The 142,922-nt window shown below is 47.9% G+C and overlaps 3 protein-coding genes across 3 annotated transcripts in view; 1 reads left to right on the top strand and 2 right to left on the bottom strand.

Annotated features, from left to right (window-relative positions):
* Positions 1 to 50,153: 50,153 nt before the first annotated feature.
* BANF2 (BANF family member 2) lies at positions 50,154 to 54,943 on the bottom strand. Its single transcript, XM_065401744.1, has 3 exons — positions 54,911 to 54,943; positions 52,094 to 52,222; positions 50,154 to 50,300 (listed from the first exon to the last, which is right to left on the bottom strand). Exons 2-3 carry the CDS (start codon positions 52,217 to 52,219, stop codon positions 50,154 to 50,156), a joined length of 273 nt encoding a protein of 90 aa, XP_065257816.1. The 5' UTR covers positions 52,220 to 52,222; positions 54,911 to 54,943.
* Positions 54,944 to 69,833: 14,890 nt separating this feature from the next.
* Positions 69,834 to 128,304, top strand: RRBP1 (ribosome binding protein 1). Its single transcript, XM_065401498.1, has 24 exons — positions 69,834 to 69,884; positions 87,530 to 88,219; positions 96,382 to 96,527; positions 97,871 to 97,993; positions 99,472 to 99,624; positions 100,406 to 100,524; positions 102,272 to 102,425; positions 107,284 to 107,422; positions 108,411 to 108,586; positions 109,652 to 109,689; positions 111,153 to 111,243; positions 112,051 to 112,143; positions 112,976 to 113,068; positions 113,172 to 113,252; positions 113,395 to 113,484; positions 114,339 to 114,431; positions 115,284 to 115,355; positions 115,583 to 115,678; positions 118,059 to 118,142; positions 121,511 to 121,603; positions 122,990 to 123,073; positions 124,895 to 124,993; positions 126,332 to 126,475; positions 127,846 to 128,304. Exons 2-24 carry the CDS (start codon positions 87,550 to 87,552, stop codon positions 127,882 to 127,884), a joined length of 2,970 nt encoding a protein of 989 aa, XP_065257570.1. The 5' UTR covers positions 69,834 to 69,884; positions 87,530 to 87,549; the 3' UTR covers positions 127,885 to 128,304.
* Positions 128,305 to 141,467: 13,163 nt separating this feature from the next.
* The window catches only part of DSTN (destrin, actin depolymerizing factor), a 12,609-nt gene continuing 11,154 nt past the window's right edge, over positions 141,468 to 142,922 (bottom strand). The window contains exon 4 of the mRNA XM_065400873.1: positions 141,468 to 141,755. Within this exon, the coding sequence (XP_065256945.1) occupies positions 141,646 to 141,755 (110 nt within the window). The 3' untranslated portion in view covers positions 141,468 to 141,645. The remainder of the gene's footprint in view (positions 141,756 to 142,922) is intronic.

Below are 142,922 nucleotides of genomic sequence, written 5' to 3'. Positions count from 1 at the left end.
AGGTCAATAGGGTATATAGGCTTACATTTATATCCTGGCCCAGAGGCCATAGTTAAAAGTGGCTCTCTCCTCAGAACAAGTCCGACATCCCAGGTGTATATGTACCGCTTTCCTCTACTGGAGGGCATGGGAACAGCTCAAGTGTGTGTCAAAGCTCCTACACTGCAAAGCATTTGAGGGGAACTCTCCATTAGCTCAAGTAGGGGGAGGGATAGCTCAGTGGTTTGACCATTGCCCTGCTAAACCCAGGGTTGTGAGCTCAATCTTTGAGGGGCCATTTAGGGATCTGGGGCAAAAATCTATCAGGGGCAGTACTTGGTCCTGCTAGTGAAGGCAGGGGACTGGACTTGATGGTCTTTCAAGGTCCCTTCCAGTTCTATGAGATGGTTATACCTCCATATATTATTATTATTTATTAAGTAACGGAAGCCTCTCTTCTTAGAGCAGAAGGATCTAACTTCCATCCTTGCTGTGGCCGCGAAGGATTGGACGGCCCCAGGGTTCAGTCCAGTGACAGATACTGACCACTGCTTTGTTATAACATCATTGGCTCATCGAGTAGATTGGAGAGACTGTGATGATACATAGAGGGAGAAAAAGGACCGGTGGGGGCCGGTCTGCAACTGGTGTGAATTGGCCTAGCTCCATTGACTTTCCACAACTCTCGAACTGGACTGGTACAAACCACCTCCCATCAGTCCCTGCTTCAGCCTCAGGGCTGGTACAAGGATGAATTTACCCCTCAGTGTCCTTAAAAAGTATGGGGAAAAGGAGCATTTGACAGCTCCCAAGAGATTGTGGGGGGGTTGGAATGAGTGTGCCCAGAGGTCGCCCCGGAGAAGCATTGATCTTCTGCCTGTAGACAGAGGATAATAGCTGCACTCAAAGTAATTTATGTCTTTCCAGCTAATTTATGGACCCGATTCTCACTCACTGAGCATTAAAAACCCCATGAGGGAACATCAGAACATTAGGAAGACACTCAGTGCACGCACACTGGGCATGAGAGGGAAGGTAATGAAATACAGCGTGGGTGGCATGCTGCAGCCCATACCTACATGCACAAATGAGAGGGGCCATTCCAAACGAACAGGGGGGGTTAGCGTTCAAGGTCACTGTGCATTGATTGATCAAATATTTGTTTGTAGCCACGACCGTCAGACATTCCCGGTGGGGCAGTGATTTCAGGAGCAGCACGTTGCTGAAGAGAGGTGGAATGAAAGAGTTCCCTGCGGGTCACTCCCGAAGGAGTTATTTTTTCAAACAGCCCTTCGTGGAGGACCCTAGTGGAACTCTTCAGTGCATCGTGGACACAAAAGTGCACCAACGTTCTGCACAGACATTTCGCTGAAAAGTTTTACTGAGCAAAGCTGGTGCATTCTGAGACTTACCCACCCCCACACACACCGAGAAAAGCAGACTTGATGGGCCAGGTCCTCAGCTGGTGGAAATCAATGTAGCTCTCGGAGTCAGTGGAGCTGCTCTGATTTATACCTGCTGAAGCGCTTGCCTCTATTTACGAAGCACCTTTTGTATGGCACAATCCTAACTTTTCAGATGGTGCAAATGCTCCTTCTTGACCTGAGAGCGGGAAAAAAACCTACATTCATTCGCTCTTCTCTATCCCTGGTGTGTGGAGGTGCGATAGAACCATCTTAGGTTCTTGCAATTGTCCATGCCCAGGAAAAAACTTCCACTAACTTCAGTTCGTCCCACTGATGGCCACATGCTTCAATGGGCGTTTGGTCTAAGAGGGATCGGGTGATTGTGGTAAAGATATTTTATTACCCCTCAGAAAATGTTCATTCTGGAGGCCTGATTCTCCCTGCTGTGCACCTTGTGCACTCATATAAACCCGTGCTAAGGGGGTGTGAAACACACCAGATCATAGTGAGAGAGTTGTACACCTACCTGTTGCACAAGTGCGAGTGGTGACACAGGGTAGAATTTTCAAAAGCACCTAAGTGACTTAGGAACTGATGTCCTATTGACTGTCAGTGGGGTGTTAGGTTCCGAAGTCACTTAAACACCGGTCATTTAAGGGATTTAGGCACTTAACTCCCGCTATGCCTAAATATCTTTGAGGATTGGGCCTTGGAAAATTTCACTCACAAGCTGTAAGACAGTGAATTTCCTTCTGCTTCACTGTGCTCCACAGAGCTCACTCTAAGCTGATTCTTCCCCCTGCTTGACCTGAAATACTGCTTGCTTTCAGTGTTATTTTTTTGATTCTCAATGGTGCACAATGAGCTTTGGGGGTGATTTAGTGCAGCAGGTTATGTGATTTACGAGCACACAGAGATAAGTGCTGAGAGGTTTGTTTCACAGTGAGAATGTACATGTGAAAGGTGATTTGCAAAGGTGAAGAAACATTGAGTTTGTGCTCTTTTTTTCTTCTTCTTTAGGATGCTTAAAGGGGGCTGGAAAGATGGGGAAAGAGGAGTGGGGTGTGTGTGGAGTCGCTTTTAATTCAGCTCTTGTCTAGCCTGGAAGACTCTAGAGTGACCAGCGCGCTAGTGAAATCATTCCCTTACAAAAAGTGTTGTTAAGATGGTGATTAGGTGGCTGCTAATCAGCAGGGATCCCTGTCCCCCCCCCCACCCCGTGCCCGTCTGGAATGTGGGGCCAGAGACTGACACATTAGAAAACCAGCGAGCACTCAGCAAAGATCTATTCACGGATCCTCGAAGGGACTGTCAGTGTGACAAGGAAAAAGCAAAGCGCGTGTTTACAACACCCGGGAAACACGTAGGTTGACGCACTGCTTCGGAAACCGCACAAGCCTTAGCTCTGGCCCCCGAGGGGTCCCTCTGGACTATCACAGCTCCTCCTTCACCCCTCCCAAAGCCTTTTGCTCCGGCCGGTGTGATCTTTGACAACCAGCAGCAAATACTCCCCAGCCGAGTGGTGCCACACCAGGGAGCCTGGGGGTCCCACTGGAGCGCACGAACTGGCGTTGTGGTGAGCTGCTTTTGTCAGGGATGAGTAACCCTTTCCTCTTGGGGATCCTATGGGAGCGGAGTTCGGCTGGTTATGCTGGGTGTGAGCCTTCCCCAGGCCCTGCAGGGGCACGCCCTCTGGAGGTATGCTTGCTGCTCGCCCCACTACACTCCGCAGCCCCCAGGACGAGGGTCAATGCCATGCTGGTCCTCTGAAAGCCAGGTCATCTACCCTGTAATCCTGCCACACTGGCGGAGCGTGCAGGAGTGCTCAGGCACAACAGGTGACGTTTGCTCCCCCTGCAGTCAGGTCATTGTAATCCATTTGGTTCTGACTGTGACTCAGGAAGCTGTGTTTCCAGAGTGCACGTTCTTCTGGGGGACTCTGCCGCCCCTCTGACCACACCTCCAAACCTGCTGGCAGACTCCAAAGAGACACCAAAAGTCAAGGACAATCATTACCGCCTCCCGGGACTCAGGTCTCTAGCCATTCCCTGGCTCTGGGGGGACTTGGCAATTCTTCCACTCTCAGATTGGCGCTGGGCTGCATTATAATATATTGGCTCCACTTCCATCAGACCCCATAGCTTCTCTTTGAGCCAGAGCAGCACTTTTAGAAAGTCAGCGTGTCTTGATTTAAAGGCTACACATAATGGGGTGTCCACCACCTTCCCGGGTAAGTTGTTCCAATGGTTAATTACACTCTCTGTTCAAAATGAGCACCTGATTCCTAGTCTGAATTTGTCTAGTTTCAGCTTCCAGCCATTGGATCTCCTTGTGTCTTTGTCGGCTGGATTAAAAAGCTTGTGTTACCCTGGCTGGCTGTAAAGCCACCTGAGAGTGAATCCACACACTGATCTCTCCACCCATCTTGTCTTCTATGTAGCGACCAGGAGTGGCGATCCTCTCCACCTTTGCTGCTGAGCAATCTCAACTATGCCTGTAAAATTAGTCTCCATTTCTTTAGCACGGGTGCAGCTGAGGTGTGGTTTCCAATGATGTACGTGCAAATGTGGACAGGTTTCCATGGCATGATGGTAAAAACACCTGAGCCCACTGGTAGCGAGGGTGCATCTGCATCGCTTATGAATCAGAGTCTCATTTGCCTCATATAGTCACACCCAGAGACCACTGCAGTCCTTTATTTTCACTTCCAGCCTCCTGGTTTTGACCTGCTGTCAGAATCTATATGCAGCACATAAATTCTTTACCTTGGGTTCTTTCTCTGCCAGATAAAAGAGGACGGCCCTTTCCCCCCCGTGTTTATATAGCTCCTAGCACCATTGGGTCTTGGCCTTTGACTGGACTCCTAGGTGCTGCCACAACACAAATAAATAGTAATAATAATTAATAAATAAATACCCAGTAGTGTTACTGGCTTTCTCAGGTTGCAACCAGCCTGTTCCATCCCTCTTGAGCTCTTCTTCAGCAGGTGTCACTGGAGGTTACACAGCACAGAACAGAAATAACCACAGCAGAAGAGCTCTGTGGCTAATTTCACAGCCAGAGTTCCTCCTTTCAGATCCCATTTCCTGTATGCACAAAGATAGGTGGATGGGCTTGTGATTCATACAGATACTAAGACTAGGAAGAGTTGGGCTTATTACTGATTCTGCCACGAACTGCCTGCGTGACCTTGTTAAGTCCCTCACTCTCTCTGGACCCTCGGTTCCTCATGTGTGAAATTGGGATAATGAGCTTTCTCGTGGGGGTGCTGGAAGGATAAATTCACAAAGAACATAAGAACGGCCATACTGGGTCAGACCAATGGACCATCTAGCCCCGTAACCTGTCTTCCGACAGCAGCTGGTATCAGATGCTTCAGAGGGCATGAGCAGAACAGAGCAAATTATCGAGTGATCCATCCCCTGTCGTCCAGGCCCAGCATCTGGCAGCCAGAGGCTTAGGGACACCCAGAGCATGGAGCTGCATCCCTGATCTTCTTGGCTAAAGTCATTGATGGAACTATCCTCCAAGAACATATCTAATTCTTTTTTGAACCCAGTTATACATTTGGCCTTCACAACGTCCCCGGGCAATGAGTTCCACAGGTTGACTGTACATTGTATTAAGAAGTACTTCCTTATATTTGTTTTAAACATGCTGCCTGTTTACATTAATCAGGTGATCCCTGGTTCTTGTGTTTTGTGAAAGAGTAAATAACACTTCCCTATTCACTTTCCCCGCAACAGTCATGATTTTATAGACCTCTCTCATATCCCTCTTAGTCGTCTCTTTCCTAAACTGAACAATCCCAGTCTTTTTAATCTCTCCTCATACAGAAGCTGTACCACACCCCTAATCATTTTTGTTGCCCTTCCCTTTTCCAATTCTAGTATCTTTTTTGAGATGGGACGACCAGAACAGCACGCAGTATTCAAGGTATGGGCTTAACGTGGATTTATATAGTGGCATTATGATATTTTCTGTCATTGGTGCCAGGGCCGGCTCCAGGCACCAGCCCAGCAAGCAGGTGCTTGGGGCGGCCAAGGGGAAGGGGCGGCATGTCGGGCTGTTCGGCGGCAATTCGGCGGCGGGTCCCTCTCAGAGGGAAGCACCTGCCGCTGAATTCCCGCTGAAGAAGAAAGCGGCACGGTGGAGCTGCCGCCGGAGTGCCACCGATCGCAATTGCGATCGCAGCTTTTTTTTTTTTTTTTTTTTCCCCCGCCACTTGGGGCGGCAAAAACCCTGGAGCCGGTCCTGATTGGTGCAAATGAGATGCTTAAATGCTATGGTGGAGTCATATCATGCTACCGCAGATACAAACAGTGAAACTATCTATGTCTTTCCACCAAATATCAAGGAAACAAACATAACCTGCATAGATACATGGAGGTCTTTACTTGCAAATGGGTAGAGATTTCATCAGGAGATATGCAGGTGTTTTGTAGGGGAGATGGATGTAGGTAGATGGCTAGTAAGCCACTGGGTTTTATTATACTTGTTTATGGTAATAAACCCAAACATACATGCCGTAATCTGTGTTATATAGAAGCCAGATGCCAATTTGGAAAACTTGAACATAAGAACGGCCATACTGGGTCAGGTCAAAGGTCCATCTAGCCCAGTATCCTGTCTTCTGACAGTGGCCAATGCCAAGTGCCCCAGAGGGAATGAACAGAACAGGTAATCGTCAAGTGATTCATCCCCTGTCGCCCATTCCCAGCTTCTGGCAAACAGAGGCTAGAGACCCCATCCCTGCCCATTCTGGCTAATAGCCATTGATGGATCTATCCTCCATGAACTTATCTAGTTCTTTTTTGAACCCTGTTATGGTCTTGGCCTTCACAACATCCTCTGGCAAGGAGTTCCACAGATTGACTGTGCATTGTGTGAAAAAATACTTCCTTTTGTTTGTTTTAAACCTGCTGCTTATTAATTTTATTTGGTGTCCCTTAGCTCTTGTGTTATGAGAAGGCGTAAATAACACTTCCTTATTTACTTTCTCCACACCAGTCATGATTTTATAGACTTCTATCATATCCCCCCTTAGTCATCTCTTTTCCAAGCTGAAAAGTCCCAGTCTTATTAATCTCTCCTCATACGGCAGCTGTTCCATACCCCTAATCATTTTTGTTGCCCTTTTCTGAGCCTTTTCCAATTTCAATATATCTTTTTTTGAGATGGGGCGACCACATCTGCAAACAGTATTCAAGATGTGGGCATACCATGAATTTCTATAGCGGTAATATGATATTTTCTGTCTTATTATCAATCCCTTTCTTAATGATTCCCAATATTCTGTTTGCTTTTTTGACTATTTTGTTGTATGAGACTGGACATTTGGATCTAATTCTGAAGGATACTTAGATTTATTTGGCAATCACTAATTTTTTATATGTTTGAGAACTGTATACAAACTCAACTAATTTTATTTTATTTTGCAGTAGTATCTAGAGACCTCAACCAGATCCTACCCCATTGTGCTGGGTTCTGTACAAACATGTAGCAAATCACAGGCTGTGCTCCAAATACTTACAATCGAAAAGTTAATCAATCATCTTGGAATTCCACTTAATACATTATTTCTTCCCTTCATTTTATTAACATAATATTTGTCCTGGGCTCACAGGAAATGTACTTACCTAGCTGTGGAAAAACTTGCCATATCAGTGAAGAGAATAAGACTGAATGTTGATCATTGACTGGATGCTCATTATAGAGTGTGTAGATAATATGACTGAAGAGTCATAGTTTATCATTGAACTTGGCACATGAGTAACTCATGCTAACACTCTTGCTAATGCTTAGACCACCTAGACAGGTTTATGAATTTGTTCTTGCCTCACCTGTAGCAATGTTCACCCTTTAACGCAAACAGTAATGGCTCCTGCTGTTAGATCTAGTGGTCCTGGGTTCAATCCCCACAAATAACACTCTATTTAGGGATGTTCATGCTAGAAATGTTTGGGGAGGGGTTTCTAATGAAAATTTTGATTAAAAAACTTTTTTGTCCAAATTTTCAATTTTTTTTGGCTAAAATTCAAATTCCAAAAAAATTAAATCCAAAACCTGAAAATCTTTGCTCTACAACCAAAATATTTCAAGTTGGAAATGTTGCCTCCTAGGAGTTGTAGTTCATGTGCTTCCTGCTCTCATTCTTCTGCCTAGGCCTGGTTGGACTACATCTCCCTTGATGCACGATGATCTCCCTTCTTGGAGAGGAAGGCAGCATCAGAGTCTCTGGCCATAGTGCATCATGGGAGATGTAATCTGCCTGGAGAGACTGGCCCTTGCAGAGTAGCAGGGACATGAGATAATTGAACTACAAATCCCATCAGGCACCACAGCAGCATTTCCAAATGGAAATGGTCTGGGTTTGGGGTAAAATATTTTGATTTTTGGGCATTCATTTTTTTGACAAAAAATTTTTCCAGGCATTTTTTATGAAAAATTTTATTTAGTCAAAAACCCGATTTATTGTCCAAACAGTTTTGATGACAAATGTTTGACCAGGCCTCGTTCTTACGCATGGTCTATGTCCTGGAGTCAGGGTCCGAACGATCACTTTGCAATCTTTCCAATAATGTCATTGGGTTTTTGGGTGGGTTTCACCTTCGTAACACGGTAGATGCAGCTTCACCCAAGTGCTGGCTTATAAAGGACCATTCACACTCCGGCCTGTTCAGGCCATGCCGGGGTGATGGCTTCAGCTTTAAGGCCATCGGACAAGGATGGAGCAGTGGCTCGATTGACTGCATGTGGCTTTAATTTACCTCTGGGGAGCCAGCTTCAAACGTGACTTCTCCCAAATGAAAATGGGTGGGTTGGTTGGTTGGTTTCCGGATAGCTCCTGTATCCCGGTGATAAAACCTTTAAACTGTACCATTGCGGTGTTAACTCAGGAGACGCTTGGGGCTGGAATAGCAGGGATTGCTTTTGGTTTATGGGATGCCTACACGGCAGCTGGGAGGCATGATTCCCAACTCAGCCAGACAGGCATGCTAGATCTGCTCAAACTGGCAGCCTAGACTGCTGTGTCTGGCAGCTCAGGCTTGCTGCCTCAGTACAATTCTGTCCAACCCCCTCGGGTTGTGGTATCACCACAGCTAGGGTTACCATTCGTCCGGATTCCCCCGGACATGTCCGGCTTTTTGAGCTAAAAATAGCGTCCGGGGGGAATTTGTAAATGTCCGGACTTCCCCCCCCCCCCCATGCAGAGCACGCGCGGCTAACAGGGCAGCCGGCCGGATGGTGCCACTTACATGGGGCTCCGACAGCCAGAGAGAGCCCCTCCTCCGCTTCCCCTGCAGCAGAGATCACTCCCAGGGTGGGGAGAGATCCTGTCTGGGGCGGGGGGGGGGGGGGGGGAAGCGATTGGCTAAATCTCTCCCTATATGGCTGACCCTAACAGAAGAACAGGTGTTCAGCAGATTTAATTCCAACAGCTCAATGCATGATCACTATGAAGAGTGCAAGCTGCACAGATTTTGGGAAATACTCTGAGCAGGAGCTCTGCTTCCTGCCTGCGGCTGTTGAAATAACATCTGTTGTGTGTTTTCTTGCTTCTGGGCCACTGCAGTCCACCACTTGGGACAGTTTGTTGGCATGAGTCAGGCAGGCTAAATAGAAACCTGAGTGTTTCTTGGTGTTTTGCTGAAGAGCGGCCCAGAGCTGAGTGTATTTATTTTCCTAGAAGTGCAGGGCAGTAACCCAGAAGGGAATTCTGTCTGATACTGCTGCAGAGATTCCTTCTAAGCGTGCAACGAATGCGCACACCAGAGCTCCTTGAACCATTAGTAACTGTGGAAAGAACTGAATCCATTCACCATACAGGATGCACAAGTGCTACGAGGAAAAGTACCCCGACCCATGGGTTAGACCTCCAGATCCTGCCAGGATCCCAACGTTAGTAGTAGCTTAGGTTCTGGCCCTCCGTTTGAGGAGGTTTTTGAATCTCAAGCTACAGCGGGTGCCTTTTGGATTTTGAACTGTGCATGAGTCATGGATCTATATGACTGCTGGGGAGGACAGCAGACATCTCACTGCAGCAGTGAGGATGGATATTTCTTCCAGCTGTGACCACGAAGCCAAGCAGGTGCATTTAACAGGACAGCCCAGAGGAAGGCCATGAACTATTCCTGGCTCTTTGCGCCACATTTTGCAATCACCCATGGAATACACTTGAGTGTTTCTGCCAGCGAAAGTAACGTGTCTTCAGACAAAGAACCAAAGCCATGAAAGTTAACACAGCCTATGAGTGCAATGGTCAGGAAGACCAGAAATGCAGCATACTAGGATACCACTGTGTCCTTTTTAGATGAGATTTTATACTCTGTTGAAACCCATGTTGGGATGGTGCAGAGTCGTAGCACTCCATAGGGACCTTGCTAGGCCCAATCCCAGCTGCAGAGCCATAGGGGATCTCACAGTGTATGCTCCTAGGCACAGCTGGCATCTGAGTGAGTGGGACAGTGTGGTCTAGTGGTGTGGGCACCGGAGTGGGGCTCATGAGACCTGGCTTCTCTTCCTGACTTTGCCACCGAGCTGCGTCACTTCACCTCCATTTCCCCTCTTGCCCTTTGTTTCTCTTGTCTATTTAGAGTCATGGAGTTTAAGGCCAGAAGGGACCACCAGATCATGGAGTCTGACTGCCTGTGTATCACAGGCCCCCACCAGCACTCACACACTAACCCCAACAACCAAAATGGGACCAAAATGGGATTTAGGAGTTAGGCTCTTAAATACCTTTGAGGTTCTGGGCCTAAGCCCTTCACTGTCTCTCTTACTACATGTCTGTGAATCTCTCAGCACAACTGGGCCCTGAACTTCATTGCCTCCTCTAGGTGCTAATGCGAATTGCTGTTTTCCAAATGTGTACAAATTCCTGGGAACAGACAATATATTCTCACAGCCAGTACTGTAAGTGGTATCTCCATCTAATTCATCTGGAAACAGAGCAGCAGGATTTCTAGTAGTAGGTTAGAATATATTTTTTAACTCGATCAGTCCTTGACGTTTTTATCTCTGACACTCTGAAGATTTTTTTGGGTGGTGTTTGATTAATAACAGTTAAGCAGTTTGTTAAAACATATTCAAATGGGTGGGTGGGGGGTGTCCACCCCACACACAAGGCCTGAAGGGGTAAAGGCCAATTAATCTATAGGCTGCACCTGAAGGAAACCTGGGGAGTGCTAGGGCCTGATTGGAGATGAAGTCCAGCTGGGAAGAGGAGCAGGCCCGGACCTGAAAAGAGAGGAAGTTGGCGGGCTGGGGGAGGAAACCTGCAGTTGCACTGCTTGATACAAGGGGAAGAGCAGGCAGCTACAAGGATAGCATAGGAAGCAGTCCAGGGAAGGAGCAGTGAGGACCAGGAGAGTAATAGCTCAGAGCTGCTGGGTTGAGGCTCTCTGGACTGGAGACTGGTGTAGAGGGCAGGCCTGGGTTCCCTACAAGCCACTGGGGAAGTGGCACAGACCAGGCAGAGGGGAAGGGGCACCTGGGACAGTTTGTCTCAAGGGACTTGCGATACCCCGGAAGAGGGGAAAACTTTCATGTGACTTAGCTGGAGGCCTAAGGCAGGAAGAGGAAAGTGCTGCAGCTCCTGGCGCATGAGAGGCCGCAGCGTAAGTGAGTGGAACGATGGGCCGGGTAACCGCAGGAAGGGGCGTCAGACAAGACACTCTGCGGGTGGGGTGGGGTGACTGGGGAGGGAGAGCTGCACTCTGGGGTGAGGGGGTGACTGGGGCAGGATGGGGGGGCAGCACCCTAGGGGCAGGGAACAAAGGAGGCTGAGAAGGGGGCCCGGGCAGTGAGCTCAGCCACCGGCCGTGCTCCTCAAATGCCAGGCACTTCGGGATCCCTCTCCCCGGCCACCGGCACCTCTCTCTGCCAGAGCCTGAGTGCTCCTCCAGCTCCAGCAGCAGCTGCTCTTCCCACCCTCTTGGTGGCGGAACGGAAGCCGATTGTGGACTCAGTTACTCAGGTAACCGGATGTTTGGTGTCCGGTCAGTAGTAACCGACTGGACGCTGTCAGGTCCCTTTTTCGACTGGACTTCCTAGTCAAAAACCAGGAAACTTGGCAACCCAACTGGGTGGATTCCCTTGCACTGCAGCACCCCGCTGCTCCCAGCTGTTTCAATGCAAGGTCAGAGCAAAACTGAAAGGCTCAAAATGTTCACCAGGAGACATAGTCAAACTCTGGAGCTCATTTACGGAGAACAAGGAAGGGAACTAGTACAGTCATCTTCGCTGATTGCTTCTAGGGTACAACATGCTTGGAGCTTTGGGGATGGGCAATACGACAGGCCCTGGACTCAAAGAGTTTCCAGTCAGAGGGTCTGGCTACACTGCAAATGATACTGCAGCTAACGGAAGGGGTTTTTCAGTCACTGAGGTAAATCTACCTCTCCTAGAGGCAGCAGCTAGGCTGATGGAAGAATTCTTCCATCGATGGAGCTGCATCTACAGTGGGTAGGTCGATCTAACTACATTGCAGAGGGTGTGAAATTTTTCACAGGCCTGAGTGACATAGTTAGGTTGAGGTAAGTTTTTTGGTGTAGACCAGGCCTTAGACAATATAAAAACAATTATAGTGAGGAGGGGACAAAGCTCAGTTCTTCATCTACCTGTCCTGGCAAAGTGTCCCGCTCTGGGGGTGGCCCACGGTGGCTAGCTGCCAGCTGTAGTGTTCAGTCATGACTCTGGAGCAAGTTCTCTAAGGCAGTGGTTCTCAACCAGGGGTACACACAGGGCCGGATTTTAACATGCTGAGGCCCTAAGCTATGTCAAGTGTATGAGGCCCCATACCATTAAAAAAAAAAAATTAATTTATTATTTTCACAGAAAGGACATTGAATATATAAAGCTTTCCTGTTTATATTTGCATATATACAAAGGCGAAGTTGTAAAAATAGAATAATAATCTAACTAAAACATGTCTGTTTGCATTATAAAATAGTTTCAAATTAACATATTTTCGTCTGATTTCTTAATTAGTAGATATGAAAACTTTATATCTTACAGCAACACAAAAGCAGTTACAGTTACACAGACCAGCTTACTTTATGGAAGCAGTACAACCTGCAATACGTCTGTTTGCACATCACATTCATTTTAACACTGAAATTTAAAACATTTTCTTTCATGACTTTTGGAGAGCAAAGTCTTTGGTGTCCTCAAATGATAAACTACGGAGTTTGTCACTTTTGATGCACAGAATGCTCAGGGTAGATAGCTTTTCTTGCAGCATTTTCTAGGCAGACATCTCTCTTTGTGTTTGCTTCTTTATCCTCTGTCTCCCCCAGGGCCACTAATTAATCTCGAGTAAACACCTCGGACACACAGAGTGACAACAAGCTATATGAGTGAAAGAGAAAGAAAGAATTTACCAGAAATAAAACTGTTAGTCTCTAAGGTGCCACAAGTACTCCTGTTCTTTTTGCGGATACAGACTAACACGGCTGCTACTCTGAAACCAGAAAAAAGACTGGTAATCTCTAGACATGCATTGAGAAAGTGAGGAAAAACTAATCTATATTCAAGCAAATATAATGAATATTCTAGGCTTTAATAGCCTATAAAACATATGCACATAGTTGAAATAACTTGCTCACCAAGTACTCTGAATATTTTGATATATATATATCTTCCTTCACTTCTCTCAAAACCCTTTCTTTATCCTTTCGTCAGCACTCTCTGATATTTACAGTGAAGGTTCCTGAAACTGATGGAGGGAAGCCAACACAAATTTATCCTCCTCAAGATCCACTCGACCCAAGTCCATAAGACGATCACCTGCAAACTCAATCATGTGAAGCATGGATAGCGCACGAAGCAGAAAGCAGTGTGCGCACTAAAATACACAATTGTACGTATGTACAGCTCAAAAGAAGAAAGAACACACGAACACTTAAGAAAATGAAGAAAAAACAAGAGCGAAGGCACTATACGACTGAGTGTGCTGGACCGTAAATAAAAGATGGCAGCCTCCTGGCTATTACCAGCCAAGGGGGACGCTATATGTAAGCGGGGGAATGGTCCCGCTATTGTGGGGAACTTTCCTGGCTTCTGCACTACCCCGGTGAAGTGGGCTAGCGAAAGGATCTGAGTCCTCGCTCCCACTCCCTTTACCCAGAGGCCTCCCTGCCCTTGAGGGCTCCCCTTCCACTCTCCTGTCTGGCAGAGTCCTCGTAACCCCAACAAGGCTGGGCCCAGGATTCCTGGGGGGCTCAACCCCCAACCCTGCTGTGGTCACCTAGGACAGGGGCTAGGGTGTCCCCACTCCGGAGTACTCTCTCTGCACTGGGCACCTCCCTGACCCACTGATTATTCCATACAATTTAAAACAAATACAAGTTGTTTAATTAACAATTAATCTAAAGAAAAGAGTAAGGAAAAATGGGAAAGGTTAAAGGAAAACACACCACCCTGCTTTGTGGCAGGGAACATCACAAACAGTGTCTCTGGACATCAGGGCACTTCGCAGTCTGTTCCTTGTAGGTCCCAGATTTCTGTCTCAGGCCCTGGATGTGCTGCAGGTATGCTGCGGGTTGGACACTTGCAATGGTGGTGGCCACACACCTCCGGGCTTTGAGTGGTAGGACCCTTCTTCCCAGCGTCAGCCCCCTGTCAGGTTAAGGTCCCCCTCCCGGTCTGGCCTGCAAGGGCCCTTGTCTGGGGGTGTCTTTCTGTGCTGGGCCCTTTGTCCAAGGTCCCCCCTTGGCTGGCCCCACTTGCTCACCACACCTGGCTCTGTGGCTGCAGCTCTGCTCCCAGCACAGGATCTGCTCTCCCTGGGCTGCGTCTCTGGCTCTGTGGCTGCGGCTCTGCTCCCAGCACAGGATCTGCTCTCCCTGGGCTGCGTCTCTGGCTCTGTGGCTGCAGCTCTGCTCCCAGCACACGATCTGCTCTCCCTGGGCTGCGTCTCTGGCTCTGTGGCTACGGCTCTGCTCCCAGCACAGGATCTGCTCTCCCTGGGCTGCGTCTCTGGCTCTGTGGCTGCGGCTCTGCTCCCAGCACAGGATCTGCTCTCCCTGGGCTGCGTCTCTGGCTCTGTGGTTGCGGCTCTGTTCCCAGCACAGGATCTGCTCTCCCTGGGCTGCGTCTCTGGCTCTGTGGCTGCGTCTCTGCTCCCAGCACACGATCTGCTCTCCCTGGGCTGTGTCTCTGGCTCTGTGGCTGCGTCTCTGGCCCCTCTGGATCTGGCACGGTTCTGCTCTCCAGCTCAGCTTGGGCCCCTGCTTTCTCCTTAGCTCGGCCCCACTCAGTCTGACCCAGGCAATTCCAGCTCACACGGAGGACGGGACCTCCCTGGCCTCCTGACCCTCTGATTAGCCTGTCAATCAGGCTGATCTGGAGCATTGGCCTCTCCCCATTGTTCCTGGGGACTGTCAGTCTCAGGCTCCTGATTTGCCATCGACCCTTCCCCTTTTAGTGCTGGGAGCTAGCCAGCCAAAACACCCCACTGAATGTTAGTAAGGAGGCAACAGTCCCCTTACATATACATGATGTCACTCCTAGGACGAGTCCCATACGAGTATGAGCTTGGCAAGATTGCTTCATGACACTGCTGTCTCCGACCTCACATTTTTCCCGATTTTATCGGCAGTAAGATTATTTATTTAAATGTTATGAAGGCACAGATAGAATTTTACCAGTAGCAGCTGACCAACAAAACGCTGCCTTAAGAGACTAATAGCAGACTTACTCGTAGAAATACTAATTTTACAAGTGCAATTATAGGTTTTTTTTCCTCAGTCCTGGCCTCCCACCTGTCAATAATTAACAGTTAGTGAAGGGTTAGGATAGGGCAAAGGTATTTGTGTAGCCAGATGTGTATATTTTTGTCATATTTGAACGAAAATGTCTGTATTTAGAAAGAATCTTCTTTTCCCCATATCGCCTTTATTTATCAACCGATTCTGATAACATTTGAAATGGAGTCAGTTTTTTCTTTTTTGGCCCTAAGCTGTATCTTAGTTATCTTCTGCCTTAATCCGGACCTGGGTACACATACCCCTGGGGATATGCAGCGGTCTGCCAGGGTGTACATCAACTCATCTAGATATTTGCCTAGTTTTACAACAGGCTACAGAAAAAGCACTAGCGAAGTTCATACAAACAGAAATTTCATACAGACAATGACTTGTTTATACTGCTTTATATTCTATACACTGAAATGTAAGTACAATATTAATATTCCAATTGATTTATTTTATAACTATATGGTAAAAATGAGAGAGTCAGCAATTTTTCAGTAATAGTGGCTGACACACCTTTGTATTTTTATGTCTGGTTTTGTAAGCAAGTAGTTTTTAAGTGAGGCGCAACTTGCGGGTATGCAAGAGAAATCAGACTCCTGAAAGGGGTACAGGTGTCTGGAAAGGTTGAGTGCCACTGCTCTAAGGTACTTAGGCTCCTGAGTTCAGTGGAAGTTAGGAGCTGAAATAGCGTTGAGGATCTGGGCTTCTAAGCGCTTGTGACAGCTCTGTTTTATTCTGTGACCAGACTGTGCATATAACATAGCTTCTGCACCACCCAGGCTCTCTGTCTAGGAAGCTCAGCCCTTAAAGGCACAGTACCCAATATAGCATCAGCTAAGACAGCCTGTCGTTTGTACTTTGAAGCCAGCTGATAACTCAACCAGTGAATCATTATGTGTATGTATAATAGAGAGGTGTGAGTTTTAATCTGTATTATCAGTATAACGAATCTGGCCATTCTATATTATTGGTTCCTGTCCCTATGGAAACTCTATAATTTAATTCATTTTTTTGCTTAGTAAATTTCTTATATTATCCTTCTTATCACTTCCCCCTTCCTCACCCTCCCTTTGACTTTCCACTGGCTAATGCCGCCTCTCCCTCTCCATACCCACTAAGCCCTCTTCCCAGGACTTGCATTGCTTCCCCATTAACAGAACGAAAGGCTGCGCAGCTGACAGCATGGGGCTATGGGAAGCCTCTGAGGCTGTGAGCTAAGCGTCACCCTGCCTTCCCGGGGAGCTGTTAGAGGCTCCCCCTGCTGGAGGTGCTACAAGGGCCTTCTGCCCACTGTTGGGGGGCAGGGGGTGCGCTGGGCTGGCCTGCTGAGGAGGCTAGCATTCAGTTCTGTGGTGGATCAGAGACCTGCGAATAGCTGGAGAGTAGCTAGTTGCTCTCAATCCCTGCTGTTCCAGCTACTTCTTCTCTCTCCCTGTCTCTGGTATTTCCAAGGCATCCAATGCTGTGGTATCTAACTGCCCGCAACATTTTTATGTGCAAAACCCCATATTTCCACAGGCAACCATGCCCGATGAATTCATACCTCCCTAGCCTATTATTTAGAGATGGCTCCAAGCCACAAAATTTGGCTCAAGATTTTGAGCACCCCAGAAAGTCTGGGCAAGGCCCAGTCTTGGAATTTGTCTTGGTCCCATTAAAAATAGGGGGACATATTAATATCAGCAGACCCCATTCTGAGGTCATCATGCCATTATCTTCAGAATCTGCTTTTGTGGTTTATGACGCCATCACAATCCCCTGATGCATAAAATTACAGCCTTGTGTTATGTGATTGCATAGGAAGCCTTTATAGCATAGTATTTGAGATGGAGCCTAATGAGGAATTTCTTCATCATAGTATGCTTCCTGCCATCTGTGTAATATGTATACACACTGTACTGAGAGCAAAATCCGTTGGTGTATCGACTGTTCTATGTATTGCTAAAGCGAGTTACACATTTGATAATTCAACAGACCTAATTCCCGGGAAGGAAGATTATTTAAAAGGTGGACAAGTAAACAGACACGAGTGGACACTAAGGAAGGAAACTTGTCTGTGCAAAGTCAATGTGAAAAGATCGGGAAGGGCTATTCTTTTCAGGCATCGGTGAAATGGTAACGTAAACTAGGAACTGGCTAGCGCGTAGAGATAACCAATGATCTGGGGAAAAGGCTCTTATGAGGGGATAGAATCTGAGCATGTAAAAGTGTCTGGTTTCCTGGCTCCATCTTCTACAAACATGCTATCAATGGTGGGGACACAAGTTTAGACAGGACACGGGTAGCTTTACGCTGTTCAGAGCTAGGTTCGGCAACACAATGGGGAAAATTGTGATTATCCCACATCTGCCTAATACAAGGACTTTCCTCAGAAGTACGTGGTGCCGACCACCACTGAAGAGAGGATATTGGGCTAGATGGACCCTCGGTCTGATACAGTCTGGCAGTTCCTGTGCGCCTACATTTCAGTGCTCGGTCTACACTAGTGCTTCCATCAATGGCGCTGCACTGTATGTCTGGTGTAGATGAGGCCAGTGGATTTTCAATGTCGCATGCAAAGGAGTTGGGGAACTTGTTGTTTCAGAGTTCAACCAGGGCTCAGGATGAAACACATCTACTTCACTGTTACACCAAAAATGGGGACTGCGGAGCAACTGGAACAACCGGCGATTCTAGTTCAAGCCATCCCGTGGCCTGGGACGTGCCAATCCCATATCCCCTGGGTTAAGCCTGGGACAGTGGAACCTCTTCAGATGACATGGCACTGACGATGTGATGACACAGCGTGCATGACCCTACACATCCATCGCTAGAGCAGAAGTTCAGACACTTGAATAAAGTTGATTGGTGGGGAGGGGACCAGGGATGAAAATGCACAAGACTTCCAGCTGCATTGAGGGGGACATCAACAGGATAGCACATGTATCCCTGAATGTTCCCCACCTGTTGTAGCTACCCTCTGGAAGTTCTGCAGTTTTAGGGCTAGATTGTGGCGTTAGAAGTAGCCCTGTGATCACGGACACCTCTCTGTGTCACAGTTCCTCCTTTGCACCCCTCCTTATGTGGGGGTGTGTGTAGCAATTTGCTACTGGCCTATGCCACCAGCAAATTGTCTGGAGTGGCTTACGACCATGAGTGCCAGCCTCAGGGCAGACTGTTATGAACCAGGGCACAAACCCCAAACTGGCTGTGGTTTCCAGCTGTGCATTTGTCAGTGTTCAGTAAGGCCTAGGGGCCTTGGCATGAGCTGGCACCTGGTCTGCCAGCATTACAGGGTAAAGCTAAGCTTCTGCCCTTTCTCCACCTGATCCCTGCCCACCTGCTCTGGTGAGGGGGGCACATATCCCCACTTACTCCTGCATAGCCAGCCTCAAGGCACAGGGAAGTCTTGCAGCTAAAGGGGTGGGAGAGGTTCTTATTTCCCTGCCTGGGCACGTGATCCTGAGACACAGTTTTGAGTTGGTTGTGTAATGTTACACCCCATATTCTTTATGGAAATATGCTTATGATATGGATATGGCATAACTGAGATATATTTTATGCAAGATGGGTCATGTGAGGTATCATTGGAAAGTTTATGGTTTACTGAACGTGATTATCCAGTTTGTATGCATGTATCATTTCTGTATCTAAAGTTAGGAGTATTGACTATGTAACAATTACAACTGGGTGTGCACTTGGGAAACACCCACCAGACAACAGGCCATCAGCCTTGATGGGCCATTAGGAAGAAACAATAAGACTGTGAAGATACTAATCTCTCTCCTTCCTGAGAAAAACATCCTGGGATGTTGCTTTGACACGGCTAGGTCAGGTGGTCATGTCACCTGGTATTAAACACCATCTTGGACTTCTAGTAATTTTCCACTAAAAGGAGGGGGAGGTCAAGACTGGGAAACAAAAGATTCCCATCTTATGTAAATCTTATTTAAGGCTGGGGAGTAAGTTGATCTGGGTTCACTCTTCACTGAATCCCAACCCAGGATGACTGCTGGAAACACCTAAGGACAAAGAGAAAGCAGGAGGAGTACTGAACCCAGGCTGGAAAAGGGATCTAGTATGTGAATAAGATACCTGAAGATTTAAGCCGCAAGCAGGGTAGCTAACCTTCAAGAATTTCTGCAACCTGCCCAAAATCAACATTTAGGGTGAGAAATTACTTCTTGAAACCAGTCTCTCTATGATCTTAAGCTTAGTATGCGTATTTTGTTTTATTTGCTTAGTAATCTGCTTTGTTATGTTTGCTATCCCTTATAATCACTTAAAATTTACCTTTTATAGTTAATAAACTTATTTCTTCTTTATAACAACCCAGTTTGTGCAATTCATATCGGGGGGTGGGCAAGAAGCTGTGCATATCTCTCTCCACATTGAGGGAGAGGGCGAATTTTTAGGAACTTGCGCTGTGCAGACTTTTCTATACAGCGCAAGACAGTATTATTTTGGGTTTACTCCCCAAAGGGGGTGGTGCAAAGCAGTGGTCCCTCTCCCAGGGCCGCCAGCAACGGTTGGGCCCTGTCTCCCTCCAGAGTCACAAACTCTGGAGGTGCAGGCAGCTGGTGAATTCCCCACTTTCCCAGGGGTAGGAGAGGCAGGCTTCGGACATGGGGCTTCGGGTTCCGTCCACGCGGTGGCAGGCTCTGGTTCCAGGCTCTGGCCTCAGGCTCATCACCCCCGCCATTGTCCCTGGGCCCCTCTGCCTCCCTGCCCACCTCCCCATTCAGGGCTTAATTTGTCCCAGGGCTTGCCGGGGCTGAGTAAGTCTGCTGTGAAAAGTGATATTTTTATGTTTGTAAATATCACTTTTCACAGCCGAAGACTTACCAGCTAGCAAGTCTTATTACTGAGTCTGGAAAAAACCCTATATAAATAAATGACAATGATTTGGACATGTATATGTGCATGTTTATTTGTTTTTTCCTAAAGTTAATTAAGTATTTTAGGAAAAATTGTCAGCGCAGCCGGCAACAAGATTCTAGTCATGTCCCATTAGCCATGGGAGGAGATGGGCCAGCAGGCCACAAGTACAGGAAACTCTTTGTGATTCTCTTTTACGAACGCAACTCTCTCGGCCTGCTCGGAGCAAGGCTTTTCAAGTGCAGCTGTAATCTCCTGCTGACTGTGCGTAAGGATCAAAACACCTTTTCCATGTGTTCGAAATGCAAATAAAACAGAGAGCCAGGCTGCAGCCAGCAGTGGTCTTTTACTTCTAGCTCTCTTTGGCTCGTCACAAGGGAGCGGAAGATGTTTCCTGAGTCCTACTTTAGATCTTTTTATTATTATTATTTTTAATCGGAAATTGTGAGAGCATGAGGTCAACAGAGCCTTGGAGAGAGGGAAGGTCTGGAGTGGAGTATGTCTCTTGGGTGGAATGTTAATAGTTACACCTGTGTAGAGAATGGTGTTCAAAATGGATACGCTAGCTGTTATGTTTCACATTAACATTTGCCACCCAAAGGTGCACCGGGGAAGCGGCGCACTCGAAAGGCTTTACAATAATGCAACTTACATGTAGAATCCACTCACACTGGGACAGAGCCTGACACCAGTGTACATCCAGAGCAAGACCACTGAGGTCATTCAGGATTTGCACTAGTGTAAATTAACACAGAATCTGTTTCTCTCTCTTTCCATTTTGGTCTTGGAATGAGATTTGGTGCTGCAAGGCAGAATGGAAGGGAGTGATCTGAAAGGCCAGCACACAGTCGAAAACAGGGTGGTGAAGATATGACCATTGACTGGGCTGAGGAGCTCAGCTGGTGTAAACTGGCATAGCTCCACTGAGTGCAGCAAAACTGCACCAGTTTTCACCCACTGAGGCTCTGTCCCATTGGCTTCTCTGTTGTAAAAAGTGAATTAGTCACTTATTGTGTTGGAAAAGGCTTGTGGACCTGCTGAGGGAGAAAGGAAGAGAAGCACTGATGGTATCAGATAATAATACCTAGCTCTTCATAGCACTTTTCATCAGTAGATCTCTTTAGCCCCATTTAACAGACAGGAAACCTGAGGTTTAAAGAGGTGAAGCCACTTGTCCAAGGTCACCCACCAGGCCAATGGCAGAGCCAGATGTAGAACCCAGGTCTTCTGAAGCCAAAGCTGTATCCACTAAGCCCATTGCCTCTTAACTCCATATTGTAACTGGGATACCTCACTGAGATGCAGTAGCCCAGCCGAAAGCTTCACAAAGCTAGGGCTAACAGGGGGGAGGTATGCCCATATCCTGATAGAAATGGTTAATCCCTTAATGTACACCTCAAACCACATCTGCCATTCAGAAACCCTTCAGAATGGAATGACGGACACCGTTGGCCTTTGGCTCCCATCTGATGTGTGGTGGTTTCCGTGCTGAGTAATGTGTGTAATCAGAAGATGGCTCATGCGCCTATGATACACAGACCATGGTGAAAGTGTGGGTATTGGCCTAACCTCTGCGGTGGTTTTCTTTTGTAAGACATCACGACTGAGTCCATGGGCAAGAACAGCAAGGGGATGTTCCCATGTCACCTTTGTAATAGCTCCCAGGGCTGGTTCGCTGCAGCACACTGCTCTAGGGAGTGATAGACCTTTCCCACAGTGGGCAAGAAGTCTCGGAGTGGGTCGACCTGGAAAGCCGGATTCTTCACCGCCATGCACCATCCCCAGAAGGGAGAATTCCGTAAGTGTTAAGAATTTGTTTATCGTCTTCAAGGCGAATCCCAAGGGGACACAGCCTCGTTGGATATCGAGCCCATCCGATCGATCTCCAGCTAGGTTCTTAAGATGGTCTGACTCACTGGTCAATTTTGTCCATTGATGAGGAGTCCCAGTCCTCTCTCCTTTGCTTCCTTCCTGTGCCCTTCTTATTAGTTACTCTTGGGGGAATTCTGCGCCAAAAAAATAAAAAATTCTGCACACAATATTTTAAAATTCTGCACACTTTATTGGTCAAAATAACACTACATAACCACGCTAGTTTCAATTATTTTGTTAATTTATTTCAAAATACCGGTTAGCAAGTATGTCTGTAACAATACAGACACACACAAAAATTCCCCCAGGAGTAGAGAGTTAAAGAAACCCCTATGACAACCCAGTTCCTGTTTCTCTGCCCCTTCTCCAACCCAGGGGGGTTGGACACCCACAACCCCTCTTCACCTCAGAGCCCACCTGCAGGACCTCCCTCCAGCCAATACACCCAAACCCCCTCCTCCCCAGAGCCCAACCGTGGGGCCCCCCGGCCCAGATATCTGTCCCCCTCACCCCCAGAACCCAGCCTGCCGCAGTCTCCTTCCCTTAGGACATGCTGGGAACTGCAGCTGTCAGGAACTCTCCAGTTCCTTTCCCCTCCCTCCGGCCTTGTCTTCTATTTGCGAGCTGGGCTCTGCTGGGTCCAGCGGCCCCTAGAGGCAGCCAGCAGCACTGCAGCCCATTTCTGTGGGGAAAGGAAATTCTGCACGCACATTAATTTCTGCAAAATTCTGCATTGCGCAGTGGCGCAGAATTTCCCCAGGAGTAATCAGTCTTGAGCTGATGGGCTAATTTAGCTCACCCAGCCTCCACCATAAGATAAAGCACTTCAGTTACCCCAATCAGCCTTCTCCCCAGGAACTAATTGGTGTCAGAATGACCAGAGTACAGGCTCACCTGTTAACTCCCTGCACTCCATGACAAGCGCTACTTGTAAGGTAAAGTGCTGCACCACATGAGTAGAGGTTATCGTAATCTGGCCCTTATTTCCCTGCTCCAGTTGCAAACATTGATAGCACAAGCCCAGATCCCAAAGCACAATCTGGTCTTTTCTAGACAGCACTGTGCCCCACGCCATCTAACCGGTGTTTCATTCTGAGTTTGTCTCATTGTTCCTACTTGTTGGTATATAATTGTCTTCCAAAGGTAGCCCCATCCCGAGCTTCTAGGACTGGCTCTCACACAGAGCTAATAATAATAATTAATTAATAAATGAAAATTCAGAAGTAGTTTTGAGAACAATGTCAAGAGTTCGAACTTGTTTTCCTTTTGAAGGGTTCCAGATGGAACTGTTTTTCAATTTCTTGATTTTTTTGTGATCTTAACAAAAAAAAACAGTACTCCCCTGCCACCCCACCCCCAAATTTTTATCAGAAAACATGATCAAAACCTTTTGTTTATGAACAACCAAGTTTTTTGGAAATTTGCCCAAACCTCTGTTTTGCTGGTAAATAGAAAATTACTCTAAGCATTTGGATAATGTTCTGATAAAAATTGTGGTTGTGTGTGTGTGGGAAATAAAAAAGGTATGGAATTTGTTACCAAAAACATGTAAAACTGTCAGCAATTTTTCATTAAAAATCATTTTAGGAAAATGACTTTTTTAAAAATGAAAAATCTTTTGGAAAAACATTGATCTGCTCTACCCTGCAGCAGATGTAGGACAGACCAATCACAGGAAGGGCTGGTCTACAGTTACTTTGCTATAACGATGCCAGTCAATTTCCCATTGTAGACAAGCCCCATAGCTCTAACATAGCGGCTGAGCCCAGATGCAGAAATCTGGAATGCATTTTTCTAGGTGTCGCCCCTGGCTTCTTGGCTACCTTCCTTGGATTTCTAGGATATTTTACTGTAGAATTGCTTATGGGAATAACATAGGGATGGGCTGTCTTGCATTTTTAGGGCCTGATTCAGAGCCCATTGAAATCAGTGAGCAACTAGCCGTTGATTTAAATGGTCTTTCGATCAAGCCTCCTATGACTGGCTTGGTTTCTTTTATATAAACAATATATATATTCCAGTTCCATATAAATCGTATACGTAATCCTTATACGGGGGAAAGAAAGTAGTTTGTGGTTTTTTTAAAAAGAGGTGGGGTTTCTTGCCAGTTGTCCCTGATTCACATGTATCCAGACACAAACTGAGATCATTCCTCTAGGCTACCTAAAAGTCCTTTTAGTTTTTGGACAGTTAAAGACAGGCTTGCATTCTCAAGTGGCTGCATTCTGATTTCTAGTTCCGTAGGGTAAATGGCTTTTTCCTCATTCCGCCTGCAATTTGAAACCAGCCCATTTCATCCCAGGGCTGTTGTACTGCATTGACCTTTTTGCTTTTAGGATAAAGACTGCAGTGTCTTCCTGAACTTGCGGCATTCTGTCTATGTACATCTGACCCACAGCAAGACATATAGCTGGCGCGCTCTGCCTAGGTACATGCCATACTCAGTGTCTTAGTACTGGGTCACCTTGACAGCTTGGTGGGAAGTACAACTAGCTGTGTTTTGATAACTGAATGTTGTCGTTTGTCCTTCAAATTGGAAGATGACCACGACATCACTGATTGGTTTGGTTTCTGTGAACATGTGAGGCCGATTTGAGTGAACAAGAGATGCTGCTATGGGTGACTTGATTAACAGTTTTCAGTCGTAGCCGTGTTAGTCTGTATCAGCAAAAAAAAAAACAAGGTGTCCTTGTGGCACCTTAGAGACTAACAAATTTATTTGGGCATAAGCTTTCGTGAGCTAGACCAGTGGTTCTCAAACTAGGGCCACCGCTTGTTCAGGGAAAGCCCCTGGCGGGCTGGGCCGGTTTGTTTACTTGCCGCGTCCGCAGGTTCAGCCGATCGCGGCTCCCACTGGCCGCGGTTCGCCGCTCCAGGCCACTGGAGGCTGCGGGAAGTGGCGCGGGCTGAGGGATGTGCTGGCCACCCTTCCTGCAGCCCCCATTGGCCTGGAGCGGTGAACCGCGGCCAGTGGGAGCTGCGATCGGCCGAACCTGCGGACGCTGCAGGTAAACAAACTGGCCCGGCCCACCAGGGGCTTTCCCTGAACAAGTGGCGGCCCTAGTTTGAGAACCACTGGGCTAGAACCCACTTCATCAGATGTATGAAGTAAAAGATACAGGAGCAGGTATAAATACATGAAATGATGTGGGTTGCTTTACCAAGTGTGTGAAGTGAAGAAACAGATTGACAGAGCCAGAAGGGTACCGAGAAGTCACCTACTACAAGACAGGCCCAATAAAGAAAGTAACAGAACGCCACTAGCCGTCACCTACAGCTCCCAACTAAAGCCTCTCCAGCGCATCATCAAGGATCTACAACCTATCCTGAAGGACGATCCCTCACTCTCACAGACCTTGGGAGGCAGGCCAGTCCTTGCTTACAGACAGCCCCCCAACCTGAAGCAAATACTCACCAGCAACTACATACCACACAACAAAAACATCAACCCAGGAACCAAACCCTGCTACAAACCCCAGTGCTAACTCTGTCCACATATCTATTCAAGGGACACCATCATAGGACCTAATCACATCAGCCACGCCATCAGGGGCTTGTTCACCTGCACATCTGCCAATGTGTATATGCCACCATGTGCCAGCAATGCCCTCTGCCATGTACATTGGCCAAACCAGACAGTCTCTATGCAAAAGAATAAATGGACACAAATCTGACATCAGGAATCATAACATTCAAAAACCAGTAGGAGAACACTTCAATCTCTCTGGTCACTCAATAACAGACCTCAAAGTGGCAATTCTTTAACAAAAAAACTTCAAAAACAGACTCCAACGTGAAGCTGCAGAATTGGAATTAATTTGCAAACTAGATACCATCAGATTAGGCCTGAATAAAGATTGGGAGTGGTTGGGTCATTACAAAACCTAAACTTAATTTCCCCAATACTAATTTCTCCCTACTGTTACTCACACCTTCTTGTCAACTGTCTGAAATGGGCCACTCTCTTACCGCTTCAAAAGTTATTTCTCCTCCCTTGGTATCCTGCTGATTTATCTCGTTAGACTGACTTAACACTTGGTAAAACAACCCACATCCTTTCATGTATTTATACCTGCTCCTGTATCTTTTACTTCATACATCTGATGAAGTGGGTTCTAGCCCACGAAAGCTTATGCCCAAATAAATTTGTTAGTCTCTAAGGTGCCACAAGGACTCCTCATTTTTTTTTTTGATTAACAGTGGACATGCTGCTGCTGAGAGATTTACGCTGCTGGGGCTTCTACTCCGCCTCAGCAGTTCTCCTCCCCTCACAGACTGTAGCTCCAGTAGGGATGAGACTTCACCAGGGAGAATGATCATGAGCGAGATCTTCCCAAAACTCTGGGTCGATGTTGAAACGCCCCAAGGATAACTTGAGGGAAACATTTCTTCTGGCCTCCCTGAGAGCGCTTTCTCTCCTTTAGCTCACCATAAAAGATCTTTTTCGGCAGTCGCTCATCCAACATTCTAGTGACATGGCCTGCCCATCTCACCTGTAATTTCATCAGCAGAGTCTGGATGCTTAGAATACCCGCCTATAGGAGAACCTCAGTCTTTGGAATCTTGCCTTGCCATCTTCTCCTCATCAGTTTCCTCAGACAGCCTATGGAAAGGTGATTTAGCTTCATAGCATGGCATCTGTACACTGTCCAGGTTTCGCATGCACACATCAGAGTTGGCAACGTGGTGGCTTTGTAGACCTTCAGTTTTTTCTATTGACTAGTGCCTCTGCGCTCCCACACATTTGCACGTAGCCTGCAAAGGCCACACTTGCTTTGGCAATTCTGGCATTGGTTTCATTGTCGCTGTGAACTGCACGTGACCGTGTACTGCCGAGGTAGGTGAACTTCTCCACAGGCTGGAGGATTTGGCCATTCACTGTCCTAGCAGGCTCTACGCAAGTCTTTCCTGGTGCATCACTTCTGTCTTCTAGATGTTGATTGTGAGACCAAAATTGTCACAAGCTGATGAGAAATGGTTCGTATGCCGCTGCATGTCAGACTCGGATGTGGCATTCAGGGAACAGTCATCAGCAAACAGAAGATCACGAACAATCACTTCCTGTACCTTTAGCTTCGCCTGTAGTCTCCTCAGATTGAAGTTTGCCATCAGTCCGGTGTCTGATGCCAATCCCGGTGTCACAGTCATTAAAGGCATCTGTAAGCATGGCAGAAAACATCATACTGAAGAGGGTTGGGGCCAATACACAGCCTTGCTCGACTCCATTGGTGACTGGGAATGGTTCAGATGACTCACCCTCGTCCATAACATGAGCAAGCATGCCATCATGGAATTGCTGACTTCTTGCAATGAATTAATGAATACTGACTGTGCTATTGGCAGTATAGTGATGCTGGAGCAGTTAGAAAGCAGACAATGACACCTTGATACAAGCCTGGAGCGCAGCTCTGGAAATCCAGCCCCAGAGAGATCTCGCCAGGCACCTCATCCGTCTTGATTGTTTTTCTTGGACCAGCTGTAATGAAAGGGAAAACACAATTTATTAGATTTGGCATTCTGAGCACCTCTAGCTTGGAATCTGGCCCAGTGATTGAAAATCGTTACCGTCCATAGCAGTGCGGTGGCCTGTGTGAAATGAAAGAAAGACATTTGGCCACTAAGAACCGGGCTGTGGCCACCATGGTTGGCAGATGTGCTGGAGAAGACAAAGGGCAGCGAAAGGAGGGATAGCTCAGTGGTTTGAGCATTGGCCCACTAAACCCACGGTTTAGTGAGTTTAATCCTTGAGGGGGCCATTTAGGGATCTGGGTCAAAAAAATTGGTCCTGCTAGTGAAGGCAGGGGACTGGACTTGATGACCTTTCAAGGTCCCTTCCAGCTCTATGAGGTAGGTATATTTCCATATATTATAACTAAACTAACCCATCAGTCCTAGAGATGGGTGCTCCTAGTCAGGGTTGAGGCACATTTGGTGAGGCGGGCCAGTTGTCCTGCACCAGTTCTGTGGCTGTGAATGGGTGGCTTCTTTTCCCAGGGCCGCCAATCTGGCACTGGATCTGCTAGGACCTGCGTTTTCAAAAGCGACTCATGATTTTGGGTGTCTCCCTTTCCGAGTGCACAACCTAGAAGAACTTAAAGGGACCTGTTTGTGAGAAATGCTGAGCACTGACATTCCTGATAATCAGGCCCCTTTAAGGTGCTTCAAACTAGACACCCCAAAATTGAGACACCCCAAATCACTAGTTGCTCTGGGAAACGTAGGCCATATTTTTTAAAAAAAGAAGAGTTATGATGTGTTTTCCCCCCTCTTTGGCTCTTCCAATGATCTTCATTTTAAATAAGTGGAGTAATTGTCAAGAGAGGGGAAAATACGACATTATAATGCGCAGTCCAGGAAGCGGCTATATATCCAGCAGATAAGGGGACATCTCTGATTGAATGTTTGTCTTTGGGAAACATCCTGAGCAGCTGCCCCTGCCAGCTCTTCCTTTGCCTGCAAAAGGACAGCGTGACAAAATCCACAAGGTTGGCTTCAGCATCACTGAGCCGGCAGTTACTGAAAAGATAATCCCCGAAAGACTGGACCTGGAAAACGACGCCTTAATCTGCTAGGTTGGTTGCAGAAGGGGATGCATGACGGGGACATGCAGTTTTCCACCACTGTGCTCAAATTATAAATGCAGCCCCCATTTTCAACCAGCTCCCAAATGTACAAGTTTTTAAAAAAAAGGAGGACACTGCCCCTCCCTTATCTCATGCAGTAGAATAAGTTTTAGACTTTCTCTTCATAGGGGAAATTGACCAGCCTGACTATTCTAGGATAACTATTCCACTATTCTGGAATAACTCCCCTGTGTGGCCTCTCTGTTCTGGAATAGAAGTGATTTTATTCCAGGATAATTACTCTGTTTCCAAAGAGAGGAAGGATGGTGCAACGTGAGGATCAGTGTATTAAAGATCATAAGGTGTTCAGATAGATGGAGATGGGGCCATATAAGTACTTAAAATAAGATATTACAGAATAGCTATGCTGGTCAATTTGTCCATGTAGACAAGGCCTTGTTCTACAGAGAGGAGATTCAAATTTCTCTTTCCTAAACTATTAGATGCTTGTCTGCTGGCTATATTGCAATTTCCTGCTCTTGCATTTTTTCCTCGCACCCGCGTCTGTCTCTAGCGTTGGGGCAGTCAGTGTATTTATGCTGCTTTACACCGGGTGAGGATCTGGCCCAGTGTACGCTCAAGGGGTTTTGTCTATTTATTTCCTTGGCAATTTTGAAGCAAAAGACAAAAATAACCAAGTGCAATCAGTACTCCGAGCTCGGCTGTCTTGTGCACAATCTGCCTCTGCAAACAGGATGCGGAAAGCCACTGGCCTAGCAGAGAGATGTTTGCACATTGGGCTTTTCCAAAACAAACACACAGAATTACTGTACTTTGTGTGCCGGGGAGAAAGCGAAGCACAAAAAGAATCCAAGTAAGACTTCACGCAGCTCGCTTCCGAGCCAGAAAAAAACTCCTGCATATGTTTCGAATGTCGGGCGCAGATTCAGGCCTGAATCGTTCATTCAGAATGCTAAGAAACCGTAAGGAATTACACCTTGACCAAGAAGTGTTAAAGGAACATCCACCCAGTGATTCTGGGAAATGAGTTAGTGGGGGTGGCTTTATTAAAATGGTCCTTTACCAGGGCAAAAAGAATGAGGTCAGAAGGAATTTAGCCCTAAGAACTTAACCCTTTAGGTGCTGCAGACATATATGACTCAGTTACAGCTGCTCTGGAAACTACCCCCTGAGAATACCGCCAGCACAGAGGCCTCCCTTGCTGACACATATCTGGCATTAGGGTTCTACATGAGTAGGGTTGCCAGAACACCTGGTCCAAAAGGGACCCTGGCGGCTCGGTGAGCATTGTTGTCTGGGCCGTTAAAAGTCCAGTCGGTGGCACAGTAGGGCTAAGGCAGGCTCCCTGCCTGCCGTGGCTCTGTGCAGCTCTTGGAAGCAGTGGCATGTCCCCCCTCCAGCCCCTAGGCATAGCTCTGCGCGCTGACCCCGCCCCAAGCGTCGGCTCCGCAGCTCCCATTGGCCAGCAACCATGGCCAGCAACCATGGCCAATGGGAGTTGCGGGGGCGGCGCCTGTGGACAGGGCAGCGCGCAGAGCCGCCTGGTTGCACCTCCGCGTAGGAACTGGAGGGTGGGAAATTGCTGCTGCTTCCGGGAGCCACCTGAGACAAGCGCTGCCCAGAGCCTGCACCCCTCACTGCCTTCTGCACCCCAAATCCCTGCCTCAGCCCTGATCCCCCTCCCGCACTCCAAACACCTCAGCCCTAGCCTGGAGCCCCCTCCTGTACCTCAAATCCCTCATCCTTACAGCCCTCTCCTGCACCCCAAATCCCTCATCCCCACCCCACCCCAGAGCCCATACCCCCAGCCAGAGCCCTCACCCCACCCCCACACTCCAACCCTCTGCCCCAGCCTGGAACCCCCTCCTGCACCCTGAACCCCTCATTTCTGGCTCCACCCCACAGCCCTCATCCCCTCCCTCAGCCCTCAGCCTCTCCCGCATCCCAACCCCCAATTTCGTGAGTATTCATGGCTTGCCATACAATTTCCATACCCAGATATGGCCCTCAGGCCAAAAAGTTTGCCCACCCCTGGCTTAGTTGCTCAAAGTTTTTCAGGAAGTGAAAATAAATCTGAGCAAATACTGACAATCTTTCTGCAGTATTCACCCAGCTGTAAAAAGCACCATATAAGTTGTCTGTCTGGAAAATAAATTTTGTACTGTTTGTTTAAGCACCAGTTTAATCATCTGGGCCTAAATTTACAAAAGTGACTGGAGAAGACACATTAGCAGATGAGAATGGTTGGTTAAGCCAGTGACCTAGGACTCAGAAGATCTTGGGTCAGTTCTCAGCTCTGTCCCTGTGTGAGCTTGTATGCAGCTTGGTGCCTCAGTTTCCAATCTATGACATGGGGATCGCAATCCATCCTTCATGTATTTAGACTGTAAACTCTTTGGCACAGATACTGTCTCTTACTCTACGTTTGCACATTGCATAGCACAGCATGATCCCATTCCTTTTTAGGCACTAATATAATACAAATAATTAATAATACTTAAAAATAATTAGTGATTTTTTTGCTGCCAGATTGTGACACCTTAAAGGGAGGTGGCTTTCTTAGGATTTTCTGAAAATCAGGCCCCGGGAAGGTGACCTGAGTTGGGAACCTAAAAATTGAGGCATCCAAAAATCACAAGCCACTTTTGAAAATACAGGCCTTGACCTAGAGACAAACAGCTTCCAAAGTTTCTCCTTGAGAGACCAACTCCCGTTCTCTGGAGAGCGAGCGAGCAGAGTGATGTTGGGACTTTAACAAATCAGCTAGTGAAGGGAGGAGCGGGTGCGGATAGCTGGCTGAAATGGAAATACCTGTTTGGCAAGCGCAGCAAGTCTAGCAAGTGCAATCTGGGAAAGTGGTCTGTTTATTTGGCATCTGGGATTCACATTCTGTTTTACTGGAACCCTGCAGCTTTGCTTGTCAGCTTGCAAACAGCCTGACAGTATATGATACAGCTCTCTCCATGTGTCTGGATATTTTGACTTCTAGGCTTCCTGAAAGCATAGGTCAGATCTTCTGCTTGGTTATAAAATGTAAGCGTGTTGTAAAAAGCCATATTTAATGGAATAAATAATTAGAAATGACATTTCTGAGTGGCAGTAGACCACTTAGTATCCAGGACAATTGCTCTCCTGAAATGGTAGCTTTTTATAGCATACAGTCTTTCAAATTTTGCCTGAATTAGACTTTATTGTTGGGCTTCTAAAGATTCTAGCCAAGATTTTTTCAAAAGTGACTAGTGAATTTGGTGCCCCAGTTTTTGGGTGGCGGAATCTGAAACATTTCAAAGGGGCTTGATTCTGCGAGGGCCAGTGCTCAGAAAATCAGTCTCCTTTTAAAGTGTCTCAAGTTGGGCGTCCAAAAAACACGTCCAACATCATGAGTCTCTTTCGAAAATGTACGACCTGGCGCCTGTTCAGTAAGACAAGTCCCAGGAAATAGCCATGTTTCTCTGTCCCTCCTTGGCAACTCTGTGTGACTGCCAGCTGTAGTGAGATGGATTGTACAATCCCTAATTGTCCTTCCCCCGAGGCAGCCTGTTGTATCAAGTCCTTTGATTTTTTCTCAGCCTGGAATGCAGGTGTTGATTAATGAATACAGCTTTATGAATCCTGCCTGAATCATCTGCAAACTAGCTTTCGAGGGGAAGGACTCCTGAAGTCCTTAGTCTGTTATTTGCAGTGAATGTCCTAATTGATATCTCTAGATTTGTTAAACGGTTTGCTTTTCCAGTCAGTCTGGCTCAGATTATCCTATTGGTGGAGGCTCTTTATTCCCATATTAGAGGGCTAATACCATCTAGGAAAGACAGAAACTCACTGCCATGTGGGAAAAGACTAGAGTTTAGTTTCTAGCCTCACATTCTAGCTTCTCAGACAAGCAGGAGAGATTGTCCTGTTATGTTTAGGACAGTTAATTTAACCGTGAGATCCAGCCCTTTGCTTCCCCGTGGAAAATCCCACATGCTGCATAAGAAGTCAGATTTTCAATCACAGTTAAGTAGTTCCTGCAAAATATGTACACGCTTGTGGGCAAAAAGATGATTGCACATAGACCTGTGCAAAAAGACTGTTTTCCGGTTCAATGGGCAAACCGCAAAAATCAGAAAAATACATTGTTTCTGGTTAACCCAAAATGAAAAATTTCCAACATTTTCAGGAAACTGGAAAAGTTTAAAAAAAGTAGTTTTGAGTCAGACAAAACAGTTCATTCAACCTGAAATGAAATGTTTCCTTTCATTTTTGAGGCTTTTTTTTTTTTTTTACCTTTAAAAAAAATTGCAGTAAAACTCAAAACAAAAAGTCATTTTGAATCGCAAGGTTGAAAGGAAACATTTTGCCTTTTTCAAACAGTTTTGAGACGAATCTATGAAATATTTCGTTCGACCTGACACTGCATTTTTTTTTGTTTCATCCTAAAAAAAATGTTTTATCCTAAAAATGTTACCCAGCTCTAATTGCACATACATCGCTTCCATTGGTGAACATGAGGGGCATAGGGGCCTAGGTGAAGCTGCATAGCTACCGTAGATATGTGAAATTAATTACACATTTTGTGTGTGTAAATGTATGACTTCATACATTTCCGGATTCTTCAACTATCCGGATATATGTTGGGAAAATAACCCAGCGGGGCACAGACTATCCAATAAGTTCTTGGACTGCATTGCAGACAACTTTTTATTTCAGAAGGTTGAAAAAGCTACTAGGGGGGAAGCTGTTCTAGACTTGATTTTAACAAATAGGGAGGAACTCGTTGAGAATTTGAAAGTAGAAGGCAGCTTGGGTGAAAGTGATCATGAAATCATAGAGTTTGCAATTCTAAGGAAGGGTAGAAGGGAGAACAGCAAAATAGAGACAATGGATTTCAGGAAGGCAGATTTTGGTAAGCTCAGAGAGCTGATAGGTAAGGTCCCATGGGAATCAAGACTGAGGGGAAAAACAACTGAGGAGAGTTGGCAGTTTTTCAAAGGGACACTATTAAGGGCCCAAAAGCAAGCTATTCCGCTGGTTAGGAAAGATAGAAAATGTGGCAAAAGACCACCTTGGCTTAACCATGAGATCTTGCATGATCTAAAAAATAAAAAGGAGTCATACAAAAAATGGAAACTAGGACAGATTACAAAGGATGAATATAGGCAAACAACACAGGAATGCAGGGGCAAGATTAGAAAGGCAAAGGCACAAAATGAGCTCAAACTAGCTACGGGAATAAAGGGGAACAAGAAGACTTTTTATCAATACATTAGAAGCAAGAGGAAGACCAAAGACAGGGTAGGCCCACTGCTTAGTGAAGAGGGAGAAACAGTAACAGGAAACTTGGAAATGGCGGAGATGCTTAATGACTTCTTTGTTTCGGTCTTCACCGAGAAGTCTGAAGGAATGCCTAACATAGTGAATGCTAATGGGAAGGGGGTAGGTTTAGCAGATAAAATAAAAAAAAGAACAAGTTAAAAATCACTTAGAAAAGTTAGATGCCTGCAAGTCACCAGGGCCTGATGAAATGCATCCTAGAATACTCAAGGAGCTAATAGAGGAGGTATCTGAGCCTCTAGCTATTATCTTTGGAAAATCATGGGAGACGGGAGAGATTCCAGAAGACTGGAAAAGGGCAAATATAGTGCCCATCTATAAAAAGGGAAATAAAAACAACCCAGGAAACTACAGACCAGTTAGTTTAACTTCTGTGCCAGGGAAGATAATGGAGCAAGTAATTAAGGAAATCATCTGCAAACACTTGGAAGGTGGTAAGGTGATAGGGAACAGCCAGCATGGATTTGTAAAGAACAAATCATGTCAAACCAATCTGATAGCTTTCTTCGATAGGATAACGAGTCTTGTGGATAAGGGAGAAGCTGTGGATGTGGTATACCTAGACTTTAGTAAGGCATTTGATACGGTCTCGCATGATATTCTTATCGACAAACTAGGCAAATACAATTTAGATGGGGCTACTATAAGGTGGGTGCATAACTGGCTGGATAACCGTACTCAGAGAGTTGTTATTAATGGTTCCCAATCCTGCTGGAAAGGCATAACGAGTGGGGTTCCGCAGGGGTCTGTTTTGGGACCGGCTCTGTTCAATATCTTCATTAACGACTTAGATATTGGCATAGAAAGTACGCTTATTAAGTTTGCGGATGATACCAAACTGGGAGGGATTGCAACTGCTTTGGAGGACAGGGTCATAATTCAAAATGATCTGGACAAATTGGAGAAATGGTCTGAGGTAAACAGGATGAAGTTTAACAAAGACAAATGCAAAGTGCTCCACTTAGGAAGAAAAAATCAGTTTCACACATACAGAATGGGAAGAGACTGTCTAGGAAGGAGTATGGCAGAAAGGGATCTAGGGGTTATAGTGGACCACAAGCTAAATATGAGTCAACAGTGTGATGCTGTTGCAAAAAAAGCAAACATGATTCTTGGATGTATTAACAGGTGTGTTGTGAGCAAGACACGAGAAGTCATTCTTCCGCTCTACTCTGCTCTGGTTAGGCCTCAGCTGGAGTATTGTGTCCAGTTCTGGGCACCGCATTTCAAGAAAGATGTGGAGAAATTGGAAAGGGTCCAGAGAAGAGCAACAAGAATGATTAAAGGTCTTGAGAACATGACCTATGAAGGAAGGCTGAAAGAATTGGGTTTGTTTAGTTTGGAAAAGAGAAGACTGAGAGGGGACATGATAGCAGTTTTCAGGTATCTAAAAGGGTGTCATAAGGAGGAGGGAGAAAACTTGTTCACCTTAGCCTCTAAGGATAGAACAAGAAGCAATGGGCTTAAACTGCAGCAAGGGCGGTCTAGGTTGGACATTAGGAAAAAGTTCCTAACTGTCAGGGTGGTTAAACACTGGAATAAATTGCCTAGGGAGGTTGTGGAATCTCCATCTCTGGAGATATTTAAGAGTAGGTTAGATAAATGTCTATCAGGGATGGTCTAGACAGTATTTGGTCCTGCCATGCGGGCAGGGGACTGGACTCGATGACCTCTCGAGGTCCCTTCCAGTCCTAGAATCTATGAATCTATGAATCTATGATTTGCACACACAATTTTTTCTGTACGTACAAGTGCATAATGTGGGATAGCACTAGCGGCTCTTTAGGACATTATCTCTTTAAGATCCTCTCCTGGACTGGGAGTTAAGGCAGTGATAGGCGTTTGCTGTGCACAACAGGAACATTCAGAGCCAGTGCTAAGCAGATAGCTGATGATAGGTGTTTGTGTGGCAATGTCCTGCACTGGAGTCTAATTTAGGGCTTATTTATTTTTAAACCAGTTTATTTGTATATCAAAGGGTTCCATGGGCAGGTCTACAATTAGGCATGCAGGAAGCTATGCAAGCAGGTATATATGGCCCTATCCAGGTAAATATTTCACTCAGGTCCAGAGAGTCAAAGTACATTTGTTACTCACCAATTGGTACAAATAGCAGGGAGTTTTGCTGTAGCAAATTTGCCTGGTTAGATTGCGGGGTGCAATTTCCATATGTAGATGGGTCCCTAGAAGGCTGGGGTCAAGTTGGGTTAGTGTTTTACTTAAGGGTCTCAGTTGTCTGATATTCTCATGAGTAGAGAATAAATAGGATTGCTAGAGTCTCCAATGTGATATATGCCATCATGTGCCAGCAATGCCCCTCTGCCATGTACATTGGCCAAACCGGACAGTCTCTATGCACAAGAATTAATGGACACAAATCTGACATCAGGAATCAAAATTCAAAAACCATCAGGAGAACACTTCTCTGGCCACTCAATAACAGACTTAAAGGTGGCAATTTTGCAACTCTAATAGGTTCTCAAGCAACATTTTCTTTGCTTAATTGTTAATTTCGATTATGATCAATGGAGATATTTTCCCATCGGTTTATGTGTGTATGGTGAAATTGACATTGATTGATAAAAATCTAATCCCTTGAAGCCTATGTATAAAAAAACTAAATCACTTCATGGTTTTATACTGAAGTTCTAATGCTCAGGTGATGTAACCAGTAGAGGCCCCACTGACTTTAATGGAGCTGTACCAGTTTACACTAACATAGAATTTGGCCCTATACGTTTATGCAGCTCTCTCTCATTTGGGTGCTACTGTAATCATGTTATTGTCACATCAGAGCTTAAAATGAGGTGCTGTACACACAGGCGGGTGATATCTTACAAAATAAGTTACAGGCCTGTCTGCCGGTCACTCTCAAATATTGTTTCTGCAGGTCATTGTGTGGGAAACAATAACAGACAGCAACCTGCATTTCACTGAGAAATGGTTTTCCTTTTGCATTTGGATTTATTAGCCCTCCCACCAGGACCTCAGCCCTGCTGGCACACAACCAGATCTGCTGGAGTTTTGTCAGTCACCATTGTTTGCCTTTATTAGATTATTGGCTCTTTGTTTCCAGGGAGTATGTAAGCTTAAAAGGCCCCTGCCCACGAACTATTCAGTCTCACTCACAGCATGTCATGGGGTTTCCTGAGAGACGTCAAGATGACCTTGTTTCCCCCCTCGCCCTTCGCTTCTTCAATCTGCTGTGATTTTTAAAGAATTTGTCATATGCCCAAAAATGTTCCCTTTTGCCAGGGCGATCATACACCACAAGTCATCTTGGATCGGAATGACAGAGACATACTTTCAAAACCTTTCAGCTCTTCGTCCTGAAAGCCAGTGTTCTCAGAAGGTGAGTGATTGTGTTGAGATCCCAGGCAGGGCACTTATCAAAGGTGCTGCTTGTGAGCATATTGCATTGCATAAAGGCATTTAGCAGGTCAAATAAAACCCATGTTATCTGTCTTAGTTCAGAAGGACGTCCAATCTTAGCTATTACTGTGTTTATTAAGGTAGCCCTCAGAGCCAGCTGAGATCAGGGCCCCATTGCGCTCAGGGCCAACGAGAGGACGGGGGGGGAGCCGGTACAAATTACCGGGGCCCGGCGGTCCGGAAGGGGGCCCAGGGCCCGGCTTTCCCCCCCCTTGTCGCTTTACCGGGGCCCGGCAGTCTGGAAGGGGGCCTGGGGCCCAGCTTCCCCCCCCCCCCCCTCGTCGGCCCTGTTTAGCCGGTCCGCCCTTGCTGGGGGGCCCGAAAATTTTTTTTCACCGGGGCCCGAACCTGCTCTCGGCGGCCCTGATTGCGCTAGGTCCTGTACAAATACATACTGATTACTGCCCCGAAGAGGCTACAATCTAACTAGACAAGAGAGACATGGGGTGGGGTAGCACACAAGCAAAGTAATGGTTTGCAGGTGTCATGTTAGCGGGGCTGGCGCTTCCACTAGGCGACCCTAGGTGGTCGCCTAGGGCGGCAGGATTTGGGGGGCGGCATTTTGCCATCCTCGGCGGAAATTCGGCGGCGGGGAGGTCCTTCCGCTCCGGGTCTTCGGCAGAAATTCGGCAGTGGGTCCTTCACTCGCTCCGGGACCCGCCGCCGAAGTGCCCCGAAGACGCGGAGTGGAAGGACCCCCGCCGCCGAATGCTCAGAGGAGGAGCGCTGCCGCCTAGGGTGGCAAAAACCCTGGCGCCGCTCCTGCATGTTAGTGCCATGAATTTTTGTTTGCCTGTTTTTTGTTTCAATCCATTAGTCCCTATGGCTGAGAAGTGAGTATGGCGAATTTTGCCTTGGAGTAATTTCACTGTTTTGGACCTGTGCCTGCTTTATTGTCTTCCTGTTTTCTGCTGCCTTTAAAAAGACTGGGCCAGATCCTCAACTGGTGTAAATTGGCTTAGCTCCATTCTCCTTAATGGAGCGATACCAATATACATCATCAGCTGAGACTCTGGGCCATGGAATATAAAATGAAACACAACAGATTAATGGGGAAGTGGGGCCGACAGTTCAAATAAAGTGAGACCTCTTTCCTCTCCTCTGTTAAAAAAACACCACCCCCCAGTTCACCCAATAAAAACCTAAATGCTCTGAGGTTCAAAAATCCATTTTTCTGTCATTATTTTTCATTTCTGGCCACTTCTGCATTTGCATGTTTTGGCCAGGACCACAGGCCGAAGTACCAAAATATTGTCAGAAACCCTAGGGTTGTAAGGACTGGTCTGCGTGCCAAAGTTGTAAAGCTGTAGCATTGTAAGTGGTCTGGAATAGTTCAAGCAGGACCATCCCCCTCCCCAAAGCAGGGTGGCCTAGTGGCTAGAGGACTGGGACTCAGGAGATCTGAGTTCTAGTCCTGGATCTGCCATAGGTCACCTGGGGCAAGTCATTTCCTCTCCCCATACCTCAGTTTCCCCAGTGGCAAAATGGGGATAATAATAAAGTGCTGTGTCACCTACTGATAACTGAGCAGGCCTAGAATGATTTCTTTAGAAGCATGTTGTTTGCTCTTCCAACTTCTCCTCGCTAAGGATAGCCTGCGGCAGGAGAGACTCTCAGATGATAATTGCAGTGTGCTGGGTTTGATTAATGGTTATAACTAAATATCTAAAAACAAATTAGACTTCCTGATTCCTAGTGTCTCGCAGTGAGACATTATCTATGTTTGCAGCTACTGAGTCTGGCTTTCCCCCTTTGCTTTCATTGTACAAACAAAGAAAATCCTCCTTCAAATCTTTCCTTTCCCTTTCTGGATCTTCTCCCAGAAATTTAGTAGCAGTCCCTCCAATCTTCACAGCCTGTCCACGGGGAGATCGTCCGCCCCCCAGATTGCAGGCAAATATTGTCCTAATGAAACATTTGACTATTTGCATGTTTAAAATCTGCAATTCAGTTCCTATGGAATAATAAAAATGAATCATAATGCCTTACGCTTATTTAGTGACACTTTGTCCCCTACCCTGTTTGCCCCTCGCAGGCGTGGCAATGACAACCGGCAGCAACAGGCGGTGTAAGTTACAAAGAACAATGATTTTGTGGAGGAACAGGGCAGGGGCGGACAGAGGACCATGGCCCCATCACTTTTAAACGTGGGGGTGGGGTCTTGGGGGAGAGGTAGTGTAGGGACGGGGCCTTGGGGGAAGGGGCGGTGCGAGAGCGGGGGCTCTGGGAGAAGGGGTGGTACAGGGGCGGGGTGGCACAGGGGCGGGGCCATGGTTCGGGCACCGGTGGCCCCCCACTTTTAGGGGGCTTACGCTGCTCCTGGCTGAGGGGCATCTTTCAAATCGTCCTCAGCTCTTTGGTTGCAAAGTTTTCAAAGGGGAAGTGCAGAGTAGCTGTTAGGAGGTCATGCTGTACCAACGCATGAAAAAGAGATACTTTTCAAAAGGGGAAAGTGCTGTGGGTGAATCCCAGTGATTCCTGGCTATTTTCTTTCTCCCAGACACTGCCGGAGTATAAAGTTTCTTGGGACAGAGTGAGAATCATGTTTTTTATTCATATAATCGGCACAGCCTATGTCAGTGCCTGAGACAGCTGACAAGGAAATCTGCTTTTTAGTACAGGATGTTTAGAGCTGCATCCATATTAGACCCATAAAAATGTAGGGTTGGAAGGGACCTTGAGAAGTCATCTAGTCCACCCCCACCACGCAGAGGCAGGATTTAGTATACCTTAGACCCCATCCCTGATGGGTGTTTGTCTAACCTGTCCTTAAAAACTTCTAAGGATGGGGATTCCACAACCTCCCTTAGTAACCTGTTCCAGACCTTCTCTCTCCGTATGGTTAGAAAGTTTCTCCTAATACAGGGGTTGGCAACCTTTCAGAAGTGGTGTGCTGAGTCTTCATTTATTCACTCTAATTTAAAGTTTCACGTGCCAGTAATACATTTTAATGTTTTTAGAAGGTCTCTTTCTGTAAGTCTATAATATATAACTAAACTATTGTATGTAAAGTAAATAAGGTTTTTAAAATGTTTAAGAAGCTTCATTTAAAATTAAATTAAAAAGCAGAGACCCCCGGACCGGTGGCCAGGACCTGGGCAGTGTGAGTGCCACTGAAAATCAACTCGCGTGCCGTCTTCGGCACGCGTGCCATAGGTTGCCTACCCCTGTCCTAATATCTAACCTAAATCTCCCCTGCTGCAGATAAAGCCGATTGCTTCTTGTCCGACCTTCAGAGGACATGGAGAACAATTCATCTTCAGTCTCTCTATAACAGCCCTTAATATATTTGAAGACTGTAATCAGGTCCGCCCGCCCCAGCCTTCTCCTCCTGCACTAAAATTCTTTCAGCGGTTCCTCACAGATCAGGTTTTCTAAAACTTTTACCACTGTTGTGGCTCTCCTCTGGACTCTCCAATTTGCTCACATCTTTCTTAAAGCGCAGCGCACAAAACTGGACACAATACTCCAGGTGAGGCCTCACCAGTGCTGAGCAGAGCAGGACAATTACCTCCTGCGTCTTTCTTACAACACTCCTGTTCAGACATCCAGGATGACATTTGCCTTACTCGCCCTAGCCTGGCTGACTCCTTTTCAGCTTGCAATCCCCTATAACCCCCAATCTTTTTCTGCCATAGGGCTGTCGAGCCAGTTATTCCCCATTTTGTAGTTGTGCGTGTGACGTTGCACTCCATGGTCTTGATGAAAATGTGCTTATGATGTGAAAATGACATAACTGAGATATACTTTATGCAAGATGGCTCATGTGAGATATCATTGGAAAGGTTATGACTTACTGAATGCGATTATCCATCTTGGATGTCTGTGTTACGTCTGTATCCGAAGTTAGGAATATTGACTATGTATCTGTATTTCAACTATGCTACTATGGGTGACCCCCTCCCGCTCCGCTGGCTAACACTTCAGGTACAACAACAAAAAAGCCGGACAGGGCGGATGGCCCATCAGCAAGAGCCAATGGAGTGTAAAAGAGCTTAATCTTCCTGTGAACGTGTGGGTCAGCCTGTGAAGAATGGCTGCAGGGGCCCTACAGAGGCAGGTGACCATGTCACGTGATAGTGGAACCCATCTTGAATTCTGTACTTTTCCACGCTGGGGGATGTGTGTCAAACAAAGGAACAAAGGACTCCCGCCTTACACAAATCCTATTTAAGGGTGGGGAGTGAGGTAATCCCGGCCGTCAGTTCTCCCCGGCTACCCCACCCAAGATGACGGCTGGAAACAACTAAGACTGAACTTGGGGAAAGAACCGGACCCAGGCTGGGAGGGTGTCTGGCCTGTGAAGAAGATTATTAGAACCACATTTAGGCTGCTAAATTTAGGCTGCTAACAGGGAGTTTCGCAAGGGAGTTCTCCAGGTGAAGGAGGAGCTAATACAGCATCTGTGGGGTAAGTGACTGTCTGTAGTGTGTGTTTGTTTGTGTTTGGGGGTTACTTGCTGTGTGCTGAGCTTGTGTTTGTTTGTTTGGTTGTTTGAGGGACCGTGTGCTCTGGCTGGCAGTTGGAGGCAGGTTTGAAAGCTCGAAGCCTCTGGTAATTGGCTGAGCCTTAATCAGTGGGCGGGGCATTCACTCAGGCCAGGGCTTTATAAAGCCGCGCACAAGCGACCAGGGGCTGCTAACAGGGAGTTTCGCAAGGGAGTTCTCCAGGTGAAGGAGGAGCTAATGCAGCATCTGTGGGGTAAGTGACTGTCTGTAGTGTGTGTTTGTTTGTGTTTGGGGGTTACTTGCTGTGTGCTGAGCTTGTGTTTGTTTGTTTGGTTGTTTGAGGGACCGTGTGCTCTGGCTGGCAGTTGGAGGCAGGTTTGAAAGCTCGAAGCCTCTGGTAATTGGCTGAGCCTTAATCAGTGGGCGGGGCATTCACTCAGGCCAGGGCTTTATAAAGCCGCGCACAAGCGACCAGGGAGCTTTGCGACCAGGGGCTGCTAACAGGGAGTTTCGCAAGGGAGTTGGGAAGGGAGTGGGAGTCCCTCGCCAGCCGTAACCCCATCCCCGTGGCCCCCCCCTAAAACCTATAAACCAAACCACATTCCAAAACTCCCTTCTGTAAACCACCCTTTCACTAACTAGGATACAATGCAGGCAGAAGCCCAGCAGCAGAGTGGGGGCTATCCAGTTTATTGCACCGCCTGTTGCATGTATGATTACCTGCCCTGTGGGCGGGTGGCGTATGTGTGCAGTCGGTGCAAGGAGCTCCTGGCCCTCAGAGACCATGTACGGACTTTGGAGGCCAGGGTGGCGGAACTGGAGGAGCTGAGAGAGGCAGAGAGGTATGTTGATGAGGCTTTCCGGGACACTGTAGAATTGTCCCACCTCCGCTTAGACAGCACCTGTGCTGTTAAGGAGGAAGAAGGGCCCAGGGAAGTAGAGCAGTCAATGGGAGCAGAGGGAAACTTTCCCGTAGTTGGGACCCTCCTTCCAGATGGTTCTGGGGTTGCCTCTCGCACTGAGGTTGCCTCTCCGGGGGAGGGAACTCCAGTTTCTAGGAAAAGGCAGGTGTTAGTAATGGGAGATTCGATTATTAGAAATGTAGATAGCTGGGTCTGTGATGACCGGGAGAACCGTATGGTGACTTGCCTGCCTGGTGCGAAGGTTGCGGATCTCTCGAGGCATCTAGATAGACTTATGTGTAGTGCTGGGGAGGAGCCGGTGGTCGTGGTACATGTAGGTACCAATGACATAGGGAAGGGTAGGAGAGATGTCCTGGAAGCCAAATTTAGGCTGCTAGGGAAGAGACTGAAATCCAGGACCTCTATGGTGGCATTTTCAGAAATGCTCCCAGTTCCACGCGCAGGGCCAGGTAGGCAGGCAGAGCTTCAGAGTCTCAATGCGTGGATGAGACGATGGTGTAGAGAGGAGGGGTTCACGTTCATTAGGAACTGGGGAAACTTCTGGGATGGGAGGAGCCTATACAGGAGAGATGGGCTCCACCTAAACCAAAGTGGAACCAGACTGCTGGCACTAAACATTAAAAAGGTTGTAGAGCAGTTTTTAAACTAGGAGATGGGGGAAAGCCGACTGCTGCAGAGGAGCGTGTGGATCGGACACAGACTTCTCTTAGGGGAGAGTCTGATATTAGAGAATCTCCAGGTTATAGTCAGGAGCAGAGGACTGAAAAGTATAATGTAAGGGCCGGATCAGATGATAAACAGCCACATAAAAAAGAATCTGGCACATCAGAAAAAGGCAGGCTAATAAACAGGGACAAGTTTTTAAAGTGCTTGTACACAAATGCCAGAAGTCTAAATAATAAGATGGGTGAACTAGAGTGCCTTGTGATAAAGGAGGATATAGATATAATAGGCATCACAGAAACCTGGTGGACTGAGAGCAATCAATGGGACACAATCATTCCGGGGTACAAAATATATCGGAAGGACAGAACAGGCCGTGCAGGGGGAGGAGTGGCACTATATGTTAAAGAAAGTGTAGATTCAAATGAAGTAAAAATCTTAAGCGAATCCACAGGTTCCATAGAGTCTCTATGGATAGAAATTTCATGCTCTAGTAAAAATATAACATTAGGGATCTATTATCGACCACCTGACCAGGACAGTAATAGTGATGATGAAATGCTAAGGGAAATTAGAGAGGCTATCAAAATTAAGAACCCAATAATAGTGGGGGATTTCAATTATCCCCATATTGACTGGGAACATTTCACTTCAGGACGAAATGCAGAGATAAAATTTCTCGATACTTTAAATGACTGCTTCATGGAGCAGCTGGTACGGGAACCCACAAGGGGAGAGGCGACTCTAGATTTAATCCTGAGTGGAGCGCAGGAGCTGGTCCAAGAGGTAACTATAGCGGGACCGCTTGGAAATAGTGACCATAATACAATAGCATTCAACATCCCTGTGGTGGGAAGAACACCTCAACTGCCCAACACTGTGGCCTTTAATTTCAAAAGGGGGAACTATACAAAAATGAGGGGGTTAGTTAGACAAAAGTTAAAAGGTACAGTGACTAAAGTGAAATCCCTGCAAGTTGCATGGGCACTTTTTAAAGACACCATAATAGAGGCTCAACTTCAATGTATACCCCAAATTAAGAAAAACAGTAAAAGAACTAAAAAAGAGCCACCGTGGCTTAACAACCATGTAAAAGAAGCAGTGAGAGATAAAAAGACTTCCTTTAAAAAGTGGAAGTCAAATCCTAGTGAGGCAAATAGAAAGGAGCACAAACACTGCCAACTTAAGTGCAAGAGTGTAATAAGAAAAGCCAAAGAGGAGTTTGAAGAACGGCTAGCCAAAAACTCCAAAGGTAATAACAAAATGTTTTTTAAGTACATCAGAAGCAGGAAGCCTGCTAAACAACCAGTGGGGCCCCTTGACGATGAAAATACAAAAGGAGCGCTTAAAGATGATAAAGTCATTGCGGAGAAACTAAATGGATTCTTTGCTTCAGTCTTCACGGCTGAGGATGTTAGGGAGATTCCCAAACCTGAGCTGGCTTTTGTAGGTGACAAATCTGAGGAACTGTCACAGATTGAAGTATCACTAGAGGAGGTTTTGGAATTAATTGATAAACTCAACATTAACAAGTCACCGGGACCAGATGGCATTCACCCAAGAGTTCTGAAAGAACTCAAATGTGAAGTTGCGGAACTATTAACTAAGGTTTGTAACCTGTCCTTTAAATCGGCTTCGGTACCCAATGACTGGAAGTTAGCTAATGTAACGCCAATATTTAAAAAGGGCTCTAGGGGTGATCCCGGCAATTACAGACCGGTAAGTCTAACGTCGGTACCGGGCAAATTAGTTGAAACAATAGTAAAGAACAAAATTGTCAGACACATAGAAAAACATAAACTCTTGAGCAATAGTCAACATGGTTTCTGTAAAGGGAAATCGTGTCTTACTAATCTATTAGAGTTCTTTGAAGGGGTCAACAAACATGTGGACAAGGGGGATCCGGTGGACATAGTGTACTTAGATTTCCAGAAAGCCTTTGACAAGGTCCCTCACCAAAGGCTCTTACGTAAATTAAGCTGTCATGGGATAAAAGGGAAGGTCCTTTCATGGACTGAGAACTGGTTAAAGGACAGGGAACAAAGGGTAGGAATTAATGGTAAATTCTCAGAATGGAGAGGGGTAACTAGTGGTGTTCCCCAAGGGTCAGTCCTAGGACCTATCCTATTCAATTTATTCATAAATGATCTGGAGAAAGGGGTAAACAGTGAGGTGGCAAAGTTTGCAGATGATACTAAACTACTCAAGATAGTTAAGACCAAAGCAGATTGTGAAGAACTTCAAAAAGATCTCACAAAACTAAGTGATTGGGCAACAAAATGGCAAATGAAATTTAATGTGGATAAATGTAAAGTAATGCACATTGGAAAAAATAACCCCAACTATACATACAACATGATGGGGGCTAATTTAGCTACAACGAGTCAGGAAAAAGATCTTGGCGTCATCGTGGATAGTTCTCTAAAGATGTCCACGCAGTGTGCAGAGGCGGTCAAAAAAGCAAACAGGATGCTAGGAATCATTAAAAAGGGGATAGAGAATAAGACTGAGAATATATTATTGCCCTTATATAAATCCATGGTTCGCCCACATCTCGAATACTGTGTACAGATGTGGTCTCCTCACCTCAAAAAAGATATTCTAGCACTAGAAAAGGTTCAGAAAAGAGCAACTAAAATGATTAAGGGTTTAGAGAGGGTCCCATATGAGGAAAGATTAAAGAGGCTAGGACTCTTCAGTTTGGAAAAGAGAAGACTAAGGGGGGACATGATAGAGGTATATAAAATCATGAGTGATGTTGAGAAAGTGGATAAGGAAAAGTTATTTACTTATTCCCATAATACAAGAACTAGGGGTCACCAAAAGAAATTAATAGGCAGCAGGTTTAAAACAAATAAAAGGAAGTTCTTCTTCACGCAGCGCACAGTCAACTTGTGGAACTCCTTACCTGAGGAGGTTGTGAAGGCTAGGACTATAACAATGTTTAAAAGGGGACTGGATAAATTCATGGTGGCTAAGTCCATAAATGGCTATTAGCCAGGATGGGTAAGAATGGTGTCCCTAGCCTCTGTTCGTCAGAGGATGGAGATGGATGGCAGGAGAGAGATCACTTGATCATTGCCTGTTAGGTTCACTCCCTCTGGGGCACCTGGCATTGGCCACTGTCGGTAGACAGATACTGGGCTAGATGGACCTTTGGTCTGACCCAGTACGGCCTTTCTTATGTTCTTATGTTCACATTTAGGGTGAGAACTTACATGCAACCAGTTTCTTTAGTGTATTAAGCTTCGTTTGCGTGCTGTTTTATTTTCTTAGTAATCTGCCTTGTTCTGTCTGCTACCTCCTTAACTACTTAAAATACACCTGTTATACACCTCTACCCCGATATAACGCGACCCGATATAACACGAATTTGGATATAACGCGGTAAAGCAGTGCTCCGGGCGGGCGGGGCTGCGCACTCCGGCGGATCAAAGCAAGTTCGATATAACGCGGTTTCACCTATAACGCCGTAAGATTTTTTGGCTCCCGAGGACAGCGTTATATTGGGGTAGAGGTGTAGTTAATACATTCATTTCTGGTTTATAATATAACCCCGTTTATGTGATTTCTACCTGGGGGAGCGAGAAGTTGTGTACACCCTCCTCCACATTGAGGGAAGAGGCGAATTTCATATAATTTGGGGTTTGTACTCCAAAGGGGGGTGGATATCTGGGTGCTGTGGCAAGCCCCGTAAGCTGAGCCTTCCCAGAGCAGATCTCTGTCTCTCTGTGCAGCTGGGTGTAGCCCTGCCTGTGTGCTTGGCTGGAAAAAGCTGGGAGCCTGGCCCAGCAAGACCAGGTAAAAGGGGGCCCAGGCTGGCAGAAAAGTCTGACTCAGTGGTGGCCCAACACCCCAGGGGGTCCAGCCCATCACAGTGCGTTTGATTTTTTCCTTCCCAAGTGTAGTACTTGGCATGTGTCTGTGCGGAATTTCATCTTGTTGATTTCAGACCAGTTCTCCAATTTTTCACATTTTTGAATTCTAATCCTGTCCTCCGAAGGGCTTGAAACCCCTCCCAGCTGGTGTCCGCTGCAGGTTTTATAAGCATCCTCTCCGCTCTGTTATCCAAGTCCTTAATGAAATGCTAGACCCAAAACAGGCCACTGCAGGACCCCACCAGATACATCCTCCCAGCAAACGATTTGGACAGCCAACACTCAAGAAGTATTCTTTGAGAATGGTCTTACGACCGGTTGTGCATCCACCTTACAGTAATTTCATCGAGACCATATTTTTTTTGTTGTGTATGAAAATGTCACGTGGGACTATGTCACAAGCCTTATTAATGCATTCAATTGCAGCAAGGGAGGTCTAGGTTGGACATTAGGAAAAACTTCCTGTCAGGGTGGTTAAGCACTGGAATAAATTGCCTAGGGAGGTTGTGGCATCTCCCTCATTGGGGATTTTTAAGAGCAGGTTGGACAAACACCTGTCAGGGATGGTCTAGATAATACTTAGTCCTGCCACAAGTGCATGGGACTGGATTAGATGACCTCTCGAGATCCCTTCCAGTCCTATGATTCTATGTGCATATGCATCACATCTACTGCTCCTCCTGCATCCATTAGGCCGGTTACCCTGGCAAAGAAGAAAATAAGGTTGATTTGCCCTGATTTGTTCTTGACAAATCCACTTTGGCTGTTACTTATCAGATTACTATCCTCTAGGTTTGAACAAATTGATGTCTGATATTAAGCCAAGAGTGTCTCTGTCTTCAGCGGCCTAGGGAGATACACAGAAGAAAGAGCCTGGCCTCTGTGCGGGGCAGAGGGTATTCTGAGGAAGAGAAGATGGACCTTGTCGGATTTCACCCCCATTGCAACACTGGAGATGCAGAATTGGAATTCAGCCTGACACTTTAACTGGAATATGACCCTGGAAGTCTGACACCTACATACAAATAGCACCTTCATTCTCAGCTAATCTGCTCCTTGCATCTAGTCAGAGTCCCATCTGCTGACTTCAATGACACAAATCATATTTTCACTGCTTTTTCCTCCTGTGAGCTAGGTCAAGCGCATTCATCTTCCAGGAAAGGAGCCTGGAGTCTGTTGCTTCTTGTGCATCCTCATCAGAACTGGTTGTTAGTTTCTAATCTAGGACACCTGTGCTAGCCCACAAGTGTCACAGACTCTGTTCTCTTGCCCATCATCAGGATCAGGAAATAACCCAGCTCAGCTGGGAGCCCTGGCTGGTTTGCAGGGCTGGAAAAACCCAGCCCATCCTTTTATAGGTAAAGCAAGCACCTTTGAACTGCACTCATGGGCACTACAAACATAGAACTTCACTAGCTTTTTTTTTATGGAGCTACTCCAGCGCAAGCAAAACTTTGCACCAGGAAGTGAAGCAACAGAAGAATCCTGGAGCAGAATGCCAAGCAAACCAGCATGGGGAAGGTCAGTAGGGAGAGGCAGAGCACCTCAGATTATAGCAGTGGGGCATAAGTGCAGGAACTAGGGGTCCGGGGGGTGCTGCAGCACCCCCAGTTTTTGTGGGGGGTCCCACGCCCAAGGTCCTGCCCAGCACCTGGGGTCCCAATCCTCAGCTGCCTGACCTGCACACGGGGCTCTGTTCTCGGCCCCACATGTAGAGTCCCAGATGCCGCAGGATCCATGCCCAAGGCTCTTTTCCCAGCCCCACACATGGGGTCCTAGCCTTGGCCCCCTTATCCCTGTCCATGTTCCTCCCCCTACCCCTCCCGAGCCATGGCCCTGCTCCTGGCCCCAGGTCTGGGGGTGGGACGGCACGAACTGGAGTAAGGGGGGGTGAGGTAAAGTTTGGGGTGGGGACCACTGGCTTTCAGCACCCCCACTGTAAAAAACGTTCCAGCGCCACTGCAGTGGGGATATGCATATGAAAGGCCAAAAGGGGGAAGAGGGCCCAAGAATCTCGGGGGGAACTCTTCTTCCCTCCCCTTTACTCAGAGGTGGCACAGCCTAGCAGACAAAGGCGGCTTTAAGACACCTCCCAAATTCTGGGTGCATCTAGTGTCAATCAGAGCTGCTCATTATAGCAGCTTCCCTAGCCACAGCTCTGCCAGCCTGGGCTAGCTGGGACAGCATGCTCAGCCTAGTAGCCCCATGCCCCTGGCAGGCCTAGATCTGGAGCAGCGTAGGGTCATTGTTGTGCCAAGGAAATCCACCTTCTTTATGCCATTCCAGCAGGGTGCTCTGTGCGTACTTCCACTGTGTTTATGTGAAGATCTCACATCGCTTTGCAAATATCAGTATGAACACAGCCTCCCTTAGAGGTCGGGAAGTGGGTTACCTGCTTTTACAGAGCAGGAAGAAGTTAGGGCCCCTTTCCAGAGCTCCCACAGAAGCCAGTGGGAGCAGAGAATTCTCAGCATCACATGTTCAGTGTGTCATGCAGAGTCAACGGCTGATTTTGAAAGCGTTGGCCTGAGTGAGTGGGCCAAGGTCACATAGGGGAGGCTGGAAATGGAACCCAGATCTCCTGGGTGCCAGCCTGGGCCTTAACCACAAGACCAGCTTTCCCCACTTAGGCTCTGACTCGGCAAGGCACTTAAACCCCTGGCTAACCTTCAAGTCTACAGGTAGCCCATTGACGTCACTTGGGCCACTCCTGGGGTCAGCGTTGGAGCACGTGCTTTTCTATCTTGCTGAACCTGGGTCCGAGTTAACAGCTCGGCTAAGAGTGAGAAGTTCCAGGTTGCCCCGTGGGCAGGGGGTTGTTGGGCCAGACTCTCAGTGACTCCAGTAGGGTAGGACAGGAATAACGAAGGACAGAATTTGGCCCACTTAATCACCCCACACAAGAACATACAACAGTTCGTATTGGGGGCAATAGAGACTCTGTTCATCTAGTAAGAAGACATTGAGGCTGGACAGTTCAAGGCAGGAGAGACTTTATTGCAGGCCGCAGAACACGCCAGGAGGGCTGAGCGGCCAGCTCCCTAGAGGAAAGCGTAGCACCAGTCTGTTAGACAAGAGGCGCACCGCTGAGCCTGGCTCGGACTGGCTCCATACGCCCCTTTCAGCCACCTTTGGAAAACCGCATGGTCCTTTTTTAACAGGAGGAATTGGCCCAGAAGGATGTATGCCTAGGGGGAGGAACAGAACGAGTTAGCACTGCTAACGAGCTTTCCCCGCCCACCCATTTGACTCCATACCCTGGAGGAGCTGGTTAATTTGAAACTCTGGGCCACTTTATAGTCTAAGCTTTGCCAGACAAGTAACTGCTTCTCTTCCGGTGGTTACTTCATTAGCGGCGCTCTGCCAGGACAAGGCACTTTGCCCGTTTTTAGCCTGGTGCTCAGCTCTCCAGAACGAGAGGGAGGCCAGGTTTACTATGACAAGTGGGTGACAGGCTCCTCTTTTAATGATGCTAGGAGCCTGTCTTTCATTTCCTTGCTCCAGGGTAGTATCAGCGCTACTAGTATGTGTAGTGCAGCCTTGGGCCTTGTCTGGCCGGCTCCCTCGAAAGGGGCTGTTTTCATGATGCGAGACTGTTGCAGGTTAACTAGGGTGACCAGATGTCCCGATTTTATAGGGACAGTCCCGATATTTGGGGCTTTTTCTTATATAGGCTCCTATTATCCCCCACCCACTGTCCTGATTTCTCACACTTGCTATCTGGTCAGCCTAAGGTTAACTCCACCCCATAACCACTGGAACAGGGTCTGTCCTAACTTTTGTGCCGGGGGTGAATCCGCCAGGAACTGGTCCCCACTTCAATCCACTCTGACCCATTTTGATGGCAACCTGAAATGTTAGCTATTGTAAAAAACAAGGACAGGCTTAGGGTTGTTGGGCCTAAACATTGACCTGCCTTGACAGTCACTGTCTGCTAAAGGAGTTAGCTCACGGATTCTGCAGTTGGCCCATTAATACTCCAGCAGAAAATGGACCAGGCAGTAGGAGGTGCCCATTACCCGATCAGCAGCACAACTCAAACCCTGCAGTCACCTGGTTACTTCAGTTTAACAAAATAAGGTGGCATCATATACTTGTTGCTGTCTGACTTGCTTCCCAGGCATCCCATGGTAACCAAGGTGATGCACGTGTACTAGGAGGAGAGAAGGCCACGCACGCAGTGACCATAGCGGGCTGTTCTGCCCTAACTACTTGACTTCGTAGCAATGCTATGGGTGCAGACGGGATCCAGTAGTTACACAAAACTAATCCCCAACACAGACAGGTGGAGCAGGGTTTGCTCTTCTTGAAATCTACACAGAGCTCTTCCCACACCCCTTCTGTTCACTTCCTTTCAACCAACACGCACGAAAGGTTAACTGGCCTAGAAGTGGAAAAACTTTTTCCCTATGGGGGAGATGGCTAACCAGCATTCAAGGAAGGTAGTAAGAAAGTAGAGGCGTCAGTTTCTCCAGTGACGGAATTTCCCAAGCCAGCACTAGAAACTTAATAGCGCAACCTTCTTTAGCTTAGCTGCTCCCAGACTTACCCTAACGAATGCCTGACATATATATTTTTAATGCTGTACTCCCACCCTCCCATGGGAAGTCCTTGTGGCTTTCTTACAAACAAATTCTGCAACAGGGAAAAAAAATGGGTTTAAAAAAAACCAAAGGCATGGTTTGAATATTTCCAGTTGGACTGTAAAGAACGGTCACGATACATTCAGTTTAAGATTGAAGAGATTTGAGCTTGCCCCTTTGAATAACATTCAGTCTTGCTCCTTTGAATAATTCAGCATAACTACCCTCCAGAGTTTAGAACAAGTGATGGTAATGAAGTGCCTTTAAGACCATAATAGCAGGAGAAACTGTCATGAGCAAAATCACAAGTACAGTCTTCTTAAAATCAAGTCCTTTCACAGTACCCACTCCATAAATAGAACAGAGGTTGGGAAGGAGTGGGAGGAAAAGATGGTTACCTTGTCAAAACCCTTTGCAGCTAATTTTAGTCCAAGCTCGTCATTAATGCCATCCACTGCTGTAACGTCCTTATCGCCCATCGGCTCAGACACAAACGCTTTGAACTTCTGGGTTCTGGTCGCCATGATCTGCAACAGCAGCAGCGGGAGGTGGGAAGGAGGCAAAGAACAATCAAAGGCCAATGCTGATATCACACCTATCAGAGTCATCCTGGAAGACCAACACTCCCACAGAGCAAGCGTTCCCCTAAGCATCCCTCCCTTGTTTTAATCCCAAAGTAGTTATCCACGTTCCATACAAATTCGACTGCCCCTACCTCCCTGCTTTGATGGTTGAAGCTTATTAACATCAGAAGTAAATAACCATGAACCTGAGGTTAGAGAGTTGGATACTAAAGGTGCATTGTTTCAAGGTTCCTGCATGAATAGTTGGCGGGTCCCTCATTTGGGTCCTTTAGCACCCTGCATTTGGGTGGCAACAGTGCACAAGGAATGCCTCAAACAGCTCCCAGATAAGGCCCTTGCTCCCTGTTGACGGAGCAATTTTTGTCCTGTATAAACTTCATTTTCTATCCCATTAAAAAAAAAAAAGACTCTAGTTTACACCTATCTTGATATCTAACTTGTAATAACGTATTGCTGCTTCTTCCGGCTCAGCGGCACTTCTGAAAAATCAGGCGGACACCTGAGCATCAAGGCATCCAAAGTCAGGGGCCACTTTTGAGACTTTTTGCTTCAATCAAGACGCATCCTTATGTATCGACACTGGGGAAAACCAGCGCACGTTTTCCAGCCACGCTGCAGTTGCATTGTTGCCACCCACAGCGTAGACGGGGCTTATGCATTTATACCGCCCGGTCGTGACAAGCTGCTCAGAGGAGCTGCACCGCTGCTGATAAACCAGGTACTGATTTCCCCCGTGTGCAGGCAAGCTCAGCGTCTAACAAGCTGCATGACCCCACAGAGGAGAGTAGCAGAGTCCTGGCCCATCCTGCCCCACAGGGCAGAACCCATGGCTCAGCTGGTTAGCTAGTTCCTGCTGCCAATTCCAGCGTAGCACCAGCATCCCTGCCTGTCAGTCCCTTCACCTGCCCAGCTGGTCTGATGGAGAGACGCCATCTGCAGAAAGGGGATGGTGGTGAAAACAAGCTAAATAGGCTGGGGCCACTTCTCTACCGTCTCACAGACCTTGGGCTTTAAAGGCCTTGATGGAGAACCGGCAGCAGCGGGTGCTTCCCAGGCCCAAACTTCAGGTTTGTGACTACACCTCCCTCCCCACCATGGCCTGGGCTGGAGACGCCGTGGCGGACTTCAACTGCCACAGGCTTCTGGAACTCCTGTCCCTATGACATCACTGCCCCCTGCCACGGGAAGAGGCCCGTTGCTCGGCCCGGGTTTTAGCTGCCTGCAGTTTCTCCATTGAGAGAGTCCTGATCGCAGCCGATGGGCGTTGGGCAGGAAAAGTGGCTGCGGGCCCCCAGGGCGAGCACTCATCGGCTAGGAACACTCCTGCAGTTATAAATATTGGACAGTGCGGTGCAATAGAAATCAAACCCATCCATACAGCTAATGCAGGTGCAATGCAGGTTATACCACGTCCCTACCCACACACGGGGGATATTTTCAAGTAACAAGTAGAGGGTTTTAGCCCATCTCCCCCTATTCATTCGTGCATCAGGGCCTGACTTGCAGAATCACTGAGCATTGCCGGCAGTGGGGGCTCAGGCACGGTTTCCAGCTGGGCTCAGCAGCTGCAGGCAGGGCTGATTGTGGAGAGGTTGCCAGTTAGGCACCTCAATCAGTGTTCAGAGTGCTCCGCTCCCAATGCCACGCCGCCCTCTCTTCCGAGCAGTGGGAGCTTGAGCTCTGCATAGTCAAGGGCTCGCTCCTGCACTTCGTCACTCCCATTGACCTCACCTGCAAGGCCAGGCCCAAACACCACCTGCCATAGGATTGATGGGGCACGTAGCAGCGAGGGGATGGCTCTGGTGTTGCCATTTCTCCTTTTTTCAGATGAGCACCCTGCCCTTGGGCTTCTCCGCCACCTTCTTGATTTCAGTGCCGGGAGGTGGAAGCTCAAGGACTCGCGTGGAGTGGAGGGGACTCGCGGGAAGGCAAAGAGAAGGGTGTTGGACTGTCCCAGGCATGGGGTGGAGAGGATCTGGAGGGACTTGTGGACAGGTGGTGATGATATTATGGAGGTGGTATCTCCTTCCATCTAAGGCAGCCTGTGTGGGAAGGGACCCCGGAATGATCTGTTCACAGCCCTCAGCAGGAAATCTGCTGCAAAGGCAATAGAGGAGGCCCCAGCTGTATTAGCCCTCTACTCACTGAAACCCTTTCCCCACTGCATGGAGGGGTCTGTCTTCATGTCTATGCTACAGTCACACTGGCAGGGAGTTGGGGGAGCAGAGACATCTCCAGAGCCACAGTTGGTTCCACACTGAGCAAGGCAGCCCCCTCCAGACACAGAGTCAGAGGAAGATTTACAAGGGAGAATTCGCAGGGTTTTCTCTCCAGATTGTGCCATAGGAGGACATGATCTGCCCTATGATTGTTGCCTGGCACAGTTTCAGCACAACAGACATGGTGCATTTTCTAAAGATGGGAGCCACATAGACATTCAAGGTTATAATTAAACCAATAGTCCTAAAAACCCTGGATAGGAGCACCACCCACCAGCATGAGTAGACACAAGGAGCCAGTTATCTGATACAACAGTTGTTTATCTACCCCTCCTAATCCTCCATCACAACACCCTATGCCACACATAACTGCAACCAGTAGAAGTTTCCACTGCCCTTATAAACCAGTCACTTCGTAAACCAAAAAGCATAAACCACTTGCAAAACCCACCAGGAGCCAGAGAGCAGAAGGAACAGCCAGCAAGCAAGGAAATAGCAAAAAGCCAAGGCTCCTGCTTTTATAAGGGGTAGGGGAGGTGGCTGGCTACAGGAGCTCAAAAGGGACAAACTAGGGAAGTGCACTAGGCTATACCTCTCAACTCCTTGTGCCTATAGCATTATATAGCCTCCTAGGTAACGTATCTGCCTTTCTCTGACTAAAATAGTGCTTTCAAATCCTACAAGAGTTGCTTGTATTAAAATGTCTGCTAAGTTTTATTAATGATTATGTATTTTATTTGTGTATTTCTATAGCAGCCAAATCATGGTCAGTGCTATACAATCCCACCAAAAGATCCCATGCCCCAAACAGGTCACACTCTAAAACCTTTATTCCATGAATGCCCCTAGAGATTTTTCCCATAGCAAAACACAAGGCTTGTAAGACATGCTCCAATGTTAGAAAAGAAATGCCGAGTGGCTAAATTGGATGGGAATGCTGCTTTGGGTGTGACTAATGTGGGGCGTGGCGTGGGGACCGTGGCCCTTATCCCACAACGAAATCTACATGAGCAAAAACCCTGCATCCCCATGGAGCCTTGCTCATTGCAAGCGCAGGCCTAAAAGTACCTCACTGAGACGTGCATGATTTTAAGTAAACTAATAAATCAAGTGGAGAGATCTGGAAATGCACCAGCACTAAGCAACAGGGCTTGCCAAAGCCTCCCTAGCTAGCAGCCAGAGACTTGAGGCTATAAAATAACTTATCCTGTTTTAACCTCGTCATTGTACAAAGCTTTATTTATTTACTCACCTGATTCTATTCCTTCTTCCTTCCCTCCCCAGCTGGGTGGCTTGGTTGGAAACACAGAGTAACAGCCGCCTCCAATGCAGATGTTGATCAGTCAACAGGGGCCGCTTTGAGCATAGAGGTGGAATTGTGTGGTTGATGACTATGCTATGCTGATGGAATAATCTCTGGTGTATGTCGGGGGCGAGGGGGGGAGTTCATTCCCTGGTGTGTCTTCCTGAATGACATCTGGATCAAAGTTATAGGGTGAAATTTTAGCTGCTTGCTTGCTCATTGATTAAGGGGACTCCAGAAGTCCCACCATGTAGTGCAGCATTCCAGGGAGCGTAGCCACCCTTCCTCCCTGCCACAGTATCAGACAGTTGGGGGCAGCAGTGGGAGTTGCAGCCGCATCCTGTATGGATCCTTCATCTGCAAGATGGATCCGCTTGTCTGTTCAAAGGACAACTACAAACGGCCCATAGGACTGAGATGGAAAGAAAGCTGGGCTCAGCAGGTCAGTGTCCCTGGAGCCCTGTGGGCAGAGCCACCACTGATGGAGGCATAGCAGGATTGCTGGCCACGATCCTGCCATGATCCAGTGCATAGGCCCCAGGGTCCACACAGGTGCAGGGATCTGCTTGCACTAATGGGCCCTAACCTTTCGTTGCCTTCTCACGCAGCGTCTGATGCCGCCGGCTCAGGTGCACTGGTTCTAATGATTGGATCTGACATCCCTGCAAGAAGGTTTATTTCTACCCTCCACGTTTCCTAATTAACAAGGTGCGCCCAGCTCTGACTCCTTTCATTTCACCCTCAGATGCAGCAAACCTTCCCTTCGTGCCATCACCTTGGGCAGCTGTCGCCGGGTCGCTGCGACATGGCATCGAACAGTTGCTTGGTTACATACCAGGGTTGGTACATGTGCCCACTCTTTCAGGGGTCTGGCTGTGAACTTTCAGCACCGCTTTTACCACGGAGAAATATTTCCAATACACTTCCCTTTCGCTCTCCTCGTTTGATTAAGCTTCGGCGCTGCATGACTTCACAGATCAGGGCCGTTCTCCAGTCGGCTAGGTCTGTTTTCACAGGCACAGCGCTGAATTCTCTTCACTCGACGTTGCTTTCTTGGCTACACGAGGACAGGAACAAACATTGCAGGTTGGCAGCAGAGCCAGCCTTAAACAACGTGGGCCCCTCAGGCCCAGATCCTCACAGGGATATAGGCACCTTGGTTTTGATGGGAGGATCTGGGCCTGACTCCTTGGAGCCAGCACAGATTCACAATTGATCGGATTTCCTCCTCTGGCTGGACCAGAGAGGGAGTGAGCTCACCACCAGTTTACCCCATCAGCAGGAAGGCTGGTGAGGCACAGATACCCCCGCCACCTCTCTAGCTTGGAGCACCAAAGTTTGTAGTGCGCGCCCTGGTCCAGCTTGTCCCAGTTAAATCTAACTCTGGGGGTAGTTAACATGAGTGTCACTGGAGAAATAGAGCCATATAAAGAGAATGTCCCCCTCTCCCGACACCCTCAAACGGTTTTCTACTTAAGCTGCTTGGGATAGGGACCATCTTTTTGTTCTGTGTTTGCACAGCACAATGGGGTCTTGGTTCATGACTGGGGCTCCCAGGTGCTACCACAATACAAATGAATAACAATAATAATAATCATTAATAACTGCCCCACAGTATCAGACCAGGGGGCCATCTACTACAAATTCCTTCAAGGAAGGTACAAGAAATCCTGCAGGAGATAGTAATGGGATAATCTGCCCCCAAGAAAGTTTCCTCCTGACTCCCATTAGTTAGAGGTTGGTTTAAGCCCTGAAGCATGTGGGTTTATAGTCCTTCCAAAACTCTTGAGTGTTTTTGGTTATGTATTATTATAACCCTAGATATTCTTTGTAATCATATAATAGTAATAATTAATATAGCTTCTCAAGTGCTTTTCATCCACAGATCTCAAAGTGTTTCACGAAAGAGGTCAGTAACATTCTCACCATTTTACAGATGGGGAAACTGAGGCACGGGGAGGGGAAGTGACTTGCCTAAGGTCACCTAGAAGGCCAATGTTAGAGCTGGAAACAGAACCCAGCTCTTCTGAGTCCCAGTCTAGTGCTCTATCCACTAGTCAACACTGTCTCTCCAATTCCTTTTCTGTCCCCTACTATGCTCTTGGTTTCAATGATATCTTGTGGCAATGTTGTGCATCGTGTGAAAAAGTATTTCCTTCTGGGCACCAATCAATGTTTGCTGGGACTGCCTACTGTTGGGAAAATGTTATCACTGTTATGGGTGACCAGTCTGATAACAGAGAGTGACGAGAAACACTTGGTAGGATGTATTTGTCCAAACCAATAAAGAAAGTAAAAAATCAAATGAAAATTCAGTTCATACAAGTTACCATCCTGGGGTGACTGATGGGATGTATAGCTCACAAGTGCCAAGAGAGCAGGGGAAAGGTTCCTGCAGGCCTAGCAGGTGGGCTCAGTTAAACTTGTGGCCAGGGACATGGGCATTAAATTAAACCTGGGAATTCCTGATGTTGAGAGGATGTTATGTGGGATGAACTAGTTGTGAACCATAAAGGGAGAAAATCAATCTCACCTTGTGACCCTCCAGTAAAGGCATTTCTTAAAGGGACAGCATCCAGTGGTGGGAGTCTTCCACAAGATGCAGCTTTCCCTGCAGTGTCCTCGAGGCAATGGGCCTGATCCTCCCTGCTGGTATAAATCAGCTAGTCCCTTGATGCTCCACCGGAGCTACCCTGATTTACTCCAGCTGAGGACTTGCCAGGTCTCCATGAGGCCAGCTTTGGAACAGCCCTGATTGCAACAGTTCTGTGGCTGTTGCAATCAATCAGTGGCAGCAGAGATTCAGGGCAGATCATTTAGAGTCTGGCTTCTAGATAAATAACGTGCAAGCTAATAGAAACTAATGTGCCAAAGACAATTAGCACAATCAAGCAAGAGTGCTGTGCTCTGAGAGCAGGGAAATGTAATTGACAGGGGCAGCCAGAGGCTTAGGATGTGATTTCCCAGAATACCCCAGGAGATAAAGACCCTGAAGAAGAAAGGAAATGGAGATAAGAAGCAATATGGGGCTAGACAAAACCAGGGGAATGTCAAATGTAACAATGTAAAAATAATCCCACTGTGGGAGCTTTCTGTACTGGAACTGGGGTATGGACTATCTCCGGCCTGCCACAGATCAAAAGCCATGTGACAATGGGAAACCTTCGCCCAAGCCACTGCAAGAAGCGGATTGAGGGGTGGTTCAGTGGAGAACTCCAGCCCTGCCATGCTGAGAGTGTTGTTTTATAGATGAGGTGTAAATCAGAGGCCTTGACAACTTGTTGCTAATACAGATCCCCGGGGCATTTTTGTTATGCAAAATCAGGAGGTGTCCTGGCAGAATGCTAGGGCAGTATATGCTACCTAGGTACAGCGCCTCCTCTGGGGTCAGCTGACCAAGGTATTCTTTACTTTCTACTGTGCACAGTCCTATAGTGTTGCTGCTCGGTACTTAAGGGGAGGTTGCTTTGCAGTGTTGAGTGAAGAGATGCTTATGCATAGAGATCCCCTTACATCTGTGATATCAATGGGCTGCACAGGTGTAGTTGGGCTTAGAATGTGACCCACGGTTTGGAAATCAATTTGTACAGCAATTTCTGTAGATGAAGGGCACTAGATAAATTCTAGGGTTGCCACCCGTCCAGTTTTCACCTGGACAGTCTGGGTTTCGGCTTGTATGTCCGGGTACCATTTGACAAGTCCTGATGTCCAGTTTTTTTGATCTGGGGGGAAGAGATGGTGAAGGGGGCGGGGCTTGGGAGAAGAGACAGAGAAGGGGGTGGGGCCCCAAGGGAAGAGGCAAAGCAGGGGGAAGAGGCGGAGTGGGGTGGGGCCTTGGAGGAAGAGACGGGGCAGGGTTTGGGGCCTTGTGGGTCCAGTTACCAGCAATTAAAAAGGTGGCAACTCTAATAAATTCACCCATTATTATTACTTTGCAAAACTGGGGGAATATTCAGGGCAGAAGGATTTAACTATTTACAATCCACTAACATTAATGGGAGACATGCAGCTAAATCACTTGACACTGTACTGGATGTTTGTTATGATGAGTTTTATTAATATTTGCATTATCGTAGCCCCTAGGGGTACTAGACACAGTACAAAATAAGAGGCAGCCCATACTCCCAAGAGCTTACAGTCTGACCCGAAGTACCATGCCCGCCTCACAGGGCGGGAAGTGAGGCACACGCAGATTAAGTGACTTGCCCAAGATCACACAGGAATTTTAAGAAGCAGAAATTGAATCCAGCCCACTTTCATTCCAATCCAATGGGCTAAACGTAAGACCCGCCTTTCTCTCCACCTTCTTTCTTTATGATTACAGCCTGTTCACATGATGCACTTGGAGTGCCTTTTAGTTGAGTCATTTAATCAGTGTGTTTAGACCAGTGCCCTTTTTGTGTGTTGGTGGGGAGTGGCGGGGAGGGGGGGAAGGAGGGGAGAGCAGCCCCAGTCCTATAAGACCCTGGCACCACGCCTGGCTGCAGTATCCAGGAAAAACGTGAAAGCCCTGGAGTCTCTCGCAGGCGCTGAGAATAGAGCGACTATTTTGGGATGCCATGCAGAAGTAGCATTACCATAATAAGCAGAAAGTGCTCTTGATTAGCATATTTTTTTCACTTCTTTCATCACATCTGTTAGCGCAAAACAGTCACTCATTCTCAACTCCACCGTGGCGAGATGTACCAGGCGATCAACGAGACCCATTGACCTTTGACAGCCCCTCTTCAATAGCAGGGCTTGTTTTCTGTGCACCAGGGGAAAGACGTCTGGCCAGATCCTCAGTGGGTGTAAATCGGTGTAAGTCCACTGAGGATTTACATCAACTGAGGATTTAGCCCCAAAAATTCAACAACATTTTAAAATTATTTTGCTTCCCTGCCATCTTGACGTTGATTCCACGAAAATATTGAATTTTAATCTCACTGGGGCAGGGACAGTCTCTCACGATGTGTCTGAACAGCACCTACTGCACCTCTAATTGCTCCTGTAAAACAAATGATAGCAATAGAACATTTATGGATGTAGCCTTCAGCTACCTATTTTCCTCTTCTTCCTTCTGTTATCAAAATTGCTTTTCCTCTCTTTGATCTCAGACAGTAAATGCCTTCGGGAGCGAATCCAGTTACGAGACTGTACGCTAACAGTTCTGTCTCTGACCTTACACTAGTAAGATGCGACAGCATTGATTGGAGATGTGTGTCACGGTCCTTAGACCAGTCTGGTTCCTGCCTGAAGGTTTAACCGAACATTTAGTCAGAAGTGCAGTTTTTCAATCCCGTCACTCTCTAAGTACTTGATCCAATGCCCTGGTGCTACCGCTGCTGGAGTATTGTGTCCAGTTCTGGCACCCACAATTCAAGAAGGGTGTTGATAAATTGGAGAGGGTTCAGAGAAGAGCCACGGAATGATTAAAGGATTAGAAAACCTGCCGTATAGTGATAGACTCTAGGAGTTCAATCTAGCTTAACAAAGAGAAGGTTCAGGGGTGACTTGATCTCAGCCTGTAAGTATCTACATGGGGAACAGATATTTGATAATGGACTCTTCAGTCTAGCAGCGAAAGATCTAACACGATCCAATGGCTGGAAGCTGAAGCTAGACAAATTCAGACTGGAAATAACACACAAAGTTTTAATAGTCAGGGTAATTAACCATTGGAACAATTTACCAAGGGTCGTGGTGGATTCTCCATCACTGATCATTTTAAAATCAGGATTGGATGTTCTTCTACATGATCTGTTCTAGGAACGCAGTTCTCTGGCCTGTGCTATACAGGAGGTCAGACTATGATCACAATGGTCCCTTCTGGCCTTGGAATCTGTGAATCTATGAATGCCTATTGGAGTCACTTACTGGCTTCAGTGGGCTTTGGATCAGGCCCTAACTCAGTAGTTGCTAGTTGTTCCTGTCCTGCAGTTGGGGTGGCACAGGAATCAGCTATGCCAGGACTGCAGCCACGCACCAAGGGAATCCCAGCTGGCTGGATCTGCCTGCCTTCCACTGCCTGTCGCGGCAGCCAAAGGGGCTGGCGTGGGGCTCGGGACTCAGCCCAGCAAATCACATTTGTACAAATGTTTTTAGTAGGAAGTAGGGCAGTGAAATCCTAGATACTTTCACCCCAAACATACCCCTTCTGGCCCCCACACCTTGAAATCAGCCTCACTAGTGGTGGCTTTATCCCTAGCTGATAAAGCTGCTTCTGAAGGGACAATGTTTTTTGCCAATTGGGAGGCACCAGAGGGAGGGTGTTTCTCAAGGGAAGATATTCCCAGACCCCTCCAGCAGGGTGCCATGCTTACAAACTCCCTTCTGCAACGGGCTCACTGCACATTACTGGCTTTGAACACGGGGCAGAGTCTGAGAGAAAGGATTACGAAGGGATGGGGCGTCATTGACATCACATGTGGAACTAGCGATGAGGGGTAATGTGACCCTCAGCAGTGCTAGACTGGAATCCGCTCCTGGGGCAAAGGTTAGGGGCTACCCCGGTATGGGAAAAGACTTAGGGGTAGCAGGGACGGACTTGTAGTCCCTTAAGAGGTGACCTAGAGAAAAGCAGAGAAGAATCACACTGGTTTGACGGTCTGCGGCCAGTGCTTCTGACGACGCTCAGATAGTTGGGTGCTCCTCTCACTTTGGCAGCACCTTTGGGTGCTCCTCATCACCTTGGTCGTGTTGCAATCTGCCGTTGCTTCAGGGAATCATGCCCGTCCGTGAATGGAGCTGGGCTGGCAGGAGATGCTGACTTTGTGATGGCACCACGTCTTTGGAAGGCAGGACCTCGGAGGGCATCTGAGTCGTGCCAGGTCTATGCAAGACAGTTAGGCCGACTCAGCTACGTCGCTCAGGGGGGTGAAAAATCCACCCCCGAGCGATGTAGTTAAACCGACCCAACCCCCGGCGGAGAATTCTCCCATTGCCCTAGAGCTGCCTCTCCTGGAGGTGGATTAACTCCACGCCTCCCGCGAGCAGCTGCAGTGTTTCTAGTGAAGACGTAGCCTGAGAATCAGGAGACGGACGGAGGTTCTATCCCCAGCTCTACCACTGACCTGGGGTGTGATACTGGGCCAGCCGCTTCCCTCTCCCCATTCGTTTGCCTCATCTCTTTAGATGGGGAGTTCTCTGGGGCAGGGGCTCTCTTCCTCTGTGTTTGGAGGGGTTCTGATCTTAGATGAGCCCTCTAGGTGCTTCTAGCATATAAATAGTCCGAATGGGTGTGTGGTCCTTATAAGAATGATCCATGTAGTTACCACAGGTATCCTCAATCACACATTTAATTGGTACTCATAAGTGGTATATATTTGCACAAAGGCTTATCAGTACGTGCAATAATTGTAAATAACAGGGTCTGACCCTGCTGAGGACTGTCTGTGAAATGTAAAAACCATAAGAGTGACCCTAGTTGTTTCTGACTATCACCAGCACCAACGCAGAGAATTAAAACTGCACATGCCAAGTTGGAGGTATTATTTAAAAGTGTCTGGGGACATCAGGCTCACTTTTCATGGCCAATTGCTGCAGCTTTGCCCCAGTTCAAACAATTACTTCTGGCCAGAACTGAAATAGTGTTGATGGTCTCATCCCACTTTCTAGTTGTCTACATATAAAAACCGCATCAGAATACGATGTGATTGACAGCATCTGCTCGGGACCAGAAGAGAAAAAGTGGTTTAGGTCTAGGATGAGATCAGGAGTGAATTTCTCATGAAAAGGCAGGGGGAGGAAGGGAAGGGAGAAGAGTTGGACCCTTTCAAATCTGCAGCCTAGTTGCAAGGTGCGATTTCAACCAGAAAAACTGTACAGCAGTTGGAAACATCTAAATAAAAAAGTCTAGTAAGCTATTGAACAGGACAAAATGCAAGAGAAAAAGGACACTTGAAGAAATGGAAATAATGCAAATTTGAAACTGATCAAAGGCAATGCTTTTCACACAATGCGCAATTAGTCTGTGGAACTCATTGCCCCAAGATATCATGGAGTCCAAGAGTTTAGCAGGATTCAGAAAGGGATAGGACATGGGTAACAGGAATATTCAGAGTTATCACAGGATATAGGAAAAAAATAAGGACGTTTTGGAAGGGATATAAATAGACTTGGAAAGATTAGATTTTTATTGGTAAATGTCAATGAACATCAATTTCACCGTACACACATAAACCAATGAAACAATATTTCCATCTATAATAATCAAAATGTATGGACAGGTAAAAGTAAGAAAACTGTTGCTTGCGAACGTATTGGAATTTGATTTAAGGATATTTACTTTGTCAACGTCACATGCCAAAATAATCATCTGTGTTTGAACGGTTATAAAGCTTTAACTTTTGGAATCCCAGCGTCTACTGTCGTTAAATAATTATTGCCCGACAGCTCCACCCCCCCCCCCCCGCCTCATTGTCTAACCCAGCATAAGTTTGTGCAATTGTGAAAATGTAAATTGAGAAAAACGGGGGGAGGGAGGGAAGCTTAAAAATAAACATTGATATTATCCATCAAAATGATAAAAGAAATGAATCAATCAAATTCTGGCCACGTGTAGCTAGAAATGCCCTCCCACCAGAAACACTAGGTCTACACTACCCGCCTGAATCGGCGTGTAGAAATCGATCTCTCGGGGATCGAATTATTGCGTCTCGTCGGGACGCGACAATCGATCCCCGAATCGACGCTCTTACTCCACCAGCGGAGGTGGGAGTAAGCGCCGTCGACTGGGAGCCGCAGCGGTCGATTTGGCCGCCGTCCTCACAGCGGGGTAAGTCGGCTCCGATACATCGAATTCAGCTATTCGCGTAGCTGAATTTGCGTATCTTAAATCAACCCCCCCGTAGTGAAGACCTGTCCTAAGGGTACATCTACCCTGGTGCTGGAGGGGTGAATTGCAGCCTAGGCGGATGTATGCATGCTAACTCGCATTGAGTTAGTGAACTAAAATGTAGCAGTGTAGCCATGAGGTGTGAGTGGCAGGAGGGTAGCTGCTGAGTTAGTGTCTAGGGTCCAGGCTGCGATTGTGCTCAGGGTGGCTAACCCATCCTGCTGCCTACGCCACGGCGTACGCTGCTATTTATAGCAGCTAGCGTGAGCCCAGCTAGCGTGCATATGTCTACTGGAGCTCCAGCTCGAGGGTAGATGTAGCCTGAGAGAAGAGTAGCAGACAATGGAAGGAGAAAGGGTAACGGAGGACATGGGCTATTGGGGGGGGAGGGGCAGGGAGTGGGAAAGTGGGGAACATTGCGGGGGCAAAGGAGGGTACAATGGTGAAAACAATCATTTCAGGGCTCACAATCATTTGTTGTTCCACACTGAAGCGCTGGGAGACTGAATGTTATGAAGGACCCCTCAGGGCGTCAGCCCACAAACCGGCATGTAAGCTGGGTCCCCTAGCCTAATGTTCCTTTTGGGCACTGCATGGGATTGTTCCCTTATGGGGAAAATGCCTTTTCTAGCCTTCCAGTGTAGCCCAGGGCACGCTCCACGCCAAGTCAATCGCATTACCAGAATTGTTTAGGGGAGCGCCTACCTCTGTCTGCCAATTTCATCTAGTAGATGCTTTGCCTTCTGCCTTGAGCATGGTTCATTTACATCGCTTTCAGTCAAATAATGAAAAACACAGTGTGCTGCTGGGAATCAAACAACGGCAGTGCTTCCTAGATAAGCCCATAGACCACCAGTGGGCCACAAAGCCATTGGCACCGTGAATGGTGGGCAGGAAAGGAGGTGGGGCCTTTTATGCCGTGCTCCACACAGCCTGGCCAAACTGGAGAATGGCTGTTGCAAAGGAATTTCCTGAGGTATCCCACTGCATCCACACAGCTGTTGCAGGAGGGGCGCTAACTTTCCGGATGTGCACGGCAGGGTGCAAGCCACATATGCAGCACAGCTGTGGGCAGCACCTGCTGTCCCTCAGGGAGCGGAAGAGCAGTGCTGAGTTGAGACCAGGAGCTCTCTCTCACTGCAGGAGGTTTTGTGTCCAGCTGAGCATGTCCGCTGGAGAGCAGAGGGAGAGCGGGGGTGGAGAGCTGCAGGAGAAGAGCAATCTCCCGTGCTAGGCTGGGGATTCAAAACCTTCAGCAAATTCAGTTTTTCCACTTGGCGTCTCTGCTTCCCCTGTCTCTGCCCCCAGTGTGAACAGGCTGCTGGGGCAGTGATGTGATCCAGCTACAGTAACCCCATGCCCTTCCATTACTGCACTGTACTGCTCGGCTTGTTTTGTACCCGTGCTCTTAAAATGCCAGTTCGCTAGGGCAGGGAACCTGTTATTTGTCCGGCACAGTTCTCCTGTTGTACAGGGCCTTTGGCCCTAGGACGATAACTAATCAGTGCCACCGCTAGCCAGCTCCTCCCCACCATGGCTTTGCCACTAGGCCCCATTGGGGATGTAAGCAGTCTTCGACACTCCTGATTAAACACCCACCGAAATCAATGGATGGACATCATCCCATTGATGTCCATGGACCCTTACTCAGGCTGACATTTCGCTCCTCCTAGATATTAAAGCTTATGGGCCAGAGAGTCCACTCTGCTTCCGTCCGAGGAAGGGACCCAGATATCGGGGATCTGCTGGTGGGGTGCGACACGTGGGGAACTCTGGCTTTTGGGCATTACCCGTCTTCACCTCAGCCAACAGAAGCATGTCGGTGGAGCCTCTCAAGTTTTGTGATACCAGGGACCAGCTTGCTGCCTTCCCAAACTGTGTCAGTGAGATCTCCAGGACCGGCGCCAGTCCCTGCACCAGTCGTTGAGAAATACTGCTCTAGAGGAACTGAGATGTAGACGTGCATGTGCATGAGGGATGGGGCAGGAGCACCAGCAGCCACTTTCCATGGCATCAGGACACCAAACCCATGAAGAATCCCTAAATCAGATAATGCTGCTTTGGTCAGTATTACCATACACTCTGTCCCCCTGAGCCGTGTGGACTTCCCTGGCTCTGAATAAAGGGTGTTGGACTCCAAGGAGCTCTTGGGATACATGCAGATCCCAGGGTATCCGAGAGGGCTCAGCCCTATGGTGGGAGAGAGGAAGGGGAAACTGCCACCATCGGATGGATTAATGCAGTGGAAACTCACTGAGTTTCCTGTCTATTTGTAGTCCCCCTCACCCTCACACCTTCCCTCCCCCCGGCAGAGGACTGTCCTGTCTTATAGAAGAGCTGGTTGGGAATTTTTTAACAAAACATTTTTTTCCCTGATAAAAGCTGATTCGTCAAAACTGAAACTGTTCGCGGCAAAGAGCCTGTTTCCACACCTTTCCTGACTCAAAAAACGTTGGAAAAAAGTTTCCAAATTGCCAAGATGTCCTCCTTTGACATTGTCAAAATGAAAAGTCGCGGGGGTTTTGGTTCAAAACAACTTTTCGTTTAGAATGTGCACTGAATTTATTCCAAGAAATTGGTTTAAAAAAGAAAGTAAAAAAGGGTCAGATTTGTATTGAAAGGTTTCAAAATGATCAAAACCAAACATGTCACAAGACCTGAACTGAAATTTGGTTTGGTTTGTCGCCTTTGTGAACATTTTGAGATTTCAACTTTTCATCCTGTTGTATGATGGGAAATTTTTTTTAAATCTCAGAATTTTCCTGGGACAGAAAAACCATTTCCCGCCCACTCCCAGTTTATAGGATTATACTAATTAGAGATGATGTATATGAAAAATAAATACATCCAGCCTCCTGGATGCACCATAGAAAACCTCACAATTTGGATTGCATAGTGTTGAAGCTAGATTTATCCATTGTGTTAAATCAGCCCCTGGCCCTAATTCTAAGGCTAATGCTGTACTATCTCTCACCATATCCCACTTGAAATTAAGTCCAATAAAGGAGTCTTTCTTCCCAGGGAATGTGACAAGGAGCAGGTCTGCAGCGTTTCACCAGCACTGAGAATGCTATATATATTAAATAATGATTTAGGATCTTTTATTTCTTAGTTAGAATTAGGCTTCCGGACCTTTTTGTGCAGGCAGTAATTTAAGCCTTGAAAGATCCCCTTCCAAACAAGCTCTAAAGTTGCGATGGTAACTCGAATGGGGAAGATTTTGAAAAATAACGAATGACTTTTATGTGTCTCATTGAAGCACACACACAAAAATCCTACACCAGCCTTAGAGTTTCAGGTGGTGCCTGCCAAAGAAATTTTCACCCTCCCACTCCCAGAAAGTGATCACACAGGACTGAGCTGAAGACACCGTGGAGGGCCAGCGAGGTTATTCTATAGGGCAGTTAACCGGCTCATTTTATATAAGAAGGGGATGGGATAGCCAGAGGTCTGAATGTCACCACCAGCTTCCTGCTCTACGAGGCAGCACTACATGTGTGCTGGTGTTCTTGCACAGTTGCCTACATTTCCAAAAGTTTTGTTAGGGACAGCTGTCCGCACAAGCCACCAGCGTGATGGTTGGTACTTAGGCGCAGATCCTCAAAAGGTATGTAGGCATCTCCCTCCCTTTGGCCCTGATTCAGCAAGGTTCTTAAGCATATGCATAACTTTAAACACGTGAGAAGTCCCATTGCTACCTGAAGCAATCTCCTTGTGAATAGATATAACTTGTGGGCAGGTCTGACAAGTCTACTTATTAAGCTAATCAGGAATGTTTCACTATTTACCTTGCTCTCCCTCCTTTTGTTTGTTTTATAAATCTACTCTCTTGGTATATACAAGACTGTAAACACTTAGAGGCAAGGCCTATCCTTTTATGATAATGTGTGCACAGTGCCTCGTACAAAAGTGATCCCCAAACAGGACCTAAAGGCGCTTATGAAATAATGTTCCAGTATTTGACCAAATTGAACATGCCACAAAGTAATGCCTGTGATCCCAAACCTTCAGTCCTTTCTAAGATCCCAGTTCTGCCATCATTTAAGCACGTGCTTATCTTGCTTAAGCACTTGGACACAGCATGGTCTATTGGACAGAGCACTAGACTAGGACTAAGGAAACCTGGTTTCTATTCCCAGCTCTGGGCAAGTCACGGTCCCACTGTGCCTCAGTTTCCTCATCTGTAAAATGGCATTAATGATACCGACCTTCTTTGTAAAGCACTTTGATATTTACTGATGAAATATAGTATATAAGAGCTAGAAATTATTAATTTAACTCAGGATTAGGTCCATTTATGTCAATGGGATTATTTGTACAAGTAAAGAAAATCATGTATTTAAATATTTGCAGGAACAAGGCCATAGGTAATAGCCCCCTCCCCTCACTTTGAAGTTAAGGAGAGTTTTGCCTGAGTTAGGATGGCTGAATCCTGTAATCACTCCAGATTATGAATTATATACTCATTTCATTTCTTTCGAGTGGAATAGCACTTAACAACCCCAGTACAAAAAGCCCTTAGGTGCCCTAACAAGTAACTGATTTTGCAATCATCAGCCATAACCAGATAATATTTGTAGTGCCTAGGGCACTCCAGCCAGGATCGAGGCCCCATTGTGTCAGGTGCTGTACAATTGCATAGTGAGAGACAATCCCTGCCCCCAAGTGCTGACAATCTTTTATTTAATTATTTTCACTCCTGACACCCACACAGTTGACAGAGAAGGTCGGAGCCTGGAGAGGCCGGGTGCAGAGCAGAGGAGACTCCAGGATGCCCTAGTAAATCGTGTGTAACTAGTAGGTGTAACAGGGAATGCCCTTCCTTGGTGCTATTCTCCAGGTCAAAGCCTAAAGCTGGCAAACTACAACTCCCATAATTCCACTCGCCTCCAGCTGTCCCATTGGTCTCCCTGCTCATCCACTCGCAAGAGTCCTGGAGCCCTCCCTCCAGCTGTCTTCTCTCTCACTGGGCCGCCGCAGGCTTGACTGGCGGGGCTGGCACCAACCGCAGCAGGCCCATGCTGAGCGGCGGGGGCGGGGTGGAGGGAAGCCTCGGGAAAGGCTCCGTGCCAGCGTAGAGGAAAAAGTGCCACGACTCCACAGAGGCGGCGAGCGGCGGAGGGGTGTTGGGGGGCTTTGGGCATCGGACGGGGCAAGGGCAGCAGGGCGCATCACCCAGCCAGAGGCGCTGTCTCGGCAGCTACAGAGCTTGGACGGGGGCGTCTCGTTGCACCGGGGCGAGAGAGCGAAGTCTGAGGCTCCAGTCAGGTAGGAAACTCGAACCCCCAAAGCCATCCTCCCCCCTCACCCCTGCTTGCAGCGAGGCCGGTCGCAGGGAAGCTGAGCCCGGGATCCCAGCCTGCCAGCGCCAGCCTTCCGAACGCGGGGGCGCTCCGCGTTCCATGGAACCCGGGTCAGCGTTCCATGGGGTCCCCCAGCGTTCCAAAGAGTTCTTCATCAGCGTTCCAAAGCACGCCGGGCCGGGACACCCCACAGCGGCGGCTAAAGCGAAGTGGGACAGAATCAAAACTGGTGGGGTGTGTGTGTGGTGGCGCAGAGAGTAGCGATACCTCTTGGAAATCATAGATCTAATGGGGGAACCCCTCCCCGGCTAACACTACGCGCCTACCCAGCAGCATCCCTCTCCCCCGGTAGCGAGTGCTCCGTTTCCCCTGGGAAGCGCCGGGTGAAGTTGTGTGGCTCCGGCCACGTTCACAGCTGGAGCAGGAAAGGGTTACATGGCAGGAGTGCACACAGCTGACGTTGCTTGACTGGAAGTCTCCAGGGGATTTAAATGCCTCCTGGAAGCCTTAAGCAAGGGCTGGATAATTGCGTGGAGCCAGGGACCGGTTTGGCGTGAGATCCGCTGTGAGGCGGCCCCTGGACTGCGATCCTTTTGGAGGAGGGGGCTAGAAAGGTGGGCACTGGGGCGGCTTCAGGCTTTGCAGGGACGTCACGAACTGCGGCTTCGTGCCCCAACTCCGTGTGTACGCCTCTCCCTGGCCTGGGGCGCCGGGGGGCAGGCTGCAGGGGGAGAAGGGGATTAAAACGTGGCGGGGGAGTTTGCAGAACAATTTAAGGCGGAGTTTTCGCCTCCCCCTCCCGTCCCCTCCCCGGGGCGATCCGTGCCCTGTCTGCCGAGCCGCCGCTCACTCCGCTTTCATAAGCGGATCGGTTTGCAGCGAGCTCGCGGGGGGGCCGGTCCCTTCCGGATGAATGGGACCGCGCTGTGCCAGAGGCGGTGCGGAGTGACGACGTGTTCAATCCGGGAGGAGGGGCGCTTACCACTGCCCCGGACCCAGGGCACAGCGGACGGAGCCCGCTCCATCGCCAGTGCCTGTTTCCTCCTCTGCTGTTCAGAGCCCACGTCCCTAGTCCCTTCGCTTCAGCGCTTGCGAAGCGGGGCGGGGGTGGCTAGCCATGAGCTCGGCCCGCTCCCTGAAAGTGCTCGGGGATTCCCCGATCGCCGCCCCCGCGTGTCCCTCGCCTGCAGCCGCTGGCAACCCCTTCCACGATCGCTCGTGGGCTGCTGCCGGCTTCCAGCTGGATTAGTGGCCGAGCCCTGGCCGCTGCTCTCCCTTGGTGCAAGCACAAGGCTGCACCAAATAAAGACCGAAGTGTTCCCTTCGGGGAAACTGAGGAACGTCTGCATTTCCCTCCGCCAGAAGCTTAACGGAGGGGGGATAAAGGTAATATCTGCTTAACAAACGGGTTAGCTACAGATGTGCATTGTGCTTCTGTGTAGCTCTGTTGTAGCTGGTCTTATGAAATCCTGGAGAGGTAAAAGTTTTCTCTTTATCTGGCTTAGGGTGACCAGATGTCCTGATTGTATAGAGACAGTCCTGATTTTTGGGTCTTTTTCTTATATAGGCTCCTATTACCCCCCCACCCCGTCCCGATTTTTCACACTTGCTGTCTGGTCACCCTACCTGGCATCCCCAACAAGGAGTTACCCCTGGACACGGAGCTGTAGTAGCGGAGGCTGTCTCTGAAATAGCTTGTCCTCCGAGCTTACCTTCTCTCCCCACTGAAACAGTCATGGCAAACTTTTAACAATCCCATCTGCTGCAAATATTTGAAACAAATTCCTTTGACCATAGTAGGAGCTGATCTGGTGAAATCCTGTAATCTGATTAAATACAGTTACAAGAGGTCACAACCGTGACAGGATTTTTTTTTAAGGGAACAAAGGCTTTCAGCTGTGTTAACCCATAAAACGAGCCATTGACTGGTGCAGAATTAAATGATAGCAATACAGCACAGAGAGGGTACTAGAGATGTGAAAACAAGTAAGAACAGAGAAATTATAAAGAGTGAAATAGCAGGTAGGGCTCTGATTCTGTAATTGACTGTATGACCAGTCAGGCTTTCCTGCATGTTGTCAGTTGAATGATTGGGACCTAGAGGACAGAGCACTGGACTGAGACTCAGATCTGTGTTCTGTTCCTGCTCTACTACTGGCCTGCTGGGTGGCCTTCGGCAAGCTGTGTCACTTTTCTGCCTCAGTTTCCCCATCTGTAAAATGGGGATACTGATACTGACTTCCTTTGTAAAGTGCTTTGAGAAAAGTGCAATAGAAAAGCTAGGTATTATATGCAACCAATGCATCTGGAGTTGTGTAGAAGAAGAACCAGATATCTACAGGAAGGAACAAAGCTCTAATGATGGACTTGAGAGAGAGAGAGTGAGTATAGGAAAGTACCCATGAGCTTGCAGTGAGAGGTCTCTTTGGGTTGAGTATACATAATGTAGAAGCAGAATAATAGTCTTGTGCCAAGTAGCTCGAATGGGACTGCCTCTGGAGTATGGCATTGTTCTTGAATAAAGTGGCCAGAACTGATCTCCGATCACATCAGAACAACAAAATAAATAAGACAGGTAGAAGAGACGCAAAGGTAGCATAGATCTTTCATAACACCTTCTTACTTGAAATACTCTGTAGTCACCTGAAGCTACAAATGCTTGAAGGCCCTAGCCATTAAGAAGGGAGATGTATACTGGAAGACTTCAGCAGACTATCGCAAACTTTTTAACAATAGCTACTGGAGGATTCCTTCCAAGGGAAGATGTGACAGTTCCACTGTTTGGTATCCTTAACACTAGACCAGTGTTTTTCAACCTGTGGATCCCTGAGAATCTGCAGACTATGCCTAAGATTTCCAAAGTGCTCCGCACCTCCATTCAAAATGTTTTAGGGACCTGCAAATGAAAAAAGGTGGAAAACCACTGCACTAGACCATGCACTGCACTGCCAAATGTGTAGTAGGGGAAGTATCCTGCCTTGACAGAGAGGAGTCTAGAGATCTAATTCTCTTTGTGAACCTCAACTTCCATAGTTATCCTAAGTCTAAACTTACTTAGTAACATGACTTGTATTGATATTAGTTTTACAAAGACCGTAGCTCTTTAAAGAGAACGATCAGGAAAAGCTACGGTCATTGTAACATCTAGAAAATAACACGAGTACATCTTGCTGGAGCAAATGCAGTGAAAAGAATGAAGGGAGCGATCATCTCTTTTTTTTTTTTTTTTTTTTTTTTTACAAAAATAACCCTTTGGAAATTGAATTCCAGACTGTTTCCTTGCCAAAAATCATTTACTTATGAGAGCGGAGGGGCTGCTTCTGAGGTCTGACATTGAAACGCTACCTTTTTTGGGGGTGTGGGATAAAATTTCAAGGACGCTAAAAATGTGCTAAAAATAGGCAACGTTTTAAGACCCTAACAGGGGCCTGTTGGACTCCTTTTAGTAAAAGCTGCAAAAATATACCGGGGGAAAAAATAAAGTGTAAAGCTACCACTACACAGCTGCAGTTGCCTAGCTTTTGCGGTGGCTCGTTAAAAGTGCCTACGCAAGCTTAAGTAACTTATAACTGTAATACGTGGGTGGGGTCTCTTGTGTGAAAGGTCGCTGCATCTCATTGTCCATACTGAACAATATTAAATGCCTCTTTGGAATGTTAATATGTAAAAATGGAGCGGATCCGAGAGAGGTGTATACTTCTCTCCTCCTTAAGCCATGGCAGCATCTTCCTTCCAGAAGTGTGTGCAGTGGGGTAAGGCTCTGTCAGAGGTATCAGCTGTGCATTAACAAACCACTCCAGTGTCCCTTTCTGGCTTATGATGTTGCCAGAATCCCTTGAAAGTTTCCGTTTGCAGGATCAGGTTCACACTCTCTTTGCAGAGGCCCAGTGATGTTAATGAGAGTAAAGACTAGTGCTAGAGTAACTGCCCTTTTGATTACTCCAGGCTTGAGTTTTTTAAACCATATCATTGCCTTCTGTGTTTGGAAGGATGAGACGGTCTCTTAGGATACCAAAGAAGCAGAACACTCAGTGTAAGGTTTGGATGGTCAGTCAGCATCCACCTCCATAGATGTGTGTGAAATACGCTTTTTAACCTGTTTGAGGTGGCTCCGTTGCCTGCAGTCATGCATGGCTGTGGAGCTGGACAGAGAGTGACTCCAGTTCACTTGGTAGCTCAAGTGTAACTTTTTTCCCCTTGTGTACTTTAACTTCAAAAGCCTTTGGGGGAAGGGAGGGGGGCCTTCTCTCGCAACTGATGGTGAGAATAAAACAAAGTATGGAGGGTGTGATCAGTGAGACGTGACTTTCTCTGCAATAAATACCCTCCCTCCACCCATTGTGCAAGTTTTTAAATGTGGGGTTTTTTAATTGACAAGGTTAGGGGCTTCCATTTTAAAAACTAGTGGGTGGAGGGGGGCTCCCCATTAGAGTGAGGTTGGAGTTCAGTAGCACTTTTAACTTCTATATCAAGTGTAGCTGTTTTCTTGTCCCGGAGTTGTTGGCTTTCTTAACTGTTGTCCTGCTACAACAAACTAACTTGCACAAAGAGTTTTTCTGCACCTATTCTCCACAGGTGTTAATTGAATTACTCATAATTAACAACTACCAGTATGAGTAAAGTTCTGCAGGATCAGGTCTTAGTTTGCCATTCTATTGGAATTTACTTCTTGATTTTTAAACTTTGGCTTCTGTTCTGCTAAAATCATCCCTGATTGTCATGCTGCTAAACACCGCAGTAAATCAGCCTGGAAGACTCCTCCTGGGATTCCTTTTGTGTCTTTCACTTTCTGGTGTCACTAGAACTGTTTGTGAATTATGGCGCCATCTTTGATATTACAAAACGGCTCCTTCATCTCTGGCATTGTTGCATTAGCCCAAGGTTACCATGCTGTGATACCAGATACTGCATCCACTCACACTCTAACTACAGGAAATAGCTGCAATATCCCAGATACTGCTGTGAGGTAGTTGGTGATCACTTAACCTAGAATCTGTGTGATATTTATGAAAGTCAATTACTCCTGGAAACCTACATCATTCGGTATTAAGGAGCCATTGAGCCTGAGTTTTTAATGATGACCACATTGCTGTAGGTATCTTTGGAAAGGCAAAGACAACTCTTCCAAATAATTATGCACAGTTCTTTAAAAGAGCTGGTGTTAGGGTAAGCACATGAAGTCACTGTAGCCAGGTTACTTAGAGTAAACTTCTGGTGCCTTTCCTAATGTCCTTAAACGATTGGTCCTAAAAACTTGATGGTTCACTAGGGATGGCAGGATTCCTCCACTAAATTACATGGAGTCCTCCCTCTTTCAGAAACTCTTAAGGGCGTAGTGCACATGTTTAACACTAACTCCTTTATATTAAAATCATCTCCTTTTTCATAACTAAAAATCGTACCTGCTAGTCTTGTTCTGCTTTAATGCAAAGAAAAGCTTTGCCTGAAAAGAACAATTTTTGTGGGTATACTAGACAATACACACACACAAAAAACCTTCCCAAGAAGAAAATCTGTATGTGAAATTCTCTCTTTTTGTGTGGCCGTGATCTTGGGCTGAATTTATAAGCATTTTGGGAAAAAAGTTATATGTAGCTGTAATTTTGTGTGGTGAATGTGAAACTAACCCCTTAAAAATCCGCCATCGGATCTGCCCAACTAAACTACCTTGGTGACATGCGTTCTCCCTCTTCTCCAGACAAATACTTTAATATTAAACAAAGTAAACATGTCTCTTAAGGAGCTTAGAAGTTCCCTTTATGGCTCAAATTGTTATGTGAAATAAAAACTTTAAGTTTATGCTGTTTGAGAGAATCTTAAGGTTGCCTGACTAAGCACAAGTCAGGAAATAACATAGTACCCACGATTTTAACTCTGCCACTTGTTTATGCTTTGCAATATAGTCTTAATTATGCATTCTCACCCTAACTACTCAAATACACTACGATATCATGCAGTTTTGTTTAGATGCAGATGTAACATCAACTTTAATGGTCATAATAATGCAGTATATTTGTACTGACTCAGGGCCAGGTCTTGCAAAGTCTTACCCAAATTATCCTACACTGTTATGTCTACACTGCAATAAAAACCCTGTGGCAACAAGTCTCGGAGCCTGGGCCAACTGACTCGGGCTCATGTGGCTCTGGCTGTGGGGCTGTAAAATGGTAGTGTAGACGTTTGGACTCAGCCTGGAGCCTGGGCTCCCAGACTTTCCCTCTTTGTCCAAGCCTGAGCGTCTACAGTATAACTTTACAGTCCCACAGCATGAGCCAGAGTCAGCTGACCTGGTCCGGCTGTATTTAATACAGTGTAGACGTGCATTTGAGTTGCGTTTAAGTCAATGCTGAACTCTCTGCAGGACTTAGGCCCTTTGACTTAGTATGCTGGAGAGGACAAACCCTTAAGGCTGGCTATTGCCTAGTGATTATTAAAAATGCCTTATTTCTGTCTTCTCAAGAAACTGGTCTGCCCTCCTTTGAGTATAATTGAGGGAACGAGGCTCTCTGTGTAGCTCAGCTAGCCGAGTGTAGTTGTCATATATGTTGTTGTTGAGCTAGCGAGTAGCAGCTTCCTAATTAAGGTTGCCTATGATTAGCTGGAAGCAGGAGTAAAATGTATTTTTTCCCTTAAGCGCTATAGCAGGGGTTCTCAAACCGGGGTGGCCAAGGCTGGTGTTAGACTTGCTGGGGCCTAGGGCCGAGGCTGAAGCCAAAGACTGAGCCCCACCACCCAGGCCAAAGCCCCTGGGAAGGGGGCCTAAGGTTATGTGTCTCCTGCCCAGGGCAGAAGCCCTTGGGCTTCAGCTGTCACCCCCAGGGCGGCAGGACTGGGGTGGGTTTGGGCTTTGGTCCCCGCTCCTGGAGTCGTGTAGTAATATTTGTTGTCAGCAGGGCCGGTGCTACCATTAAGGCAAACTAGGCGGTTGCCTAGGGCGCCAAGATTTGGGGGCACCCTGCGGCAGCTCTCCCGCCCCCCGCCCTGAGGCACCCGTCCCCGCCCCAGCTCCCCAGCCCGGGGAGCCGTGCGACAGCTCCCCGCCCCAGCTCACCTCTGCTACGCCCCCTCCCCGAGCGCGCGGTCGCCGCTCCACTTCTCCCGCCTCCCAGGCTTGCGGCGCCAATCAGCTGTTTGCACGGCTCCCCGGGCCGGGGGGAGTGGGGAGCTGCTGCGGGGGAGGAGGGGGTGCCTCAAGGCGGGCGGGGGAGCTGCCGCAGGGCTCCCCACCCCAGCTCACCTCTGCTATGCCCCCTCCCCGAGCACGCCGTCGCTGCTCCACTTCTCCCACCTCCTAGGCTTGCGGCGCCAATCAGCTGTTTGGCGCCGCAAGCCTGGGAGGGGAGGAGAATTAGAGCGGGGGCGGCATGCTGGGGGAGGAGGCGGAGCAGAGGTGAGCTGGGGTGGGGAGCTGCTGCACGGCTCCCGGGGGGGGGGGGGGAGCGCCTCAGGGTGAAACTTCCTTGCACCGGCCCTGGTTGTCAGAAGGGGGTTCATGGTGCAGTGGAGTTTGAGAACCGCTGCTCTACAGACTAATTTCTTTTGGTAACTCTTGCAGTAAAAGTTTTTTTTCCTTTCAAACACCTTGGACCAGTCTCTCAAATTAGATGATTCCCTCCTCCCAAGCCCATCTAGCAACTGTCCGTCTGTGTGCTTCCAAGTGCCTGGCTAAATCAAAATTTAAATAGCAAGATAACTAGTGCACATTTATGGTGGGATGTACCAACCCCACACTGGGCCTGGGGGGGCTAATGAGAGCCCGGGGGTTCAGTCAGGCTGGCCCTGCATGCGGTATGTGTCAAGCTGGGTGGGAGGAGTTCAAAGGGCTGACCAGGAAGGAGCACGGCCAGGGTCATGGAGCTGAGCTGGGTGAGAGCCTGGCTGGAGGAAGGTACCCAGGCAGTTGGGAAGCAAAGCGGCAGGAAGTGAGCCCGCCCGGTGTCCATTGCTGAGTCAGAGACTGCCCTGGGAGGGGAGGAAACTCGCCAGCAGCAGAACCAGCTGGGTGGCAGACAGAGCTGTGCAGTGCCGCAGAGAGCCTGGGAAAGAGGCTTCGAGAGAGCTGGGCTGATATGCTGGGAACCCAGGATGAGGCTGGAGTAAAGGCCCAAGGCAGAAACCGCAGGGCCGGCTTTAGGACAATTCCACCAATTCCCCCGAATCGGGCCCCGCGCCTACGAGGGCCCCGCGCCCAGTGGCAGGGCCGCCCAGAGTGGGGGGCAAGTGGCAGAGAATCCCTTCCCTGGCTAGAGGCGCCTTTTTAATTTTTACTCACCCGGCGGCACTCCGGGTCTTTGGCGGCACTTTGGCGGCGGGTCCTTCAGTGCCGCCAAAGACCCAGAGTGAGTGAAGGACCCGCCGCCAAAGACTAGGAGCGCGGCCCGGTGAGTACAAGCCCCACGTGTTTTTTTACGTTTTTTTTTTTTTTTAGTCATCCCTGTCGGGGCCCCGTCGAAACTGTTCGAATCGGGCCCCGCACTTCCTAAAGCCGGCCCTGGCAGAAAGTAATCCTGGGAAGGCAGCAATAAGTCTGTAGTCTGGCCTTGGCTGCCCATTCAAGGGTCCCTGGACTGCAGCCCAGAGGAGAGGGAGGGCCTGGCTTCCCTTCCAAGCCCCGGTGCACACACTTTGGCAATGAAGACATTGCTGCAGTAAGCAGGGCCGGTGCAAGGAAATTTCGCGCCCTAGGCGAAACTTCCACCTTGCGCCCCCCGCCCCAGCCCTGCGGCAGCTCCCCGCCCCCCCCTGCCCTGAGGCGCCCCCCCGTAGCAGCTCACCCCCCTACCCTGAGGCGCCCCCCCCCCCCCCGCGGCAGCTCCTCCCCCCGGGGAGCCGTGCGGCAGCTCCCCACCCCAGCTCACCTCTGCTCTGCCTGCTCCCCGAGCACGCCGCCCCCGCTCTAATTCTCCTCCCCACCCAGGCTTGCGGCGCCAAACAGCTGATTGGCGCTGCAAGCCTGGGAGGCGGGAGAAGTGGGTAAAAAAAAAAAAATTGGGGGCACCGCTTTTTGGTGCCCCCAAATCTTGGCGCCCTGGGCAACCACCTAGTTTGCCTTAATGGTAGCACTGGCCCTGGTAGTAAGATGTTCTTGCCCTCAAGAGTTTACAACCTAAATAGAAAAGACAAAGGGTGGGAGGGGAAACTGAGGCACGGGGTGGGGAAGTGACTTGCCTGGGGTCACCCAGCAGGTCACTAGCAGAACTGGGGAAGGAATCCAGGTCTTCAGAGTCTCAGGGCAGAGCCTTATCAACCTGTGTTGGAAGGCAGCGTCATTACTCCTAAACTTGTCACTGGCAAATCTAAATCTACCACTGGTGGCTGATAGATGTGGGAAGATGATTTTAAAAAAAGGACTTTGTCAAATGGATTGGTGACCTACTCTTAAGAACCCAACGTTCCTAGCCCTTATGGGTGAGAGAAGAGACCCTGTTTTCTTCTCAGCGACGAAGGTTAGAAATACAGCTTTATACTGATTTCGGAGCATTCATTAGCCAACAAATCATAGATTCTGATGAAGTGGCAGTGCCAATTGTGCTGAAGTTAGACGTGACTTGTAGTGTTTAATTTCACAACTCTCCCACTAAATAACCTTAAATAATCTGTACGATGGACCTTGCTGCAACCTAGACTGACGTTCCCAGAGGGGTATTCCTCCAGCTGGCACTCTAAGGTCTTTGGGCTCGTCCAGCTTCACGTGAGATTTTCTGAGAACCAGGCAGAGGAAGCTGGAATATTGGTTTAAAGCTTTCTCCTCTGGGCATCTGTACCTCTCTAGAGGGAGCTCTGAACTCTGATTCTGTAGCCCCCCTTCTGCCCCCATATCATTTAATCCAGTGTTTCTCATACTGGGGTCGCCGCTTGTGTAGGGAAAGCCCCTGGCGGGCCGGGCCGGTTTGTTTACCTGCCGCGTCCGCAGGTCCGGCCGATCGCGGCTCCCACTGGCCACGGTTCGCCGCTCCAGGCCAATGGGGGCTGCGGGAAGGGCGGCCAGTACGTCCCTCGGCCCGCGCCGCTTCCAGCAGCTCCCATTGGCCCGGAGCAGCGAACCACAGCCAGTGGGAGCCGCGATCGGCCGAACCTGCGGACGGGGCAGGTAAACAAACTGGCCCGGCCCGCCAGGGGCTTTCCCTACACAAGTGGCGACCCCAGTTTGAGGAAACACTGATTTAATCCCTCTCTCCAGCCTTGGATCCTCTGCCTCCATATTTGCACATACACCTCTACCCCGATATAACATGGTTCTTGGGAGCCAAAAAATCTTACGGAGTTATAGGTAAAACCGCATTATATCGGGGTAGCGGCGGCAGGGCTCTGACGGTGATTTAAAGGGCCCGGGGCTCCCCGCAGTGGCCAGAGCTCCGAGCCCTTTAAAGTGCTGCCTGAGCCCCGGGGTAGCGGCGGCAGGGCTCCAGCGGTGATTTAAAGAGCTCCGGCCGCTGCCAGGAGCCCCGGGCCCTTTAAATCTCCGCCCGAGCTCCGCTGCCGGATATAACGCAGTAAAGCAGCCCCGCCCCCCCAGAGTGCTGCTTTACCGCATTATATCTGAATTCGCATTATATCGGGTCGCGTTATATCGGGGTAGGGGTGTATCTTAAAAAAACAAAACAAAAAAAACCCCAACAACAATCAGGCCTGGGTTTATGGTGGTTCAGGTGTGCTTTCTTAACACACATACTGGAAAAGCAGGGAAAATCATAGCTGCAACATTGCCATTCTGTCTAACAAAGTTGGTTCAACAGTGCTGTGTGTCCTGAGGGGAGACAAAGAACTGAAAATCATGCCACCACACACGCAATGCTGCTTCATGTAATGATCACTTGGAATAGTAACATTTAAATCATACCCTACGTTGGTGTTTGACAAAGATGAGTTGCCACCCGAGAGCTTTTCAGCGCAGTCACAGGCTGCGTGCTTGACTAGACACTACGTAAATGCATTTTTAGGAATACGCCTTGATGATAAGAAACTCGCCGATGTCTGTTTTACTGATGCTGTAGTACTAGTTGTCACCTCAGTGAATGACCTAGTTGCGGCTCTTGGAGAGCTCAGCAACAAAAGTTGGCCTGAACATTAATTGTGGTAAAGCCGTAACTTGTCCGGCTGTGGAGTTTGAATATGCTGCAGGTTCTAGCATCATAGTGGGCGACCACCCAGTCGAGATTGTCGGTGATTTCACCTACATCAGCTTGGTTGGGCAGCATCAAGAAATAACTTGAAGCCTGCGCTTCAGAAGTGTCGGCAGTAATGGGGCACTTCCATTAAGAACGTCTCTTGCAAACGATGAGTAGAGAGATGAAGCTGAGGACACTTAATGCTTTGGTGGTCAATATTCTGACCTATGGGTCTAGAAAGTTGGACACTATTCAGATAAAGCATCTCCAAATGATTGGAAACATCAAATGGTACAAATTCAAGTGAAATGAAGAGCTCCATTTTCTAAGTAAACAGGTCCTGCTCTTTCAGTCATCCAGTGCTTGCCTACCAACTTCCCTGTGAGAATCATCTTCTGCTTTGACCAAATTAAAACTGGATGGAAAAGAACTCCTCCCCTGCCCCCCAAAGACCTAAATGGCTGTATGGTGTCAATAGACAACTGTCCCTCACAGACCTCTGACTTTTTGTAACATGCCAGTTTTGGTTCAGGACAGAACATCTTGGAGATGCATAATGCATTCGATAGCCTCTACGGTAACCAGCCGACAGCATGAGACCTGACCAATCCACTGGATGGGAAAAGACTGCCAAGTTGACTAAATAAATTAAAATTAAGTATTTTTAAAATCATAATGTAAACATCTAGTAACCATATTATCTACGCAACATAGTACTAAACAATAGGGTGGATTGATTTTAAACCAGCAAGGAGGAAACCTTGACTGAAATAATTGATTTTAATCTTGTTTTGCCCTTTTTAGTTTTTTTTCCTAAAAAGAGTCTCATTCTCATTGGTTTGTTTGATAAATATTTGGTTTATTCACAACCAGATATATCCTTTACACTAAATTTGTTGCTACTGTTTGCTACATGTGTGATACACTATTTCCGTGCACATTTATTTAAGCAGTTTAACATACTCAGATTTTTTGGTTAGAAATTGGTGAATGGCACACTTTTTTACTAGTTTATTTGATTTGGGTCAAGCTGTACTTGAATGGGAATTGGAATTGAATTAAAAATGTACCAAAACATTTTAAAATGTTTTTATTAGTTAAATAAAAACTACCTTAAATGTGCTGAGTACATACACTCATTTTCTTCGTATCAAAACATATATTTTGCATTTAAAACTGACTTATTAAATACAGGAAATATTAACTGTGGTTAGTGAATTGATGGGTTTTTTTGGCGCATGAGCCAGATTTTTCTATGTTTGGGCACCTAAAGATGCAGACAGATGCTTTAGGAGTGGTTTCAGAAGCTCTTATTTGCATCTTTAGTGCCTGAATACTTTTTTGAAAATTCATGTCCTTCAGGGTTTTTTAGAATTTTAGTAGATCTCATTGTGACGTTGCACTCCATAATGTTTTATGGAAATATGCTTATGAGTGTGAATATGATGTAACTGGAATATGCTTTATGCAAAAGGTCTCTTGTAAGGTATCATTACAAAACTTACGATCTACTGAGTGTGTTCATCCTATTTGTTTGCATGTATTATTACGATGTATGGAGTTAGGAGAATAAGATATAAACTTGTATCACTGATGTAAACATGTTAAGTGGAAGCCATGACCTGTAAATGGCTCTGTTTACTTGCAAACCTTCCTGGGTATGTGCGGGCCAGCCCTGGAAGAATGGAGGCTGGGGATCTCACAGGACATGTGAACATGTCACCTGATACTGGAATCCATCTTAAACCTGGTGCTTTTCCATTTAGAAGGAGGGGTGGGAACCCAGAGAGGCACAAGATTCCCGCCTTGTGCCAAGGCTATAAAAAGGGGTGGAACAGAACAAAGGGGGCAGCCAGTCATGAGAACACCCCTAGTTTCCACCTAAAATGTCTGCTGGAACTAACAAGGACTGTACCAGGGGAAAGGGTTGGGCCCAGACTAAGAAGGAGTCTAATCTGTGAAAGAAGCTTATTGGAACATCTCTGAGGGTGAGTTTTTACCTGTAATCAGTTTCTTAATGTATTAGGCTTAGACTTGCGTGATTTTGCTTTATTTTGCTTGGTGACTTACTTTGTTCTGTCTGTTATCACTTGAAATCCTACTTTTTATTCTTAATAAAATCGCTTTTGTTTATTAATGAACTCCGAGTAAGTGATTCATACCTGGGGGAGCAAACAGCTGTGCATCTTTCTCCATCAGTGTTATAGAGGGTGGACAATTTATGAGTTTACCCTGTGTAAGCTTTATACAGAGTAAAACAGATTTATTTGGGGTTTGGATCCCATTGGGAGCTGGGTGTCTGGGTGCTGGAGCTAGGTGACCTGCTGAGCAGTTTTTGGTTAAAGTCTGTAGCTTTGGGGGCATGGACCAGACCAGGGTCTCTGTTGCAGCAGGCTAGTGTGTCTGGCTCAACAAGGCAGGGTTCTGGAGTCCCAAGCAGAGAAAACGGACCCAGAGGTAATTCCAGCACATCCGGTAACAGTCCCAAGGGGGTCTCTGTGACCGAACCCGTCATGCTCCTCCTCTTCTAACTGTTCTTCCCCCCCATCCCCTTTTTACAGGCTTGAAGAAAACAAGCTTTCCTGCTGCTTAAACTCCCAATCGGTTTCTCAGCTTAAAGAAAACATTCTCTGCGTGTGCTTGTTGAACTGAAACCAAAAGCTTTTCTGTGCAACAAACTCCAAGTACTGACCCTTGGAAAAATGTAAATACTAGCATTCACTCCATTGGAAAGACTGAAAATAATTACATCATGCAGGACATGACCTTGTGTCATATTTATAAAGCTTGAGTTGATGTCAAAAGTTAAAGGTGTCTTGTTGTCTCTCCACCCCAAGTCTTTATAAACTAAAACAGCAGCACCCTTTAGCTCATTAAAACGTGAGGAGTGCTCCTTGATGCAGCCTTTATAAAATGAATTTAAATGATTAGTAAGTTTAGACCTTAACATAGGTTGTCAATTTCAAATTGAATTTGAAAATAAGCTATTTAAAAAAAAATACGTAATTTAAATTAATTTTTTTTTTAAAATTCCAATTTAAATAAAATTGGATTTTCATCCACATTGATAAAGAACCATATATCACCACTAGGCTGGCCATTTGTCCAGTTTGAAATTGTCCAATCCTGTTTTGGGACAGGCTTTTCCCTGTCCGGTACTGGATGTCCGGTATCATTGTCACACTGCATGGGGAACATTCTTTTCTCTCCCTCTGGCGTGACCTTACATACGCTGTGTGGACAAGGTCACGCAGGTTCTCTGTGCGGTGGGACCTCACATGGACTGTGCATGTGAAGTTACAGGGGCATGCAGGCAGGAGTGGGCCCATGCTGTTCCCAGACGTACTGGAATGTCCGTTATTCTGGGGTTGTGGCAGTGGCCACCCTAATCAGTATAGCCTGTAGACACGTTGGTAATGCTATATAGTGAATCAAACTGAAAGTGATTCAGGGACTGGAAAACTGTGGCCAGTTCTGTTGTCAGCGCTTCAGAAAGGGTCTTGAAAAGAGCTGCAAGAATGACTCGTGGTCTGGAAAACATGACTTTTTATGAGACTTCAGAAGCTCAGTTATCTGTAGCTGATTCCAGAGAGCGTTAAGAGGTGACTTGGTCGTGGCTTACAAGTACTGGGGGAGGGAGGGGAAAGATATTTCTGATAACAGAGGGCTCTGTAACCTACCAGAAAAAGGTGCAGTGAGATGCAGTGGCTGGAAACTGAAGCTTGACATTTCTAACCTGAATTTAAGTTGCAAATTTTTAACAGTGAAGGTAATTAACCGTCGGAACAACTTACTTAAGTAGGGTTGCCAGTTTTGGCTGGACATATTTCCTGGAGGTTTCATCACATGACCTAATCTTTAAAGCAGTGGTGCCCAAACTTTTCCTGTCGTGATCCCCTCCCCCCTTACCAGTAATGGAATCTGTCAGCGCGCCCCCTCTATCCCTGCATTACTGTACAGTTGGTTCAGCAGAGGAGCTTGGGCAGAACTGGGGCTGCGGGAGGAACTGGGACTGAAGGTGGAGCTGGCCTGGGGGTGGAGAGGGAATGAGGGCTGGGCTGGGGCTGTAGCTGGGGGCAGAGTGGGGCTAGGTGGTGCTCCCTTCCCGCCCCCCTCTGGGGGATGGCCTGAGCTCTGCCGCACCCTCCCCGCCCTGAATGTTCCTCCAGTTTGGGGACCACTCCTTTAAAGATTCATCTTTAATTCCCAGAGACTCCAGGCCAATTTTGGAGGGTGGGCAGCCCTGCAGTAGTGGATTCTCCATCGCTTGCAGTCTTTAAATCAAAGCTGGTAATGGTTCTGATATACGTGCTGTCGGCTAATTGGAAGTGTGGGCTGGCTGCAAGAACCGCTGGGTGAGGTTAGGTGACCTGTGCTTTGCAGGGAGGTCTGACTAGATGATCCGAATGGTCCCTTCTGGCTTTAGTTGTGAGTTGCAGTGTGTGTCTTGGCTCTTGCTGTACGCTGAGGGCACGGCTGAATTGACAGCGAGTGTGGGGTGAGAGTTGTGCTGGCCGTGGGCTCACTGGTGTCACGTGTGACCGTTGCCTTAACTTACCATTTATTGCCTTTCAGGGCTTATATCTCAAGAAATACACGTGAGCAACCTTGATTCTAAGTGTGTCTGTGTAATTGCCGCTGTGCTCAGGCAACACAATGTAGTACAAGCTCCACACCATGCAGCTGTGAACGGCATGCTCTCCCTCCACCCGGGATCTAGTGTGTGTGTGTGTGGGGGGGTGGGGGGGAATCCCCCACAGCCTAAGGGGCATCTGCAGAGACAGGATTGGCAGCTTTGCGTGAACTGGCCCTGGCTTCTGCTTTCGAATGTTGTAGCCCGATGGATTACAGCGGAGGGAATCGGCCAGGAGGCTGCAACTCCTGGAGTAGGCGGGAAGCAGTCCTGCATGCTGCATAGGCCTAGCCGCTCTAACTCGTGTTTATAGCCCCAGTAACTGAAACGCCGACCTGCTGCTATTGGAATAAATGCTAGAGACATTGAATAAACTAGCACGCTGGGGCAAGGAGTGTTGATACGTCCCTTATTTAAAAAAAAAAAAAAGATTGGGCTGGGGAGAGGTGTATTTATGTACTTACTCGCTACACTGATCCTGACTTGGACTCTTAATACATTCAATGGGTGTTGTACCCGAGCCCACTTATCCACTGACGCTTTAAAAACTCCCGCACCCCAATCTGGGTCTGTGTTGGTTATGTGATATGTATGCATCTCGTGAACCTTGTAACCAATACTTGTAACTTCTCATAATTCGAGCCTGACCCAAGATGTACAGTGCCTTCCTTCTTAACTTGTGTATATTTAATTTTAAACATTAACTTTAATAAAATCAAGAATACAGGCTGGGGTCTCTGCTTTGCACTGCTAGATTTGGTTAGTTTAGCAGTCAAATGTATGTATTTATCTTCATGCAGTTTCGTGCCTGGAGACTGGCTGCGTACCCACACAGAAAACATGGGCTCGAATAACTGGGACTTGCACTTTTGTTTTGTGTCTAATACAGGTCTCGAGCATCCGATCATAATTAAAGGACTGGCTCTAATGTGTATAGTGAGGATTACATAGTGCTGCAGAGAATAATTCTTGTTGTAGGTTATTAATACCCACTCGGCTGTAACAGGGAATATGCGAAGAAGTCTCGACATTGGCTTGTTCTCTTGTAACGTAAATGTGTTAAGGGCTATAATAAAGAGGACAGTGATCAATTGTTCTCCATGTCCCCTGAAGGTAGGACAGGAAGAAAATGGTTTAAATTTAAGCAAGGGAGATTGTGGTTAGATAATAGAAAGTTTTCCCTCACTATAAGGATAGTTAAGCCCTGGACCAGGTTTCTAAGGGAGGTTGTGGAATCTGCATCTTTGGAGGTTTTTTAAGAAATAGGCTGGACAAACACCTGTCAGGGATAATCTGGGTATACTTGGTACTGCCTCAGCAGGGGTATGTGGTGGAATGGGTTAGATGGTCTCCTGAGGTCCCCTCCAGCCCTACACTTCTATGATTCTGTATACCAGTAAGGTAGCATTCTATTGCTAAAGGATGGTGTGAAAAACTTTACCTCATTGCAATCTAAAATGCTGAACATGTTTCTGGGTTCACTAGACCTGGAAGGGAAGGAATACAAGACTCTTGATGGCTCATGTCCTGGTTTTATCCTACTATATGCGCACTTGGACATTGTGTAATGAATGAGCTTCTTTAAAACCTCTAGAGCTGTTGGCTGACTTTAGCCTAAGAAATCAACTCGTTTAAGCTGTTCTTCACCACATCTTTTCCAGTCTGACACACACTTAGTTTTGTAGCTTCCTGGGACGTGGATTTTCTTCTGCATTTTGTACAGTGCTTAGAATAATGGGGCCTCACCCTTTGGTGGCTATGCAATAAAAACAAGTGTTACTTACACACACGTGTACCCACCTCCACCGCAACAGATCTGGTGCTGGGAAGCTGTATCTTAGCACTAACTCTTGTCCTTGTGTCTTGCAGGTAGAGAGAAATAAGCCAGGATGGATTTGTACGATCCTCAGACGCTGGGTGTTATGGTCTTTGGTGGTTTCATGGTGATTTCAGCTATTGGGATCTTCCTGGTGTCCACCTTCTCCATGAAGGAGACCTCTTACGAGGAAGCCCTGGCTAAGCAACGCAAGGAGCTCGAGAGAACCCAGCAGCACAAAGTGGAGAAGAAAAAGAAAGAGAAACCTGTGGAGAAGAAAGGAAAGGCCAAGAAAAAAGAGGAGAAACCGAATGGGAAAATACCTGAGCAGGAGCTGGTTCCGGACGTGACTGACGCTCCCAAGGAAGTAGACCCTGAACCTGTTGCGGTGTCCGAGCCAGTGATCATTGAGTCTCCTATTCTGGCGGTTTCGGCTCCCCCTCAGGAGAAAGAGAAACCTGCCCCGTCACCTAAAGACAAGAAGAAGAAGGAAAAGAAGGTGGCCAAGGTTGAGCCAGCTCCCCCCCTTGTTACTTCTCCATCAGTCGCTGTCTCAAAATCTTCTCCAGTCTTGGAGGTAGCTTCCAAAGAAGTGCCTATTGTGGCAGTCCCACCGGTCAGCACGCTACAAAGTGCTCCTGTAGTTAATTCTGTTGCTGTCAAAAAAGCAGAAGCTCTGGTAACCCAAGAAGAGCCAAAGCATGACGGAGCTGCCAGGAAGAAGGCTGTGGCCAAGAAGAAGAGTGAGCTGAGTAAGTATTTGACTCCTGCAAGCCTCCTTACGGTATGTCACCAGAGGCGCTATGTGGTGGGGAAACTGAGCATTGGTATGTCATGTGAGGAGCAGAGGGGGAACGCTCCCTTCCTCTGCTGTTAACTTGCCTAGAAATGGCTGCGTTGCCTCAGGAGGCTGTTTTTGAAGGATTGATTACGTGTGTGGGGCTCTTGTTAGACTGGGAAAGCCTCAGTGGCTTGGGTTCCTCTCTGTGAAACTCAACCACAGCCTTAATTTCTTGATTCAGTGCCTTTTTTTTTTTTTTTTTTTTTTTTAAATGTAGCATCTTGTGCTGGGTGCTTCTGTGTGCTTGGAGCTGGCGTATCACTGATTTGATTCCCCCCCCTCCATTTATTTGGGCAGGTGAGGTTTTGCAGCCTGTAGTGTGCAGGAGGTCAGACTAGATGATCATGATGGTCCCTTCTGGCCTTAAAGTCTATGAGTCTATTTCCTTGGTTCTGAATACCTGAGTCTGACCGCTTAAGTCATGTAGGTATTTGTAACATGCTCATCACAGGTACCTGAACACCTTGCAAAACTGCACGAATGCAGAATGAGCGGTTGAGGGGTAGATTTGTATTCTCTCTTCTACCTGTCCCGGGAAATGGGGAGACCCCTGCTTAGACATTGTGCCATCTTGGAAGAAGCAAGCATGAACGTAGAGAGCATGCGTGGATTGCTTCTTACTGATCCTCATAAGGGACAGGTGGCTGTTGAATTTTTATCTTGGAGATGATCGGGCTAGTTGGTTGTCAACCTCAGTAATGAAAGCAATCCCACTAAGGCCTGCCCATGCAAAGGCTGAGAACTGCTAGCAGACTGCTATACATAGCTAAAGAAGGAGCACCTTATCCTTCTGTAGCCAGAAAACAAGCTGATTGGGTTTAGTCTTGGAGGACTAATGTTTTGCATTTGATAACTGTTCAGAAACTGCTACAGTGCACCGCAGGAACTCCTCCTCCAATTAAACTGTAACTAGAGGGAAGCAAAGCATGAGTATGCTTTGGAGAGGCAGGAAGTTAGAACTTCTTTAAATTCTTATTGGCTGGCTTCTTTGTCTTTAGATAATTTTGGTGTCCACTGAGAGAATGGAGGATACTGCACATGCACTGCATAACAGTTTTGCTGTTGGAATCTTAACGTTCACGCTTCCCGACTTCCTCTTAGGGTTTAAGAATGACACTTCATTCTGAAGCGTCTGCTAGTCTCACAGTAGGCTTATCCGTAAATCCATTGGGAGGGCGAAAAGCACTTTGTGTTTGAGCAGTGGTTTTTTTTGAAAATTTTAATACTATTACAAAAGCGTCTCTCTTTCTTACACTAGGCACCTTGACACAAGTTAGTGTCACTTTATTCCTGTGCAATCAGTTAACTTTCCTGGCTTATGTAGGCTTTTTCCTCTCTTGCGGCAACGCAGTAGGGGACAAATTTCTCAGCAGAGACTGTTTCTCCAAGGTGGGCTAACAGGCTAACCCCACAGAAGCCTCCATTTCTAATGGCTACATCTGTGCCTTGTGCAAATGGAACCACCGAAGCACTCTCTTTAAATGGAAGCCTGGGATATTGCAGATGGCGGTGGTGACCGCAAGGTCTGTGATTCTTAGTGTCCATGTTGTTTTCCTACCCCAACAAAGTAGCAGCGTGTCGGTGCTTAAATCTCCTGCATATAAACTACTTGGACGTCTGCGGCTGGGAGGGGCAACCTCGCTGGGCAGAAAGTACGCACCAGTGACACACATGTTGTCACTCAACTATAGCTCAAAACCTTGGCAGATGTCCACTGAGCAAACTCAAATGTGACCTTCACCTCCTACCTCCAGTACTCGAATTCATCTCCTTCCTGGTCCACTGGACTGTCTTGCCAAGCATAATTTTCTTCAGCTAGCTTTTGCTGTAACCCTATTATGTACAGATGCGGTAAGGCTAGACTACTTGAAAAACATCTTCCCATTCTCCTCCTCTTCCACTCCCCAAAAATCTTCCTGTGAAATGGATTTTGCCCAAAGCATATTTCCACCCCAGAATGCCAGGTACAGCTGAGGCATGGAGCAGTTCATCTCCAAAGACCAATGCTCCTGAAAGCTGGTTCCATGTGAGAAGTGTGTGGTTACTGCAAAGCCGGTGCCTGCTAAGAGGTCCCATTTTTGGAGAACAGAATGTAGCTTGTCTGACCCACAATAAATATGGGACCTGATCCAAAGTCCACTGACGTCGAGGGGGAAGACTCCCACTGACTTGCAAAACTGCATCCTAAACCTAGCAGCCCTGCAGTTGGTGCGCCATATAGTGACATCTCGGTATAGAAGGAGCAGCCTCGCCTCAAAGCTGAGAATGGTGCTCTGGCTACTGTTAGCAGTTGGGTGTTTTTCCTTGGCATAAGTACCTGCACTGAGCTGCCCATATCTGGACTAAGAGGCACTGAGTAACCTTCAAGGTGTATGTTGTGGATCTACCTCCTTTAGGGAAGAGATAGCAAAACTGTCACGTGACGGATCAGGACCTCGGTGTTCGGAAGCAGGAAGTGCACTAGCTTTTGTACTACTATCCCTTTGATCTCTTTAACTGTGGACAAAGACCCAGTGAATTGCTGTCTCCGTTAACTCAATGGGAGTCTTGCCATTGACTTGAACTAGGGCCATGTTTTCACCCCTTGTGTGTAGTGCATTTCTGCCCCCTTCTTCCTTACCCATGAGTTCCAACAGAACCTGAGCATGTTACAGGTTACATGTTAAAGCATCTAGATCCTTTATCATTAGAACAGTGAGACAACGGAAGGTGCAGCGTGCCTCTGCACCTGCAAACGTCAGACGCAGGGGGTAGGTCTAAAGCTAGCCCTGTCATCCTGGAGGATCCGCAAACTCCCAAGTTTCAAACCCGGATTAGCGTTACTGTGTGGTAGTGCCGCTGAATGCCCACCTGGGTTTGAAAAGTTCTTGGCTTCTTAACGTTAAGTATTTAATGCCTAAACAAAAACACAGTTCATCTGGTATTAAGCTTTCAGTCATTTTTGGAGGGCTGTAACGTTTCCCTAACTCTGGCAGAGGAATGTCTGGCTATTTTGAAACCTCTCCACAGCTCTCCATAATGTCAGGGCCCCTACCTAAAAACAAACGGCTAGAATCCATTTCTTTGGGTGGGGGGACTACCAGTGACTGTCCATCCTCATTCTCCCCATGCCCCAAGAAAATGCAGATTTTGGAGTGTGCTTGTCCCCTGCCTTAAAACTGAAAATGGAACAAAACCACTATTTTAAGCTCCGGATGCTTGCTAGAAGTAGTAGCAGCTAGTAAGCGGATCCACACCGAGAGGAGATGGACACCTTTCTTCCCCATGCCTTGTTGAAGAAGAATTCTGCCCGGTGCCAACTAGACGTGACACAGCGAAAGAGTTGGAAGTGGCCAGAGGTTCACTGACTGCTGCCTCGTTGGCTGTGAAGCAAAGTAGGGAGGATCAAGAACTGTCACTTCTTTCGCTTCTCTTGGTGCAATGGGAAGACCAGGTGTTACAGGCTTTGGATGGCTATTCTTTTTAATATATGGAGATATACCTATCTCATAGAACTGGAAGGGACCCTTGAGTCCAGCCCCCTGCCTTCACTAGCAGGACCAAGTACTGATTTTTGCTCCAGATCACTAAGTGGCCCCCTCAAGGATTGAACTCACAACCCTGGGTTTAGCAGGCCAATGCTCAAACCACTGAGCTATCCCTCCCCCCATCTGCATCTAGCCCCCCCCAGTCCAAGCCAAATTTTTGATTATTTTTAGTTAAACTCAAAGCTGAGAGGGGGAAATGGAAGGAGGATGGCCCAGTGGTAGTGCACTAGCCTAAGTTTTAAGACTTGGGTTCAAATCCCTGCTCTGCCACAGGGTTCTTGTGTAACCTTGGGCAAATCACTTAAGCCTGGTCTCGCTGTGGCTCTCCTAAGGTGGGTGGCCTGCTTATTTCTCTGCTCCTGGTGGGGCTGGGTTCTCCTGAGCGCTGCTCTCTGCCCCGAGGGGTGATCTCTGAAGCAGCCCTGCTTCTTGCCAGCACGGCCCTCTTGCCCCAGCTGCACTGAACTCTGACGGGAGGGCTCACGGGGAAAGAGCGTGGCCAGGATGGAGAAGATCCGCTCCTGCCAGTGCTTGGGCAGCTCACGCTTCAGGAGCAAGAGGAGAGGAGCACAGGGAATGGCCGGGCCAGGCTGGCCTGGGTATTGCCCGTTCTCTGGCTGCTTCCCATCCTCTCTCCCCACCATTGTCAACACTTGTCCCCTCCGGCTCAAATTCTCCCCCCATTGACTGATCTCTTCCCCCCCCCCCCATCCCGATCTGTTTAACCCTGCCCCTGTGGTAGGGTTGCCACCTCTGAAGTACAAAACCAAGGGCATGATCTCGAGCCCCTATAGTGAGGCAGCTGGTAGCATGTACTGAGCACCAGGCAGATCTGAGGGTGTGAGGCCTTTGAGATGCAGGAGGTCAGATCATGATGGTCCCTTCTGGCCTTTAAAGTCTGAGTCTGAGATTTCCCAGGACAGTGGCCTCAGAAAAGGGACGAGCCCAGTGGCAGCCCTACCCTGCAGGCAGCTCTGTGGCCTGCTTTGCCTTCCCCCACCCCCCCATTACCCATCTGGGCCCAACACCACTTTTTCATGGGGGGTGGGGGAAGAAAGCTCCTCCCCTATACACTGATCTGGGCTGGGACTCCCTGGGGCAGGGGGTCTCCTGGACTGGCTGGGGCTGATTTGGGGGTCTTGGTGGGTTGTAGAGCCTGCTCCCAGACCAACAATAGCTTTCTTGTTCCTCCCTCTCCCACCCTCGCTGCTGGGCAGAGGGGGGAGGGCGGGCTCCCTGCTTTCTGCTCCCCCATCTTCTCCTCCCCCTCCCCCGCCAGGAGAAACGGTGTCCCCCGCGGCAAACTTGTCCTCAGGCTTAAAGCACCAAGAAAGGCAGGGAAGGTAGTAAAGTTTGGAGCCTCTTGCGTCTAGGCTGCCACTGGGGATCTGTGCCTGGTGTCTTAAGTGACCTCAGTGAAATGGGTAGTTGGCCTCGTCCCATGAACACGTGTCCCTGTCGTACCAACTAGCGTTCCTATTGGCGTGCTCACAGAAATCCTGTTGCCCTCACAACTGCTTATCTCTCAGCCCCAGAGCATTATACCTGCATGTGCTTTATTCTGGCCTGGCAAATATGTGGCTGAAGCTAACGTGAGCCTTTTGTGTCAGGTGCCCGGTTGATTTAGATGACGAGACACCATGTTTGCATGACTTCAAACAGCCACTGTTCACCTTCTCTGTAGGCTTGAGATGAGATTGTGCCTGGCATTAGGCTCACCCTTTGGCTAGTGCTCTCCAGAATTTCTTATTAAAAAACCCCCGAAGCTATTGGCATGCAGTTACTGTAGTTCTGCAGTCCCTCCCTTATAAAAGGCTTCTGGGCTGTGACATAATTTTGCTGCTATTTAACACTTCGATCCCAAGCTTGTTTGCTGCCATGCTCCTGTATAAAGAAACAGTCTCAAATCCTTTTCCAGCAAGGCTAGTGGTGTTATTCTAATGCTTAGAGAAAGCACTTAGTTTGATAAAACTGCATAAACAAAATATCAAGCCAAAAACTCTTTGGTCTGTCTGCTAAAGCTTAAGGTCAAACTCGGCTTTGCTTGCCAGATGTGCTCGATGCTTGCGCTTGCGGAATGAAGTGAGTGCAGACAAAGTTCAACAAGTCAACTCTTTATCTGGGTGTGTGTTTGGTGGGGGTGCAGTACTGTACCAGCAAATTGAAGCAATAAACAGGGCCTCATGTAGTCCATGGTGCTTCTTGTGGCACTAACCCTGCTTGAGTCAGCAGTGTGACTTGAACCCAGGAACTAAAACTGAAGGACCAATGCAGTTAATTGGAAGCAGTCTGAGACACCACCATTTTAATGGGGAACAGCCGCTGTGTGGATGAACTGCAGCCATATTTCCCCTGGTGGCCGTGACATGCACTCCAGAATCTAGTCCTGGTTGTATTGACCTTGGGAAATGTGAATGGAGTCTAAACCTGTGCGGTGATGCAAGATATGAACTGTCCCATCTTAATGGTTCTGAAACATAAAGCGACAGGCCAGCTGGGGGAGCTGAGTGGAACAGCTATTCCAGAATAAGAATGTCTATTCCAGAATAGCTATGTTGCTTTACATTTACACCCTACCTTATTCTCGAATAACTTCCCATGTATAGACAAAATCTGTGAGGTACACACTGGAATTATGGGGGCAACATAAAATATGAGCTCTAACAGTGTGGATCCAACGCTGACTGTATTATTCATTATCTTAGTTAATCCACTGAAAACCTCCATTCCTAAAATTTGTATGAAATTGCTGCAGGACTTTAGATCTAGATTTCTGCAGAATACAAGAGGCCCTGGCAATAACTGGTTATCTTAATTTGTCTAGAGTCCAAATCTATAAACTACGATTTCCTCCACCCCCTGAACCAGTAGTTCTCAACCATTCCAGACTTCTGTACTCCTTTCAGGAAGCTGATTTGTCTTGCGTACCCCACGTTTCACCTAATTTAAAAACTACTTGCTTACAAAATCAGACCTAAAAATACAGAAGTGTCACAGCACACTATTACTGAGAAATTGCTGACTTTCTCATTTTTACCATATAATTATATAAAAAAATGGATTGGAATATAAATATTGTACTTACATTTCAGTGTATAGTATATAGAGCAGTATGAACAAGTCATTCACTGTATGAAATTTTAGTTTGTCTAGTGCTTTTTCTGTAGCCTGTTGTAAAACTAGGCAAATCTCTAGATGAGTTGATGTACCCCCCGGGAAGACCTCTGCGTACCCCCAGGGCTACGCGTACCCCTGGTTGAGAACCACTGCTAAACTAACCATAGATCTGTCACAACAGTATTATACAACTTGTTGCAGTACTACAGAAACTGTTGGCTCTGGAGGTGATGCCACTCCAGAAGATGAATCTTGAGAACTGGCATTTTTTCACAATTATGTAGTTCTCCTCCATCTATGCTATGTCTGAAGAATCTTGCACCAGTAATTACTGGAGACGATCACATTTTTGTGAACTTCCAGCGCTCTGGAAAATCAGACTATAGCCCACGCGCTGTGGCCTCACCACTCACTATGTGCAGACTAGCTGAAGATGCTGATTTCCTGAAGGTTTCTAAACGATTAGGCTGTATTAGAATCCCAGAGCTGGAGTATGGAACTAAAACTAACCTAGATTGGGTGTGTCCGAAATTCATTCCACTCTAGTCTATTAAAGGTCACTTTATAAAGTTGTGGTCTGTGAGGTTTTAACTAGGTCAGCGGTTCTCAAACTCCATTGCCCTTCTGACAACGAAAATTACTACATGACCCCAGGAGGGGGACTGAAGCCTGAGCCCACCCGAGCCCCGCCACTCCGGGAGGTGGAGGGGGGGGGGGTAAGCCAAAGCTCAAACTCCACCACCCTGGGGTGGGGGGGACAAAAGCCGAAGCCCAAAGGCATCAGCCTTAGGAAGGGGGCCTTTAACCTGAGCCCCGCCACCCAGGGCTGAAGCCCTCGGACTTCAGCTTTGGGCCCCAGCAAGTCTAACACCAGCCCTGGCGACCCCATTAAAACAGGTTTACGACCCACTTTGGGGTCCTGACCCACAGTTTGAGAACCCCGGAACTAGGTAAATGTGTTAGTAAGAAAGAAGACAATACACCAAAGATGACTTTATTACTCTTGGTGCTATAAAATAACATATGTGGTGTATGAATAGTCTCATGAACCGGTTTAGCTGTATGTTGAGAACTGCATGTGCTGTCAAAGTCTTCCTTGTTCCTAATTTTGCACTACAACCTCAAGTGATTTTTTTTTTTTTTTAATTAAAAAAAAAAATCTTTTAGTTAAACCCATGCAAAAGGCTGCTGCGTGGATACTGATTGAATTTAAGACTGACTTATTTTGGTTTAGCTTAAGTCAGTTTAGGAACAGTTTCAGCTAGTGAAATAAGAGGCTCTTAAACCAAAACAAGTGTGTCTGCACAGGGACTTGTACCAGTTCAACTAAATCAGTACAAATATGCATGTGAGAACCCCCTAGTGTCCGGCCGTGGATAATTCAATGATTTATGTGAATCTCTTACTTTTCCCTGTCTAGTTCCTACAGATGCTGATGGCCCCCTCTACCTCCCATACAAGACCCTGGTTTCCACCGTTAGCAGCATGGTTTTCAGCGAGGGAGAGGCTCAGCAGCTCATCGAGATCCTGACTGATAAAGCAGGCGTTCAGGACACCTGGCATACGGTACTGTAACTCTAGTTACAAAAAGCTGATTTCCGAATAACGAAGGGAGAACCAACAGTAACGGCATGGTGTCGTTAGTCTCTACCTTAATTGTTTGTACACGTTAAATTCAGATGCATTGTAGAATGCCACCAGAAGATGGCGGGCGCCACATCCGCTCCTGGTGTAAGGAATGGAGCTGTGGTGACTTACACCCATTGAGAATCTGGCCCCTGCTCTTCAGATATAACGTACTTGCCTTGCATGAGTGTAAATCAGTTTTGCAGAACTCTCCCTTTCTGTAACGTCCTTAAAGTCAGAAGAGAGCGTTTCTCAGCAGTGGCTATAGTTGGCTGCTCAAAGCACCCATCCGTTCCATAACCGTAATTAGGGAAGCTCTGACTTCCAGGGTTATATAGTGCCACGGCCTGCTTGTTATGCCTCGGGCGTCAGAAGCCTTGTGAGGACTCCTGCATTGGCACATATACCTCATGGGACTGAGACGACAGGTTTTGTTCCTTGGCACACTGTGGCACCGAACTGTCCTCGTAGGTAGAACTACTAACCTCTCTAGACCCTGCCACTGCACTGAGAGTGAATCCCAGCATTGCATGTAGCGATTAAAGGAAAACTCCATCGGTTCGAGGTCAGCTGTGGGGAGAATGCTGAGCGAGGGGAGGCAGTGCAGCTTAGCGGACAGGACACTGGACTGGGATTCGGGAGTCCTGGACACTCTTCCCAGCTCTACAACTGCTTTGCTGGGTGATGCTGGGCAAGTCACTTCCCCTATCTGTGTCTCCATCTGCAAAATGGGGATAATGCTCTTGACCTCCTTTGTAAAGTGCCTTGAGATCTACTGGTGAAAAGTGCTACATCAGCGCTAGGTTTTATTAACGCTTGCCTTGCAGTGTCTTGGTGCCAGCAATTCTAAAGTCCTTCTGTGGTGCATCCCTTTAAAATACAGTGCGTGCGGAGGGCTGTCTAGATCTCTTATCCGCTGGTGACGTCAGCGGAGTTCTGCGAGCCGAGGATCTGGCTGTGTAGTTTTGTTGTTGCTTGACTCTTCAGTGTGGCTGTCCAAATGACTAGCCTTCTGGAAGGTAGGGACATGCTGTGTTTGGCATACTAGCTTTCAATCCCATGCCAGGCACTCAATTTGTTGCCCTTTGCAGTGGGAAACGCCCTTCCCCCACATGACAAGATTAAGCGAGGGTTGGCTAGAAACCACCTTCTGCATGCTCTGTCCACCCAAGTGTTTGCATTCTTACTGAGTCTGCTTCCCCGCTGTTGCACTTGGCAGTTTAGGCACAAATTCCTGCTAATCTTTCGGATTGCACCAATAACATGTGGTCTCTGCTTCGCAGGCGACTCAGAAAGGGGACCCGGTTACTACTCTGAAACGTCAGTTGGAAGAGAAAGAAAAGCAACTTGCTACTGAACAAGAGGATGCATCTGCTGCCAAAAACAAACTGAGGGAGCTCACTAAGGTGAGCTCAGCGTGGTCTCCTCCATTCCCTGTAGCCTGGACCGCTCACGTTGGCTTTAGCCTGCATGATGGAGGAAGATGGAGAAAGTGTCTATCTGACATGCTCCCCTGCTGCCAGTGTTTCTCAGTGGGCTCTCAAATCTAGCTGTCTGGCATGTAAAATTCTTCAGAGAGCTCATTTCTGGTGTGACGCTGATTCTATACCAGGCGCGTTTACGATCTGAACTGTGGTAGCACCTAGGGATCTCATTGTACTAGTGTTGTACAAACAGAGAAGAAAAAGACAGTCCCTGTCCAAAAGAGCTCCCCCACGGAAGTCTGTGTCAGACGCTCACAGGGCTGTGGCTATCCAGAAAAACACCTTCTGCAAAATTCCAACAAATGTTTTGCTTTCTTTGTTTGGGGGAGAATTCTGCACAGTTCAATGGATCCGAGGCAGCTTCATGCATGTTCACGTCCTTGCTTTCCTTCACTGGAAGGAGGATGCTTTTTAAATCCAAATGAGTTGTACAGTGTAACCACACAAATTCTGTTTCTGAGCTGGTATGGAAGCCTCCCTCCAGAATCCAGCCAAGATCTAAAAACCTAGTGTTGACTTTTAATGCAAATATTTTCTGAGGTTGTGCCAATGGGGGCCAGAACAGGTCAAAACTAGTCACCTCTCCTAGGCTCCCAGAATCGCTATGTAATAGCAAGGTGGGTTATTGGCCGTAAGGGGGAGAAGGGTGGAAAGAACCAAACTCGTCTAGATCCACCCTAATCATAGAGATTCTTCTCCTCTCCTTGCAAATAGTGAACATGAAAATTTCAGTGTAGTGTCTTCATTAGAGCCAGGGATGGGTATCCCTCTGACGACACGCTAGCCTCTCTACCTCCTTGCACTCTGGAACCAAACTTCAACTCCTGCTCTAATTAAAGCTGAAAGCCAATAAGGAAGCCCTTACACCCTCTGTTCAGGCCAAGCCATGATCTGGACCTGATTTAATAAGTGGTGTGTGTGAGACTCTGGAAATTAGCCACCCATCCTGCAAATATTCTCTAATCTCGTCCTAGCTGGTGTCACAAATCTGCTTGTGACCCGTGCGAGTCAATGGAGCAGAATAGTGCAATGGGACCGCGAAACAACTAAAGAACAGTGGTGCCACCTTCTGGTGTGGCTTTCCTGCTTGGACACGTGTGTGTAATAGAAAGGTTATTGATCTGGTGAAACTCTAGGATGTCTTACTCCTCTCCCTTAGCTGACCTCATGTTGAACTGTAGCGGCTACAGCATTCAAAACAGCATTCAGCAACAAACATAAGGTTTTGTTGGAGTTGAATAATTCAGATCAACGGTGCTGGCTAATGTTGTGTTAGCATGGAATTGGATGGATGTCCTCTGGCTATAAAATTGCTGAACGCTTAAATGTTTTAGATTGTGAGGTGTCTCTTTTTTTAAAGAAAAGTTGCTGAGAATTAAAAGCATCTCCTCTCCTTGAAGGAGCTTGCAGCTGAGAAGGCCAAGACCGTCACTGTCGAAACCAAGTTGAAAGAGCAGCTGTTGGCACGTGAACAAGAGATTACCGCCGTGCAAGCTCGCATGCAGGCTAGTTACCAGGATCATGTGAACGAAACCCAGCAGTTGCAAGGAAAGGTAGGAGATGCATTTATGCTTAAAAACACAGACTCCTACTAGACTTAATCTGCGCTCTGGCAGCAGACATTGGTTTGCAGGGCTTAGTTTCCTTGGAGATATAGGGTAAACTGCATTCAAAACCCCAAAGGGACCCCCAACTCCACCTGCTTTGGCATGGCTGAAGCTGTGACCACTGACTTTAACATCTGAGTACTTCCCACAGCTGTACTTCTAAGGAAATACCACTGGAGTTCCCTCTTGGAGTTTAGGATTAACGGATCTTAAGGCCGGAATGGACCAAAGTAACTTTATAAACACTTCTGAAGCTGGAGAAAGTGGCATTCCATTTCCCCTCCCCACCCCTCACCCTCCAAAAATACCTTTCCAAACTTACTTACTTGGGGTAGGGTTAGGGGAGGAGGAGAGGTGAAAGGATCTCACAGGAACTGCCTAAGATTTAGATCTTGTCACAGAATTTCCCCCTACTCAGTGGCTTCTGGGTGTGGGGAGGAATGTCCTCCCCCTTTCTCACATGCTTTATTTTGGGCTCTGCATTTGGTTATAACCAATATGGTAAAAGATGTAATAAAAAGGGAGGACTCTTTAAGAGGGCAAGGGGTTTGGGGGCGGAGGGGCACGTCTGTAGAAAGCCAGACTTTTGCTACAGTGTACAAGTGGGGGGAGGGGGGAAATCGGGGTTTCTGTGGGTGACTTTAAATAAAGGAAAATTGTTGCTGTAGTCTTGGGCCCAGCGCGCCATGGGAGGCGTCCCCGCGTACTGACGTCCTTGCTCTTCCAGATTCGGACTCTTCAAGAACAGCTTGAGAACGGCCCCAGCACGCAGCTAGCTCGCTTGCAGCAGGAGAACTCGATCCTGCGGGATGCTCTGAACCAAGCCACGAGCCAGACGGAGAGCAAGTAAGAAAATGTGTTTTGGTGAATACACGGATGTGAGCCGCAGACATGGGTCATGTAGGGTAGCTTTACTACACTGTCTTCCTCCCTTCCAAAAGTCCAACCTGCCAACCACCACAGGGCACATCCAGTGCCCATGAAAGTAAGGCACGCTCCAAGCTTCCCCGTCTCTCTGCTGGTTGCAAGCTTTCTGTTGAATCATTTGTCTTTTGAAATCAGTTTTTTGTTTTTTTGGATGACTCAGTTTTCTTGAGGAAAAATGTCTGCGTTGTCTGCAGAAAATGTGGTGGGTTTTTTTGAGGGGGGGGCGCTTGAGGAGTGTTAAGTCAATGTTTTCAGGTGGAAAAGCACATGGTCACTGTGGTGCTTCATGGGAGTTGTAGTTCAGGTGCCCCTAGTCATGCACTGCCTTCCCTTGACAGGAAGTGAAATTGACACCACAGGCGATGTAGTCTGTGGAGCATGGCCAACAGAGGACAATGCGAGCATGAGGTACCCAAACTACAACTCCCAGGAGGCACCAGGGCAGCTTTTTTTTTTTTTTTTTTTAAATTAAACCCCTTCAGTCTTCTGTGGGTGGGAACTTATTTTCCACCCAGCATTATTACCGATGTATTGCCAAATGCTTGCCTTCCCACACCCCATCCATCTAGTTCTGGAGCAGACTGCTAATTCACACTGAATTATGGGGCAGTTAAATTGTGATGTAAATGATAGAACTCCTTTGCCTGACCTAACCAGGGCTTGAATTGAGCCCAACTCCATAACACGCGGCACTCAAATATCATTTTCTGAAGTAAAATTCAGTTTAGCTGCCATCTGTGAAGACTAACAGACTCCTGGCTCATGCATTGTGATGGGCCTCTTCGTGTTTGAGGGGTTCAGAATATTTGGTGATTGAACTTGGATCATTTTTCTAGCTTTATAGTTTCATAGAGTTCAAGTCCAGAAGGGACCAATAGATTGGCAAACCATAGGTGTCTTGTTTAGTGCAGGTAAATTATACTGTTCAGTTTCACTCTTTGCTCTTCAGTGTCTGTCTAACCTAGATCTAAACTACCCTAGTTAATTATCCACCCTGATTTAAAATAACATTGCATACGTGATTGATGGAAAATCTTGTACTTCCTAATTGGATTTAAAAAAACTCCAATTTTTTTTGGCTGTAGAATAAGAGAAAAGGAAGAGTAACAATAGAGAAACAAGAACTGGCCAGTGCATATTAAACGAATCTCTTTAAAATAAGAAATCATTGACGATTTAGTTTTTATATAAAAGCTTTAAAGTAATTGTTGACTCAACTCCAAATGCTTAGAGAACTTCCTTTTTATGTCCGGAAGCATAAATCCTCAGATTTTTACAGCCTAAGAATGAAACTCTCATCTTTTGAAAAGGTGATTTAACTTCATTGTGACTTGTCTTGCTAAAGAGGTTCTCTCCCATAAAGGAAATTACACATTTGGGGAAGCAGGAAAATGACCCGTCTCTAAATATTTGCATCTTAAGTAATGCAGTAAAAATATGTTTCCAGTGTACAGGGGCACTGGAACAATTTGTATAGTGGGGGTGCCGAGAGCCAAACCCTGTCTAGAATGGAAACCACTTCAAGCCAGGGGGTGCGGCAGCACCCCTCCTTCCAGCACCTATGCAAGTGTAGGATTGAGGCTGATGAGATAGCTCCAGTCCCACTGAGCTGGAATAGTATGAGTCTATACAGAAATGTAACTGGTCCGTCTGTCTGTCTGTCCAGGCAAAATGCGGAACTAGCCAAGCTGCGGCAAGAGTGCAGTAAACTAATGAAAGAGCTGTCTGAAAAATCGGAGACGCTTCATCAGGAGGAGCAACAGAAAAAGAACTTGGAGATAAAGGCTGCTGCATATGAAAAACAAATCAACCAGCTCCAGGTCAGCACGGTGCCAACAAACCACTGTTTTGTTTTTCTGCTAGTCATGTGGCTTTCTTCTCTGAAGTATCTACCTTTATTGTAGTTGCTGCTTACACAGAGGAAGGATGGTCTTGTGGTTAGGTATCGGACTGGGACGCTGGAGATCTGGCTGTTTGGTTGAGCAAGTCATGTAAAGCTCGGTGCCTCAGTTTCCCCTCTGTAAAATGGGGATAAAACATAGGGGAACGATGGCGTCTGTTTCGAACCAAAGCTGTTTCTTGCTGTCTGTGCAGCATGCAGCACAACAGGGTCCTAATTAAGTTGTGGAGCAGTGGGTGCTATTCCAGTTAGAGCTGGGGGAGAGTTTATGGATGAAATGTCTTTCTGTCAAAATACTGATTAGCCAAAATGGAAGCTTTGCGGGAAAGGGTGTTGGGCTCGATGAATTTTTTCCACTGAGGTTGGGTGGGGGGGAGACGAGACAGTCCAAACGTTGTTCCATTTCCACCTTTTAGAAATGAAATATTTCTGGTTCAAAACAGCGGGTTTGAAATTTTACGCTAATTGGTTAAAAAAAAAAAAAAAAAAAATGGCCAAAAGCAAAACAAAAATACTTCTATGAAATGATGATTCTGGATTTTCAGCTCATGAAAATTGGTAACTTTTTTTTTTTTTTTTCCTGGTCAGTTCTGGACCGAAACATTTTTTTCTCCCCCTACCGCAGGTTTGTGCGGGACAGGGAACAGTTTCTTGCCCAGCAGTAATGGCCAAACGAGTAGCTAATAACATGGAATATTTAGACTGTGAATTGGTAAAGACTTCTTGATAAGGAAGAGTATTGTCTCGGGCCTATTTCTTGCTGAAAAATCAACCTCTTCACATCCCTTCCCTTCCCCCCATGTTAGCCTGTATACCATAGACTTACAAGGTAGGCATATTGCATCACTGACAGACGCTCAAAAGGTGGTACTAAGCATGAGATGGGGGGCGGGGGGCGGGGGGGGGGGGGGCGGAAAGCTCCATTTAAAAAGAAATTCCTCAGGACACCAAAAATGCAGTTGATGATAAACCTGGGGTTGATCTGATCAGCCTTAGTGTTGACCGAAACAGGAAACTAAAGTAAAAGTGGCCCAGATATTTCGGTCCTAAGTTCGCCCCCTACCCGTATCTATCACCGGGGGTTTGTATAAAAGACTTCACAAAACAAGGTACAACAGGGTTTTATTTAAGGGGAGAATATGGCAAGGACCCCAAAGGCAAGATAAACAGGGAAAAATAACCAACAAGACAGGCTGTAACAATAGGGAACAGTACAAGTAGACTCACAAGATCACATTACCATCTCTAGCAGCCTTCTGCCTCTTAGTCTGGCACGGCACAGCAGGTCACCGGATCCCCTGGATGGAAGTGGAGACCCGAAGTAGGGATGATCGAGCTTCTTCAGGAAAACTGACGAGTCCTACCCACCCTCTACCCTTTACCTGCGTCGTCGTGGGTGTAGTATGCGAATCTCCTAGATGATGTAGTGAGTGCATGGAAGTGAGAAGTCCCCTAATCAGAAGAACCCATGTGGGGTGAATGGCCTACCCTTGATTGTCTGCTCTGCACTCTGCCACTCAGACGGGCAGCCCCGATCTGATCAGAACACCGCCTTATATAGACTTCCAGTTACTGGGCAGATTATATGATTGACAGCTCTCTTGTTCCCGCCGAAACCAGAAAAAGGGCGCCAAACTAGGGCGGGGAAGGAGCAAGAAGGCTCACAAAGATGGACGCCTAGTTGTCCTTAAGAGGATCCAATATGGCCACCAGATTATTTTGCCTCTACATTAGCACCACTTCGCCGGGCCCGTTTCTATTCTGATGGAAACTGGTGGTCAATAAACTGACCATTGGCTGCCTTCACCCCCTGTAGCTTCTTCCCTGTCCCAGAGAGTGTCAGCTGCCACCAGAAAGACAAGCCTAGCCTCACATGAGGTAAAACAAACTAAAAACACTATTCGTGTAATGGGGCTTTAACACTGAGTGCTGCTGAAGATACCGGACACTGGTCAGAAGTTGTCTGGCACATTATGTGAGCTGTCCTCACATAAAAATGCCATACCAGTGATTCTCCTATTCCTGAATCCCACCTCAGACAGGGGCCGGCACCAGATGCCTCAGGGGAAGATTGAAGAAGCCCTGCATAAGCAATTGGGAGATAATCTGCTCCCATGGAAAATTCCCTCCTGACCCCCAGCACTCCAGAGGCTGGCGCTCACCCTGGAGCATGAGGGTTTACAACCCTGCCTAAGCTCTTGTTTGGTTTTTAAAATAACTCTGCGTATTCTCAGCCATATAAATGTCCAACCCAACTGTGCCGCTGCCAAGTGCGGCTGCAGCACAGAGCAGGTCAAAGTGACACGTGACTCGGGCACTCTAGCACAATGATTGCCATCCGCTTGATAACAGGAGCATCATAAAAATAGTTCCACTCTGAAATTTACCAGCAATGTGTGTCTCGTGTGAGGGGGTTCATGATATGAAATGTACCTTGCACTCTGTCTCTCTCAACCTCTGCTCTGTCAGACCTTGTTTACCTGCAGATAGGTGAGAAAACTGGTTTTGCATTACTGATGGGGGGGGGGGGGGGGATGTTTTTTTCTGTTGGCTGGATTTTTAGTTTTTGGTGGCTTGTTTTGTTACCACTTGGGAGGCGCTTAAACACTACAGCGCTGGGTGTCAATATAAGAGCAGTGGATACATGGCGTGCAGCGTATGGACCGAGTAACCTACAATGCCTCATAGCAAAAAATATTGATCCTCAGGCTGTAGTCTGATTAAAGGGGAGACTTGTGGTATTGCTTCTTCCTCACATGCACAGATGACATTTAAGGAAGTTAGGCCATGCAGCCTAAAGAGGTGGCTGGCTGCCACTACCTCCTGAAATGATGTTGGCGCGCATTCAGCAACAGCAGGAAATCCCAGCTTCATGGTAGCGGAGAACGATGTCACGTTACAGCTCTCACAGAAACCTTAATATTGCTCTGCTGTAAACTCCCTCCCCTCTACTGAGATGTGGTTTGAGGTCTCTGATAGCTCCCAATTCAGAATAGGCTCTTCCCAATACGCATTAGTACATGTACAAAGCATGCGCACTTCTGTTGAACTGTGCGCTTACCTGGCTGCAGTAAGATTGAATGGAACTGGGGAATGGGTCAAGTCTCAGGAGGGACCTCCTTTGAAGTGGCCACAGGGGCTCAGGCATGCAAGCTTGAGGGCCACGTGGCTACCAGACAAACGCAGGCCTCTTGACACGTAACACTGGCCTCTCTGCATGATCTACAAACTCTGCCTACCTGCTGCATCCTTTAATGTTAACGAAATAATGGGCACCTGACTGAAATATTTCCAAGTGAATAATCTCTATGACCATGTCACCTTAAATTAGGGTATCTTTATAGGGAAAGAGAGCTTGTTGTGACCATGGCTGGTATGTAGATATTTGTGTGTATGTAGATCTTATCTTGGAGACTGAGTCAGTCTCAAGTGACTTAGGGTCTTAAGTGACTTAGGAACTTTTAAGTGTTGCCCAATATCTGAGCTAAGTTTGTGTGGTTGCACAATGTTGTCATCCCTCTGAAAAGCTTTCAGTTTCAGATATCCTCCCTGCTGGCAGCTGTAGGAATGGAACAGATGGGAGGGAGTGTTGGCCACAGATCGCCATAACTTTATCCTCACCGGGGGTTCTTGTCGGAAAGTGGGTAGGGGAGGAGAAATGAAGAGCGTTTCTCTTTTAGCGTGATCATCACATTCTTTGCTCTTGTGCCTCCATGAAGGGCCGGCTGGGAGGGGGAGGTTCTCTTGCCACTTCTTGATGTGGAAGGATTGTACTCCGCCCAAACCACACAGAAAATTCCACTGAGCCGAACACACTTAACCGTAATAACGTATCGAGTCCCTCTGTTCCTAGCCGGCTGAATTCTATAGCTGCTTCAGCTACACATCTAGCGTGTGCCATTGGCAAGCAAAATAAGCATGACCTCCTTGTCATGGGGAGCAAATGCCCTTCCCCTGGGAACCCTGCCCCCTGAAGGGGTGAGAATGGGCAGCAAGAACACAGTAACTGAGGGGACGGGGTAAAGCATGAGACGTTAGTACCGAAATAGACGGCTCTTAGGCTAGGAAGGCTCTCGCCAGCCCCTCGAATTGTTCCCATCACAGGAATGCAGGACGGAGATTTCAGCACGGACCATGCTCCCTACCCCGCTGGCTGGGTAAGCAGCTGTGTCCTGTGCCAGCTGGAGTTTTGGGGTTGACTTTAAAGGTGGCTCACCACAGTGGTTCATCACCCCCAGGCAATTTAAAGGCCTGGAGGAGTGAAGCCCCCAGAGAGACGCATTGCTTCGGAATGAGAATTCCCAACAGGAAACATTCTTCAATAAGACTTTTTTTTTTTTTTTTTTTTTTGGACCAGCCCTAAATATCAGATGTGGAAACTGTGCACACCTGACGTGCATGTGGCGTTTCCATGGTCGTGCACGAATGGCTAGATGCATTGGCATCCCTAGCTATCCGGCTTGTGCCATGTTGGAAATTGTAGGCCCGCTTCAAAAATCTCACCCTAGGAATATACAGTAACAAGCACGGCCCAAAACTGGGGAATGGGGGGGTGGGTTATACACAGAACGACGTTGCTGTCAGCTGAGGGAAGGAGACCACTGAAGGGCTTATATACCTCCAATCTAAGCACTGTGTGTGTGGACGCTTCCTGCCTGGAGAATGCTGGGGGAAGACTGGGTTTCAAACCCCAGCTTGCAGACATGCCATGGGGCTGCTCTTTCCAGACTGGCTTAGTGTCTAGCACTCTCTTTTTTGATTTTCTCTCCTTCCTGCAGACTTCTCAAAAAGAAACTGAGGCGACGCTGCAGAAGAGGCTGGATGAAGTCAGCGAGGAGCTCCGCAAATCCCAGACCAGCTACAAGAACCTGCTGGTGGACACGGAGAAGGCGAAGGACCAGCAGCAGAGCATTGCTGGTGAGAGGACGCTGCAGGGACGCCCAGGAGAGCGCGCATGCTCTGACCTGGAGCTCAAACAGTGCCCTTAAACTGTGGTCTTAGCCTCACGAATGCTATCGCGTTCCTTTCTGAAGCCGAGCAGGGCGGGCCTCTGGGTCTGAGTTTTGGCGGCTGGCCCAGCGGGAGCGGGGACAATTCAATGATCGTTTGGTGGCCTGTGGGTGCTGCTGGTGAAGCGCTGAGAGCAGGAGTGGGGAGAATCAGGCTCTTGTGGGGAAAGGCCCATAGGCGCTCGGGTGGGGTGGTCCAGAGAGGGGCAGCTGCACTAGCGATGCCGAATACGCAAGAAGACGGGAGGTTCCCAATTTTAGCCTCTCTGAGGCTCCGTCCTGCCTGGCCGAGGGTGTTGCGCTAAGGGCCTGACTCTCAAAGCTGAAGCGCTGGTGAAGTCGCTGCTTTATGTGACGTGCTGCTGCGCAGTCACAGTTACTCCTGCCTCGGGGTGGCAAGCGGGTGACTCGGCTGCCTGCCTGTTGAGGTCTGCATGCAAGTCCGGAGCTCAGACATGCCTCTCGTAGACCCGCAGCCTGTGCTGTGCTTTTGGCATGGTAGATCCTCCACTCCCCCTTGCACTAGAGGACAACAAGCGTGTGCTCCCTGCTGTATCATGCACGAGGACTTGCAGGTTAAAGCCGATATTTGGGGTGTACTTTTTGGCCAACCATCTTGTCGAAAATCCATCACTCTCTCACTGAAGTGTGCGCTACAATGAAACACGGGCATTCTTCCGGGTGAGCCTGCAAATAACCGTCCGTAGTGCCCGATCTCTCTGCATGTGTTCTTTACCTGTCTGCCCAGGCCCTTGCTGTCTGAAACCTGCTCACGATCCAAAACCCCGTCATCGGTAGAGCTAACTTGAGCTCTAGCCGCCTGCTATCTCTCTCCCTCTTTGAATTTGTGCACATCTGACTTGTCTCTTTCTCCTCTACCCACCGTCCTCTGGCAGAGTCTGAAGCCAAGCTGCTGTCCTATGAAGCAGAGGTGAAAAGTAAATCGGAGGAGCTGAGCAGTCTGAAAGAGAAGCTGCTGGAAGCCAGCTCTGAAAACGAGCAGCTCACGGAGAGGATCAAATCCATCGACGCTCTCCTGGAGGCAGGCCACGCGAAGGAAGTGCAGAAAGACGCAGACTTGCAGGTCAGAGGCTTTGCTAACATCCCAGCACCATGGTGGTGGTCCCTACATCTGAAGAGGAGAGCAGGCCTGGGATGAAGGGTGACTTGTAGCATTGCACACACCACAAGCGTACTGGAGATGGGGGGGTGTTAGACGGCTTATTCCTTCACCCGCTCACTTCCCTGGTCTTTCTCGCGTGCACAGAGAGCAGCAAGATCCGAAGTCCGAAGGTGCAAACAATTCGATGGTTATTGGGGTGAACTTCCAGCAAGCATGATTCCAGTTTCCTTCCTCAGTGTCCCCCTTCCCAGCTCTGATGCCACAGAGCCTCGCCTGTGTCCCTGTTCCCATTCCCCCCTTACTTCCTGATTGATTGCAGACTATATAGTAAAACTTGAGTTCTGCTTAGCTATACCTTAACCAATCATTTGACTGAAATTTAACTAACCAATCCTAACATATTGTAACGTGATTATCTAACCAGTAATATCCCACCACCTTAATTGGTTTACACCCAACAAAATTAATTATACAGCAGACAGAAACAATCGCAGAACCAGACACAGATTATACAGACAAACAATAGGGAAGTGGGGACTACGATGATAGAACAACAAAGAAATGAGGATTTCACACCCCAGCTATTGATAAGTGAGTTCTTGCCAGACAGGATGCTGTCAAACTATGTTTTCTTTAACCATCTAGGCTCTTCCCTTTCTCTGGAGGCGATAGATTGGATCACTTTTTTAACAGCCCAAAACTGCCTCATTTCAGTGTGACTGGTGAGGACGTGACTGTTCGCTTCCCAGTTTATGGCTGCCTCTGGTGTTTAGCCAAAGGCCTTAGCTTAAGAACAGGGCCTCAGACTCTCACAGTAAGAGAAGGCCCTTACACAGGCAGGCAGTGATTTTGATTCTTTATACCCCTATAACTAGTTAAATGATAAACATATACCTAAATTTTTAAACTATAGGCCTTTACAGACAGGCCTGAATATCTATATCCTAACATGGGGGCTGTCCTGTACTGTGTTTATAATGCATGTAGTAAAGGCAACCTCTGTCTAATTTTCAGGCAGCTAATCAAGCAGAAGTGAGCCAGCTGCAGTTAAGGTAAGACTGGTGAATGTACCGATCTCTCCGTCCGTGTGCTAAAAGGCTGCAACAAAGGAGTATGGGCCGGGATTCCTTTTCCCCCAACTTTCCCATGAGCTGTTCATGTGCTGACATTACTGGGGCACGGTCTCCGGTCTGCTGTCACTAGAAGGCACAGTTAAATTGAGTGCTCTAGGTGACTTCTGGCAGGTGTAGACCATGGAAATGTTGATTCGAACACTGGCCTATAACAATGGCTAGTCCATTTTGAAGTGACACTTTTTGCAAATGCACATACAGCTGAAGACCTAAGGTGCCTTTTTAGAGCTGACTGGCATAGTAGTTCTGTAAAAGCTTCCCGTTTTTGAGAGATGCTGAAGTAGAGGCCAATTTTGTGTCAATCAAAATGAAGTTTGCCTGCCAATCAGAGCAACTTCTCAATACCCTCTTTTTTAAAAAAAGAAAAAGAAAACCGATTGCAGACTTCCTGAAAATAAATAAATAGGCGTGACTTTTCAGCCTGGCTTTATGCCCACAAACACCCATTGACTGACTGAGCGCACCAATCGCTTACCTGAGTGTCTCCGTACAACTCTAAGGTCCTTGGCTCAAAACTTCCAGAAGTAACTAGTGATTTGAGTGCTTCAGTTTTTGGGTGGCTCCTTAAAAGGGACCTATAGGTGGGTGCCTGATGCTGCTGGGAAAACCAGGCCCCCTTCAAGGTACTGAGCTGATGGACAGAAACCGTGGCACCCAAGTAACTAGTCATTCCTGAAGGTTTGGGCCCTTCACTCTCAGTAGCCATTTTTGAAAAATCTTGGCCCAGTTTAATTTCAGACAGAGGTGAGCTAAGAGCAGTTTCAAGTCCTGCGTCTCACCCTACAAAGTTCATGGCTTGACAAATTGCACTCTTGTTTTGAATGCTTCTTTTTCTTTCCTGGTGGCGTTTGGAAGACCCACCTAGCCAGTTTCTCCTGGCTAATTATCTGATGACACAGGGGAAATGGTATAGGTAACTGTACTCAGCAAACTAGTTCTAACTTGGGCAATGGTATTCTGTCCTCCCAAAAAAATCTGCCTGCCATTTGCTTTGGGGAAAGATCTTTGTTTTGTTTTTATTTTAAAATAAAGAGAGACCCCAAAACACACTGGTGCATATTTGGTGGAATCTCCATCATTGGAGATTTTTAAGAGCAGGTTAGACAAACACCTGTCAGGGATGCTCTAGATAATACTTAGTCCTGCTATGAGTGCAGGGAACTGGACTAGATGACCTCTCGAGGTCCCTTCCAGTCCAATGATTCCGTGTTGCTGCTGTCACAGTCTGGCTGCATGCCACTGGGGTCTGCAGGGACTTCTGGCGCTACATCGCTGTTCTGTTAGCACTCTGGGGTGTGTGGGGGAATTCGATCATGACTGCTGAGAGTGCATGGCCTTGGAGATGAGCACTGCTCCAAACACTCCCTCTTGTTTCATTGCAGACTTCAAGCGAAGGCTGACCAGGTCTCCTCGCTCGAAAAGGAAGCTCTGGAGCTGAGAGAGATAATCGAGCAGCAGAAAACGAAAAACAACGTGAGCGACTGGACGAGCCGAACTCTCGTTCCGCCAGCGCAAACCTGAACAAACCCCTGATTTTGCACTTGACCAACAATTGGGTTTTAAAAGTTGCCCGATAAAGTTTAAAATGTAGCATTGGGCAAGTCAAAGGCCTAACTTCTGTGTGCCCTGAGGGACGCTCGTCTCTATCCTAGGCACCTAGGCTACTGTTACCCTTGCTAGGAGAGAAGCTGGCTGACTTCCGAGTAGCAGAAAGCTAAGTCTTCGGTGAGGGAGTCTGACAGAGGAACAAACGAAGCTGCGGTCTGGGCCTGGCAGCCCTCTGGCTGGGTGGGGGTGGAGAAGGGATTCCAGCTAGCCGAGCTGCCTCTGTAGGCTTAGTGTCTTCATCCCATGAAGGAACGCTAGGAACAAGGGCTGGAGTTCACCACGGGAGTGGGTGAACCACTGAAGCAGGCCAAGCTGGATCTTAAGCAGGCCTTTAGGGGATGCTCCCAGCCACTGGGAATGGGAGTACTGATGAGTTGGCAAATGGGCCTCCTCCTTCCCACCTTGCCAGGGACTTGATGGGCTGTCACTGCAAATAATGAGGTTCATACCTGATCATTTTAAGGGATTAGCCCACTGCAGGTGTATCTCAAGATTTAGGAGTTGAAGCAAAATCTGGTTTCTTAAATGGGATCATCAGACATCCCCCCTCACCCACCCCCGTGATGTGGATCCATAACTTCCAATAGTGGCAAGTAACATCATGCTAAGCAAACCTTGTGGTGGTCTCCATGGCAGCGTGTGGCTTATTCCTGCGTGCGTCTGTCCCAACAGGATCTTCGCGAGAAGAACTGGAAAGCAATGGAAGCTTTGGCCTCGGCTGAGAAAGCGCGGGAAGAAAAGCAGCTTTCTTCCACAAAAGCAAAGGTGAGTCTTGCTTCAATCGGTAACAAAGGGGAGCTGTTCTTTGGAGCTGGATTCTGCTGCCGGGGAGCAGCTACACGATTAGGGGCCTGTTCAGTTTTTAAACTGAATTTCAGCATCTCTGTTTGCAGATTCTGTTTAAAACCTGTGATTACTCTCTGTGCATGTTGACCCTTTAGAGCTCGTCCAATAAAAGCGTGCCACAATTGTTTACATTTGGGGCTTGATCCTGCAACCTCCACGCGTGGTGAAGGAACAGTGCAGGGAGACTATTGAGCGCTACCGTGAAATGATATTTTCAACGGCGGTCTCCCATAACTTACCTCCTTGAACTCTTTGAAAACAAACTTTGTATGGAGCTGTTGGTGTTTTCCCCTCTCAATATTTGTGGTAGTTAATGTTGGCGTGTCCCTGGTGATGGTGTGGGAAGGTAGCGGTCTCGTAACGTTCTGTAAATGTTATGATGCAAGGAAGATGACGCAAATGGCTCATCAATATTTCTGCGTTTCTGACTCCTCCAAAGATATGCACTGTCACTGCCCGGGATGCTGACCTAATCAGATGTACATACGGGCGTCTCAGAATGGGAACTTGACTCCTCCGTTCTTGCGTAATTAGCCTCGTGGAGATTTGTGCAAGTTTTGTTGTTTTGTCTCTTTTCCCTCCCCTCTTCCACAGTGACGTATCGACTACAAAACAAAGGCCAGGCCCTCAGCTTTGTATAAATCAGCATCACGCCATTGACCTCGGTGAAATTAGAACAGCTGGGATCTGTCCCCAGCTGAAAGGTGCTGGCTTAAGTTTAGTTCATGAAAACCTGTGTTCTCTCGTTTAGGAAGATTTGGAGCAGCAGCTTAGTGCAATTCAGACGCAAACAAAGCAGACGCTGCTTTCTCTCTTCCCACAGATCACTGTAGCGCCACAACAGGTAGGCACTAACGTGCTCATACTTTTGGGAGGTGATCAGACAGCTGTGCCGGTGAAGGAATGGGATAGACCAACTGACGCTCTGTTTTTATTTGTTTAATCAGGCTTATGAGGAGTGGCTACAGGAGTTTAAGGAGAAGAGTCTGGGAATGCTAGAGCAGCAGACCGCTAAAACAGAATCTCTTGTAAGTGACCTCTTAAGCACTGGACAGCCACGCCCCAAACATGTTGCTTTCTGTGGGCATTGGGTGTAAACATCAAATCTAGCAGCAGCTATTGGGGGCGCGGTGAGACAGGGGAACCTTATAAAACTCCTTTTTCTTTCAGGATTCAGCACTTAAATTAAAAGAAGCAGAAGAGGCGCAGAGCACTTTACAAGCAGAATGTGAGCAGTACAGAACTATTCTTGCTGAGACGGTAGGTTAAGCCATTCTGGCCGTTTCTCCTCTTCACTGAAAGTACCACTCCACCTTTCTTGCCACTGACTTTGTAACAGCCAAACCGTGCCTATAGACACTGAAGACATTGTACAGATGTCATGCACGTGAATCTTGCCACCTTTGTTTGGAGGCTTTTGCAGAGCTTGGTTAAAAATATTCCTCTCCATTTCACTGTCTGACTACATCTAGCATTCTTATTTCTTAGTGTTTACGCTAGAACTGCCCTTGTAAATTCTACGGCTCTGCTACAATATGGTCTGAGAACATCCTGTAAAAGGGGTGGTCTGGAGCAAGTAGAGGCAGGATGGTGTAGTGGGTAAGGTACTAGCCTAGGGCCAGGTCTACATTACCGCCTCTCGGGGAGGCGGATTAACTGTGCTGATGGGAGAAGCTCTGCCATTGGCTTAGTAGGGTCTTCACTGTAGCACTGTATGTGAAGATGAGCCCTAAGAGGTGGGGGACCTGGGTTCTCTTCCTGACTCTGATGCTGACGTACTGTGACCTTGGGTAAGTCAATTCCCCCCACCAGTGCCTCCGTTACCCACACACCCGTAATCAGGTGCTCGATACAATGTGAGAATACGCCCAGCAGTATGGGTCCCTTCCTCCCCTAGCTTTGCAGAGACAGTCCAGCGCTGAGTCCAGCAGGAGGCTGCTTCTCTAAAGAACCTAGCAGCCAAGCTGACCTATTGATTTTAGTGGGAGCTGGACCAAGCCCTTAACTCTCTGCCTTGACAGCAGTTTGAATGCCTGCCTTGAGTGCTCTCCCCCAGTGAGCCTTCCCCTCTCCGCCTGCCCAGCCTCATGCCTCCGTCCCTTCTCCCTTGGCAGGAAAGAATGCTCAAAGACTTGCAGAAGAGCGTGGAGGAGGAGGAGCATGTGTGGAAAGCAAAGCTAACAGCGTCTGAAGAGGAAGTGCAAAAGGTGCATCCTAAAGATTCTCGCCTGTGTGTGAGCAGGAATCCCTGGGGTGCTGGCTGCCTAGAGATGCTGGGAACCAGTGGGCTGGTGACGCGTCTAACGCTGTAAATAACAAGAGAATCATAATGATCCCTTCTGGCTTCAATCTATGAAAGGCGAGGGCTTTAGAGGTCCCTCACTAGGGAGGGGCACATCTTTAAAAGGCTCTAGGGTTGAACTTGGTGTAAAAACAATTTATTGATTCTGAAATAAAGATAAACGACAGGGCGATACCACATCCTTTGCCCTTTGCAATACTCACCTTTCAGCATGCGCACACGCAGAAGGAAAGATGCCCTCCCGTATAAGCTTCTGCCTCCCTGAGATCCTGATACTGACACATTCATTGAAAAACCCAAACTTCAAAAATGTTCAGTTTAAAACCAAAAAAATTTCTTTTTTTTTTTTTTTTGATTCTTCAGCAAAAATTTCAATGCCCTCAAAAAGCCACTTTTTCCATCAAATGCGGCAAACAAAAAACATTCTATTGACTTCAATGGTGACTCGTTAGAAGGGAGGAACCCAGCTTGACTCTCAGATCCTTGGCTTGGTTTGCAGGGATGACTGTATCATCATCCTTATTTGGATGCTGTTAGTAAAGGTCCCAATCCTGGATCAGGAGCCCAGTTGTGCCAGGTGCTGTACGAACGCAACAAATGGTCTCTTCCCTCAAAGAGTTTACAGGGTAACCCCACCGTGCCATTTTTAGTCGCTTGTAGGAGACGTTATAGAGGAGAGTCTAAGCTGGGAAATCCTGCTTACTAACACTTTGTTTCTTTATTTTCCATTTTTTGGGGGGGTCAACGCTTGGTGTAGTCACAAGTCCAAGTGAAATCTCTTGCAGAGGCTGTGGACCAGCTGAGGGTAGAGCTCCAGAACACAGATCAGGTATGGACATTCTCACCTACTCCAAAAGGAAAGGGTACTGATTTCTGCTGCACCCCTGGAACTTCCCTTTAATGTTGCCAGGAGAGAGGCATCATAATTTCTTCTCAACCCCTCCGGGGGGAGGTTGGGAGAATTGGTCTTGCTGGTCTAGAGAGGCTAGATATGCAAACAGATGAACGCCTGTATCATTATCGATCAAATCACCGTGCTCTCCTTGTTTTAATCAGCTGAAGGAATATACTTCTCTTCTGGAAGCACAGCTGGAAAATCACTTGGAGACGGCCAGTTCCGAACGCCAGAACTACACAAAAGAAGTTGAAGCAGTAAGTGTTGGTCATCTGTTTGGGGGAGGTGGGGGGAGAGACTAAAGCTAATCAGGGCCAGGAATCTCCAGAGCTTTAGTCCAGTGTGCTAGCCGCAAGCTCATCCTTCCCTTCTTGGAGAATCCTTTAGGTGGTATCTGCCTAGTTAACAGCTCGATCCATTCCTGACTTGAAATGCACAGAGAGTTGTGCAGAAGAGTCTCTCCTTTTGAGGTTTTTAAACACTCCTCGCCCCTCTGAATGGCTGATAATTAATTCCCCTGGCGTTAGGGTTTAGAAGGAGCAGATAAATGAAGCCGTAGGTGTCGGAAGACACAGAGGGCACTGCCCACTCCTCTCCCTGCAGACCACCAGGCTTTGTCTTAACATCAAATCTGGTGTTTGAAGACAAGCAGCTGAGTTAACTTTAGGTGGGACTAAGCGAGAGCCGCATGTGTACTGAACAGAGTGAGGGGTTTGTTCGTGTGAGAGCGGAATTCCTCAGTCATTCGTGGCTTTGCAAAGCATAAAGGAAACCTTGTGTCTGGGTGTAAATATGCGGTCTGCCGTCCGCTTTGCTAAACTAGCCGGCCAGGTGAGGGGTGAGATGCCCCAGCTCCTGTGCCTGTAGAAGCCGAAGAACTGCTTAGAACAGACAAGTCTTCGATTTGCAGAATAACTCTCTGGAGGATTTGAAAGGGAAGGAGTGGCTCCAAAATGGGCAGCAGGTTGGCATGGCGACCACTAGGCCCTGGCTGGACCTGCTACGCCTTCACTAGCCAGAGATGCGGATCCTACTTCGCTAGCCTGCGTCTGCTCACAGAAGGACAAACAACCTCTTTAAAATGGGCTTTACAAGACTTCAGGCTTGGCTCTCAAACCTATCGTTTTTTCGAAGGTGCCTCAGGGAGTCGGGCACCCGAGTCCTGTTGAATTGTAGTGGGAGTTGGGTACCTAACTCGGGCTCCTTTGGCGATCCAGCCATTGATCTCTTTCAAGATGCTGGCAGGAAAAGAGGCTGCTTTCTTGACTGATGATTGAGCTGTTCTGGTCTGTCTGGTGGTCCTAGCCATCGCACCACAAGTATACATGGTTGTGAAGTGGGAGGAGAGAGGCCTAGTGTATTTGCAAACCAACTAGCGAACAGGAGCAGCAAACAGGCGAGTTTTGCGAGGGGTTCTCTGGGTGCAGGAGGAGTGAGTACGTGAGCTTGGGGGGGGGGGAAGTGAGATTTTGTTTGTGTGCTTGCTTGGCGGGTGCTTGCTTGACGTTTTTCTAGTGGGGTCTGTTCTAGGGGCTGAGCGCTGGGCCTAGCGGCCTGCTGGGCAAGGCTGAGAGCTTTCTAAGGCAGCTCTAGCCTCCCATCCTCTGCTCCCTGATCCCTTGACAAGGGGGCCGGGCTAACTCGGGGAGATCAGTTGATATGTGCAAAGTAATGCACATTGGAAAACATAATCCCAACTAGCTCTACAAAATGATGGGCTCTAAATTAGCTGTTACCACTCAAGCAAGCTCTTGGAGTCGTCCTGGATAGTTCTCTGAAAATATCTTCTCAATGTGCAGCAGCAGTCAAAAATATCAACAGATTGTTAGGGACCCATAAGGAAAAGGCTAGATAACAGAACCAGAAAATATCCTAATGCCACTATATAAATCCACGGTACACCCACCCCTTAAAGACGGTGTGCTGTTCTGGTTGTCCCATCTCCAAAAAGATCTATTAGAATTGGAAAAGGTACAGAGAGAGGCAATGAAAATGATTAGGGGTATGGAACAGTTTCTATCTGAGGCGAGAGTGAAAAGTCTGGGACTGTTAAGCTTGGAAAAGAGACAACTTGGGCGGGATATGCTAGAGGTCTATAAAATCATGACTGGTGTTGAGAAAGTGCGTAAGGAAGTGTTATTTATCCATCACATAACACAAGAATGTGGTCACCAAATGAAATGAATACGCAGCAGGTTTAAATTAGACCTCACACAGCTCGCATTCAACCTGTGGAACTCATTGCCAGGGGATGTTGTAAAGGTCAAAAGTATAACTGGGTTTAAAAAAGAATTAGAGAAGTTTATGGGGGATAGGCCCCATTAATGCCCATTAAACATAATGGGCAGGGACACAACCCCATGCTGTGGGTGTCCCTAAACTTTTTACTAGCAGAAGCTGGGACTGGATGATGGGGATGGATCCCTTGCTAATTGCCATGTTCTGTGCCTTCCCTCTGAAGCATCTGGCACTTGTCGCTGTCAGAAGACCGGATACTGGGTTAAATGGACCTTTGGTCTGACCCAGCACGTCCGTTCTTATGTAACTGATGCACTGCTTCTTCTCCCTGCCACTCCAAACACCCAAGCTTCTTCCAGACACTAACACAGCTGCTGACGTCCCTCTTCTTTTTTCCAGTTGAGGCAGCTCTTCTCTGAATCCCAAGAACAGCTGGATGCAGCAAAAGCGGAAGCACAGAAACAAAGCCAGGAGCTTGCACTGGTAATGGCTAATTGCTAGTTAATATCTAACCTAAGGTCGGGTCTAGACTTAAAAATTGTTCTCTATCGAACTGTTTTGGTTAGGCGTGTGATTATTGTTAATGATGTATCGGTACAATCCGTAGAGTGGCTGCAGCTATACAGATATAAAGGTGCCTGTACCTGGGTAACTTTAGAGCTTGTCTACATGGGAATGCTCCAAATTGTTCTGAATTAACTTATAAAGTGGATTAAAGTCCCCTTTGTGTTCAGGAATAGCTGTACTGGCGTAAAGCACTCTTATCCTGGCATAACTCTGCCAACACTAGAGGGGATTGAAGCAATTCAGTTATACCCGTACCTCTCTAACTCCACAACTTTCTAGCGTTGATGAGACCTAACAGAGGCGCTCTTCGGTGGAGAGCGGCAGGCTGGGAAGCTGTTGTAAGCTGTGGTTAGCTGGAAGGGACGTACAACTCTGTGACACTGATGAATTTCCCAAATCTCCACAGAACTCCGTGTGGGGTCGGACTTCAAGTATGTCCAACTCCAAGTGCCCATCGAACCATTTGCCAAGGGGATTTGTATTTTGAAAATGCTGAAGAAGGCGGGCGAAGGGTTTCACACCATGAAACTCTTTGCGATTCTCATCGTTGCTTTCTTGATTAGGCCAGATTTTTCAGGGTGCCAGCTATGCCAGATGATTCCCAGGCAGAAGCATGAATCTAAGCTGCTGTAAAATATATACAACCCAGCCAAGAGTTAAGTGCTACTGGGTCATCTTCAGAATGTCAAGGAGTTACCATGCGAACTAACTCTCTGGGCACAGGGAACGATGCTCTCATGGGTCCAGGGATCAAATAACAAATTGACTCACTCCCTGTACCTTGCGCCCATACACAACTATATTAGAAGAATGTTAAGGTTGCGAAGTCTAGCACGTAAATTGGGAAATGCCAGTGTAATCTTTTCATCGATTTTTAAGGCCAGAAGGGACCACGCAAGAATCTAATCTGACCTCCTGCGTGACACGGGCCAAGGTTGCAAAGGTAGCCTTAATTCTGGCATTTCCTATGTTAAGGTTGTAGAATCAAGCACTCTGAATATTATTTTAGTGTAGAGTGTCTGTCTAATACATATGTGCACACATTCCTTTTTTGGTTGCAATTGGATTTGGTAGTAGGTCCCCTTATGGGAGGGCGTCCGGGGTCCCTCAGATGTCCTTACAGATCATCTGTTGGCTGGAGGAATCTTATTTTGGGTTCCTTTTGAAACTGGCTTTTCTGTATGTAGGAATTAGCCATAGAAATCTATGAAGGTTGCCTGACTGTCTCTGAAATGGGGGAGGTTTAGGTTGGATATTAGGAAAAACATTTTCACTAGGAGGGTGGTGAAGCACTGGAATGGGTTACCTAGGGAGGTGGTGGAATCTCCTTCCTTAGAGGTTTTTAAGGTCAGGCTTGACAAAGCCCCTGGCTGGGATGATTTAGTTGGGGATTGGTCCTGCTTTGAGCAGGGGGTTGGACTAGATGACCTCCTGAGGTCCCTTCCAACCCTGATATTCTATGATTCTATGAACCCATTTGATCAATGTGATGTGACTACCCTGTAAGAAGGGGAAGTGTTAAGACGTTAACAGGAGTGCCACTCCTAAGGGTTAAGAAATCATGAGGTTTGTCTTAAAAATGCCGGAATCTTATATGCTGATTCTTATTTGCTTTCTGGGGTGGGAACCTTACGGCTCACGTCTCAAGCTTTTCTTTCCCAATATGAGGGCTAGAAGCTTTATTTTATTTTATTTTTTTAAATGAAAACTGTGATTCTCACGTCGTTGTGTAACTCCAGGAACTGGAGCTTTCAGAAAAGGAGTTTGATATTGGGAGGCTCGTGATAAAAGCCTGAGGGTTGGTTACACTTTTTAAATGGACGAGAGCCGGGCAGTTCAAAATCTCCCTCCACAATGCACCAACTGGTATCTGGTTATAGCTTCTTTGGAATAACGAACGCCTCCCCTGCACTGTAAGTCTAACCATTTGGATCATTCAGGTAGTTGTCACAGATCTATACCTGCTGCTGAGGAGTAATTAGGCCAATTAAACAGGGAAGCAGTTGCAGGTATTTAGCAACGTTGTATTTTCATCGAGCATCTCTTTTCCCAGAACAGGACCTGTTGTAAATCTTCTAACCTTCAAACCCACGTTTCCGTAAAGGGCAGCGCCACACTGCGGATGGGCTGAGCAACTGCAGGGCTCCTTGGCAGACTGAGCAGAAATAGATGCTGGCTTCTCTTGATAGCCGCCGCTGGCTCTGCAGCTCTCACTGGAAATGTTGCTCTTCATAACGGAAGTGGAGACAACTTAAAAAATAAATGTCCTTAAACAAATGCAAGGAAGGTGCAGTGTCCCTGCTCAGACCCAAATTTTTGCCCGCATGGCTTAGAAAAAAGTTGTAGAAAGACCCCATTTAGGACACTTTTCCCTCCCCCCCCCCCAACATGTTTGAGTCATTTTTGTGTGATAAGCTGCTACCCAAGGAGTTGTCCCACTGTTACGCTGCAGGCAGTTAATAGAGTGTTGTATTAAAGCGGTTTCCCCTGCCTTTCTGTTGCTATTGCACTGTGAATGTCACCGCTCCACAGAGACGTAAACTCTTTACAGAATCTGAATGCAGGCTCTAGTGTCTTCTGGATCCATTACAAAATCAGCTGTGTTTGGGATTCCTTCCGCAGATGACCTGTTAGAGTCAGTCTTGCTTTCCATCAGCCCCACGTTCCCCCTTTAATGTTACCGACTATCCATTTATTAACTACTATACTCCAAAACCATGGACTGAATGCCCCGGCCCTAATCCTCCAGTTGGCTTCACCTGGATCTGATCCTTGTGTCTCTGAGGAACCCCAGGAACACATGTGAACACAGAAGTCTGAATGTGGGGATTCCACTGCAAGATCAGGGTCTGTTCTTGTAACTCTTCCATAGGGCTGAGTACTCGTGACAGGTGAATTTCACTGCTGGGGGTATCTGGCGAACCCCATCCATACCAGTGAGGTTGCAGCTGTTCTCATGTCACTGAGTCTGATCTGATAAACTTTGAACTGTTACTTTTGGGCGGTTTCAGGAGGACGTTCCGTGTTTGAGCTTCATGGATCCCTTCTGGGATTTCCGACGGAGTGCAGTGGGATTTGGGCGTCATCCCCTTAAGCAGCTCTGTGAATCTCTTCCCCCGTTGCTCAGCTAACTTCATGTTGACTTGTTCAGGCAGCAGAATAAATCTGACTACTTTTGCTGGCCACGAGGCGCGTTTTCCATTGGCCACCCTCTCTCAAAGCTTCGCCTGCACCTTGGCTGCCACTGTGTGTCACTGAGCCAGGCTTGCTGGTCCTTGTTTCAGGTCAGGCAGCAGTTGAGGGAGATGAAGAGCCATGTGCATGATGGAGAAGCAGCTGGGTCGTGGGCTAACCCAAGCGAGCGCGAGCCCCTCGAGGTTAGGGCGGTGAGACCACTGCACGCTAAGGCACTGATTAACGACTGCACTTGTCCCGTCTCCCGCTCGACACCTGCATGATAATTGTATATGGCTTCACTGATGACTGTAGAACGTGTGTGTTGTGCTGTTTCTGTGGGGCTTCTATTGAGGTGGTTAATTTTCTTAACTAGATAAGGGAGGGGAACAAGCTTCACGTAACAAATATTCTTACCATGGCCCATTTGTAAAGAGAGGATTCAAAACACCCACTTTCTTATCGTAGTTCTAGTGGGCCCCAGCTGAGATCAGGGCCCCATTGTACTAGCTACTGTACAGACCGCCCCTGCCCCAGAGCGCTTTGTTCAAGTAGATACCACGCAGGGTAAGAGGAAGGAAGTGGCATTACAGATGGGGAGGACTGATGAAGTGACTTGCCCAGGGTCATGCAGGAAATCTGTGGCAGAGCTGGCAATCCAGCCCAGATCTCCAGAGTCCCAGCTCAATGCCTTAGCAGTGAGACCATCATCTGATGACTTTTTGAGCAGGCATGAGGACTGGCTTTGATCAGTGCTCTCTGCTTTTGAGACCTCCTTGGTCGATGACAGTGGGCTGACCGCTGGGCTTAGTGGCAGCACTATGCTTTAGGGGATCCGGGGTCGGAAGATGGGTGGGCAGGGAGTCCTGCAGAGTTGATGCACTGGGTCCTTGAAGTGAGGGAATCCATTACACTGCACTCCATATACTCTCTCGGGCTGGTTTTATGGGGTGCTGTCTTGTCTACTGAAGGGGTGGGCAGTCACCATGTGAGGCCCTGGAGGGTGGAGAATTCTGGTCTTACAGGACTTCTTGGGCTAAGGATCAGAATTCAGAGGGGCAAGGACTTTGTGGAGGATTGGATTTCTAATCTCACTAACCAGAGTTGGGTTCCAGGAATTAACTCTGAGAGTCTTTCAGCCTAACCTTTCTCTCCTCACTAGCTTACTGACCCCACAAGCTGTGTTCTCTGCTCTTTGAGTCTTAATCCTTTCCATTGTGGAGTTTTCCCCAAGGTGCTGTGTTGCCCAAGTGGTGGGGAGCTGTCAGATGAGACGGGTGGGGTCAGTCTGCTCTTGGCCTTTGCAACCAGTTCCAGTTCAAGTTGCTGGGGCTGGAACAAGGGTGGAATATAGCATCAAATTGGGCAGAGACTGGAATTGTAAAACTACTGGCTAGAGATTTCCTTTGGCTTAATCTTGGAAGCCTTTGGGGATTAGAGATCGGAAGCAGGGCCTGGCAGCTGCCCTTCAGGGCTTTGGGGAAAGCTCTAGAGTCCGTCTCCGTTTATCTACGTGTAGCAGGCTTCGGAGTCCCGTCTGCTCCAGTTGATCTTTCCAATGTGACTGATTCACTTTGGTTTCTGTGCAGTTGAAAACGCAGCTGGAACAAACTGAAGCAAACGTGGATAACGAGCAAGAGCTGAGGCAGAAGCTAGTGCTGGAGTTTGAAGAAGTAAGTTCAAACCTGCGTGTGCGTGGGACTCTCTCTGGCCTGCTGTCTGTGACAAGGGATTGGGGGCTTTGCTTCCCTCCGGACAGAAGGTCTGCGTTTAAACCGATGGAGGAGGGAAAGTCCCTTTGAAAGGCTGTATGTGATCACCAGCATAGCAGAATGTTCATGATGCTGGCTCTTCTGAGCTGTTAATATGGGTGGGATTGCAGAAGGTCAAAATTGATGGTCATCGTCCCTTCTGGCCTTTCATCTATGCCTATTACTGACAAAGACCTAAAACTGAAAGCAACACGTTTGGTCCTTTAATCACCTTTTACCTGTTGTAAAAATGCTGGTAACGACCCAATGAGTTTCACTTTAAACAGTGAAGTGCTCTCTCTTTCCCCCTCACCTCCCATTTGGGATTTGCCTTTTTAGCCGTGCTCACTTTTTTTTTTTAAACTTAAGGCAGTGGCTTGCTGCTGAAGGACTAAAACTGTAGCAAAAAGAACATTGTCCAAACACACATCTCCAATCCCTCTACCTGTTTCCAAGCGTCCTTGTAATCCTAAAAGGAAACTGTCAATGCCAAAGAGCTTACATGGGCCACTTCCTAAATACCGGTCGTTCTCCTGGTTGGCAAACAGGAAGGGTCTAAAGCTGCAGTAGCAAACCCGCGAGTGTTTATTTTGGAGCGGCTCTTTCACCTACAGGTGGCAGTTGGCCTGTGTTCTCCAAGTGACTAGCCTTTTGAAGGGCTTTCGTTTGGGGGGACCCATGTTGAGGCATTTTAAAGGGGCAGGTGCTTGGCACTTTGACAGTTTGGGGATCTCTTTGGAAGGTTTCAGGTTAGACACCAGAGCAGCTAGTCGCTCCTGAAAATCTCAGCAGGCTTTACCTGTCTTGCGGGACTGAAACGGTTCCTCGGTCATACCTCTGTCAGCCTGTTTCACCACGTGCATTTGGTCTTTTTCTCCTCGCCAAAATCTTTGGGACTCCCCTAGCCTGCTTGTCTGTCTCCGGGCTGCAGGAAAACGACTCCCACAGTCTGCTTCTGTTGGGTCGAGTTGGCTGTCATTGGAACTTTTTATTTTTTTAAGCAGCTCTACAAAAAAGTGGAAAACCAGCTTGAATTTAACCAATAGGACCCTGGCCTGTAAATGGGGGGAGGCCAGGCTGGCTGCTTCTGGTCCCGGTGCTACTGGGGAAAATGCTACAATGTCCCACCCAGCTGCGCATGGGGTGGTGGAAGGGCAGAACGCAGGTCTGCTCTGGGCGCACCTGCTAGCCGGTTAATTCTAGCATTAAATGAAGGCTGTTTGAAATATTGCCTTGGCCTGCCTCTTTCCAAGGAACAAACCATCATGGCTGCTGGGAGGGGCGTGGCTGTAGGGAGATCTTTAAAACTTCCTGAACCTGATCTGAAAAGACGTATGTGCATTTTACTGGCAACCTTGCATGCACAAGCAGTACCAAGGCCTGCAATGCATTGGCTAGTTTCTGTTCGCAGCCTGCCACGGGTACATGCAAACCAACGCCACAAGTGGGAAAACGTAGCGCGTGGTGGTCACGAAGAGGGTTTATCTTTCAAATTTAAGCTGAGATTAGCCTGAGATGGTTTCTTAATGTAGCCACTGAGAGCAGTGTACGCACTGCAGTGTAACTGAACTCTGCGCGGATAAACGTCGCTATACCCACTGCTGTGTGGTGCTGGGATTCTTAGTCAGCTGAGCTTCCCCTCTGCTCTTCTGGGCCCCTATTCGTCCTGTCTGCCGACCACCCGTTGGATTCTCAAGTATCGCAGTAAGGTAGGACTGACCTCTCCACTTCCTGAAACCGCAGGCGCAGAGCTCGGTGTGCAGTTTGCAAGCTGAACTGGAAAAGCTGAGATCCGCTGCAAACGTAGCGTCCTCGGAAACGGAGGAGGTTCAGCACCTGAAGGTAATTCCCTGCAAGCCCAGGAGGGCGAAGGGCACCCTGGGCCAGATTCTGGTTCCAGTCTCGGTCTGCTGCTCCGGTAGCAGAACGGTACCACTGCAGGCTGGGGGAGAATTCTCTAGCTTGCGGGCCTAGCCCTGTGAGGGGGCAGGGTCACTGCGTTCAGTGCTGGCAGCCGCCGGGCCAGATGTAATCTACGAAGCGGGAAGTCTGGGTCCCCATAGCAGCCCAGAATACAGCCCTGCCCTCTGATGCAGCCCGGAACCGATCCCAGCAGTGCGGCCTGAGCAGCACCGGGGGGTGGGAGAATAGCTCAGTGGTTTGAGCCTTGGCCTGCTAAACCCAGGGTTGTGAGTTCAATCCTTGAGGGGGCCATTTAGGGATCTGGGGCAAAAATCTGTCTGGGGATTGGTCCTGCTCTGAGCAGGGGGTTGGACTAGATGACCTCCTGAGGTCCCTGCCAACCCTGAAATTCTATGCTGTGCATTAAGGGGCTATGTTTGCCAAGCCAGGGAAGGGAAGCCACGCGCAGGGTAAGTTGGGGCACCCTTGCTGCTATTGCTGTGGTCCCTGACTCGGGCCTGAGAGCTGGCTCCTGAAGCCACTTCTCATGTTGGGCATTGCACCGTTTGGGGCTTCGCCTTCCTCGTGTGATGTCTCGCTGCAGCCGGCTCGGGCTCCCCAGGCTCGGGCTGTGGGATCTGGCCCTTGTAGGGTGGAGGAGGAGGAGAGGAAATAAGACTCCAGGGCTGCTTCTCCCTTCAACCCTGGCATCAAGTGTGGCAGGGGGTTTAGGTGAATCCGAGCCCCGTCCTGCCCATTCCCATCGGTCCATGGCACTAGTGGGGAAGGAGAGCAGGCAGGGAAGGAGCAGCTCTGAGACTCTGCCTCTGATGGCTAGAGACTAGCAACCACCATGTCGTCCTCCGACACCAGTCGGATTCATACAGGAAGGACTGGGGCCTGCTGACTGTGCTGGATGGGGCCATCCATTGCTTTGGCCCCATCACAGAAGGTGGCTAGACAATTGGTGGGGAGATGAGATCCTGGCCAATGTCTGTTGTGCAGAAGCAAGTCTGGATTCTATGTTCCTGCACAGAGACTCTCATTAAGGGTGACCAACCTGTAAAATGTGGGGATGAGCATCAGTTACATCTAGAGGGAACTGAGCAGATGTTTCTCCACTGTCAAACAAAAACCAGAGTGCAACCCCATAGCAAAAACCTCTCCAGGGGCTCTGTGAGGTGGGAGTGGCCTGTGACTGCTGCTGCCCTGTGTCCAGTGATCAGTAAATGATTGATCTAGTTATCGCAAATAATAGTTTACTTCAATTGTGTGCAGGAAAGACTTGAGAAGGAGAAGAAGCTAACGAAGGACTTGGGACAAGCCGCTACCAAACTCCAAGAGCTATTGAAGATTACCCAGGGACAACTGGCCAAAGAAAGAGAAGCAGTGAAGAAATTGAAAGAACAGCTTCAAGAAACGGTATTGCATCTGTGTCCAAATGGAACGTAGTGGTGTGCAGATAGAACTAGGAAGCCACAACCGAGATTGGGACCCTGTTATGCACAGACACGTAGGAAGGGACCGTCTCTGCCCTGAAGACCTTACAGTTGAAATACATGAATCAAAGGGTGGGGAACGGAGACTCTGAGATGAAGTGATTTGCCCGAGGACGCAGGGAATCCGACAATTGGCAACAGAATCCAGATCTTCCAAGTCCCGGCCCAGTGCTTTAACCATTAGACCATCTTTCCTATTCAAGACGCGCATAATGTACAAAAATGGGAACTTTACAAGAGGAGCACTCATACACTGCCCGGGCTGATCTTAGCGGTGGCAGAACATAGAGTAGAGAAATCCATTTCCCCTTATCAACTTTTTCAACAAAAATTCAGATTCTGGACAGTATGACTGTTGTTCGCAGTGGTAGTGTAGCCATGTTGATTCCAGGATATGAGAGACACACGGTGGGTGAGGTAATCTCTCTTATTGGACCAACTCCTCTTGGTGGAAGAGACCCATGAGCTCCACAGAGCTCTTCTTCAGATCTGGGAAAGGTACTCGGAGCCTCACAGAATTTAAGCTTCCAGGCTCATCTTTTGAAGGTGCTGTGCAGGTTTCCTTTGAGGACGAGGACTGAGAGGTCCGATATGGAGTGATCACTTTATAGCAAGTGTTCACCCACAGGCAATAAGTGTGTTTTTTGGTCTTTTTATCGTTTTCCTCTGTGAGTTCATTTGAGAGTATAGTTTTGTCTGGTTTTACACATGTTGTTGAGGCATTTGATGCACCTTCTAAAGATGAGCTTGGGAACTTAAATTCATAACTCTGCTAGACACCAAAAATTATGGATTCAATAGAGACCTTGGTTTTATGTCTCATTACAAGGATCTTTCTTTTCCTATGAGTGCAGAGGTGTTAATTATTTTCATTACTCTTTCTTTTCCTATGAGTGCAGAGGTGTTAATTATCCCCTTCATTTTGAATGGTTTCTTGCAACATGTGTTAACTCCTTATGCTTAATCTCTTCCACCTTGTATTTAGCTGAGACACCATTTCCCAGACTTGAGGAAAAGCTCTGTGGAGCTCAAAAGCTTGTCTCTTTCACCAACAAAAGTTAATCTGACTGCATGGCCAGAAGGCCAGATCTGGCCTGTAGAGCATTTGTGTTAACATCACTGGATCAGGGGTTCTTTGAGTCAAATGTTGAATCCTGCCTCTGCCATTATGATATTGACGTAATTGTTAGATAAATCCCTGTCCCTAAGAATACTTGCTTACTCAACTACTAAAAACATAATACATGTTCTATTTACAATCCTATAACCTGTTCTGCTCTTTCTCGCTTCCAGGGGGAAGACAGCGGTTCAAAGGAAGGAACTTCTGTCTGATGGGTCTAAGATCTAGAATTTACTATTCCACTTACCAAAATGCCTTACACGTTCCTAAAAATATATGCTCAGTTCTTTGCAGATAAAGACACACAAGCCATTAGTGACCCCAAAAACCTCCTAGTTTGAGATTTAAAAGGATACAAGTACACACTGCAGACGTACATCTGTAAAGGAATTTTCATACTGTTTTTTTGTAAAACTGAGTTCCCTTGGGAAAGCCCTGACTGTGTCAGCCAGCTGCTTCCAAGCCTTTACCTTCTGTAGTAACAGAATCCATGAATGTGCGAAAAGGGAAGACTCTGTGTGTGTTCATCAATCAGTGCAATTTTTGTCTTTTGGGGTGAATGAAGCCTGGAAGGTACACGGCGCCCCTGTTTGTCGTACCAGGCGGCTGTTGGCAAGTGTCCTTGTGAATTTCTGGATGGTAATGCAATTAAACCAATGGTGTAGCTAACTAGGGGTTGTGCTGGTCTTATTTTGAGGCGCTTGCTCCTGTTGATGGTATAAAGCGCTATGATCATAACAGCCCTTGAGTCCTCCATATCCCAAAGGCCCCATCCCCCAGCCGCAGGACGGAACAGAAAGGTGGCGCTCCGCTTTTCTTGTTCTTTCCTGAGTGGTGTGAGCGGAGGGCAAAGTAGTACAACACTCCTCATTCCACGGTGTGAGCGAGGGACGGAGATGGTCCTGGGGCGTCAGGGGATTGTGTCCTGTACTAGGAGCGCTGAACACCGCTATGGGAGCTGGCAAGACGGGTTTGACATGGTGGGAGTGCCAGCTGCCCTGGTCCATCTTGGGCATCCAGGAAGTTTCCCTGCTGCTGGTCGCGTGCATCATTTTCGCTGCGTCCCACGGGAGCCTCGAACCTGGAGTTGTCCAGGAGGGGAAGAGCTGTATGGAGAAGTCAGGCCAAGCTGTGACTTCAGCTTTTCTGAACGCAGGTGAGCCATAAGCCCATCTCTGCTGCCATTGAAGTTGATGACAAAACTCCTGTTGATTCGGTTCGGTAGGAGCTGAGCCGGGTCAGCACTCGGTGCTTTCAGGGGTGAGATTTTTCCCACGTCTTACTCGAATGATCTAACTCCTCCCCGCGCTGCCCCCCGGTGGTCACTTGTACATGTTCGATAGAGTGGCCTAATTGGAGGAGGTGAAAACACAGCGGCTGGTCTGATCCTGCGGGGATCAGTTAGGAGGCTTGTGTGTATGTAGCCGAGGGAGCCAAGTCCCTCTCTGTTTAAGGGCAGTTTTAACTGGTGCTTGGTGAACGTGCTGGTCCGTACAACCTACTTGGACTTGCTTATGTTAAACCAGCCCTTTTGCGCCCCCTGCTGGTTAAGCACTCGTTTTGTTCCTTGAACTGTCCTGTGTCTGCAGGGGTCCCAGGCGTCTGTGTGCAAAGCACGGGCTGCTTTAGCATCCAAGGGAGCCTTCAAAGCCAGGTTGGAGTGAGAGCCCTGTGGGGTTAGTTAGGGCAGAGTCTGGGTCTCTGTCAGTAGAGGAGAAAGAGCCCCTTCTCTTTGTTCCCAGCAGGGCTCTAGGGGGCTGGGTGTGGGTGGAACCTCGTGCCCTGGGAAATGGAGCGCCGCCAGCACGCAGGTCTGTCTTGGTGCCTTCTATGTTCCCCTCCCTTGTATTTACACCTGAAATCAGATTCCTGCCCCAGGCTCTGGCTGCCCCTAGCACATCACGGCACAAAGGAATCCCAGCAGCAATTCAAGTGATCGGCTTCCCGATGTCCTGCCGAAACGGCCCCCTCCAGCGACTCCCTCCCGCCCCCTCGGGGCTGGGCGTGGCGCCGCCTCAGCCTGCTCGAACTGGTGGCGTTTGCAGCATGCTGGGAAGGTAGCCTGTTTGGGCGCAGTGGGAAGGAAGGAGCAAGCTGAAGAGCCCTCCCAGGCGGAGAGGCCTGACTACAGGAGAGGGTTCACGGCTGTGCAGCCCAAACGGAGGGAGGGGCCTAGGCCACACCCCTCTCCTGAGCATTTCCTGTCGGCTCGCTTTGGCAGCTCCCGGCCCAGCCTGCTGGCTTCCGTCAATGCCATTCATAGGCCGCTACCTCTGCCCAGGTGTGATATAGGGACCCTGGGTGCCTAGCGCAGGGTTGTGAAGTCCACCAAGTGACAGGGCCCGAAGACTGAGCAGTGCAGTGCCTCTAAGTGACTCTAGTTCCAGGAGTGCATCGCCCGGGACTGTCTTGGCAGACCAGGGACGTATTTATACAGCAGCCACCTGACCGGTGCTTCTGGGCCAACCAGGATAATGGGGATCTCGCCGTGCTTTGTTGTGCTGCCTAGTGAAGCTGTACCTGGCTGGGAGGTCCTTTGCTACCCCCATTGCACCAGACTGGTGCCCCTAGTTTGCTTTTGGGAGGTGAGTCCTGATCCCGTACGATGCTGAGCTGGAGTAAAGCCTTACGCTCGTTGCACCGTGCAGTTTGGGAACCGACAAGGGCTGCGTTGACCCGTGGGTGGCTGAGCCCTGCTTCTGCTCCTGGAGGTGAGCCCGACAAGGGATGTTCTGTGCTGCTCGCTCACTCGCTGACACTCAGAGGAGTTCGGTTTCTGTCCTGATGTGAAGATCAGCCCGGGGAGATAAGCACATCAGCCGAATGTTGCTGTAGCAGTAACAACTTCACTGATTTAAACAGCGACGGGAGGGAGGATTCGCATCTGCGTGGAGGTGCCATCCCGCCTGCAGTCCAGCTCCAGGAATCCAGCCGTGTCCAGGCTCAGCAGCCTGGGGAAGACTCACTGGTTATTATTACCTGCTGACGAACCATGGGCATGCAGCTGTGAGCTGCGTTTGCAGCCGGCCGGGTTCCTGGCTGGCTGCAGGCATGGGCCAAAGTCGCTGCATGGCTGGGCCAGCCCCTAGCTTTTCATTCCAAGCCCAGGATCCACCCCTCTTGCCTTCAGGGAAACCACTAGACCCTAGGTTGTCTGTCGCTGCCTTGGCAACTGGCCCTGTGCCCAGCCTTCCATTTACTGGCACACGGCACCTAAACGTCACCAGTGGCTCCTGGGCTAGTCTCCTACTCCTGGAGGGTTCTGGCAGCCCACGCTGGATATGGACTGTGCTGAACCAGCTAATAGCTCAAAACTGGGCTGCAGTTCCCGGGGGGGGGATACGGCCTCTCAGCCTGCGAGAAGAATAGCGGGTCCCAGGCCAAGTGCTCCCACGATTGCCCACCAAAGGCAGGAGGGTAACACGGCAGCTAATTAATTCGAATTGAGATAACTTTCCATAGAAGGTTGGGTGGGTCTTTAAAGGCACAAAAAGGGTAGTTAGGCACCTGACTCCCATGGACTAGCCGCTGGGCAGTAGCTGCTAGTGGTGCCTTGGAGAATCTCCCCCGCAACCTAACTTTAATGTACCTGGAGCTGTCTGCATCCAGCAGACAGGGAGAAGGGAAGGGGATTCCTCAGCTCTGCACCAGGTCCTCAAAGCTATTCAGACTCCTACCATCCACTGCAATCCGTGGAAGCCAGGGGCCTCATCACCTTTAGGGATCTGGGTCTAAGTCTCTCTTGAAAATGAGACGTAGGCTCCTGTTGAAGACTTTACTGTAGACCTAGGCCAGAGGTTCTCAAGCTGTGGTCCGTGAGCTCCATTCAGGTGGTCTGTGGCTAGTTCCCTCTAAGGTGCACGCCTGGGCGGCCGCACACAAGAGAATGAAGGGCCACCCACATAATTAGTGAGGTGGCAAACGCATGGCTCCACTAATTAGGTGCCTGGATCCTGGAGAAGACGCACATGTAAGGTGAGGTGGTGGTCTTGGGGTGAATAGGGGGTAGGTGGGAGGGGACAGCGGGGTGAGAAGAGGGGGTGGCGGCCTAAGCTCGGGGGCTGCAGTGGGGGAGAGACCCCCCTCCTTCCCAGCCCCAGCTTGGGGGCTGCCGTGGTGGTGGGGGAGAGACACCCTCCTCCTTCCCAGCCTCAGCTTGTGGGCTGCCGCGGCAGGGGAGAGAGGGCACATCGATCGCATTAGAAAGGTAAAACTACAGCTATTAAAATATGAGTTGTGTGCTTTTATTTGTAGAACAAAAAAACTCTTTTTTTTTTATATAGCGCTTTTATCCAAAGTGCTTTACAATAGTTAGCTTACGCTACAAACAACATTTGGAAAGATCATGAAGTGGTCCGCCAAGACCCTCAGCAATTTGCAAGTGGTCCGTGGGGAAAAAAAAAAGTTTGAGAACCACTGACCTAGGCTATAAACTAACCTGCTTCGCTCCCATTTGTGATGTACCTTCAGACTCTTTAACTTTGTTTCCCGTCGCAATATATCTAAATATGCTCATACCAACAGGCGTCGCTGAGTGCTACCAGCATGAACCTTTCCTGCTGGAGCCACGTCCTGCAAGCTGTATGAAACTGAAACCTCCTACGTGGACCAGCCACTAGAGGGGGACAAAGAGTGGCCCTCTGCTGGTGTATGTCACAGTTGAGCAGACGAGTACACAGTAGCATGAGTTACTGCCTGAAAGCTCCAGCACCAGAAGAAACGTCTCTAGCTTTGTAGAACAGACTTCTCGGAAGTCACTTCTAGGAAACAGGCAGCGCCTCGGTCAGTGCTATAGCTAGGGGAACTCACTGCCACAGCATGTAGTAGCTGAGGCCAAGAATGTAGCAAGATTCAAAGAGGAATTGGACTCTTCTGGGGCTAGCCAGAATAGCCAGTTCTAACATTCTCATGCTTCAGGGCCTAAGCCAATCTCTAACTAGCAGAGAACAGGCTGAGATGTAATGTCCGGGGCAGATTATGCCACCTCCACCTGCTGCGGGGTGTCTTGTACCTTCCTCTGAAGTAGCTGGCACTGGCCCCAGTCTGAGCTAAGCCATGAGGCTGGATGGAGCTTAGGGCTGAGCCAGCCCGGCTGTTCCTGACTAACCCTTCGGTTTTAATTCTGGGCAATCCTTTTATACGTTTTTCCTGCTGCAGCCGGGCCTTCCAGCTCTTCTGGGTACCAGGCAGACGGGATCACCGCTGTCGCCTAGCACCCCAGCCACACCCACGCTTTCTATTTGGCATCATCCCTTGCCAAAATCCTGATCGGGGGCAGGCTGGGCTTTTCAAAAGAACCCAAGGGAGTTAGGAGACTGAATTCCAACTCAACCCCCTTTGAAAATCCCATCCTTCGTATCGGATACAGCAAAGCCACCAACTAGTAGCTTTAAGTAAGGGTAGGTCTCCACTTCGAGCTGGGGGAATCCCAGCGCCGGGAAACACATTCACGCTTGCCCTGATTGAGCTAGTACCCTAAGAACTCTGTAGCCAGGGTGGCACAATCGGTGGGATATGCCTAGGGTGGTGGAAGGTGGGGTGGCTACCCCCTCCTGCTGCAGTGACGCTAGCTTGGTTGGAACAAGCATGCGTATGGCTCCTGGAGTAGGGAATCGCGCTCCCAGCTCAAGGTGTAGACATACCCCGAGTGTCGGGCTGAGAGTCGTTGATTGTAATTAAATCTGTGCAGTAGGAACTTGAACTCCTGTAGCTCGCAGCCATGTGGCAACGTCCCAGGCTGAGCTCTGCTGGTGGGCCTGGAAATCCTCAGCTAAGTGGGGGCGAGATGAGGAGTGAGAGCTGATTTGCGCTTCTTCCATTCATTCACGTCCCCTTCTTGGCCATCAGCCTGCGAGTAGTAACTCCGCTTGAGGCCGCAACTTTGCCATATGCCATGGTTCCTTGCATGAGTTTGCAAGCGACGGTACCGGTACCAGCACCAGCTGCTTTCCCTGCAGGAAACGGGGCATAGAATTGTGCAGGGAGGTTTCCCGGCACAATCATGAGGCCACCTTCACAGCACCGCTTCACCATTCAAAATCCAGCTTCCCTTTGTGGTGGTGGTTCTTGCCACCTAATCCTCTCTGCTTTATGCTCTTTGTAAGCACATGCACGTCCCCGGCTCCCGTGCCCCTCCGCTCCAGCCACTGTCCTCTCTGTTGCGGAGGGGATGGTGCATGTATTGTTCAGGAGGAGGTGGCTGCCCCAGTGAGAAATGTTGCTCTCTGTACTGGGAGGCAGGGCTGCAGCTAGTGGCACGGGCTGGTGTCTGTGGGTATTAGTTGTATAATAGGCAGGGCCGGCGTTTCCACTAGGCGGTTGCCTAGGGTGGCAGGATTTGGGGGGCGGCATTTTGCCGTCCTTGGTGGAAATTTGGCGGCGGGGGGTCCTTCCGCTCCGGGTCTTCAGCGGAAATTTGGCGGCGGGTCCTTCACTCGCTCCGAGACCCGCCGCCGAAGTGCCCCGAAGACGCGGAGCGGAAGGACCCCCGCCACCGAATGCTCAGAGGAGGAGCGCTGCCGCCTAGGGTAGCAAAAACCCTGGCGCTACTCCTGATAATAGGTTAATAAAAGAATAAGGCCTTGTCTACATGACAGAGCCTTTGCTGCTATTGCTATGCTGACAGAGCCCCCTAGTGGAGATGCAGTGTATGTTGTGATGCCAGCAGAACTCCTCCTACCTCCCTGAGTGACGTTAGCTAAGCAGAGACACAAGGTGGGTGAGGTAATATCTTTTATTGAACCAACTTCTGCTGGTGAGAGAGACCAGCTTTTGAGCCCCACAGAGCTCTTCTTCAGGGCTGGGAAAGAGCCTCACAGCTAAATATGAGGTGGAACAGATCTAAGCATAAGGAGTTAACACGTTGCTCGAGACCATTAAAGATAAAGCAGTCAATTAACACCTCTGCTGTCCCAGGACAAAGGAGGGGAGTGGGTTATATAGATTGCTGTAAAACATAAATCCTGTCTTGCTATTGAATCCATAATTTTTATGTCTAGCAGAGTCTTATGAATTTAAGCACCCAGACTCATCTTTTGAAGCTGTTGTACAGGTTTCCTTTGAGGACAAGGAGTGAGAGGTCAGATATGGAGTCATCGCTTTGTATAAAGTGTTCGCTCACGGGTGAGATGGTTTTATCTTTTATCATTTTTCTGAGAGTTCATTTGAGAGCAGCGTGACTGACGGGTTTCACACACACAGTTGTTGCTGGGGCATTTAGTGCACTGGATGAGGTACACCACATGTTGTGACAGGCATGTGTAGGACCCATGGATCTTGAAAGGTGTGTTGTGGGCGGTGTTGATTATTGCAGTGGTGGAGATAGGTCTGCAAGTTTGGCACCTGTTCTGGCAGGATGTGGGGCTGCTGTGAGTTGGTGGGACCTGGTCTGCGGGGAGCTTGCTTCTGATGGTGAGCTTGGTGGGGGTTGTGTGTGTTTGTTTGAAGGCCAGAAGGGGGGATTTGGGTAAGATTTCTTTCAGCATGGAACCCTCATCAAGCTTCGGTTGTAACTGTTTGATACCGCGTGGGGTGGTAGGTAACAACTAGAGGTGTGAGGTCAGTGTGGGTTTTTTCTACACCGAAGCAGGTTCTCGTGGGGGAATTAAGGTGGCCTATTCCATGATGCAATCTGCTTCTCTGGTGGAGTGTCCTTGGGTGGAGAAGGCAGTTTTAAGGGGTGTATCCTGGATTTACCCCAGAATATGCTCTGAGGAGAATCAGAGGGTGTGTCTACACTGCAATGTAAGCCCAGGGTTAGTAGAACTCGAGGTAGCAGACCCTGGGTTTATTAACCTAGGGCTTGAGCATCTACACTCATTTGTAACCTCTCCCCAACCCCCAGTTAGGAATTTGAGTCCTGAGACTCCAATGTCTACACTGCAGGCCTGCGTCCAACCACACACATCCCAGACTTCCTCGTGCCCTCCTAAAATGTGGCTGCCTTTGTTCGTGGTGCAGCGTGGGGAAAACTTGTCCCACAACCTGGTGTCTGTTTATCTGGCAAAGGCAGGGTCAGGGGATTAGTGAGGGAGAGAAACTTTAGGGAAAATCTCATCAAAAGCTGATCAAAGACAGTGTATAAAACACTAACCATTGAGAAATGGCATCGTTCCCTGGGTCCTGTGCTGTTCCCTGCTCTCAACAGGTTAGGGAACAGCACAATAACTTCACCCCGTTCATGCCCCTCCCACCTTTTTCAATTTTTTTTATTGAGATCATTATGTAAAACAGTCTGTGATAATAACAAGAAACAGAGCTCCAGGGGGCCACAGCAAAGAGCAGTAGTTGTGCTGCACAATAGGCATTGTTAAATGTGTACAAGCATTGGAAAGTAGGGCTCACATACAGGACTGCTCCATTGCTGTGTGGAAACAGGCTCTTCTTCTTTAATGTCATGGCCACACTAGCTTCCCTGGAATTGTTTACACATTTTCTTGGAGGAAGAGGGGTAGGACTGGACAATGGAGGCAAAGCCTGCACCAGGGTCAGCAAAACACGTCCCAGTGGAGAAGAGGCTGAGAGCTATAGGTGACCAGCTTGGCGGGCTCACACTTTGCTCTAAGAGGCCTGGCGTGGAAGAGGTAGGATACCCCGGTGGAGATGTCTCATCCTCTGACCCAAATGGAGCAGGGAGAGAGAGGCAGAGTCCCTGCATGCTAACACCAAGCAGCCTCTCTGTGAGTGGCGACTTGGCTATCCCTTCCCCAGTGTACAATGCAGTAGCAGAGCAAGAACACAAAGGCCACGCCGTGGTGGGAGCTGTACAAGTTTGCAAACTACCCCCTGCAGTCAGCTGCACTAAGGCCCTGCCCATATTTTAGTCCCCTTTAGCTGAACACCTGGCTATGCTCCCCTGGACCTGTGAGTGGCTCACAGGTGGGTGCAGCTATAAACCAGAACACAAATTGGATGCTGATGAGCAGGGCTGGAGCTAACTATGGCATAGGGAAGGGGTGGCTGAGTGCATGTTAACTTTAGACCAGGAGCGCAGAAGAGCCCTACAGTATTGTAATGGGGTCAGGCCAGACTTCCTAGGGAGTAGCAATGCTGAGCCACTCCAGACAGTGAACAAACAAAACACCCCCCAGTCCCGTATTGTCAGCTGGACTGGAGCAGCAGGGTGGGGGTTCTGGCCCCTGTAATTTTATCCTTTGGACAGCAGAGGTCAGCACTCTGAGCCAGCTCCCCACTTGTAGACGGTAGTGCGGGTAGCATCACCCCATCCACTTTCCTTCGGTGGTGTCCATGCAGCACCTCTAGATTTGATAATACCCCTTTGCTGGCCCCCCACCCCAACCATCCTCCTAGTCTCGCTTCACCGTGCTGTCACTCAGCCTGACATGCTGGCAGCGCATGTCCCCTCTTCTAGTTGTATTACTGTATGACACCCTGTGGGTGTCATGCTGGTTTCGCTTCTTTCCCCTTTAGCACATACACTCTCTGTTTAACGGCCTACCCTAGCCCCGTGTCACTTCCCCCTTAGCTACAGTGGAGGTTTGCTGGATTTCAGCCAGGGCCATCGTTATACCAGTTCAAATGCCTACAGCGAGCAGGATAAACTGCTCTAAGCCTGGAGTCTCACCCAGGCAGTTTAACCTTGGTTTCAACCAGGTGTATGCTTTGCTGGGCTACCCTACAGGGCTGCATCATCAGCTGGCACCTGATGGCTGTGTGACTCAGGCAAAGCCTCAGGCTCCATCCCCTCCCATCCATGGGCAGAGTTAGCCCTGAGAACCTCCCTCCTTCCCAGCTGACTTGGCCCTTGGCTTCACTCCAGCTGCTGCTCCCAGAGCAGGACTGCAGGAGGGTCACACTTCCCCTGGCCACATGCACATCTCTGCCGGGCACTGCACAGACACACAGTCTGAACACGCCTCTTTCTGCGGTGTGCCGAGGAGTGGCAGGCAGGTTCCAGTTTCTTCACGCCTCTCCCTGCCAGGAGGATAGGGCAGCTCCTCCAGCAGCTGTATTTGCTTAGGGAATGCTATAACCTGTATGCCAAGTGCTCCCCACTTCCAGGAGGAGCCCAGCGCTGTGATGGCAGCTCTGCTTATTTGACCATAAAAGGGCATCGAGGGTGATAGGACACGGGAGGGGGAAGAGAGAGAGAGAGAGAGTCCACCAGTAGCATGGTCTGTAGAGGAAGGATCGTGCAACTCTAGAAGTCAGGAGGCCTGGCACCTTCTGTCCCCGTCCCCGCACGCACTCTTAGACAGTGGGTAGGTGTTTTAGGCAAAACTTTTCAAACTGGGCAGTTGAAAATTAGGCTCCTGTTTTTTCAGAAGGCTGCAGCCCCCACCGCCACCAAAGCCCACAGGAACTGCAGGTACTCAGCCGCTCTGAAAGTTAGACTAGTGAAGTGACCAAATTCAAACCACCGGGCTTTTTAAATGTCTCTGCTCAGTGTTGCCACCTAGAGGCCAGGCCCATGATACGCCTAACCTCCTTTGTGAAGAAACCCACTGCAATCTATGCTGCAGAGCTGAAAATGTTCTATGAGTAGAGAACGCCGACAGATTGGTGCAAGACATAGGGGACTCTTTTCCTTTTGTCTGTGGCTCCTAGGTCAGGCTCCCCCGCAAAGGTGCCTGTGATGAAATCCCTTTCTTTGACACTAAGCTTCCCCCCCTCCACACTCGGTCATACAAGCAGGGGCCTTGTAGGGAAGGTTGAAGAGAAGTTTTGTTCGGTAACTCACCCCAGGACTAGTGGGGTGTGGTTAGTGCCTGCAGAAAGCCTGGCGTAGCTTGGACACCTTCTGGCAGTAGTATCAGCGTCTCCTGCCAAGGAATATTGCCAGCACCAAGAACCATTTTACTCCAAACACCAGTATCCTATCCACCAGCATCAAGGCTGACGGGGAAGGCAGCCATGAGCCACTCCCATCAGCTGGAACTGGGAGAACTGGGCATTATCCTCCCAGGTCCAGTGAGCATGACTGCCAGTCTCATCTCTTTGCTCACAAGGGCGCTCATGATGAGAGGACAGCCAACCCCCCTGCCAGGCTAAGCCATTCCAATTGGTTTATTTCCTCTTCCATTTAGCAATGAATCCTGTTAAATAGAGAATGAAATCTGGGGCCCGCAGAACTCCCCTTGACTTAAGTGAAGCAGGAATTTTCCCTAGAGAGTTTGATCTAGGGCTTGATAATCTCATCTGGATTGTAGCTCCACCTTAACCGAGAGCTCTCTATTTGTTAAAGCAAAGTCTGAGTAAGGAACTAGGAGCGGCACTTATCTGAAAACAGACTTTAACCAGACATTTCTTTTAGCCAGCTGAGAAAGCAGAAACTTCTAGCAGGGATTACTCACTCCAGTTAGCGGAGGAGTGAGTTGGGACAAATGCTCAAAGAGATACTTTGAACATAGCCTACTTCCTTTTCTTAACTTAAGGAAGCATTTCTGATGCCTCATGGATCTTCATAGATTTCAATCAGAAAAGCAGAAGCATGCGGATATCACACGAGCAGCTGCCCAGTTAATCAGAAAATGCAAGTGTGAAGGTTTCAACAGCAATGCAACAAAGAACATGCAGGGCAGGGAATGTGTTTATGCATCATGCAAGGATCCATTACATTTAACCAGAAAAACAGGTCTCGTCACTAGCAGATATGCACTGTGACTACCCAAGCATCACTATTGGAACCTTCACTTTCATTGTATTTTCCCAGTTAAACAGGGCAAACCCTCCCATTGCTGGCCACATGAACCTGGAACGCAGAGAGAGCTTCAGCTTATAAGAAACTCTACTGTGGTGTTTCTGGCATTCAAGTTGAGGAACAGGCAAAGTATCTGATAGCCAAGAGTGGAGACCACTTTGGGCTGCTGACTAGATCCTCATGCAATCTTTTTAACACAATAGTGGAAGTCACACAGCAGACGCTTCCTATTTCTAGATGGTAAGGAACTGGGGCTGGCTCTGGAAGGTACTGAAAGAAGAAGAGATGTATTCATGTTGAGAGAATCTGCCTGCTGGTCACATGATGTTTAAGACAGAAGCAGCTGCTTTTAGTTTGGTTGCTGGAGGCAGATATGCAGGCCAGCAGCTGTCACTGTTGGGGAGAGAAGAGAAAATCTCTGCTTCAACTGAGCACTCACTTTCTCTCCTGAGCAGGTCCCCTGCCACAGGCCCTAGGGAACTAGAGTGGTGCCAGAAGTTCCAGCTACTGGAGTCCCACAGCAACAATGGTATTGGGATGAGAGCCCAAGGGAACATTAACAAGCCAGCTCACGTACTGCATCATGGCTGGCATTCTGCTCCAGGAGCATCAACAGTGCAGGGACACCACCATGCTTACAGTAGCTGTAGATGGCAGCAGGGCTTGTCTAGATAGAGTAGTATAACCTTGCTCTCCAAGGATCACTGAGCACATGAAATGTTGATAGTACTGTTGAAACTTTGGTACTCAGAGTCCCTTCACTTGTACAGAAATGGAGGTACAAGAAGCGTGATTGATACAAAGTCACATAGCCCTGAGTGTTGTGGTCTGTGCTCCATCCAATGCTCCTTCCCCACTAATCCTGGTTTGGGAGTGTCCGTGCAGTGAGTCAGGGAAAAATAAATCTACATCAACAGGGCAGCTGCACCAGGACCAAGTTGACCCTATGATCATGCAGGAGTACAGCTAGAGAGGAGCACTGTGCACTTCCTCACTCATACCGAGTAAACGTGTAGGTCATGCAGGGTTTTGGCTTGTACTGCCCTGGAATACAGTCCCTGCTGTACACCTCACAAGGGACATCTAATGCCAGGCGTTGCTATTAACCCAGTGGAGACAGACTCCCTGCTGGAGATTGTTAGGGCTGCCAGCCCAGAACATAGGTTAGTGCATGAGAAGTGCTATAGATATGCCCTATACAATTGCACAAGTGACAGTGGCTGAGAGACTGGTTAAAAGTCCTTCCTTTATACAGCTGATTGGTTAAAGGTAAAACTTGGAAGCTTGATGGTATATTTGGGTGGAATGGTCTCTGCATCTATTGAAAGGCAGCTGCAAGTAATATGCTTTGAAGTCTGACTACAGATTTCTACGGAAACAGGGTTGAGAAGTCTCTACAAGTCCCTACAGCAGTTTAGCTCAAACCAGTGTAATGAAAATGGCTCAATTCCAAGCTTGAGAAACATGGAGTAGTTTACACATCCCTATTCCACTGGCCTGAATCAGATCAGAGGTTCAGAACATTGCTTAGGTGAGTTAAAATGGTCCCTCCAGAACCCTATCATCATCTATGGCACAAATGAAACAAGAGCTTCTGATTGACATTTAAGTTGACTTGTCAGTATTGGTGTACAAGTTTGATTTAGCAGAGATTTAGTACTATAGAGCTTGCACTATGTGAACACAGAACTGTTCTAAATCAGTTATCAGAATGCACAACAAGGGAGCTTTCAGACACACAAATAAAAGACCATGAGTTTCCTGGGGAAATAATCCTAAACCATTTCTTGTAAAGTGCCTTTTTGTACTTTGATTTTAGCTATTTGCTAGGGTACACCAGAACTTGATGTGTTTAAACCTAAAAGAGGAGTTTTGAGCAGTACACTGAAGGGTTAAGATGACAGACAGCATTCCTTTTAGCATATGACATTTAATAAAGTTGTATTAATCTTGTCCTAAGACACTAGCCAGGAAGAAAAAAAGCTGTGACTTGGCTGATGGCTACAGAGAAAATTTAAGATTGTGATGTTTGCTACAATTTAGATCATCTCCCCCTCCCCCCCCCTCACTATGCAGTACTGAAGCCAGAGTTCAATATTCAACTTGTTTGTGATAAGACTGCTCAGGCAAGAGAAATCCTTAAACTTGATTTATTTAGGATCATTTGTACATAACTACGTCTCCAAAGTCTACTTTATTCTACAAGACAGACAGCTTCCCTACCATTAGTGAAACCCTGGTTTAGAATGTTTGCTTTACATAATTGATATATTAAAACATGGAATGCTTGTAGAGTTGTGGCACTGTATGGCAGCTACACAGGACATCCTTCAAAAGCTACGATTAGGGAGCCTCCTAGCTTATCGGCAATGTAAGCTCGGTTAAGGTCCTCTGGCCCATTTGCTTGACATTCATGCTTTATGCCTAGAAGAAAGGCAAAAAAAAATTCAGTGATTCACAAGTTCTCCCATATGATAGTAATTCTCATTAGAAACTTGTATATGTAGCTAAAAGTGTCTGAGCAGGTAGTCAACAATTCACAGGAATTCAAGTACATCACAGTCCCGCCTAGAATGTTAAGAGCCCAAGGGATTTAGGTGCTCAAGTGCCATTGAATTTCAGTATCAGTGCTTGCACATCACTAAGTACTCGAGGCATTTGGACATGTTAGGGCATCGGATACTTGAACTGGATGTGTATGTTTTGGTCTTCCCAGTTGCAGATTTTGCTGGAGTGAAGCTGGGAGTTTCAGCATTATAAAAAACCCACTGAAGTGGCACGGGACCCTGGATGTGTGCAGTTGAAGAGCCATGGACTAGGTAACAGGGAAGCCACGCTCACAGAGAGGGATTAGGGACTGGGGGATCTCAAAAGCAAGCTTTTAATAAATGGCTAAAAAAGCCAAAATTCAAAATAGATACATAGACCAAATTCAGTGAAGTAGTGAAGAGAAGATTAAGTCACCTCTCTGTACCTGCAAGGCCTTGCTAGTTTGGAGAGGAGATGACAAATGCACTGGAAATGGCAATATATGTGCTCCTTCCTATGGAGGGTGGCTTTAACTCCTGCATGTACTACATTCAGGACCACTCCCTGACCAATGCCAATTCGTTTTTTGGACTGTGCAGGCTACCTGTGAACCCCAACTGGTTGTTCAGCGCTGCTGCATTCTTGTCCCGTTCTGCCCCTGCAGACTAGTGTAAGCCTGGAGCAAGTTTAGGCTTAGGTGCCAATACATGTTCACTCCAAACTATTTTAGTGAGTTTACATATTAATCAGTGGAAAAATTTAGGAAGCGTGAAGGTGAAGATTAAGGGGTCATAATACAACAACAAACATCAGGGTATGCAGTCCTGCTCCACTAGTGATTACGGTCGCTGACTATGCCTTAGTAACCCAGGATAGCATCTTGGTTGCTTACTCGGCTACTTACACCTTTAAAGAGCAATGTCGTAAGGTTTGCTATAGAATGTTCAGCATCTCACTGAATGCAGGACTGAAATACCCTGAGCCACATGGACAGCTGCCAAGATCCAATTTAGTAGTAAAATTTTTACCCCCTCTCCCCATTCCCAAGTTATGCCATTGAAC

The sequence above is a fragment of the Emys orbicularis genome, chromosome 3, assembly GCF_028017835.1.
Source record: "Emys orbicularis isolate rEmyOrb1 chromosome 3, rEmyOrb1.hap1, whole genome shotgun sequence".
Lineage (NCBI taxonomy): Eukaryota > Metazoa > Chordata > Testudines > Emydidae > Emys > Emys orbicularis.
This window is presented reverse-complemented; position numbering and strand designations above follow the sequence as displayed.

What these genes read in the sequence shown, in the direction of transcription:
- BANF2 (XM_065401744.1), bottom strand. Translation starts at nt 52,219, where the DNA reads ATGGCGACCAGAACCCAGAAGTTCAAAGCGTTTGTGTCTGAGCCGATG. An exon ending in CTGCAAAGGGTTTTGACAAG is followed by an intron (nt 50,301 to 52,093) that starts GTAACCATCTTT and finishes TCCTCCCCCTAG; the next exon opens with GCATACATCCTTCTGGGCCA.
- RRBP1 (XM_065401498.1), top strand. Translation starts at nt 87,550, where the DNA reads ATGGATTTGTACGATCCTCAGACGCTGGGTGTTATGGTCTTTGGTGGT. An exon ending in AGCTCCAGAACACAGATCAG is followed by an intron (nt 115,356 to 115,582) that starts GTATGGACATTC and finishes TGTTTTAATCAG; the next exon opens with CTGAAGGAATATACTTCTCT. An exon ending in ACACAAAAGAAGTTGAAGCA is followed by an intron (nt 115,679 to 118,058) that starts GTAAGTGTTGGT and finishes TCTTTTTTCCAG; the next exon opens with TTGAGGCAGCTCTTCTCTGA.